The sequence below is a fragment of the Seriola dumerili genome, unplaced genomic scaffold, assembly GCF_002260705.1.
Source record: "Seriola dumerili isolate Sdu_G_001 unplaced genomic scaffold, Sdu_1.0 BDQW01000331.1, whole genome shotgun sequence".
Lineage (NCBI taxonomy): Eukaryota > Metazoa > Chordata > Actinopteri > Carangiformes > Carangidae > Seriola > Seriola dumerili.
Window position 1 is genome coordinate 8398848 of NW_019174586.1, and position 144179 is coordinate 8543026.

The following is a 144179-nucleotide window of genomic DNA, read 5'->3' on the forward strand; positions in this document are numbered from 1 at the left end:
TACACACTACAAGAAATTTTGAGATTGTAAATATATATTTATGAAACCCACTGGTGCAAAGTGAAGTAAATTGATAAAACTGTGTGTGCATGGGCAACTGGAGTAGCGCTGCTCCTCCAACCTTGATCTTGGGAAGGCAGTAAAGTGCTTGTAACCACTACAGTAACATTTATGACAGCTACCACTGCTTGTTTTCAATTTACTTGACACCAGTAACACCAGCAGCGGACGTGTCAATTCATCCATAGATATGAGTAAACAGCCACAGAGAGCAGCATCCTGTACTCTTTCTCCAGCTAATGAACTTGCAAGAAGGACACAGATTAGATCAGAAATCTGACAATCTCTCAAAGCACTTCTGATTTATTAGCATGTTTCGAGAAGAGGCACAGCTCATAGAATAACTGCTTAAAAAACCCTGAAATTTGACACTTAAAGGAATAGTTTGACATTTTGGGAAACACACTTATTCACTCTCTTGATTCAGAAAAGGAGATTGATACCACTCTGGTATCACTCTGTCCATTAAATATGAAGCTACACCCGGGAGGCTGTTAGCATAGCATATCTTATGGACAGCTAGCATTGCTTTGTCCAAAGGTAAGCAAAGCAGCCTACCAGTAATTCAGCATTTTTTCACTTCATAGCATAAACACAAGATACAACCTGCCAATTATTGAGCTTTGGAGGTGCTACTTGGCAGATTTTTTTTTTTCCCGTGGACAGAGCCAGGCTAGCTGTTTTCAGCCAAGTGAACTGTCTCCTGGCTATAGCTTCAGATTTACAAACACATATGAAAGTGGTATCAACCTTCTCATCTAGCTCCCTGAAAGTTTGTTTGTTCGTTTAACATCCAGTTATCCAGGATGATTCTGCTTCATGCTGTCCAGACTAACTGATTCTGCCCACAAATTCAAAACTACACCGAGTGTCTAAATTTTTCAGAGAGTAAATGTGAAATGCAAAGCTCAGTCTTTTTCAGAAGCTGAGCCATGTGTGAACTTCAGAAGATGAATTACTTCAGTAAGGAGCGAACATCATCTTTAACTAATCATTTAAAGAAGTCTCAAAACTACTTGACAATTTATTCTTCTTGTTCAAAAAATGATACTGAATATGGGCAGAATTTGAACAGTGTAAAGAGCTTTAAAGGAGCAGTCACACTCTGTCATGTGGATCATTCTGACAGTGGTAGAGTAGGAAAAAAAAGTCAATGTTGATTATGGTATTGTTACATAATCAACTATAAACACCTCATTAAGGTTGAGTGAAGAGACTGCCCCAAACTACTAATGTGTCAGCCCCTCCACCAGACTGCTAGCTGTTAGCAATGAGCTGATGAATTATTAATTATAGAATACACAGAATTCTCACTAGGGAGCTACTCTGTATCCTCACAGCAGACAACCGCAGAGGGACATTCAAGGTCAAATAAAATGGGTTTCTTTGCCAACTATGTAAGGATAAAGACACTGGAAAATACCTATAATTGGTTTAAAACACTGCAGTGTGGAAGGCACCCCACTAGCCCTGCGGTCATGTTGGCTCTTTTTCCAGTTGAATTTCAGCAGCATTAATAAAACTTCAATTAACCATCAGGGGTCCATCTTCCAACTCACCTTCTTAATCTAGTTTGATGGAAGCAGTTACAGAATCAGAAGAGTCTATTTATACGGCTCCCACCTTAGTAGTGAGTGAGAGTAATGGATACTTGCAGTCATAACAGTGTTACCCTCTTGCTGTCAGACAAAGCGTGCAAGGCTGCATCATGTAGTGTCACACTTTCTTAACCTTGTTCCTCTTCAGCTTCCTCAATAATTTGTAGCTCTGTAAACACTGTCACAATGAAGACCTGATGTCACACTGGTTAATAGGATCTGACCCCTGATGGTTAAATTATTTAGGTTCTTTGAAGAGAGAAACCCTACAAGCCTCCCTAATTGATAGACCCACACACAATCACACACACCACTGTGAAAGGATATGCAGATGCCCAGCATTGCAGAGGCCTATTGGGCCCACTGCCATTCTTCTCCCAGCATATTGTAGATTTTTAATGAGTGACCACTCTGTCTCTCCAACATTGTCTTCAGCACAGCTGGACTTCAGGGTCTAAAAGACCTTCTATTATGTTTCCTCAATAAATTATATGAACTGCAGTTATAATAGATTTTTCTTTCTGTGCCGTATTCTCAGTTCTCAGTTATAAGTTTCCTTATACTTAATTTTACTAATCACTTACAGCAATAACAACGCTATTTTTACTCTGCATGAATGCTGTGTCAGATTAGCCTAATTAAATCAAATTTGTGAAAAACGTATATTATCAGTTTTAGTTTCTTTATGGCTGTTTTAAATGCATCCATAAAAAATTATTTTATATTTGTGAATTCTAACTCTTATAAGTTGTCAAAACCATGAAATTATTCGATGTCTTCAATATGACACCAGTCACCAACACCAATCAGCACATGCAACATTCTGGGGAGCTAAATATGGGTTAAATTCAGTACTTTCAGCACTAAATGTCTTATTTTTGCATTGAGAAGCAATTGCAGTTTTGCAAAAGTGGTGCCCTAGTCCAAGTCGGCACCTGTCTAGAAGCCTAAATATGCTGAATAAAATAATCATCTCATCAACAACATATCAATTTTGTTTGCCTCAGACCTCACGCTATACTTCTACTCCCGTCTTTTTTACGCTAGGGGTATCTACAGAACATTTGAAGGACTTCAGAGACCAGTGACCAGAGAGAAAAAGTGAGCAGAATGCCATTTATGAGTTCCATGGTGTGTGGGTAATAACATAACAGCATAATTGCTACAATTTCTTGAAAATAATCTTCAAGTCTTTAAAGGGACAATTGCTCACAAATCTATCACACCTCAGCCAAAATACAGTGTACACATTGTTGTTATGGCTGTCATGGCTTTCATCTGTTGTCTGGTGTGAGCAAAATGGGAGTCAGCTAGATGGCATTTGTGGTGAAGACAATACTTGTACATAGTCAAAATTAAACAATAAATAAAAATAGATAAATCTTATAACATGTCACTGTGCTTCTGTGGACAATTTGTCTAACTTGACTCGTACTGCACCTGTTCACACTCACAAAGTTTCCAAAGTGTTATCTGTTATCTGTTTTTTAAAGTTTTTTAGGTCTTAAATATAAATTATAACAATTTTGACCTGGCCCTTTTTCCTGCTTATCTACCACCATAATCAATTTTGACCCAAATCTCATCAGCTGCTTCAGTTCAGAGCGACTGAGTGTCTTGCTTGCCAGTTCATGCGGCTCCTTAGTACACTCCTATAAGGGCGAGTTGCTGTAACATTTCTATGCTTACTCTTCAGCGGCCATCTGCTACTGTCTGTTACACATGCCACTTTGTAAATTAGCACTAAATAAATTGCAGTAAATGTCACCTCACGGATAAAATGAAAAAGTCTCATTAGAGTAAGAGTATCAACTTGTGTCAGTGTGGACATCACACAACTTCTACAAACCTCTTCACAGGATGTCACAATTTGCAAAAGCTTGCCTGTAAGCCATCTATTAACTGAAATGAGCAGCTGCAGTACTGTTGATATACTGTATGAGTAAAACTAAATCAATTTATAATCATGAGAAAACAATAATAAAGCATTTTAGAATGATGTATGTTTGTATGTTGTTAAAAGCTGTATATGTGCTAATAATTCATTTGATAATATGTACCAGTGATTTACATTACATTACATTAGCGCTAAAGGCTGCTGATTAAGGTGGCATTCAGAGGCCTGAGATTTCCCTAAAAGATGCTGTTAATTCACTGTTATCATGGGTAATGGTAATGTTGGTCAATGGTCAATGAATTTAAATTTTTTGAATGGAAACTCCTCCTGCCAATACATGCACAGAGAAGTGATGGGGGCCTCGCAGCTGTCACTTTGTCAAGCAAGGTAAAGTCGATTTAATGCTAACCCAATATGCTTAATCATGTAAAACACACGAACATGGCTGTGATTTGTTGGCTGCCAGTCTTCCCCACATCCAGGGTGAGCCAGTGGATTGATCAAGCCAGCTGGATGTTCCAGCTCCACTTTCACTTTAAAGCCATTAATCCAGGCCTGTCTTTGTGCTTTTGCTTTGTTGTTATTTGATGGAAATAAAGAAAAAAAAAAATCCCAATCTGTTTCATTTGCTAGCAGTTCCAAAACACTATATATTTCTGTCATTTTCACTGAATGCTGGATTTGAAATGTCCTCCTTCTGGCAGTGTCAAATTGAACCCACACATGCTTGGTCCGTGCGTGTAAACATTTTAATGAGGTGTATACATACCATTATGAATCTTCTGTTCATTGAGTATCTGCCTCCTTATATGATAATAAAAAAAGGAGAGAAAGAAATAAACTTAGCTGAAATTCAACTTATCAAGAATACCATATAAGCATCCTACATTCAAGTGAACTTCAACCTTAACTTCAAACTGTGCAGTTGCATCACAAAGTGCACCTCAGTAGTATAAAACAGACACAATGTGATTTCTCTTTACCTGTCAATAAGCCCAACATTCATATGGAGCAAAAGCTGTATGAGATTTCATGTATTAGTCTGCAGGTACAGAAATCTACGTAGTTTCTATACATTTTCTATATTCTCAGATAAAAAAACATTAAAGCAAAGAAGTCAGGATGTTGAATAACCCTACATGAATACATTTTTTCATCTACATTCATGCCAAGTGTGAATATGTATGAGTTATGCACTCAAAATCTATTGTTGTCCATTTATGTAAAGTAGTGTGAAGAGCCAGGTTCAAGAGCCAGGTATTATAAACATATTTAGAGTTAGAGTATGGTCCCATGGTTGAATCTCTCTTCTCTCTCTCCTATATCCACCTACATGTATGCACAGAATATAATACTGGAACATATGGGAAGTGATGGACAAATTACTCTGTGAAGTTAATTGACATACAGTAGGTGTAATTTGAAGAGGAAAAACATCCACTGTAGTTATAAAAGTTTCAGAGGACGCATGCATGTTTTTTTTTATCTTATCAGCAAAGTGATTAACTGTGGTAGTGGTGACCTGAAAGTGATGTACTCGCTGCCATTACTGATACCTGAAAAATGTGGTCTGTATACTGTGTATGTATGGGGTCACACATGCACATCTTTATGTCACAATCAATTGCTGACACCTTATCTAATGCTAATCTATTATTTTTGACTGGAAAGGAAGTATTTATGGATATTTAATCCTGGATTTGAGAGGTTAAACTTTTCTGGTGTGTGAGTCGAACAAATATCAAACAAATGAAATGTCAAAGTTGGTATCCCTGAACAAATGAAATGTCAGCGACAATACCTTGGCCCAGGGCCTCCCTCACCTGGCTCCTCATCTCCACGCAGTCATATTTGTAGTCAGATATAAGAGGGCAAACCAAACAGGCTTTCTTTTACTGAGCTGACCGATTAGCACCTTATTATTTGAACTGCTGAATGGAAAGTGCCAGGGGTCCCTTCAACCCACTGCAGAAAGTTAAGGTCACAAAGTGAAATTCTCTGGTACTGTTCTCCGTCCTTTGGCTCCTGACTCTGCTGTCTCCTGTTTCCTCTGGCTGGCACGGAGCCTCGATTCCTCCCAGTGTGGACATTCTCCCATGCACCAACTCTGACTATCAAAACAACAGTCATTAGGCAAATTTGCTTTGGTGCAGGATTACGTTAATTATCATGGAATTATCACTTCATTAAAGCAGGCAGAGATAAATTATCTCTGATGAAACGAATGCAAAATGAGGAAATAATGATCAGGCCCAAAAAAAAAAAAAAAAAGAAAAGAAAAGAAAAAAGAAAAAAAGGATAAAAAAAAAATTAAGAGAAGACTCGTCAAAGCAAATCAAGTCATTGTGTTCCAGCGACTTGGTCCTGAAGAGGCATTGCAGCACAGTGCAACATGACAGAGTGAGTGGGTTTCCACAGAGCACAGTGAGGACCACCCACCCCCTTTTACCCAATACAGTCCAATTTTCCTCCCAAAGCCTCAGCAGAGCCTGTACTCTGCCTTGTAAATTGCAAGTATCATTAATCATACCAAATACCACTTTTAATGAATGCCTGCATCAGCCCAGTAAGGCTCTTTGTTTCTGAGCAAAGGCTGTAGGGCTGCAGTAGATTTTAATGACTGTAATGATGAGGTTTTTTTTCCCACTCAATACTATTTTGATGGTCACCAGCTTTGCCCTGTCAATCTCCCCACAACCATGGTAAAATGATGGGTAGTCAGATGATGCTGCCCTAACCAGGTTCATATTGTGCATTTGATTAAAATCTGAAAGGTCTTCGCTGTAGTTGTTGCTTATTTGTCAGGGCAGTGGTAAAAAGAAATGTGGCAAATTTGCACTGATAGATATTTACAAGCCACTGTTCTCAGTGCTAACATTGAATTAATCATTCAACCACCCTTGTTTTCTGCATTGCAAGAGAGGACTGGGAAACGTACAGTTGAAGCATTGGCACTGCGATTTAATAGCCTATTACTTGCTTGATTTAATGAAAGTATTGGCATCTTAGAAATTGTTTTGTCACACCATTAGCTCTTTTCCCAAGATCTTTTTAAGGTACTAGAGGAGTGAAAGAAAGCCCTCAGGGTGATCAGATCTTCTTTTCGAATCCTTTGTTTTTTTATCCCAACAATGATGTAAATGACTGCAGCACAAGGACACTGGTCTGGTCTTGATTTATAATGATTAGAATAATCATATTTCTATGGCAACGTTACGCAGTAGCAGGGGTCCTATCTTTCCATTGCTTAGCAATATCCATTGATGTGCAATATGTAAGAAATAATGTGTTCTTATTAGGGTTCATCCACTGGTTGGGAGAGAATGCATTGGAGGGAAAATATTGCCTCAAATTACACTTGACCTTTTATCTGCTGTATAATTTATTCATGTGCTCATTCATTGTTTTATGGTAAAAGTGACTGTTTTTCCCCTTGTGTTGCAGCAGGTTTGATTATCTATTTGTTGCTTATTCTTGAGGCCTGAGACTGTAATCTGTGATGTCATGTTGACTGACAGATTGTTGCTGTACACACTAAAAAGCTTTTGTCTGAATGGAGTGCAACATTTTGGTGATACAAGGGGCAAGAACAATTCTTGTCTCTTGTTGCCTCAATTACTGTCTCCAACTGCACTTGCAAAACATTTAGTTGCAGCTCCCTGTCATGCGAAAGGCAACAGATCTGTCTCTGACAAAAGATGTAGGACAGTGTGTGAGTACACTTTTACAATCAGTAACTATGTTATTTGGCTAATCATTAATAAAAAACAACATGGAAGCTGAATCATTGACAATAATTGTCATACTATGGTCTAACCTGTGAGTCTGTGACCAAAGAATAATCACTGACAATGAACAACTTTGGCCTATCCTCATTGCCGTTAGCAATAACCTTCCCTTTTCCATTGCAATAGCCTACTATATACTCTGCTGATCTAGGGACTTGATGAACTGCACCACTGAAGCTGTAATACAGACAATCCCTTGAGGACCCTTTCGTAATGGTGGCACACTGTTCCATAAAAATGCTAGTTTGCTTTGGAAATTGAGGCGTAGGTTCATTAGAAGCTATCCTGTTGAATTTGAGAATTTGCTCCCATGTGAGTCGGGGAGAGACGCCGGAAGAATCACCAGAGATAGGGGAGGAAAGTTTCTAATGCTCACAGTTTGTCATTGTAATTCCATGGTAGGTTTTACCCTCTCTCCCTCTCCTGCAGTGTTGGTGGTATTGCCCAGGCCTTCTATTGTTGCAAGTGTTTATGGGGAGAACCTCACACCAGGCTACTTATTCTTCATGAGGTCACATTAAACAAAGACACTTACTCCCCAGGGTTTTCTGTGACTTACAAAACCATTGTGCTGCTAGACTGAGCTGCATTGGCTAAGTGAGCCAAAATATAACTTTCTAAAAAGGAAAGTAAAAGAGACTTTAACACATCAATTTGAATTCAATCATGAGCGCTGAAGCCAGCACATTTAAATTAAACCACTGGGAACTCGAACAATGGCATTTCACAACAAAAATATGATCAGTACTGAATGCACATGAAGATTTCTTGCAGGCATGGTAAATCAAAAGTGTGACCAAGTGTTGGTAAATCTTCAGCTATTGTATGCTGAACTAGAGGATTTCACTGATACAATACTCCCAGCATGGAGATACATACACTGCTGTGTTGACTGTCCTGGTGTCGAGTAACAAATTACATAAACCACCCACAAGAAATCTGTGAGGATGTATTTGTGATGATGCAGCTACTCGCCACCACGGCCAGAGCGAACTCTTTCTATTCTAACGCTTCATTCGAGACACAATTTCATGTTCTCCTTTTGTGTTGTGGAGAAATCTGTCTGGAACAATTTCTACAACTTAGGCTCAACAAAAACCATGTCCAATTTCTTCCACCAGCTGCACTAGAAACTACACACACCTGTAGTCAAAGCTCCAGGCAATCCATTCACTTTTGTTCAGAGATTTAAATAACATAGAGAACAATAAGTAGCGTGCACTCCACAAACCGTTCCAATTTCAGCACGAGTAATCTCGTATTCTTCTCTGCAGAATAGTGAAATCCATTCAACCCTTTTTCGTCCCTCTTACAAGGGGTACAATGGCATCTATTTACAACGGTGTTGTGTAAACATTATGCTTATGTAAACATGGTAACATTTTATTTGCATTTAAAGTTTTTAACTAGTTTGATAATTTGATTAATATTTTCTGTAAATATAGATTTATAGTAGGTATGCACTCTTTATGTTTATGTATCTATGCATACTTCAAATAAACATAAACAGATGATGCTCCCACACATCTCCACCTATCATAAACTGACATTTGATTGGTTACTTGCTAGAGGGAACAAGCATTAATTAGTATTTGATCAGGTTCGCATCAGTAGTGAGATTAAACTATCTGGTTGGGAGCTGATGCACAACCATCTTGTTGTGAGGAATGGGCTTAGAATAAACTGGGATAAAGTGAAGTCAGTAATTTGCAACAGAAAATTCATTTGGAAAGAAACATAATTCTGCTTGAATTATGTTTTTTATGAGCGTAATTATGAAATGTTGATACTAAAAGTGGCAAAATGTTGATGCTAAATGGATCTGCAAAATGTTTCCTTTGTTTTTCCAACAAAACCACTCATGCAATAATACCAAAAAAGAAAAAAAAGAAGAAAAAAAGAAGCAATGATTAACATTTTCCATGATTATATACTCAAAGCACCTAGTGAAGACGGTGAGACTGTGGTCTTGGTTAACATTGAGAAAGGATGAAAATGATTTGAAGCATGAGACATGATGTATTTCCTATTTACTATTTGCTGCCTAAACCTAACCAAGAACACAGCTGGATGAGAGCAGCATGGATAACATCATGGAGCATTTGCTAGGTTTTGTTATAAAAAAACAAAACTTTGTAATAGCCTATGTTAAGATGCTTTCAATATAAATGTCATTGTATGATCTATAGAGCTCTATGAAATGCTGTGGTAGGGTAGTTTTGCATGAATTGCTGTTGGTCTTAGGAGTGCAGTTGAATCACAAATGACTGCTATTGCGATCTCAAAGGAGCATTTTGTGTTAACAACAAAAAACTATAATGAATAATTTATCATAGTTTATAACCAATATTTCAGATATTACTAATTTTTTTTTTCCACTGCATCTCAGAAAAAAACACTCTTGTTCTGTCACAATTGGACATCACAGGGAAATTAATTAGGTGACATGCAGGACAAAATATGTGTTTTTTTTATACTTCAGCTCCAAGCCTTTTATCTTTCCATTGTTTAAATCACTGTGATTGTTCTGCCAGCAAAAAAACAAAAAAACAAACAAAAAAAACACAGTATATCTTTCTTTGAGCATTATATGCCTTTTATACAGATGTCTTTTCTCCTTCTTTGAGCCACGCAGTAGAGGAAGATAGGTGACGATTTGCAGAGCTATGGTGCAATGGGAAACTGAACATTGTAATTGTCAATAGCATATCAGCAGTACTGAAGCAGCAACACTGAAGTTCAAAGGCAAAGCGATCTTTCAGAACAGGTAAGCAAGGTCACAGGCGACAAGGCAATATCTTTGTTTTGCCATATGTTTTATGACTTTATCACTTAGAGACAGATTTTTATTCTCCTTTACACAGTTGAAGGGTCTTGTGTTGGAAAGGAAAAAAGGCTGAGAAATATGACCATGGATCGTAAACGTGTTTGTTAATTTACAGTCACTTTTGCAGTTGAGCTGACAGCCACCATAGATGGAATTTATGCTCAGACAGTTACTGTCCCAACCTCCCAATTCCAAGTTGCTTAAACATGACAGAGGTTATTTAAGTAGGGGCCCTAAGACATCAAGCTGGCTTCAAAGAGCTAGAGTCGACGAGGACTTTGCATCGCGTCACTTCTTCTGTAAGAGTTGACTGATCAGTCCTGAAAGAAAATATCCAATGACCAGCTGACAACTGACATGTACACACTGCTGCTGCTGGGAGAGAGAAAATACTGTGACCGGTCAATAGAATCTCTTCACGATTCAAAACTCACAGTGGGAAGACAAAGAAAACAAATTAAATGACTGCTCCACTTTGAATATGTTTAATCTGTTCCAGTGTATGCTCAATAAACCACTATCAGCCAAGTTGTCAGCAGAAAAGTCAGTTTTCTTTTGCTTGTAGAGTAAGAAAAGAAAAAGTGAGCACATGGGTCATCTGTGCAAGCAGCTTATTACTACCCATAGTTACGCATTATTGTAAGACGGCCTCAAGTGGCTGTAGTAATTATATCATGTTCATTATTGTAACCATGAAGATGGAAGGTCTGGTAAGCCTGCTGCTGTAGAGACACTATTTGAAGCGCTGCCCCTGTAGATCATATCAGAGGAGGGCAAAAATGGTTGTTCAGATTGTAGGACTGGTGGAAAAGGCAGAGGCAAAAATAAGCAGAAACAACTCTGAATGGCTGAAATCACTGGTTTACTAGGCTGAACAGCAAGTCAGACAGCTCTCTTTCACTGAATGCCTCCACTGACAATTCAATACAACATGTTGAATCGGCCGAGTGACTGCTGATGATAGCCAACAACAGCCAACAGAGCCGGACACACTGCAGAAACCGGTGTGCTCTAAAAGCTGTAAAGTGCTCATCTTCAGCCACTGTTCCCTAAGCGTTTGCACAATATCGAGTTTCAAAAGCCTGCCCACCAAGAAACTTATCTCCGTTGTCGCATTCTTCGTTACCCGCACACAATGGAAGCGTTATTTCCCTGAGCACTCCAAATGAAATGGCGGGCCAAGAAACAAGCACTGAAGCGTGTGGCCCGTGCAGCTTGCTTAAAAACATTATGCTATAGAGTAGCAGAAAAACAAAAAGGGTAAAAATCAGTAAGTCTTCACATACATAGTAGATGATCAATAAAGCAGATTAAATTGTGTTACAGTATGAGTCACACACATGCAAAGAAAAAAATGGGTTGAAGCCGGAAAACACTTGTCTCTGTTTATATTCTGTCTGCAAATCTTCAAACTACATGTAAGTGTATTATCAAAAAAATCACAAGAAACAACAACAGCTGGAAGCACTTCAGAAAACAAGGACCTCTCACTCCTGCAAAGGTTTTGAAGATATTGCATATCTTAGAAAACTGCTCTCCTGTCTGCAAGTATATACCTCAGTAACCATGAGAACTGACATTTGCAGTGACATGCTCCTTTGGTTTTAGCTTTTCACAGCAAATTTTGGTCTCACTTTGGACTGCAATCCATCTTTCTGAATTACTGTAGCAGAGGAACAATTGATCCAATCTTTTTGGTTCTCTGTATATTCCTGTAAAAGGCTCCATTCCTCAGAGACAGAAAAACATATCTGAGATGGACTCAAAAATGGATCAAAAATTGTTCCTGAAAAATCATGAAACGTTTGATCCAAAGTCCAAAACAATTTGGTGTTTTCTGTCACTCTGTTTCCCTCCAAAAGGGCAGAGAGGTCAGGGAACGCACCTGTGCCGGGGTAAAATAAATCATTGGCGAGCAGAGACTTTAGGTCAAATAATCACCCTCCCGATAATGCATGTCCATGGAGAGGGCCGGCGAGATTCATTGCTGTGCTCCCGCTGACAATAATGGAAGCTTTCAAAGGCCACAGTCTTTAATTTTTAGTCCCTGCTATCAGCCTTTTTATCCTCCAGAGAGGGGGAGGTCAACTGCCCCTGTTCCACAGCCCCAGAGCCAGCATCCTGGGCATTAAGGGCTGAGAGAGGTGGCTGGGGTCACGCTGTGATTGCTGCTGGAGATGGCAGGCTGCGGGGTCCTGGGGCTCATCGGACCCTTCTCAGACAAAGAGGCTTTACAGAGCAGCTCCCAGGTCAGTTTTATCAGGGCATCACTAATGGTTATGATATGATCTGTCTAGCATCACTTCCAATTAAAGCTGGCTGGGGGAATGTGGCAGTCGCTGCTGCTCATCTCACTGAGGGCTCAGTAGTGTTCAGTGAATGTAGACTATTGTTTGAGTGACTAATTTCACTGGCGATCAAAGTTCCATTGTGACTACCACAAAGAGAAGTGGCCACTGGCCAGGCCTATTAGCTATGTAGTTGTGTTGGGGAGATAGAGAGGGTAATCAGTCTTCTTACTGATAGCAATGACCAGCCCACTTCTCATTGTGACAAAGACTAACCTCTTCAATACAATATAAAGCTATAACAAAAGCTTATTCTTCTTGTTTGGATGGCCTTGCCTTTCGGCGTCTGAAAAATACCTCCCTGAGAGTCTTTGTAATATCTACAAACTTCCTCTGGCCTCACATTATAGTCCACAGCTAATATCATATTTTAAGACCTCTCACATTCCAATGACTGTGACTGCAGCAAAACTTTAACAGTGTCATCCACAGCGGACCAAGGACCGCAAATCTCCACCCAGGTCCAGACTGAGACATGTGCAGATGTGGTGTGAGGACAGATGCAGCTCTGGGCTGACTTGATTTCTCTCTGACAGTGACGATAATTGTCTTGCTTATAGGTGTGGACCTGTGGAACAAAGCCTTATCTGTTTGGTAGCTGGTCCAGAGAGGAAATAAAAGAGCATGGTTGAGGAAACTGCCCAAAGGCTAAAAAGTAATTGCACTTTTTTTTGAAGATACTTAATAGTTTTAAATTTGCAGGTTTGAGTGGGAGTTACAAAAGAACAGCTGTCAAAGTAAAAACTTCTTTTTCATGTTTGACCAAACTTCTCTACCTTGTGACTCCGAAGTCTTGACCAGTTCACCTGCTTCTCAGTGGAAGGAAATTAAAGAAGAGATGTGAGCCTCAAGTGCCCAAAGTCAGTGTCTCATTTGCATGCCTGAAATAAAATGAATTTGGCAAACTGCAGTGGACTAGGGGGAGAAAATCATGTAGATACTGTGTTTGTGGGCGCAGTCATTGAAATAAACAACCTCATATGGTGCCACTGGACTTTCAAGGTACATCAAATAACAGATAAAATTAAATTGGCCAATTATTCTGCAGCTACGGACAAAAACAAGAGCTATAAATGCCCTTAAGATTTAGATCACGTCAGTGGACTGTATTGTATTATTATCGTTTTTGGTAAACTTCTAACATTCACAGCTGGCAACAGGGTTTGTGACAACAAGACTTGGTGGGGTACTTTACTTGTGAGACACGTTGGATGTCACCTAATCCCATGGTGATCCTCCACCAGAGGTTAGTGAATGGAGTAGTTGGTCATAATGAGGCAGGAGCAGCTGCAAGCCCTTTTGATAGAATGAGGTCACTGGAACGACAAAGATCAGTGCGCTTGATTGGGGGCTGGTTGAGGGGGGTTTCACTCAAAAGAGTAGGCGATGAACTATTTTGTATTGAAGGAATGCAAGGCTGCAGGCCCTCCTGCTCTTTTTCAATGCATGTCTGCGTCAGAAATAAATCATTTTAATTGTTCTCTGATTCCCCCTCTCACCATTTTGCAAAATGATAATTGAGACATTAATAGGATGTTAATAGGATGTGTGTCCTGGTAACCTTTGATATAAATCTTGCTGTAATGGAGAATAGTCTCCGTGACCACCGTGAATCAGGAGTAATTAAATATGCGTGGACAAGCACCATTTTGGGGATTTACAAATACAGTTTGTGCATTGCAAGTAAGGCCTGACCCAGGGGGATGCTGCTGAAGACAAAGTTTTTCAATATATAGGTTTGGAGGAAAACTGTGACTCTCCTATTCTGTCAGTGTTGCAGGTTAATGATAATGAGATGGGTTTCTTTAAAATGGATTTTAAAATGCTTACTTTGCCCTTCATTTGGAGGCAGGACTGTACCATTGGCTCAGGCGAGTTTGTTACGGGGACCCAGGGGTCTAAACAATACTGAAAGGGCATGAGTAATTCATATGAGTGGGGCAGGGCTAGAACAGTGGTATTGCCCAGGAGAAGAGAACTTAGCTGGAAGAAACAAGATCCTCCTTATAGACTAATGGATGTGTTAGCAAGTGCGCTTTCAGACCAGCTTTCATGTTGGCTCCACCAGAGGGTAAAGAGGGAATGGCAAATTAATTATAGAAATGAAGCCAACCTCCTTTTCTTATCATAGAGGGCAGCTGTGTGGCAGCTGTGTTTTTTTTTTTTTTCCTCTCTGTCTACAGCGCAGGAATGTATCCTGTTCTACATCTATTCTCTGCTTCTCTTCATCAATCCATACAAACTTACTCAAGAGAAAGATCTGCTGTGTATGGGGGAGTTGCAGAGTGGAGCTTTTATTGAGTGAAAATGTCAGAAATTGTTATAGACTGGCAGAGAAGGAATCAGGCTCTGTCTTGCCTTTCAATGTATTTCACAGCTTTTAGACCCTTCCACTCAAAGTTGACTAATAAATCAATATTTCAAGTAGAATCTGGTGTTGAAATGACATCATACTGTTGGCTGTGAAAGCACATTAAGCACTAGTCATATGAGTCTCAATGACAAGCTACATGGTCTGGATCAGTGTCTGTATTGTAGTATTTTGAGAGACATTTGAGATGTTAAATGTCTCAGAAATGGCTTGTGTGACCCACTCTAACAAATGAAAAGAGCACTGGCATCAGAAATAGACACTGGCGTACTCTCACCTCACATGTTTGAAGATTCCCAGAGGTCTGCTTTGGAAATAATGGGAAAGAGCAACAGTGAATGCATGGAATATTAATGCAGAGTTGAGGCCAGGCTTGACTCAAACCGTTAATTTCCATTTTATCATGACAAATAGAATAGACATCACTCGACGTGTTGTCATTGCTGTTTTCAAGAACAGCTCTCAGACATTCACATCATATAACACACTATAAATAGATTATTAGATTATAAATTATGGAAAGGTGTTTCAATGCATTTTTTAATAGTTTTGCTAAGAAATCAGTTTGTGAAATGATTTCATTTCCAGTGGCCACTCTCTTTGTTCATCCACTGGCCACACATGCTGATATCCAGCTCACCAGATTGTTAGCTGTTGTATGGTCACATCTGTGATTTGTACGTTACTCCATGACTCCTTATGTTTACAGTTACTCCATGTTGTGATTTGAATCACAAAATAGTCAGAGTACTGAGGTTACAGGAGTACCCATCACTATAAGTGTTGACAGTCTGCCATCACCACATCTGGATGAAAGACAGACAGCTAAATGTTAACTTGAACCCCCTTCTCTGTACAGTGTGGGACAAACACAGCACTGAGTGTACGAGAGCTGTCAGTGACATGTTGCAATAACATGAACATAATGTAATGTCTATTGGGAACCAGTGTTAACAACCAAGGCAATTTTCCCAGTTAGCCAAGCTAGCCAAGGAACAGACTGTTTGAATTGCTTTGTAAAACCAATCTTTGTAGGCTTGTTGAAAAAGGGGAAAAAAACAACTTGTGTCAACATTTTCAGGCTATGATGTGACTATATATATATATATATATATATGTATTATAAGGACAGAATAATGGACCGTACTACTGGTGCTTGTTCACTTGTATGAAAATAGCCAAAAAAGCTTTCTACCATCCAGGTTTGTATCCATGTTGTGCCTCACACTGCACATGCTCCCATGGATCGCATTGGGCTGCATCCCACAAATAAATACAGCTTTTTTAGGCTGTGAGAAAGATTTATGATTATAAAACCCAGATGGACTAAAAATTCATGATGTAAATAGTGAAAATTGACTTTACTTTCAGTTTGAGGTGTTCTCTTTACAATTTTATAGATGTCTCTTATGAGGGTGTTCTATGAGGAAAAATGATTGATGATTTTTATCTTGCAATACCATGGGTGGCCACTGGGGAATACCTCCACGGCGTCTCCTGGCGAGATTGGCCCTCTGATGTCAGTCAGACGCTGTTGTGGGAGCAGTTCCCTGTGAGGCCTGAAGCGTCGACACTTTCCACGCTTCCCAAACGGTTTTATCCTCTTGTGAAAAACTGAAAAATAATTATACACAATAACACAAAAATTAAAAGAACTCAAATTCCTCTTCAACTGTAAAATTGAGCTGAGTAAAGACAAGGAAACAAAGCAGAGAACATTTAATAGTTTAATTATAAGCTGCTGTATACATTCAGTGATTATTCCGATTTTCATGTTGCCAGAAGCCATGGGTGAGACCAGCAAAACATTCAGCTACAAGATCTAGTTTGTTGTATGCAATTTGTCCATTTTCATTCACATTTTTCCACATTGTACATAGTTTACTGCAAAGCAACATAAAACCACATTGCTGATGTGCAACACGGTTCTTCCAAGACCTTAGTTCATTCAAACACAATTCCACCCAGTCTGTTGTGTGGTGCTCGTAGGAGGGGAGAGCCCTGTTTATACCACTCTGGTCTCAACCTTATCTTTGAGATCAAGTGAACACAGATGACAAAGGGTGACAGGAGTGCTGAGCAAAGCTATTCTGCACGTCCGAGTGCCCTCAGTTGAAGCTGAAAAAGTCTTGTTTAAACTTGATTGGGCCCAATAGGAAAGCGACTTGTTAGACAGATATAATAGGTGGAACCCTGTTACCAGCTTGGAGAACACTGGGAGCTATTCTTTCTCCTCCTTAGATACTAAGATTAAGCAACATCCTGCAATCTTTAAGGTTTTGTTTGCATCTTTTTTGGTTTCTTTTGCTATCTCACTCTAAGCTCATTGAACTGACACACTAATGTTGGTGCTGAAATCGCTTTTTTTTTTGTTGTTTTTTTTTTTTTTTTTTTGTCTTTTTACATTTTCTAGTAGCCCACACAGAAACTTGATGGCACAAGAACTGACCAATAAGAAACTCTTTACAACAAGGTAGACTGCAAGTCAACAGTTGCCAGGGGTCACACAGTAAACAAAAAAATAATCCAAGTTCATTTTGAAAATAAAAAACAAATCAAGTTCAATATAAAAGCAAAAGACAAATGAACAAAAGCAAGTTAATTTCAAGTATAACTTACTCATAAAATAACTACACAGCATTAAATATTCTCATTATACATTTTTAAATTATTTATAAAATATATTTTGGCATATATGTTTTTTTTTATTTTTGTGTTTGTGTAACAAACGCTACTGTAGCTTCAGTTGAACACCAATGTTTATTTGTTTTTTCTCTTGAAACAAAACATTAAAGGGATTGTCACATAACAACAGGTTATTAAAAATGATAATAGTAAACCCTATACAGAGTTTCACATAGCAAGACATGAGTGACGATCCCTTCTATCCTAGCCCCATAGTCAAAAGTCAAAAAAAGTACAAGACCAGAGCACAAAGTTCTAATTTGTGCTCCACTGGCTACAATCAAGGTTGGGCACAGGAGATTTCAAAAGCCATAAGTCTTTTTTTTTCATACAACTCAATTTGAACACAAGGATCTGTCTGTCCATCCTCCAGTGTTCAGAGCGGCTGGGCAGATAGTGAGAGTTCATTTAGCTCCATCCGTGATAAAATATAAATACTGTAAAGACCTCACAGTCTGATGACACTAGGATGTCCTCAGGGATATGCAGAGAAAGTTTCTCTTATTAGTCAGGGAGAGGAGCAAATGAGACTGAAAGGCCTCCCTTCCCTTCTCCTGAATGCACTGAAAACTGTTGAAGTAAATTGAGGATATTTTTAGCTGAATCCTGTGTATGTCTGTTGTTGTTTATTACACTGACGGAGCTCACTATACAAAGGAACAAAGAGCGATTTTGGCAGCTAGAACAAACTGCAAAACCAAAGAAGGCAAATATCAGTTTGTGATACAAAAGTAGTTCAAAAGGCATAACTGTACTTATGAATTGGCACCTCAGGTGTCCAAACATGTACTGTCCTGCTTTGGCGCAAGGGCTGGAGAGCTCCACCGGCCATGTCCATGCAGTCCACAGTAACCTGCCTGTCCACAAAATGCAGACTGATAACAAGAAAACTGAACAAAAAGCAAACAAGGAAAAAGTACTGCGACTACAACAAAGCCACATCCACTACCTTGGCTTGAGCACACAACTAGCTGCAGCATACTACAGTTCATCATCGTCAGCCCAAGCTGGTTCTTGAATATTGTATACTGCAAATGGGTGTGTCTCTCTACTTCCACAGCTGGACTTTCTTCTGTGTACACACAGCTATTGCGGGGTATATATATGTGAGTTTACACTGTATGTGTGTATGCATGTTGGTGTGTGTCGTAGAGAAGCTCGCTAAAGCACAATGTCCTTCAGGCGCTTGCTGCTGGGGGATTCCTTGTCTCGGCCATCGTGGAGAAGCGTGTTGATCTCCCTGACAGCCGGCTCACTGTCCTTCCCCTCCGGCTGCCGCAGCAGGCTGTGGTTGGCAATTCGCTCCGCGTCGCGGCATTTCAGTGTGTTGTAGGCAGATGACGGCTTGGACACTGGGCTCTTCAGGTGCACAGGAGAAGTGATGGGGCTTGCTGCCTCGCGCCCGTTGCCAGCTTCACGAACAGCCCCTCCATTGGCCTTGGGGCTACACACCTGAGACTCCTGAGTCCGCTTTCCCTTTATCTCTCCCCGTTCCACGTCCTCAGGCCCATCCTTGCCGAAGGTGGCAAAAGTCCTCTTGGTGGTGCCATCCTCGTAGTGGGGCACATCCACTGTGGTGGCCTCGATAGACAAAGCGATGACATTACGGCTGTGCTCGGGTGACTTGGCACGTGCTGGGATTGGGACGCGAGGCATCCAACAACGGTCAGAGTGGCCTAGGATGCGACACTCATCCTGGCAGTGAAAGCCCTCGCTGGGATCTGTTGGGACAAAGAGAAAACACGACTGTTAGCTTTGTCTGCGAAACCGGCTTGATTTTCAACTTTATACTTATTTGCACACAGATCACATAATGCTAATTCTCCCACATGGCCTTCATTTGATTTTGGTATGCCAAATCTGTCATTAAATAAAAAGAAAAACAATGCTGCATTTTGTTTTAATTAAAAGAGCCCACAAGTTGAACATTAGTGAATGACTTCCTTTGACTTGTACTGCATTCCTGCATCTGCTCAAGACTGCAGTCCTGTTAACACTCCTCACTGATAACTAGAGCTGGATGTTTGGGGCACTTCTAATACGGCAATTAAATTATGTATTGTTAAATCAAAAGTCCATTTGCAGCTCTTGTATAATTGGGTTTTCTGTAGCAACACTAGACGAAAGGCAGGTTTAAACAGTGCAATCAGATATCTCAGAGAGACACGCCAGACGAGTTGCGGTGTTGTTGCCTGGTTCATCTCTCTCTCCCTTTCTGTCTCTGTCATCTGGCGCCGAGTTATAAATATGTAATGATGTTTAACGCTGGAGTGAAAAAAAGATTTGTCTGCGTCTGTATAACTGCACTCTTTCGTACTTTGTTGTGTAGGAGGGGAAGGACTTTCAACACAATTTTTGCATCATCATAAAGTGTCAGGCGTTCTTACGCTGTAATTTTTCTTTTCCTGTTTGTCATTAATATATATATACACTTCTAAAAAACCAAAAAACTGAAATTTTAAATCTATGCATTATTTCACTCATCGTTCACTAGTGTAAAGAAAAAATGTTGATCATAATAACAAAGATTAATAGAACAACTTTTCAATATCATTCAGCCCTCGAAAAAAAAATCCATTTTCCAATATCTCTCTTTGCCACCGTGCTGTTGTGTTTTCCACCAGCTCCGATCTCGAGAGAGAACTTGCCACGGAGATATGCAATGACACAATTCTGAGCTCCCCTACTGCTTGTTTCACTTCTAGCAAGAGCCATCCTCCGTTACACAGGCCCAAGGTGACAAGAGAGGATTGTGAGAGGGATTGCCATCGACCCAAATGCATACGTTTACATCTGGCAATCGCAGCTTGACAGATCACCTAATTAAAATCACTAATGATCTGTTTTTCTCCCTTCTTTCCTGCACTCATGAGAGGCACCTCTGCTTAGGCCCTGGGGATCGATATTTAAAGATTGGAGACAGGCTTTTCAGGGCCAGATATGCCAGAGCTGTTTCTCATAAAGTATAATCTGATGAGACTGACAGATAACATGGTGACTAAATGACTGGATGAATGAGTAAAGGGTATCATGGGCTGTTTGAACCCGAATATGGGCAGTGGAGTTCTGGAGGAATCATCTTGCTTGAAGGCAGAAAACATAAACACCAGCACCAAGACTGCAGATGATGAGTGACCAGTGTCCACATGAATGCTTCATAGTGAGACAGAGGCGACACAGAATTATCTTCCTTTCATCATGTCTGCCTAAATGCACACGCACACTGACACGCACAGACACGGCATTCTCTGCAGTAAATGCAGCTTCAGACACTCTCTCCCTTACAAGGGACAGCATTGTAATAAGCATCTGAAACGTGGTCTACACTTACACCACTAATGTCATCACACAAGTTAACTTCTTGCAGGATTCTTTCAGGGTGAAAATATTAATGTTATAATATTATTACATACTATTATTCACATTATCCATAATGCTGTGTAAATAGGCAGTTTTATAAAATCGGTATACTGTTCAAATCATTTGATGAGGCTGAAAGGCAAGAACGAGCAGACTGAATATATTTTCTACGAGTCACGCTCCTGTATGTATGTAAATTTGCATGAATGCTGATTGGTCCAAGGAACTGCTCTGGCAGCAATCAAGGACACAAAAGGCATGAAGCTGGGGGTTTTGTTTAAACAGAAGGGATCCAATCAGACAGTAATAATGTAATCACAACAGAAAGTCTTTACCAGGTACCGGGAACATGACGGGGAGCGATGAAATCAAAAAAAAAAAAGAAGAAAAAAAAAAAAAAAAAGAAGAAAAAAAAAAAAAAAAAGAAGAAAAAAAAAAAAAAAAAGAAGAAAAAAACACAAAAAACATGCCCACACACTGGATTAGATTGTCCACTGCAACAGTATTTCTAAAGCCCTTTCAAATCCCATGTTCTTTTCTAATCCTATGTAACAGCTTTTTCATTAACTGTATTTTGAACTTCACTCTCTCTGATGCCTTTTCTTTGATAGATTGCTGACAAAAAAGATGCTGTAGACAGAAAATACTTTAGTCATAGTTGCAAGCTATTTGGAAAGATTATATTTTAGTACTTGTTAGCATTGAAGAACTCATGTAATAAACTCAGGTATATGTTCAAAAGCATGCAACACGCATTTGAACAGTGTAACATAAAACTAGCACTAAAATACACAAGGTGCTAGACTTGAGCTCTATATTAAATTTCTCCCCAAATCTTGTTTGACATGTTTGACAAAGTAGATCTTTTTCTCCACTGATTAAAGATTTACAAGCATCTTGGTAATGAATGCAATTTCCTCTAAATACTTAGGGTTTTTTCTATAGCCTGAAGCACTCTCTAAAGCATGAAAAGCCTCAAGGCACAAAGAAATATAGACAAGTTGTGTGCTCTCTGCTTAGCAGTGCATGCATATGCAATGAATGCCATTTTCTCTCTTTTCCTTTAGGGGTCTATGGGAAAGCAACTGGGTTGTAAATGACATTGTTATGAAAGCCAAGTGCTATTAACACTCACACATCCTGCCTCTGCTCAGAGCTTCATAAAACGCAGATGTTGCTCTAAAAGACCCACAAAAAATGGAGGAGACAAAATTTAAATAAAAGAAATGACAGGCCATCGACCTCTAACAAAACACAATCTCCTCCTATTCCAAAAAACGAGCAAACTGTAATGGTAAGAGATGAATTAATGGCTTTTACAGCTGTAGTTTGGTTTGGAAGTCACCAACTACAGAATGAAAGACAGTGAAGGCACCTCCTGCTGTGAATGTGCATTCAAAGTCATCAGGAAAATAAGCTTGCCAATCAGTTCCAGGAACAGACTTAAAGTACAGTACAGAGCAGGATGTCATTGGGAACATTTCCTGTCAACGATTTAATACCTATTAATTACTGAGGGAGCTCCATCGGGAGGTGGAGGCCCACTGTGTGTTTTTTTTTAGTCTTCCACATTTAAAATACAAACAATCTAATGGCAGTGGAGGCAAAAAAAATCCATGTATCAAGCAGCACAGCGCTGCTATCAAATCAGACATACTGCACTTTAATACTGAATTAAGGTCCAAAGACTGGCAAAGGCACGAGGGAGCACTTTGAATATGTATGTACTGATGTGCATGGTGTTGGAAAAAAATAAATATTGCCACTTCAAATACAAAAGCCAAATTCTCCTGATAGTGCTGGCCATGTTTTTCTGTTTGTAGTTACCTGGAATAGCATCACTTTGCATCAGCGTGGGGAGAAAACCCACACGTTCCCTGCCATTTCATCTCGCATCTGCAGCCTGCCAGCAGCCGATTCAATCCTGTGTGCTTCTCTCAATCAGATGAAGGCGTCTTAACTTCAAGTTACAGCACACAGATCTTCAGCCTCAGCATGGGGATCCCACAACCTGACAAGCTCATTGCTCAATTTACACTTGCGCAAAGCATATAATGATCCCTTCATGTCATGTAGCTGGAGGTGCTATTTGTTTGTTGCTAATGTGGGAAAAAGAGAAGAATCAGCAAAAGACTAAAATCTCCTGACACAAAAGGGAAGGGATGTGTTCACTGAGAGAAGCAACTCCCCGAAAAACTCCCTGAGCTTTCGCCAGCTATTTTGCGTCCTGTTTGGCTAACACATGGAGCCTGGCTTGGAGAACACAGACGCTTTTCCCTCCAAAAGTAGTGCACACAGCCTCAAGGATGAAAACAATGATGTAATCCTATAAAATGAGTGTAAGCAGCCACAAGAAACAGGAGGCCAGATTGGAGGGCCAGAGATGGGTTTGAGTCGACGTGAACCCAGATTCAAGTGACAAAATCCTCATTCTGTGTTTCTTAGTTTAACTGAAGCCACGAGGCAATGGGGACTTGCAGTATGACACAATTCAGTCAGTTTGGTTTTACAGCATGATGAACCCTAAAAAGAATTTGGAACAACAGTGTGGCATGATAAATCATTTTACAAGGAACGTCTGCCACTTTTGGCTTAAACTACTTTTTTGTATTTCCTCTGTATGCTGACATTTCTGTTGTAGCAGTAACAATAAACGTCCTGATCCTGCTTGTCGTATGAAAACAGACACTCCTGAACAGACATCCAGACAGTTTAATGTAGACGTCACTGTGACGTTGCTATTATGAAAGAAAATAAATTAAACAATTTAAACCTAGATGTGATTTATTTGTGGCCTGCATAGACTTTAATGATCCTCTTTGATTTCCTGTTTTCACCCCACCTTTTTTCCATATCAAATGCTATCAAGCTGCTGTGACGAAGCTATCAAATATAGCCTGTCTATAGTCTGAGAAGACAATTATTCAGCTCCGGTGATTGATAAAACCAACAGCAACTCTGTCATTGTGTCTCTTTTCATTTCTGTGCAAGAGGCATAAAATCCAAAGGAATTCAATCTACAAAAAAGTTAAACAAATGTGGCTACAGCCCTGCTGACCTCTCCTGAGGACAGCCTGGGAGCCAACGCTTCCTGCCATGTCTGAGTGGTCTACAGAAGGTTTTCATTCGCTGCTAAAATGCCGACCATTTTTCTGCTCTCATTTTGGTATTCCAGTGTATCTTTGACAGTGAGATGGCTGTTTTCTAATTGCTCTCCATATTAATTTTCCATCCTGGCAGTCACATGGCAAAGATTGATTAAATCTAAATTGCTACTACAGAGTCTTGATCGAGCCTGTGATGCAGAAGCTGATGGAAGTATCACAGGGGAGGAAAATTCAGAAAATATGAATAGAGGGTGACTGTGGTTGGTTGGTACTCGGAGTCCAAAGCATGCTCGAGATCTAACAGGCTTGGCCCTGCCTGATCCTAACGCTGGGGATGAAGCTTAACATCTAGTCTGCCCTAACTACAGCAGAGGACAGTTCTACGGCCAGCTGAGGCTGAGGTCTGGCCAAGCAGCCTCCTACACTACTCACCAGGGAGAGTCCAAGCGCTGCTGTCATCCCAGCCAGCCAATTCAGTCTGTGGGCCATAAATCAGCCTGGAGGCCTGGCTCCTGCGGGAGCGGCAAGATGGAGTGTGATGGTCTTGTTTTTACAAACAGTAGAGGGGCACCCTTACTGCACCATGCAAGCCATCATTCTCTACACAGCGCCGAGTCCTCTCCTTCTCCCCACAGCATCTGGTTCAGTCACATCAAGCTTCCCCCGCCGACACCCCCAGATTCATCCCTCGCAGCTTCCCACACAAGCCCATCCTTTATGCTTCTCCTCCTTCTGTCCTCCTCTTTCATCTCATCAGTACTGCTGTCTCACGTACATTGGTGTAATTAAATAAATCCTTCAACCCAAAATCTCCTGCTCTCATTTCTGCCTATCTGACCAGAATCCCCTTTTACTCTCCCAGTCAAATATTAATTGTCGAGGAAATTAGACTCACTGGGCAGCCTTGTTAGTACTGTCATATGCCCGGTGAAGCCAGGGGTTTGTGTGGCCCTGGTTCTATTTCTGTGCATTAGTACCAGTCAATTCATCAAGAACAAATTCCCTGTCTAATCTATCCAGCACTGTTGAGAGTGTGTGACAGCTTGTCACTTCTACCAGGCCTGCCCATGTCCTCCCAAAAGCTGATGCAAAATGGCAAGTTAACTTCATTTGGAGCCAGTCTTACACGCCGTGCTCTTTATAAGCATTTGTCAATAATTGTTTTAAAGGCTAACAACAGTTCAAACCAAATTCTGCAAACGTTTACTTCCACTGTCTCTGTTTCCTCCTACACTGCTGGCCCATCCAGCCCAGCCTGTGCATTTTATAGCAGGTCCTGGTATAAAGAATGAATTTCCAAACCGGTGTTGACAAACAATGCACTAGCTTCTAAATTGGTACAAACAGCATCTGTTTAACAGCTGTGTAACAGCAGCAGGAGGAAAAAAAGCAATCGCTATGCTGTTTTATAAATCACTATGTCATCGCAGAACACTGTTTTGTTCAAAAGCAGGACCACTAGCCAATGGACTGCTTGATGTAGTGGAAACAATGCGAGCTGGTTGTCATGATGACATACGTGGGTGGGCTGGTTTCAATGCCCCGGCAACAAATACTATTTTGCTGAGAGGATTCTCTCACCTTACTGTGCCCTGCTCCCATCACCTCCTAGAGGTTGTAGTGTGTCAGGAGCAGTTTTTTAAGGCTGCGGGAGCATTACCCTTGGCTCCTATCATAACACATACAATGCTTGGAGGGGCAGGATTTAAAATGATGAGATCTTGTGTGATCTGTAGGTTTTCAGACCAGCCAATACCATAATTCATGCCCTGATTTTCATACATTACATGAGCCAGTGACCGTTTAACTCTCTCAACAGGCACTCTGAACTGGATTTAACCCAGACACAAAGGCAGAGGGACCTAAGCCTGGTTGCATATGGCTGAACTTGGCTGAACTTGGCTGAACAGAAACAAAAAGAGGTTGCAGAGAGGTTCCCAAGATAAGCAACAGCACCAATACAATACATGTACAAATGTGTCCACAAAACACCAGACAGCCGCTGGGCTGTGGAGGCTGGTATCATGTTGGCCTGAACTGTGCCCAACTGTTCAACCACACTGCCAATCCAGCAACATGCAGAGACGTGTTAGAGAAAAGGGCATTCTTCCTTTGTGCAGTCCATACTGGACCTTGAAACACTGATGATTATGATGGAAAAATAACCACAGAACAGATTATGTTCAGGTTGTGGCGAATCACTGCACACACTACTTATATTGCTGCTTGCAAAATTTCTGTGTCATTCTACCCAGAGGGGATTAGATTGTTATTTTTAAAAAGTTATTTTACAGGTTTTTCGGGATGTGGCTGTGCAGTTGGATGTGCTGGGCAACTACGAAAAAATAAAACACACGGACTAAAACACCATTGTTCTATTTGACAACGGCGTCCGGTCCTATGTACATAAATATCCAAAAACCTATGAGTAACTAGAATTAGGACATACATCCATATTCCCCTTGTGAATGCATTATGATGATGGGAGGTTCATTAAGTGTATTTTGGTTAAAGGTTTGGGTTTATGTTCATACAGAAAATAACTGCAAATTGTTAAAGAACTTGTATTATGTCTTTGCTTTCCCCTGCTAGAAGATAATGATGCCAAACATATCGCTGTCATTGGAACTGGAAATCAGCTTAATAACTTTGTGGTAGTAAATTAGATAATTTCATGGCCACATATAACATTTCCAAGAAAAACTAATCAGGGATGTAATTCAGTGATGAATTTCATCAGAGGAAATTCGTCTTTGGGTTAGAAGTACTTTAAAGGGATAATTATTTTAAAATATGAAAGGTGCAGGATGAATAAGAATGCAGTTAAAGTCAAAATTAAACTGCAACTTGAGCTCATCTTTCTCACATAATGTGATATATTTCCAGTTAAAATGGGAAATTGTGGTGAAACATCATGCAGAGAGGAATCACTGAAAAGTGTCCTGAGGCAAATGAGAGAGAATGGCAGTCTTACTTGATTGGAGGGGCACTGTCTGTTAAAAAAAAAAAAGCTTTTGTTTTCTGTTAGTGGTTGTAACTATTTCCACACATGTAACACAAGGTGTAAGTGATAAACACAAAAGAACTATGGCAAAATGCAGTTAGTGTACAGTTAGTGCTATTTTGGTGCGTTGTCACACTGCTGAGTTCTTGACCTTCACAGCCATGTCTAGCAATCATCAGGCTGGAGTTTAACAGGTAACAGATAATAGACATTTAATCTAATATACAAGTCACGCTTCTATTTATTCCAGAAGTATAATTTTTTCTTTCACGATTTGAAGGCACTAATTTTGAGATATAAAAACTGTACTTCAAAATCAGGGCTAACAAATGTCGAATAGTTAAGCAATGATGTTATGAATACAAACAATCTGTGAGGAAGATTACACAAATGAACATACACTACTTATATATACAATTTACTTCCAAGGTAGTAGTTCAACTGTGGTGTAATACTGTGATGAGGATGTACTTCACTGTAATGACATAGCAAATGCCACCCTTGTCAATTCTCAGCGTCCAAATTGCCCCTCTAATGATGGGCCTCAAATTAACCTGTGTTCTGGCGCTCCAGGCCCACAACAACAGTACAATGCACTCCCAAAACTCAGCACAGCAGGCTTCTGGTGTCCCATTTGCAGACCTGCCCACTCTGCCATCCGAGCCAGCCAGACCGCCTGCCTGCCTCTGTCTGCTTGGCTCGTTTCCTCCACAATGCATCGGCAGAGGACATCTTTAAATACACTGGAACAAATGCAGCATTTCTGTGTTTAAGCTTGACCGAGCTAGCAAGCTAATTTGCTCCTAAACCCTTGAGTGTGGGAGAAACAAGGGGGAGAGAAACAGACTCTTAAATTACATCTGTGAATGGGGATGGGGGGGTAGATGAAAGTTATACGACGGAGAGGACGAGAGTTGGCTCCGGGATGGCAGCACTATGGACTCGGATCATTGATGTTGAAGTGTGAGGAAAAAACAGCGGCTGTGTCAGATGAGTCGCTGAGGTCACTTTATCTCATTCTGAGTAAACAAAGAGTGACAATTATATATTCCCACACAGATCTATAGGTATGTTATCAGCTGTAATTAATCTCAATTAAACAAGTGTAAGAGGAGAAAATACAAACTGCAAATGTCAGGAAATATATCACTGGATGATGGAAAAATAATGCTTTGTGTGGCATTGAGCTTTTCCTTAATAAACAAGAAGTCCATGACAAATTGAAGATGTTTCACCAATGCCAATATTTCTATTTGTGAATCCACGATTTCATCCCCACAGTCAAAAAACACAACTAATCAAGTGTGGGGAAATAGATTTATGATTTAATGAATTTGAACAATGTATTATGTAAACACAATACTTCAGAGCCTGTAAATGTGTCGAGCTCCAAACAACCGGGGACAGCACACTGGGCAGCATACCAATATCTTAGGATTTCCTCTCTCACTGTGAGCTTCTGTTTTGCCTCAAAAGAGTGGCCTTACATAATTAATATAATGTGGCTTCTCATTCAGTCATGTTCACTTTGTGTCAGCCAGGACTATGTGTTTTATATTCCATTTCATCTTGTCGCAGAAGCACCAGCATGGTACCGACTCTCTCTCCTTTTCTTCTTTTCTTCAGTTTTTTCTTGCTTTTTTTTTAAAAAAAGAAGAAATTCCACTTCTCCCTTTTCCCGACAGTTTAAACAACCTCTGGAAGTAGGACACTGTAACATTGTGAGTGTGGTAGTATGTAGTGCAATGGGCAGGTTTAACTCAGCATGCAGAAACATATACAGTATGAGTGGGTGGGCCACCTTGTGACACCGTTAGAGGTTTGAAAAGACAGTCTCCCTGTTTCCCACTGGACCAGATTGACAGCGTCACTCAGGGGCAAGGCGCAAATAAAAGAAATAAGGAAAACACAGCGAAGCCCTTGCTGTGTGGAGATGCATTAGATTTACACCTGCTGGGCAGAGGAAAAAGCGAGAGGGAGGCCTTTCTAACACTATTTCCAAGCCACAAAAGGCTATTCTGGTTGGCATCGGGGAGGCATGATGACTCTCTCCCCGGTTCTTCTTTATTCACCACAGTAAGGTCTGCACCATGATACCACTTAGTATCAGACAGTCAGAACCAATGTCCGTAGCATTAGCCGCCCACCACCCTGTGCTGCACCATATAGACGATTGTCAGCAGTGAGGCAGTCCATGAGAAGAGCTGCAGCTCATATCTAAGACACACAGACCGAAATGGAGGTGGGAGCCTGGACTGAAGAAAAGAGAAGGAACTAATAGCCACATCTTCTCTGATTTCAAGAACATGACTATAGCATACATAAGGATGATGGCAGGGGACTGACACAGTGGTAGTAATTGGATTTCTCAGGCCTTGTGCCCACTCATGATAACATGCTGAGCTGTGACATGAAAAGTCCTTATGTGTGGCAAGGGAGCAAGGTGCAGCAGAGTGGAAGTGACAGGTGTCAAAGATTCAATTCCTTCGCTCCTCGAGTTCTGTTTCTCTGGAGACTGCTGAGGAACAACCTGCCCTGTGGTAAAGCCAAACCCCGAGCTTGACATTCAGTTGCAAATCCAAGCTAGTTAAACCTATGTAGAATGCAGCGGAGGAGCTGGGGGAGGGGGGAGGGAGACAGGAGGGGGTGGGGTGGGATCTGGCATTAGCTACTATGGATATAAGAGGTCACAGCCTGATTGCTTGCTTTATTTATTTTCTGATGCTAATGTGAGCTGAAAACAGAAAGAGCACAGGATTTCTAAGATGTGCTGGAGAACACACAAAGGGGCCTGAGACCCCCACTGCAGATCTCACAGATGTTGGGGGGTAGTGCAGTGTCTGGCCACAGTCCCCCCCCCCCCCCCCCCCCCCCCCATGCATTCTGGCCTCATCTTTAACGAGGATTGCATGAGAAAAGGCACATCATTAAAAAAGAGCCATTCTGAGACTTTCCTGTATGCCATTAAACTTAACAGCCGACCTCTCCCATTACCTTTTTCCTCAAATTTAAGGAGGTGGGGGACAGTGGGGTTTGATAAGTGACATTTGGCTAGCAAGATGCACCCATTGAGTGAATCCTGCCTCTCAGTTAATTAAATATGGAAGGAACAACAGTGAAGCCTCCTGGAATGTATTAAAGGTGTTTTCCAGACTATTTCTGTAAATAAGCACATTAATGTAATAGGTATTGTAGTATTTTTTATGGTCCACACTGACCTGATTTTACATAATGTGATATGATGATTAGGTTAATGGCCAGAAAGATGCGTGGTAGCCTAAAGGAAACATCTTATTAGCAGGACCATACAAGAATGGAGGGCCTTTGTGAATAATGTTTGCAATGTTGGTGAATTTACTTTAATTTGATTATCCGCCACCGCCAGCTAAGCCTCAGTGCAGAAACACCACTGCATCCTGTTCAGCTGTTGACCTTTCTCACACATGAAAAGAGTCAAAACAGGCATAAATCTGACTACAGAACATGTACGCCACAGTCGGTCAGATGGACTAGTTGGTAAACTCTGGTGTATTGATCTTCATTCAACTATGATGACCCTGTCAAGTTCAGCAGCAATAAGCGTTTCCTTCATCTGAATGACTCGTGTGCATGTTAATTGATTGAATAAGGAGCACACAGAACACAGAACCCAGAGGTTTAAAAGACTGAGACGTTCTTGAATATGAAGACGTGGTGAAAGACGAAATGCAGGCAAGTGGAGCTAGTGGAGATCGGTGGCCAAGAAAAGGTCAGGGGAGGCTCCCTGGGTCCAAGCAAACCTCAGCGGACCCCCTCCTCTCTGTTACTGTGCCTTCACTCTCTCATCAATAGTTTATAATCTGGGTCACCAGCAGCCACCATGTGCCTGCCACCTCTCAAAATGTTGAATTACAACATAGTGAGCTCATCCCTGCAAGGTCATCTAGGGGACAGCGAGGAACACTGACACTAATTGGTGAATGAAAGATAGTAATGATAGAGGTGGTTTGGATGACTTCTCTTTAACCTCTGTTTAACTTCTGCCGAGCACAAATCCAAAGAGCACATTCTGCCATGCCGTGCTTCACAGTATGTGCAGGGCCTCTGCAAGAGAAATTCTACATTTCAGCAGCTATAAAATGTGACAGAATAAATCATTCTCACTGAATATACATGAGGAGAGCAGAATATGGAAATATTATAGCAGTATGCCTGAGGTAGTAACCTTTTGTTGCCACAACTGAGGAGGACGACATAACTTTACATATATCTGCTACATATTCCATCTGAGTTATAATGTTGTCAGGAGAAACAAGGTGATGAGAACCAAGATAAAAACCAGGATGGATATGACAAAGGCATTGGGGGGGACGCAGTGAAATGAAAGAAAAAAAAATGTAGGAAATCTCAAATGGATTAAAGAGGATGGAGGTATAGTGTTTTTCCCACAGTGAGGAAGTAATAGGGGTTAAAAAAAGAAATGCACATTGCTGCAGCACAGGAGAGACCCCCCCCCTCTTCCTCCCTCACCCCAGCTGCAGTGATAAATGTCTCTTTGTATTCTGGACAGAAAACTGCAGGCTACAATATACTTGTCAGAAGACAGCTGATTTTCCCCTTAAACAGAGCAGAGTATATTCTTAATCTTTCCTTTCACAGAGGCGTGAGATAAAACAAATGCCTCACGCCAAGACACATAATGCCAAGAAAATCTCTCCCCATTCACTACACGTTTGTGTGGCAAGTATGTACCAATATCCTCCTGTGTGTACAATGTCTGTGTTTGCAGCAGGTGTAGCTATAACGTGTGCAACTGCATGCTATTTGTACTTTTCCTAAATTTCACAGCATCCTTAATCCCCGCAGTATAGCCATGGTTCCACTATGAGGGCTCCTAAATGGGACTCAGTGCTACAGGTAATGGAGCTGATTATAGCTATCTGGGCTACGGGCCAGCTGCCAGACTCTGCCCTGCCTGGAGGGAGCACAGGCCGCCTGGTGTCTGATATCCTGGGATCCCTGTAATACAAGCCTTGCTTTGGCAGTCACTCTGCGACTATCCTGCCCACTTCCAGCCACACACTGTGGCTCCTTTGAGTTAGTCTATGTGTATAGTATGTCCTCATCAGGTTGTTTACTCCACATGGCATCAGTCTATAGTCATACCATCTCAGCAACAGCACTGTAGCGAGTCATGCTTTTGTAGAGGAATATTAGGGACTCTAGAGAGGTGCCCTACCTTTTATTTTCTGTCCTAGGGGCAGAGTGGTTCTGGTGGCCATCTTTAATGTTACTGACACAAACTGCATTCCTGACACTTCTGACAACAATGGCTAATCAGTTGGGGACACATTCTGCTGGCACTGCCATAAAAATCTTTCTCTCAGCTGACCTGCAGCTATTAGAGTTGATACAGTAGTCACGCTCCTTCGTCTCCATTAAAACTCTAAGAATTCAGATGTCAGGACTCTGTCTAACGTTTCTTTACAATTAATCTGCAACAGGACACACATTTCACAGGAAATATAATTGTGAATTACATTACATTATGGATTACATTTTCTATAAATGTAATGAGGATATGTTGTTAATTTACTATTTGGCATGCAACAAATACGTTCATACTGAACATCAGTAAAATGTTCACAGACGATGTATTTATTAGATGTTGCAGTACAATCTCCTTAGTCTCGTAGTGACTACAGCGTTATTACTCATTTTTATGGTTATGTTTATTCACTCACAGCACTTAGTTAAGGTTATGGAAAGATTAAGAATAATTTGCTTTGGCTCAATGTCCTTTTCGCTGTCACGATACGGTTTCATGCAACAGCCTCTGAACTTGCACTGTTTGTGGGTGGGAAGGATATAAATAAAGAAAAGCATAGCAGAGGAGGCTTTGTTAACCTCTCATTATGTTAAATTTACATCATGTGTAGATGAAATCACTGTAAATGTAAATTATCTTCAAATTAGAATCCGTGGCACCAAGTCTGCATGAAACTGGAGGACCAAGAACCTTGTACAAAATAAAGATGCAGTAATGGTGAGAATGTCTACACAAGTGAGCATTGAGTAACAGTGGGAGGTGATGTGGGTGAAGCGGGGGCAGGGAGAAACTAAAATGACAAGTAATGACTAAAATAATCAAATTTTAAAAATCGAATTAAAACAAATAATTAATTATTGATGGATTACTTTTTCTTTTCCTGTTTTCTCCCAAACAGGCCAATTAGGTGTGTGATAACAGTGTAACGGGGGCTGCAGTCCCTCCAGCCATACAGCCCCTCTGTTATAACCCACAGTCTTATTACTGCTTGTTTTGTATTGCAGTGGAGATGGGGCTGTGCCCACGCTGCGACCTCAAAGAATTAAAAACACAATGGTGCGGTTAGAAAAAAAATGGCTGCTGCCACAGTTCCTCAGACAAGAACTAGAATCAATCGGAGCCACAAAAGGCGATTGGACCGGAGACAACGCTATAGCTATACTATTTGAATTCCCCCCTATGCATAGTATTTCTCTCTTGTGCCCTTGCGCCATCTTTCTCCCTCTCTTGCTTTTCCCCTACTTCTCTGATTAACCTTTAAAGACGCACACTTGTCGGCCGCACACACACTCAATATACTGTGTACACCCTTTCAGACAGATTTAAAATTCAGGTACTCTCTCCTTTCTGTTTAATACACACTCGGCCCCCATCAACTTCGGCATATTACCTGTTCTTAATCTCCTTCCCTCTGTCTGGGATCACCCTGATCCCCCTGTTTTCCCATCTGCTGTCAATTGGGGCCCAGCTTGGCGAGATGTTCAACAAACAACTGTGATTCACTTGGTTTCTGCGGAGATTATTAACACACCTAGCATGCCACAGCGTCATGAATAAGCAATGGAGATCCGGAGCCCTATTTTCTCTCTGTCTCTGTGTTTCCTCCCTCTTTCTCTGTCTCTCTCTTTCTCTCTCTCTCTTGCCCTGAACTGAATGCCAGGATTGTCTAGAAAATGAGCTGTCAGTGGAGGGCCTGCAATGAGATACATCAGGCTCATTGTGAGCCCTAGAAAATAATGAACTATTCCCATTTCTCTCTCTGATATGTTCAATACGCTATCCATGACAAGTGCAGAGAGATAAGCAGTCCCCTCTTGAGCTGATTAAATACACTGGGTATATTCAGGAGAGCTTTGGCAGAATGAGGGTTCAGGGGATGCCATTATAGTATTGTAACATTATGATATGTTTCCAGTCTGGGCTGGAGATGAAGACCTTTTGCATGTGTTTTTGTTTGTCTCTGTGTTAGTGTGTGTGTGCAGTTGAGAAAGAGAAGCTGGAGGCAATACTTGTAAGAACTTAACAGAGAATCAAAACATGTCAAGTTTGTTTAAGTCCTTCTTCACGTCTCTTAACTTATTCCCTCTTGGAATTAACTAAAGAACTAAAGCGATGGTTCTGTGCATCATTCTTAAAGAATCTGTTAGTTTACTTATGGAAGTACTGCAAACAAAAATTACCAAGAGGCTACAGACAATTTTTTAAAATTGAGAACAGACATAAAAGTGGTGTGGTTTGAGCGGAACCAGACTTGCTTTACACAGTGAAATATATGAAAATCACATCTTCCCTTTGAGTGATAAAGGTCTTTCCTGCTTTAACAGGGGCAAAATCAATAATGGTCAACTCTGTTTTATTATATTAGGTGTAATTTCAATAAGACAGAGCCAGAGACCTCACTGAGTCCCTCAATTTCATTCAGCGATGTACGCATGATAAAAAAGACGAGCCCAGATGGACACAGCTTGAAATGACATTTTATTCCTTTCTTTTTCCTCAAGTCTCTACATCTCTCATTGTTCATTACAGACTTCACTACACCTGCTAGCAAGCATTCTCTGGTGTGTTTGAGCATGCGGTGTGTGTGCACTCTATCTTCCTTAATGCTTGTGTTGCACTGAGCTCTTTGTCACTGTCAGCCATTTTACCTCCACCACGGGTTCCACATTAGATTAGGCAAATCCAAATCAAAATGGATGGTCCCAGTATAGAGTTTATATGTTAATCTAATCATAAAATATCATAACACAACACATGTTGTTGCCAGTCTGAATCACGCGAAGAGTTGTGATGCTTAATTTAATCAAATGCTGTTTGAGAATCAGTCAAATCCTCTGGCACATTCACAGTTATGGTGGAGTGAGAGAAAGAAAAATATCACTCCTACCTGTCAGAGAGATTGTTTCCTCTTTCCCTCTTTTTATTTTCCCTCGCTAAGACTGCTTACTAGACTCTCAGCTCATCTCTCCATCTCTGTCTCCCTCACACACACACACACACACGCACACGCACAGACACTCTCTCCCCCTCTCGTGTTGTCAGCATAGCGCTGTTCCTGTTGCCTTCCTGATTCTGACACCTGTCAGCATTTTCGTTAGTAGATCAGAGAACTGCAAACTAGAAATGTTCCCGTGTTGAATTTAGGGCAAGTTTGCAGGAGAAACATGTGAGGTGCCTTTACTCTTTCTTTAATTCAACAGGGGAAGGGAACTGCTTGACTGGCACAAAGTTGGGAGATGTGGGTTGGAGATGTTTGCAGTCAGTAGATGGAAACAGAAGAGAAAGACAGAAAGACATATGGAGAGAGAGGGAAAGAGAGAGAGAAAAAGGTGCGGGGAGCTGAAATCAATTAGGAACAGTGAAACCCTGCGGATCTGCTGATGGAAGAAGGGAATATGGTGAAATCTGCGGCCCACGGAGGGGGCTTCCATTCCTAGGCTCCAGCTTCAGGCACACACCCATAGGGAGCTAACAGATAGATGAGAGATATTCTCCAGAGGTGGAGGCCAAGGAATATGTCAGAAATAAAAGAGGCCTGTTCCCTGCTCTGGCTAATTGAGCAGTCTCAGATCCCTTTGAGTTTAATAAACCAAGAACAAGGGATTTTTCTTTCTTTTTTCTTTTTTTTTTGGAAGAAAACTCACACATTGACCTGGAAGTAATTCCAAAACCAAGACCACAATCGTCTAAACCCATAAATCGGCCACTGTAAAACAGCATCATGCTCTCCATTTCCCTCCCACAGAGATAACTCGAGCGATTTAACAATACATGAATCTTAATCCTTAAAAACCATGGCTCATCCATATCCACGAGGAATTAAAGTATGAGCTATGACAATCAAAGTCGAAAAAAAAAAAAATAGATTTAGCTCTCTTTGTCACCAGCCCCCTCTGAGTCTGTTCCCTTGCTTCTCCCTTGACACTAATGGTTCTACAGAGCCAAAGCTAGCATGTCACACATTTCAACCAAATCCCCCCCTAACTTCACAGACATGCCTATAAAGATAAAGAGGAATTCATTTTATATAGCTCTTCTTCTCAGTTTATAGTTACAGCGATATCATCCATTTTTATTCTAAAGGCAGATATGAGGGAGCCATTACATGTTAAAGATAGCCCTTCCTTTATAGATTCTAAGAGATTTAATGTAATTTGTTCTTCAGACACTTCCCAAATCTAATCCACTGGGTGAGAATATTTCAGGTCAGACTTTCAAAAAGAGCACACACGGCTCTTCAGATTCTTGGCAGGGATTCAACAAAGAGGCATTCGCTCAGATTTAAGTCTAAAATCTATTCACAAGCACTTCGCTGAAAGTTACCTTGGTAGTGGCTGGTGCAGGAATAATGAATAGCGTTGTTGAAACCGCACCGCTGAAGAAAAAAAAAGAAGCATAACCATGATGGACAAAAGCCAAATATCAAACTCCTCAACTGACACAGAGGGAAAAAATGCCGACTGTGACATGTTGCTGGGTTAGTTAGCAGCTGAAACTCGTCACACAAATGGATTCCCACATGAAAGCCCACAAAATGATGCGGATGCAGGGTGTTTGTGTAAAGGTAACGGCTTGTCTCCTGGGCAAACAACACCTTTACATGGCGCTGGGAATGGTAAACATTTGCACTGTAAAAAGCCTGAGAGTTTAACCCTTCCTCCTTCCCCCTTCTGGCTTTCTTTTGTTCTCAGCACTTATCAACAGAAGAAAACAGAACAATAATAACACGCACACACACACACACAGAAAAAAAACACAAGGCTTCTATCCGCGGCTTGTGTGTGCTGTTGTCCTTTGGCAATTGCAGTCTCTCAACTTGTTTTCTGCCTTAGCTGGCAGGAGAGGCGCACTACACAACAGAGCTCCTCCCAGAAGACATCTAAGCAGTGGGGTGTTTAGTGAACATGCCTGTTTGTTTTCTGACAATTCTCTCCTTTCACTCACAACCAGCAGATAATGTCCATTTTGTCAATTAAGACAGATGAGCTCAAAGTAAAACCACATCACCACACGACTGGAACCACTGCGGTTCTCATATTATACTAAACTGTTCTATTTCTGCCACAGTACTCAAGTCAGTTTTCACAGAGGAAAATGAAGCAGGGAGATGGGGAGGCTGGTGTTCTCCTGAGGAGTCACACACACAAAAAAAATAAAAAATAAAAATCTGAGTATGTAAAATCCTAATACAACTGCGCCCCATGCTGAATCTGCCCATCTCTGTCGGCCCACCATGTCTTTTAACTATGTAATTACACCGTTGAGATGGTAATAGAGGGACGATTTCATTTGCTCCGTCATTAAATTTCTGCACGTGTAAGGATCTTTGGTCAATTCATTTAATAATTATGAACTCTCATTACTCTCTGGTGTGACCACTGCTGCTGACTGACTTTTAAAACAAAGGGAGGAAAGATTCTTGTGAAGCCATTTTGTTAAGTTGTTAGTGAGGAGAATAGCTGGCCAAAAAGTGAGTGTGTTGCTGGCCACAGTAAAAAAAAAAAAAAAGAAAAAAGAAAAAGAAAGACAAGAAAAGCCAATAACAAACCATCTAATTGTAATTCCAAACAGATACTTTGTTATCATCTATTCGTTCTGGTCAAAACAATGGACAGCACTGTGAAATAGCCTCTTGCCTCTGTTTACCAGCAATGTGGAGCTGCATTACACATTCAGGAGGCATGCATCCATTTTGCTGAAACAGATACAATCATTGGTGGTGTTAATGAAAAAAGAGCTGCCTGAGAGAGCTCTCCCCACTTGTAATATTCTTCATGTACATCATTTCTAATTGTCTCCAATAATGAGATCCCACCACTAGAAGACCTGTCAGCATGCATTTTTTAGAGGCACAGGGATTTTTGCGGGTTGTGAAGTAATTACAGCTGGCAACTAATAGTCAGCAAATTCACTTTTCATTGTTCATTACTGTCTGATGCCACTGAGGGAACACGCAGTCCAAGTTGATTCAAATGGTCACCATACTCCCTGACCCTATATCTGTCCATGTGTATCTCTCAGCTCAGGCAGAGGCAGGTATATAGGCTATAAACTGCCGGCCATGAGGGCACATCCATGTATGACCCCATCCTTCATTTCTCCAGTGAACTAAAGTGTAGGTTGTCTAATATTATTCTTCCCCGATCAAACAACACCAACAGCAAAATTGCTCAAAGTGAAGCATCTGGTAAGTTAAACATTGCAGGGACAAGACAAGGAAGAGCCTACACACGCCTGGTGCTGCTTCTTCAACCACACCCACACACTTCACAGTCCACTGATAAAAATAGATAGATAAATAATTAAAAAAAAAAAAAAAAAAAAAAAAAAATCACATAATCTTCATTCCTTTATGCTTTTTTATAAAGTAGGGCTCCTTTTCGTTATCTCTTGCTCATTAAAATTTCTCCTCTATATGAGCTGAGGAGGAAGAAAGCAGTGAGAGAGTAGACAGCCTCGCTCGGGCAGTGTTGGTAAAAAGGAACCAAAATTATGTCGATGTTAACTGAGGGAAGAAAAACTAAATTTGGCACGAGTGCCCAAATTGGAGCACAGCACAAATGTAAAGTTCAGATACAGCGAGTGAGATCTGTAAAGTGCTGTCCTCAAGAGTGTGCTTTTAAAATATAATGTGCGGTCTTTCCTTCTCACTGAGAATAAAATTGCTAATGTGAGTCATCCTAAAATGTCTGTGATTTTCATACACACACACACACACACACACACACACACTGACTCTTGTGCTCTGGTGAGCCGTTGCACCTGTGCATGTGGTGTTTCCTTTGAGCTCAGTAAATACCCTCAGGTGCATATAGTAACATCCTGGCCTGCTCCAGACAGCTTCATCCTGCTTCATCCTGCTTTCTCTGCTCTCTCTCTCTCTCTCTCTCTCTCTCTCTCTCTCTCTCTCTCTCTCTCTCTCTCTCCCTCTTGCTGACCCACTCTCTTCCTCAGTCTGACTGGCAGTAGTTAAGAGTGAACATGACCCTTACACTGACTTCTGCCAACCAAGTGGATGTCTTTTTAAACGGTGAGTCAGAAATGAAACATCAACATTAATTCCCTGCTAAATGATCCCACTGAATAATGGATGAGGGCACGTGGAGATATGTAGATTCCCACCTTCTACCTTTGTGAGCCTAATTGCTGCCATTCAAGCACATCTGAAGACAGCCGGGCTTCAAGAGCAGACATGGCTACTATCAGTCAATAATGTTGCCTAAGCCTGTATCAAAGGGTAGCCTTAGCTGTCAGAGATCCCTCACATTAGCTGCTCTAACAGGACATCAAAGACAAAAAACTGTGTTGTTATTCATACTTGCACTTCTGAGGCCTGCAATGGGCATAATGCACCTTAAAAGATGCTCTGGTGGCATAAAAACAGACTCAAGCGCACACGCAAATACACACTGGTCTTATCTCAGAAACTGGCAAAACATACTCCAAAGGATGTTGCAATCCTCTAAACACACACAGCACACAGCAAACACACACACTCACGTAGAAGCGCAGATTTTCTTACCTTGGTCTGGCAGCTGGCAAACATTGGGGGGGACGGTCATGTTCAGCACGTCATTGACAGCCGTGTCAACATAGTGTCCTCTCTGGACATCATGTTCACTGTCGGTCTGGTCGCTCTCCTCGTGGCCGCTGTCCTTCAGACTGTTCCCCTCCAGGTCCTTGAATGTCGATGTGCTACATGGGGGCCAGGAGGGAGGAGAGGGAAATGTTGATTAACTGTCATGTCACCTTCTCTCACATGCTCTCCTTCGTCCTCTTGTCTCTGACAGTATGTGAGTAGCTGTCCGTCTTTTTCTCTGTCCCTTTCTTTATATGTCCTTTCTCTGAATTCTTTGCCCTTTTTTACGTGATCCATTTCCATGAATTCCAAACAGATGAATAGTAATTTGTTTTAGGACAAGTCTTTGTTAAACACTACACTTCAGCGTCTGTGTTGGCAGTAACCATGAAATAAGAAGAGGCTTTAAATCTGTTGAGAGCCTTTTTGGATTAAGTGAACATTTTTTACCTTCACAGATAGCACGGCAGCTACGGGGTGTTTCAGACAGGGACATTTTAGATGGATGCACTGACTTCAAGGACATCGCACTGAACAAACAGGAGGCACTCACTCACTACAATCAAACAAATACTGCAGTAATCAGGAATTCCTGGAAGGAAGATGGATGTAGGAAACGCTGGAAGCATACAAACTGAGCATCTGTCTTGTTTGGGGCTCACAGTCAATAAAGAGGGTGGGGTGGGGGGGCACAATCAACAGCTGCACAGTAACAGCGTGATTTCCCTTCATTTGATTTCCATCCCACTGGAACAAATTCTGCTTTACAAACAACACTAAATAGGGGTGAATATATGAACATGTGTTCTTGCGTGAGAAAAAAACGACTGAGTGTATCCAAGAGGAGGAAAGAGGTTATAGGAGAGTCAAAGAAAAAGAATAGAAAGTAGACTGAACAAAAGTGTGGAAACAAAAAGAAACGTAGAGGAAGTGAAGGACAGTACAAGGTAGCTGCATTCCCCAGCCCAAGCCTCACACACTCCAGCCTTGGAAAGAGAGGACTGCAGTGGAGGTAATGTTGGCTCTCTGATGTTATCACTGTAATTGCACCTGTCCCAGACCATAGGCTCGCTGGCTCCTGAGGGAATTTCTTTGTAGTGTGCTGCAGAGGCCCCACACTTGAATACTCTTTGTTTACATTAATGCAGGGAATCTTTTGGGGGGGAAATTGCCATAATGGGTTTTCAAAAGGCTGGGATGGCCTCAAACAAAAGAAAGCCTGGACTGTTCCATAGCTGCATGTAAAAAGGGAGAATTGTAGTTTCAAAGGAGAGCCTGGTTAGAAAAACCTCTGTGGCTGTGGGGAATTGTATGACCCCCCCATCCCAACCTTCAACCCCGCATTCCTGCAACCCTATCTAATATCTTGGTTCAGGTGGACTGAATAACAATGCACAATGAAAACGATTCTTCACTTCTTAACGCAAGGAAAACAAAAAAGAACATAATTATTGACTGCTTATGAATCTGTTGTCTTGGGCAACGGTGGAGAAATCTCTTGAATATAATGTAATCATTAAGTACATGAGCCACATGTGTTACTAACGAACCGAATTACAGGAGAGTAATAAGGTTATCTGGAAATATGAAAATCATTGCTTGCACATTCCACCGCTCTGTGAAATCTAATAATCTGAAAGTATGAGTTTGTGGCTCTTTTCAACAAGTGTCTACTAAACGCATTATGGTGTAATGGTATTTACCCCAAAATCGTATCCTCCCATTGCACTTACACTGAATGAAAAACACCCAGGAACACATGCAGCTGCAACAGTAGCTGTGCACTCATTAGATAAAACAATTACAGATAACAATGGTAACGAGGTGCTGCTAACAATTCCTAATCAAGACATACCTTTTAATGAGGTGGGCTCTGCTGTTCACGTAACTGGAGTCAATGGAATAATTCTCCGTCTGTAAGAGAGCGATGCAGGGGGTGGGGGTGGGGGTGGGGGTGAGTGGGTGGGTGTGGGGGTTGTGGTTGAGGAATGATAGAGAGGGGGGGGGGGGGGGGGGCAAACCAGAGGAGAGGTACTTTTAATAATGGAAGCAACCAAAATAATGTTACCAGTAATTGGCTTTCAGTAGAAATGTTATTTTACACAAAGGCCCCGGTGAGCAGCCGCGGCTTTTATAGGGCTGTATCCTATTCTCTTTCAAAGCACACACACAGAGAGGCTGACTGGGAGCTGAGAGCTGAGGAGAGTGCTGCAGTGAGCACAGCCTCTCTTCTCCTCTTCACCCTCCCTGCTCTCGATCCCTTGCTCCCTCCCTCCACTGTCGGTCAGCCCACCGTCTTTAAAGTGTAGTCATTAGGGAGAACAGACTATCATGCAGACAGAGGGAGAAGAAAAGTTTCCCTTTTTTCTTCTCTGAACTCTTCACTTTTACCATGTTTGAGAAGACATTAATGTAGAAATATTAAATAAATAACTGCAAGAGAAGTAGATGAAATTAAGAGTGTACCAGGGGAATCTTAACTCCGCAATTGCAGATGAAAAGGCTTTCAGAATATGCATACGATAGATCTCTGACCCACATTAGAGAACACAGTTCAAAGGCATCCTAAATTCATTTTTTTTCAACATTTATTTAGCAAGGAGAATGTCTGAGTAAGAGCACATGGACAGAGGAGGCAGCGTACACTGAGCAGGTAGCCCCTCCTGCATCTGCCAAGCATCTACTCACACCAGGCAAGATGTCAGAGGGCCAAAGGGTATCAAAGCCTCTCAAAGGACTTTCCCAGTCCTGCGAAAAGGCAGGATACGAACCTTTCGACAGTGTTTGATAAGATGCAGGTGTTTTCTGCAGAAAGAAAGCAGAGCCTTCACTTAAAATTCCACGAGGCAGATATTGTATCCCGATAAAGGCTGTGAGTCAATGGCTGACTTCCGAGGGAAGTCTACAGTACCGATATCAAAGCAATGTTGAAAAAAATTCTCCCCTATGATAAGAAAGGTTAATGTAGGCACAAGAGCACAGTTGCTGATTATCAAGCGGGCTACACATTTGAGACAGGCCTGCTGTTGAAGTAGCAGTGGCCCTGCACAGCTGTCGTACATGGTGACCAAACAGATTTGGATGTAAACTCAGCGTGCCACTGTGCGCACACTATCCTTATTAGATGCTAACGGGATTGAACATCTTGAACTTTTTCAGCTGCGTGGAAGTGAAACCACAATGCCAAGGAGTCTGAGCAGTGAAGACGGGGGTGCAGAGAAAATGTCAAATATTAGTCCAAGTCTTCTTGGATCACTTTTATAAATAAATACATAAATAAAAGTGATGCTGGCAGATTACAGCTGCCAATGTGCGGCGTTTACCTCTGGCAAATAGCTCCTATGACCTGTTTGCACTCTATGAAAAATGTAAAAGCTTGTTAATCCTATCAAATGCATGTCATTGTTTGTTTAGATTCGTGGTACTGATGCCATTTTTCAAGGCTTCAAAGACAACATGCTGGGCAGCATTATCATCTGACTGAAGCTGACGCCGTTCTTGTCTCTTTGGTTGCTGTAACCCTTAAGGAGCTTCTGTATATGTCAGAGGTGTAGTTATCTTTCAGCATTCTCCAAAGTGCAGAGGTTTCCCTTCACTCATCACAAGATAAGCTGTTGTTTGCCATCTCACCTCATTTGCTCCTGATTATTTTTGCAGGAAAATTGTATAATGATAAGCAACAATGCGAGGGCAGGCCTCTGATTGGTGTGCTAAATTACGATGCAATGTGTTTGCGCTGAAGGTTAGCATCATTCCATCTCCTTTTTTACCATTTACCCCTAATTAAACTTTAACTCATTACTATAGAGAGGATAATTCATAAAAAGGAATTTAATTAACATTTTATTATTAGCCCTTAATTTGGAGCACACCATGTTTGTTCTCTTGTATTACCCCTGACTCCTTTTGTTCCCGTTCAGCTTGACTCCATTAAATATCAAAGGTAACGGCAGTAGCAACATACTGCAACTCAGATTAATCATCAATTAAATATTAACATATATTATTTCATTAATTTTATAATTTACGCCCCATTTTAAAAAGGTATATCTGTTTTGTTTTTTTTTTTTTTTTATAAAATAATAATATGAAGACAATAATATAAGATTTCTAGATCTATAACAAGAACTGTAAACACGTATGTTTTGTGTTCCGCCTGTTCTCCACTTTGGTTCCTGTGAACATGAATTAAACTGCCCCATCTTCTACAGTGGCTGCGCATCCAGTGAGAGACTAATGAAAATGCAAGGCATGAGTAACAAGGGGAAAACTTCATTTAAGAGACAAGATAGAAAATTTCTTGTGAATGTCACTCTGGCTGCAGCCTGAAATTGGTTTGGACGGCAGGTTTCTGTGTGAGCGCGGCCTGCAGAGGAAGGCAGCCTGCCCCTGCTTTCAAGCTGTTCCAGTCCTGAAATGGAACTGTACTTTCCATAATGCAATTCCCTCTCAGGATTTTTTACATGGAGCCCTGTGTAATTTGTGGTAGGTACAACAAAAGAAGATAGTTCATAATTTTCCACCATTCTGTGTTTTTGCATCACCATCTCTTCCACTCCAGCTCATCTCCAACACAGCAGCATCTCATTACTCAAAGGATTCAGTGAAGATAACCACATTTCCTCTATTTATCAAATTGTCAGTGGAAATAAACAAAATACCCAACATGTGAGAGCATAACCTTGGGCATTGATGAGTCACTCATGAGTGCCTATTCTGAGGAAGAATCGGATGCATTAGCCCAGGCTTCCTGTAAAGAAATGTAATGTCTGCCCCCACATTTCTGATTGACCTCAAATTGGAGGACATGTCAATATATCTCGCTGGGAGGTCAAGTTTCAGGCAAGATGATGAGGACTGCTTAACTACAGCGAGGACGCCACAAATGGCTACTTAATCAGGTTGGACAATGTGTTGTTGTGATCTGAGCGGCCCCAGTTTGGCGGCCAGAGCCACTCTATCCCCATAATTATTGTTCCGTTTCATCTGGAGGACTGGAGGGAAGAATGTAGTCCCCGGTGCCGCTGGGTGACTGATAGGTAGTGTCAGGATGAGTGGGGAGGGAAGTGGAAAGAGAGTGGTGAGAGAGAGGGTGAAGATGGGTGGAAATGGGTGAGACTTGACCTGCGGGAGGCTTGCGGTCCAGCTGCTGCAGCCCAGTAGCTTTCCCCTTTTCACCCTTTGCTTCTTTCTCTCCAGTAAAACCTGAGGCACAGCGACGATGGGCTCGCTTCTCTGCCACTGAGAGGAAAAGCAATCTCCTCGCCTAGTTGCTGCCGTAAGATTTGATTTGCCTTCCTCCCAGCGTGACAATTGGTTCTGTAGTCTGGATGCAAGTGTATTCATTGTGTGGGGGCATGGGGAGCACCAGGGAGAAGAGGAGGGGTGGGGGAGTGAAGACACCAGTTGTTACACCAGTAAACACCCGACAAGTTCAGCAGATGTCACACAGATAGGAGAGAAAAAGAGAGAGAAAAATGTCACACAGCTGCCCTACTGTATGCATTATTGAGGCTGACACAGCAGAGTACATTTAAACAAGGAAGCAAGTTAGGAAAATATGGACAGATGCAGCGACATGCACTGATAACATGCTAATTTGAAAAAAGGATGCATAAGATTGACATCATCGGCAATCTGTTTCTTACTCAAGAATTTAATTTGTAAACACTTTTTCTTTTTCTTTTACAGTTAAAAAAAATAAAGGATTGACACGAAACCAGAATGTGATTTTAAATCACACGATTTAATCTTGCTTAAAAATAAATGCATTACCATGAATCTTTGAAGGAAAGTTAATATTTGATATGAGCTATATCTACTAAATATGAGTTTAATTGCTTAAAAATAGGCTACAAGGTTTTTAAAGCAGGGTGGAGCTGGTTGCACAAGACAGCGTCCAAAAAAAACTCAGCATCTAAGAGAAGAAAAATCGATTGCACTAGTGAGTGTTTCATGTCTGTCATGGATGCAACTCTTTAATGTCATCAATTTAGCTGACAGAAAACATCCATCCATGCTTGTTGTGGACACAAAATGCTCTTACTGCCACACTAAAATGCACAGTTTAAACGTACAGAACAACAGACTAGACAGAATCAATTAAAACTGTCAGATCGAATTGTGCTGCTTCATTCTGTGTTTGAGCAGTCTGAGGTTGTGCCTCAGTCTTCGTTTATTGTTGCTACAGCTTGCTCATGGACTCCCCTTGGTCCCAGAAGGAAATGTTACACATAATGTGCCTTGTTATTGATATCCCGTTGCTAAAGGAAGGGATGAGAAGAAAGGGATCCAGAGGGCTTACAGGGCAAGCCGGCTGCAATTAGAAAATAAAAAAAGGCTTCATTATGCAGCTAGGTTTGGCTGTGATGGAGGAGCAGTAATGGGTGAAAAAGTTACTCGATGAAGGATGGAGCAGTATCTGAAACTGGCTGTTTATACATGCATGCATTCCCCACCCCACCCCCATGTGATTTTGCAGTGAGGATCCAGAGGAGTGTGTGAGTGTGTGGATGTCTGCCGGTGACTTTCTCATCCTATACACTGTGCCTATGAAAAGAAATGCTCCACTCTGAGCCTCTTGCACATTCACATTCTTGCACACACAGTCTCTCTCTTTTTGCTTCGGTACAAAGGCACTGCTCCAACAATCCCTGACTTGCAGGGCTGTGCTGGCACCCGACCACTGTGCCTCTGCGTCGACACCCAGCAGCACCTCTAGGCAGCTTGCTTTCAGTCTGCACGACACCCATGACGAAGACATAGACCACCAAAGCACCTGCTCAGAGTGGGTTTATATTTTGTTTACCACATGAAGAAAAAAAAAACATTCTTCAGCCCCTGAGCTGCCATAACCCTCCACCTACATCCCCCCCCCTCTGCCCTCAAACCCGACGACCACCATCACCAGCATCTTCCCGATTATAGAATTTCCCATAGATCCTCTGCCATCTGCTAGATTATAGATTTCCCTTTTCCTTTTGAGAGGGCAAGGCCCCTAAGGGAGGATCAGTGGTAAAAAGGGTGAAAGAGTGCCTGAGGCACAGCCATGGTTGTGGATGAGATTACATTTTCTATTTCTGTCTGCTAAAGGGGGCCTGCCGTGATGAATACAGAGAGTTGTTACCATTTAATATCAACTGGCTCCCCTGAAAACTCAAATTATACACAATCAATTGTGACAGAAGGGTACATGTGTGACAAATAACCTGCCACATTCTCTGCATCATTTCACTTCATCACCCATCAATTCAACCCAAACCCAGAAGCACATTTGAGAATCAATCATGTTATGAAAGTGAGTGATTCTGTGGAGAGAAGGTTTTTAAAAGCTTCCTTGCGTCGCTCTACTTCGTACATTTCTGCAGTCTTTGTAGCTGGACAAAAAAAAATAAACTGGGTGAATTAAGTGCTATTATGAGGTCACTTGTGTCCTTGTGCTGAGTATTGTTTCAGCAAACTCACAGCCTCTCTGAAACACAATGACACAGATACGTAAACACAGCGCCTCTTCCTGCTTGCATTTCCTCCTCCTTTTTCTTGTCTTCCCGTGTGAAATCGAACAAATATTTACCCATTCTAACCAAAACAATCACTCCCTGCTCTCTTCAAGTGAGGAAAAGGTCCAGAGTACTAAGTCTATTGCATGCTCCACCTGTGTATCACCCCCACATAGGAAACTGCAGATCATGTGGTTGTCTTGTATTCTTAAGCAGAGACAATAGTCCAGACCAGTCTCCATGTCACTCAGGCCTACAGGCTCCAGAGAAGTCCAGTTAGTAGATATGTGATTAATTATACATACATTGATAGAAACAACATTCATTATTCATGAGCTTCTCAATGTCAAAGCTATTTCCCTCCCTTTCAGCATGATGAAAAGATTTTAAATAATAGGCCCCCTCTGCAGACGCCTGCATTCCAGCGGAGTCTGCTGACGCTAAAGAGGCTTAAGTCAGAGCTGTTGTCTTACCAGGGAATCGCTGCTCAGGCCCGACGTGTTTCAAACTGTTGGTGACTGTGGCTTCCTGGGTCGGTGTTTTTGTTTTGTCTTAAGAGAAACGGCTGGTGCATTTAATCCTTTCAGATGGAGGTATAGTGTCCACTTGGAATGAATAGATTCTACTGCGTCACCAGGCACACACGGCTGGATAGGGTTTCATTTAACACCTGTTCGGTGCTCAGGTCTGCATGTGGTTTTTTTCAGACTTATTCTATCTGCAAGTCAGAAAGAAAACCTGAGTATCTCTATGAGATTACGATTCATGGTTTTACATAGTAAAAAGGAGGGAGGGAGGAAAAAGACTTGATTATGTACGCTGTTTCCTAAAAGAAATCGGCTTACTTTTCTTAAAGCCTGTGGAGCCCAATCAAACTCCAATAGCAGGAACTTCCCCTTTAGGCGAGTCTTGAGGGATTTTCTTTAATTTGGATGTCAGACCGAAAAGTTTTCACACTCCTCTCATCCCCAAATCTGTTAATGTGTGTATAGCGCCACATGAGAGCGGTAGATGGGGATTTTTTTTTTTTATCAAAGACTCGGGAAATGTTGAGGGTAACATCTAATCCAGGTACTTTTCAGTTTGTTAGAGGCTTCTGGGAATAGGTTTTACAAACATATGTTTATAGCAGTCATTTCATTTTTCTGAGTGAATTACTAGATAGCATTTTCCCTCTTGCTTGTGCCCTATATTAGCCAGTGTTGAGGGAGAAGGGGGGGGTGGGGGGGCACGCTAAATTAGTGCACAAGGAATTCCCAAAGGTTTCTCCCATCTCCCCTGGGCTGGGCCTTAAAAATAAACACTCAGAAACACTGCAGATTATGTAAACACATTTGCCTTAAATGCTTGCATGAGAGCAGTGACTGAATAAATAAACAGCGTTACTTTCAGTCACTTTTGAAATCAGTAAACTTACAAATAATTTTTTGATTAACCCAATGCACAAGAGGATGACAGAAATTAGAGATCTGTGAATCTGTGAGGAGAGCTTATCAGCTTGCACTCTACAACATGGTGGAGCACGGCTTGGTACATTTTCTCTTAGCAGCTTAAAGGTGGCTGCCAGTCACATCGGCGCTGCTGTAGTCTCTCTGTCTCTCTCTCTCTCCCTCCCTCTTGCTTTTTCTCTCGCTGACTGTGACAAGGCATCTTTCCAGACATTTTAGTTGGATGGAGATTTGCAGCAGCTCATTACAGACTGGGAGGCTCTGTGAGTGGATGCAGTCACTCGGAGATGGATTGAGTGGGTCTGTTTATTGACATGCCTTAATCTGACACTGGGTAAAGGGAATGAGTCACCGCCTCCAGACACACTACCACATCACAGCCACTCCAGCAAATAGGGAGGCAGCACCCAGGATACAAGTGGAACTTCATCAGCGCTCATTAATCCAACTACCCCAGGCCACTCGCTCAAACAAACCATGTTTACTCTGTGTGTTGGCTGGATGGAGGGGTGATGGAGCTTTTCAAAGGGCATGTGTGCAGGTGCTCAGATCCGCAACGCACACACAAACGCACATTCTGTTCCCCCCACCCCCTCACCCAACACACACACATACAGTATACAAACATGAACTCCGGACTCCAGCTCATCAAAAAATCCAGCCGCCCTCTTAACCCGCAACCCCCTAAACACAATATCTGTGCACACCAGCTGCTAAAACTGAGTCGATGCACTTTGTCTCGGCAAATCCGAGCTGGTGTGCAAAACAGGGGTGGACGATCGGGCCTGATGCCAAAGTACGTATCATTGAACGGGGCTTTTTATTAACCAGATGGGCATACAAGATCTTTTAGCTCGCATCACAACAAGGCTTCTCCTCTCAGTGATTCAGCTATGGCGTTAGCTTTTAGATCCAGTTTTCCAGTGCTTCAATGGAAACAACATCTGGTGGTAATATTTGGGATGGTCTTTCTAGGCAGCTGTCAGTGCTGGGATTGACAGCAGAGTATTAGCTGTTTGCACATCACCACCGCATCTGTAAATCCAGCTTGTTAACAGGAGTGTGACAGGCTGCCATCAGGGCAGAGGCGGAACAGAAAACATCCAATGCCCAACGTTTGTTGTTTTCCATTACACTGCCCTTTAGTACATTGTCTGTGAGATGTGAAAATGTGAATCCTCTATATTTCACATGTAACTGTAAATTTGAAAAAAAAATAAAAAATCTACACCTCAGCAAAAACAAGAAATATATGCGAAATGTGTAAGACATTCACAAACAAAAATAAATCTCTCTTGAAGAATGCACACATGCACACAAACAGGCAAAACAAGCAAAAGGGAAAAAACACTGTGTGAGTCAGAAAGGGAATAACACAACGCAAACACGAACACACACACACACACACACACACACACAGTTGCAGTGGGGCAGAAAGTCGGAGCGGGGCCTGCTGTCGTCTCCGTCAGGGACAGCTTGGGAGCAGGGCCAGTGGAGAGGGGGCCAGATGCAGCGGGCTTGACCCATTCATTCATGAGGGAGGGGGGTGTTTCAGCTGCTGAAACACACAGGGATTAGCCACACTGACTTCATTTAATTTAATTTGTATTAGGGCCATCTTTGGGGGCAAACATCGTTTTTCACTGCGGGGGATATACGGGGTCATGGAAAACAGCAACAGACGGCGGATCGCTGCGTCCTACCCCTGCAGTGGATCCACAGGGGAAGGCATGGCACTGTATTCTCAGACCTCAGGCACACACACACACACATACACACACCCGAGCACATATCTTGTTTCCCCCTAATTATGTCTTTATTATGAAGTCAAATATATCCAACTGAAATCCATCTTAGACCATGCATCCACCTTTCCACAGCTCGGTTTCTTGAAATGAAGACCTTGAATCCTTTTGTTCTGCCACCATAAACAACATGTAGTAATTTTCGGCGCTTATCAAAGCTCTGCACTGTGCACTTGTGTGTGTGTGTGTGTGTGTGTGTGTGTGTGTGTGTGTGTGTGTGTGTGTGTGTGTGTGTGTGTGTGCCTGCGTGTTGCAAACACACACACTAAGCTGTTATCTACCAAGAACATATCTTAGGGGTGGATGTTTATCTGTGCTGATGCAGATTGGAGGAGTTCTCTTTGTCTCAGTGCAGTGGTACATAATATTATTTGTCTTTTGTTTTTTCATCGTTTTATTTCTCCTAGGCTGATACAGTTTGATATCCTATGGTGTAGAAATCCTTTTAGTTACCCCCAGGCATTTAATGTGCTTTTACTTGTAATCTGGGAATTTAATAAATGAAAAGGAGATGGCAAAAATCTGCACACAATCGAATACAACCCGCTGTATTACGTGGAACATGACTTACACTGTTACGCAGAGGAGGAAAACAACTGCAGCGAGTGAGTGAGTACCCAACATGCCTCCTCACAATTTACAATAGCTCTGTGGAAAAAATATGGCAGCAATCAGCCATCAAGTCTGCTGTAGCCCAAGCCTGTGGTCATAGGACAGCATCATTTCTGTCTTGTGCAGGTGACAAACTCTGAAGGAAAGCTAATGTACCATGCACTGGGAAAAGTACTTTTTATTACAAACAGTTCTAAAAAATAAAGGAAAAAAATGTGTGAGCTGCAAGAGCATTGCTTTGTCTCAGCTAGACAGAGAGGACTGTACTGCTGGAGCCTGTTCAAGACTATCAGGCGCTCACTAGCAATCGTTTTTTTTCCTCTCTCCCTCAGCCCCTATCAAAAGATGTTACTGTGTAAAATGTCAAAGAAAAAAGAGGCAAGAGAAGTAATCTCCTTCTCCTTTTTGATCGCAAGTGGAATAATTGGAACCCTCTTAGGCTCATTACATGAGTTGCCCGCCAGCCAAAAGACGGCTCCAACTGCCCCTCTTCATTCATGTTCGGGCTTTGAAAAATATTGCTTCCTCTAGTAACAACTCTTTATGAGATGCAATGACTAGAGGTCCTGGTACCTACATTAACGGGTAATCCCACAATGCCTTTGAAAATATATCTTTCAACTACCACTGTCAAACATCGATTCAGAGCAATGGGAAGGAAACAGCAACAATCTGGCCTTGTAATAACGTCATTATGCATATTGCACAGCACTGCGTGCCCTCGCTCTTCTTTTGGCAATGCTGTTCTTCTCAATTACATAAGGTGCTGCATACATGTTACAAGCTAATTTGGATTCCTATTACTAATAGCCTGGTCTTCATTGTTATTACAACTATGCTTGTAATTATTGTGACTCTAATTACTATTACTGTATTACCCAAATTGCCCTTATTCTGAGTTTAGATCACCCGCACTGACGGTAGCCAAGACATGCCTATGAAGAATGGCACCAATGTCCCTTCAGATAAATCCAGTATAATTAGCTGTGTGCCTTACAGGGCCTGTGTGATGGTAATAATTAGAGCTACTGTAGCAAAGGTCATGCAAAACAATTTAGAGAGGATGCTGGCTGCATGGATAATGGGAAGAGAGAGGGAGTGACAGGAGGAGAGGGCTCAGATGAATGTGGAGACTCCTTTTCCATCTTACAGAGGTGGAAGGCGTATGGTTGTTACTTTGCCTCTGCACTAGCTTCCTTTTTTTTTCTTTTTTTTTTTTTAACCAATGCTCTCGAAATAATAGAAATTGAAAACCAATTTTAATGGCAAGTAGACTCCCAGCTAACGTAGTTTAAATGGATCCATGATTAGATTTCAGGAAAGTGCTACAGGGTGTATCTGTGAACTGGTATCAGCTGAAATCGATTCACTGCTTTTGAGGTGTGATAGCTGCCCCATCACCCTGTTGTTTCATCTGTTCATTAGTTTGAGTTTTAATGTATTTACGCTTACACTTAGTTATCATTATTAATTGTGTATGTGTGTGTGAGAGAGAAAGAGAGTGAGAGACAGAGAGAGAGAAAGACGTGTTGCTCCACCCGAGAGCACAGGTTAATGAGCTGAGTCAAAAATGTTGACACTGAGGTAAACAAGTAGTCACACTGAGCAACTTCTATTTCTGCACTCTCCCCATGCGGCTTGGGTCTCTCTGTAACTCCCAGACTGCTCCTAAGCCGAGAGCTCAGGGTCCACAGCCTGGATCCACCAGGAATTCGCCTGTTCCCTCACCTCGCCACCATCACACCCCGATGAGATAAGTAACAACCTCACACTCAAATATAGCATCTCAAACAACACATATGCTTATTGTGCTGGATTGGTCTCTATTCCCTCTTGTGAAACTGACGGGCTCCCCTCCCCCACCTCAACTCCCAACAACACTTCATTAGCAGTAGGTGATGCAAACAGTCCAGAACTGGAAGGATAAAGCTTTTCTATAACGCTTGTCTTTGTTGAAATCACCTGAACTGCTCTTTGACTGCTCAGTGGAACAAACAAGTGTTTTGCACATTTAAGCGCATTGAGGTGATTTTTTTTACAGTCTTTGCGACTTCACAGTGATTATTAGCAGAGCACCACTGGCACTAGAAACTGAGATGGCTATCGCAAATGCTATTTTTACATTGTGGTAATAGTAAATGTGGAATTAATGTTAAATATAGGCAAATTTGCACATTCCTTTCATCGTGGCTTAGATCAGTTTATCGCTGACACATACTCAGATGATTTCTGATATTTCGTTGGTCTTAAATCCACATTTTTTCCGGCAACAGAGACTGAAGCTGTCGTGTCAAACAGTTAATAAATGTCTGTGTGAAAGTGATTAAAGGGAACAAGCACTGCATCATAAAGTGCTGCTGGACATCTGATTTAGCTGTTTTATTCAGTTAGATTCAACTTGCTGATGAAATTCACTGGGGTGGGAGCAGAGGCATATGCTAAGATCCATATGCCTCTGTGGCTGTGGGGGTTTAAAAACCATGAATTGTGATTATCATTGATCTCAGTCGTCAGATGCCTAATCTCTATGACTCATATCCACACTGGCCACATTGGGTGACGATGAACCGTCCTCCCCCACATCTGAAGTCCCAAACAAGTGTTGGGGGAAGCAGTGATAAGCAGGTCCTTATCCTTTTAAAGACACTCCCGTAATCCAACAGTGGTGGGAGGAGGGAGGGGGCTTCAGCTTTAAGGGACTTAGTCTGGATTATAGCTAGTCCTCCAAATTAAACCAAAAGTCAGCTTTCTGCAGTTGCTCATGCAAGCTGGCGACTGGCTTGTTACCAGCGCTGTTAACAAGGCGAACGATGGAGGTCTATAATTAGACAATGCTCTCACTCAACCACTGGGTGAACAAACGTGGGTAACACAGTAGCAAAGCTCAACCTGTTTCCACCTAAACTGATTATTCAGCCCTTCCCACTCTCCTCCTCTTTCACTTCCCAGTTGACCTCTTATGACTACACTCAAAATGTCTTCCATGCTGTGTACCTGACCCTCGTTGCCAACCAGCTTAGCCACAGACAAGCTTCTCAGCCAGGGCAAGGCCGCTCTGTCCCCACTGATGCTGCTTCCCACAGCAAAACAAGGCCAAATCTGGGGCTTAGAGGCTAAAATGATCATTACTGGGTAGCGAACAAATGAAAAGTCAGAACACCACTCCCATGACTGTCCTGCCCCATCATTCTTGGTATTTTGTATGCTCTCCTATCGCACACAAACAAAAAGCGGGCAGCCACAAATTAACATTTAGGACGGACAACATTTTGGCCTGATAATGAAAACCAAAAGCTAGGAAAAACAAAGTTAAAACTGGATTCCCCTTTTCTCTGGGATATGTGATTTATTAAAGGAAAATATACATTTGTGCAACAATGAATTAAAGGAATTGGCTCCACAGTTTGGGGAATACACTTATTTACTTTGCTGCTAAGAGTTATGAGAGAACATTGATGTCACTCCCTTATCTGTCAAAAAAATCATCATACTGAATGGGCACACATCAGAGAGGTATCAATCTTTCTATGTAGCTCCCAGGAAGAAATAAAACATCCATATTTTAAAATATATCGAAATATTCCTGCAAAAATTATACTGCTTCCATTCATGACCTAAAACAAATTGTCAACTGTTTCTTTTATTTGACTAATTTGGGAAGTTTCCCCTTGCTCTCAGTGTTTGTGCTAAGCTAGGCTAAACACAGAGCAAAAATCCCATCTAACTCTCCTTAAGAAAGCAAGTGAGTTCATTTCCCAAATGTCATATTTTTTTCTTGTATTTTTGATGATTTATATTAATATTCCTTTGATGGTGCACAGAAAAGCTTCTAAAGAAGTATTTTAACTAAACAGTGTGATCATGTTCCCATGTGTGCATTAATGTACGTGCATGTATTATACATGTCGATGTATGAAGAGTCCTTACAGCCTACTTTGATGTTACAATTGCGTAACTAGATAAGAGTCGTCAAATGCAGCTTCACACTGACCCTCTTGCCATGCTCACAGATGGAGCAGTCAACCCCTGTTATTAAAGCACAAAGATTATGAGCAGTCTTCCCTTTAACAAGTATAGACATGCTGCTTTGCCTACTCACTAGCTCCCCACAAGACTGGACTGGGAACAGCTCTCAAATAGAGAGCAGGTACAGGAGAGAAATCTTGAACTGAGGAGGTTACTGAGGAAAGTAGTGCACTCGGAGCAGTCTGACAGAGGCCAAGTGCTTTTCATTCATTAACTTGGCTGCCTGAGCTGTGGTATGTCAAATGGTGGACGTGAGAGGAAAGTCTAAACCGACGTCCCATTGTGCTCCACAGCCAGACACAGACTGAACCCTGAATATTGTTTTCTGATCCCATAAGAGAGCACAAAGAGGCGGGTGAAGTCGTTATCAATTCCCTTGGAAGGCAATCATAACTATTATCATTAGTAGTGATTTCATCCTCCGTGCTCAGCCCAGAGTAGATATCTAATCTATTCCCTGGCACACATTCTTGTCTTTCCAACTTGACCTGGTATCACTCAAGCAAAGAAATGGTTTCCCGCCTCTCTGGGAACTAGATATGGGCGTAAATAATATGCCTGGGGCCTTTCTGAAAAGCCCTAATCCTGGGAAAACAAACCTGAGTGAAACAGGCCCACCTGAATTGCTTTCAGGAAAACTAGATAATCAAAATGCAAAACAGCCTTTGATAGAAAAATGAGCCGACTTCTAACAACAAATCCTCTACACCTAACATCAGCAAATTCTCCTCCTGAACTTTTATTTGTATGTTGTGTTTGGGTTTTTAATGTAATCACACAGCATGCGGCGCTCCATCAGTGAGCTGTTCTGATTTATGTCAGCCTGAATCAGACTGACTGCTTAGAGCTTTTCAGACATCATGAATGAGAAAAGGAGCCACACACTGAACACATTAGGGGTCCCACCATCTCCTCAGACAGGGGGACAATGGGTAGGGGAGCGGAGATAAAGGAGGTGGATAACAGGGGTGAAGGAGTGGTTGACGCTGATCGGGCAGAGAAAAAGGGGAGGACGGGAGAAAAGAAAGGAAGAGGCCCGAGACACTGGCCACACAGGGCAGGGGGAATGCGAGGGCTCTGAGAGGCCTATACTCGGTCATAGCCCATTAGGCTGGCTGGGTGAAAATGCTACAGCTCATTACATGCTCTGCCTCTGTTCTGTGGATGAACAATGCACAATTACGCTACCCTGCTGCTCCTCCAGCCCTACTGCTGCATGCCTCTGAGGCGGGCGATGTTGCTGCTATAGTGGCTTGCCTGCCAGCAGCCTCCGTGCTCATCAAACATCCCATACATGCGCTCCCTAATGCAAATCCAGGTTTATCTTAGAAACAAAAGCGCTCTATGAATTTGCCGAAATGAAAGGAGGGGAGGAACAGGAAAGGCTGCTTCACCGCTGGAGCAAACAAAACAAAGGTATAATGCAGCATTTGTGTGTGTGATACAATGATGTTTGCTCCCTTTTGTCTGCTCTGCCTTCTTTAGATTCCCGTTCTCTGCCATTTAAAAGAGGTAGACATGACAAAAGCATAATTCTTTTGTTTCCAGCTGAATTAAGTTTCACTGGATGTTACAATTACTGTAAAACCAGGTACAGCGGCAACACACAGATCCAAATATAACGACAATTAAAACAGTGAAGTGTAAGCAGATGACACCGAAAGCACCGTGAAGATATCTGCAATGCAGTGACTAACTAAGCTCAGGATTCATCTATCCACCAGCAAATTGGTTCACTTCAAGTCTTCCTCCGTTCCACTCTACAATTATGCATGCAGAAGTTGACATTTAATCTGATGGGGGAAATGCTAACTAACATCCTCCTGCTCCCTCTTTGTTTTAGGCAAAAAACAGGACACTTGGAAAGGTCATTCTTCCCTGGTGTCAGAGCTGGCTGCTTGGAAAAGTTTCCATTCACAGCGAGTATTGTTATGTTCCACGGAATCCCTCCCCCATTTCCCCATCACTCAAAAAGCACAGCATCAGCACTCAGGATGAAGCTCTGGGAACTCTCTTAACAATGTGGCAACAGGTTTGGTAACTCGCGCTGCAGCTCAGACAGGACAGTGGGAAAAAAACTCAAGCCTGATATCCATGAATTTTAAATGATACCTTTTCTCTCCGCACATTTGAGGAGGATATTCGTTATTGGCTGACTTAAATAATAACCATCATTTTCTCACTTTGTTTACTTGATAAAAAACATTCTGATTTTGTTGTTCTACAACAGATCAGAAAAGAAAAAAAATAATTTCCCCAAAGACTGGCTGTGAGTTCCAGGTTATTGTTGTCTACAAGGAGGACAAATATATACTGAAGGTTTTTCTTACACTGCACATCAACACACATTGTACAATAAGTCAGAGGGGCAGAGGTGGGAACATGCCTCTTAATATATACACTGGATACAACATTGCAAACAGTATTTAAGCTTCCACAGGAAATAGATTTCACTCTTGGCAAAAACAAGTCTTAGGTTTTGTGTTTTAAATATGTAGGCTGACCTTTTCTATATCCGATCTAACTACAGGCATTTTCCACCATGGGCAGCAAAACCTGCATTAATGATAGACTGTTTTTTATTTTTTTCTTTAATTCTCCTGGAGCCTTCCGTTGTCATAAGTTTTAAGACTTGTTTGGTTTTATTTATTTCCCTTAAAACACCACCTTAGTTTTGCTTCACATTAAAGACTGCAGGGGTTTGACACACACTTGGCAAGAAAATGTATGAAAGGATGTGATTGTTTCAAAATGTCTTAATAAATACATTTTCTTGATGGTTAATTTCCTCACGTTAGTTTCCTCTCGGTTGGGACTTGACAGTCCAAGGATTTCCATGAAAGAAAACACAATGCGGCATATTTGTGTCAGAGAGTTTAATTTGAGAAATAAAAAAAAAATAAAAAAACAACGCCACGGGAAACTCATTTAAATGGGTAATTACGTCCTCGCAGCATTGCTCGCAGGGCTTAACAAGGTGCGTAATGATGTCCCCTTCCCCGGCGATAAACATCATCACTATGTCCATTTCCTTCACTCCATTTAGCCTTCTCTCATTTACGGGTGGACCCATCAACCTATGAGCCCAACGCCATTATACCCTTTTGTGCATTTAGGTGCGTGTCCAGTAAAAATCTTTTAACATAAATTGTGGGACTACTAATGCCATTACGTGACTATTTTTGGCTCCACAAAAAATCCTCTTCCTTTGATGTTTAATAGGTTTAAAAGAAAGTTAATTCTTTCCACATGATCAAGCTTTTAAAGTAATTTAAAATATATTTTCCTTTTCAGTGCTGTCGTCTTGAACCTCTAAAAAGATGGATGAATGATTAAGCAGATTAGTACAATATGATTCTGCTTTATTATTTTGATTTAATTGTGCACTTGTGTGATGATGTATAGAAGAGCTTAAAAAATGTCTGTTAGCTGATGCTCTCAAGATGTTCAGCCATTCGACAGTTTTATCCTGGTTGAGTTGGTTCAAACCCCAAACCACCATCCTTAGCTAACACCATTTTCCACCTTTGCAGGTACATGGAAATAATCATAATATTTGTTTTTTCAGGGGAGGAAAAAAATTGTGAATTAACAATAGAAAAGTGACATTATTGCTTTCCATGCAATAAAATCTTTTCCTCATCTTATGCCTCATTTTACAGAGAAAAATAACATGTTTCAGGCGGCAGCAATACAGGTTGTGGAAAATCATTGGCATCCTATAAATAGATCTCTCTCCCCCTCTTCTCTCACTCTGTCTCTCTTCGTTTTTCTTGGCCTCGCCGTTTCTCTACGGTATTACTCCCTCTGTATGCTCCGTACCAGTCACATGTGGTTAAGGACACATACAGTGACATGTGTACATCAGCCGGCGTCACTCATGTGTTTTGACTCTTAAGCTCTTTTGGCTGGGTGCTCTGATCCCAACGAGAGGGTGGTAACCCGGCGGGCCTGGATGCTTGTGACTGGCTGCCTGGGGTTGTTATGTCATTTCATTGTACCTCTGCAACATCGAGAATGACGTGCTGGGGTGTTGCGGGTTGGGGTCAAGGCTATAAAAACCCAACCAAGTGTAAAACTAGCACTGGTTGTGCATGAAGTGAAAACCATCTTGTTGAGTAATGTCAGTAAATCATGCCACAGCTTCACCCATTTCGTGTGCTAAACACGATGGGAGGAGCCAGCCGAGGAATGTAATAAGAGGGCACCGGGTACATCACTGTCACAACCGTTAATTTATTTCTGACAGACAAGGCTTTATTTCACCTTATAAACACTGACACTTGAAAAGCAGAGCATTTCTGAAGCCCCTGCCTTACAAATAACCTCTCTTAATAATTAACAGGTTCATCTGCCACTCAATCAGTGCGCATCTGAAGCTTTAGGAGATGAAACAATTCTTTCTTGAATCCTTTGAAAGAAGAAGACTTAAAAGAATGCAACATACACCTTCCACTCCAACACATCAAAATATATATATATATATATATATATATAAACACAGACTCTTAAGATCAAGCAGTTATGCATCCCTTCCCTTATCGCACAATATCTGTATATCTGTCGTTTCTTTCCCACCGTGATTAGTCACTGACAAACTGCTCCATGTTGAAGAGGTACTGTAAGACATCGGCTTTCCTGTTCTGTAGCTTTTTGCAGTGTACGCTGAATTTATATGATTGAATTTAATATTCAATCAATAATTTACAAATATCTTTTTTAAAAATCTATGTGTAAAAGATCTTAATCCCTTGGTAAAATGGGACTGGTTTCAACTGCTATCGTACATCTCAGAAAACCTTGTAATAGTGTGTAAATGAAAGAAAAATCTGAATTTTTTTTTTTTCTTTTACATTTTTTTTTATCGCCTTCACTTATGTTATTCTAATGTTTATCCTGTTTTAAGGCCCCAGCCATGGGAATATTTTTGAACTTGTTTTGCTGAAAATTTCAGACTCATTCAGTTCTATTCACTTCCAAACGGCATTGAAAACTGTGAACTTTTCCATTTTAAAAGAAGTTCTAGCCGGAGTCACTCAGCAACAATGTGAGAGCTGAGACAAGAGACAAGAGACAGACCTTTACTTCCACTTTCTGCTTCTCTGCTCTCCATGTTGTCCTCTCCCAAATATACTTTCAGTTGATGTTCTTTGCTTTCTGTCAATTACAGCCGTAAAGTAAAGATAAAGTGAAAATAAAGCTTGAATTCCCACTGAAAATCTGCACCATTGTCTTGACCAAAAAGTTAAAAAGCTGCTAAAATGATGGGGAAATATCAATTATTTCACATTCTGTAAAAGTGTTTGCACTGAGGAGAAACAGCTTCAAACTGCAGCGAATATGTAAAATTTTCATCAACACTAGAGGAAATATTATTAGAAACATTAAGAGCTAATCATATCTTAAACACCAGGGAATGATGACAATATCATGACAACATTAGAAGAGTACTTTAAATGCAGAATCACAACAATGTTTGATTATCGAAAATGTTGGATTATGCCTCTCATTTCTCCTTCGCTCTGATTTCTGAGTTGGTTGTAATGATGTAAATGATAATGTCACAGCCCATATTTCAAATAAATGTGACGCTCCATAAGAAATATTGTGTGTGCGTGTGTATTCATGAGTACGTGTGTAGGGGGAGATTGGCAGTTTCAACAGATGTGTAGTGCGCGCTGACAGCATGACATCTACTTTGCATGCTCAATATGACACGTTTGAATGCTCCCATGCATATTGTCCTGATGTGAAGTGATAGCGAGGGATGTGCAGCCTCGATGGAACCACTCCCTGTTGTCTCTCCTACATCAATATCAAAACGTCTTCCTTACTAACAGGGAAAAACAGCAAGACTGGCGCACGGAGATACCTTGTCAGTTGTTTTGTTTCAATTTTCATTTTCTCATTTATGGTGCTTTGATTGACTGTGAGAGCCGAACAAACAAACACAAAATGAACATCTGAACCCGCCACTGTGGTGGATAATAAAGCACAGTAACACAGAGACTTACTGTACCAACAGTATCTTTAAGGAAACAGTGCAGAGAGAATCTGGAGGATGATTGCATCAATTATCAATTAACTTAACATGAGAAGCACACTCTCCACCGCATACTGAACGTTTTACGCCATGTAGTGCCCCCCCCCCCCTTTTCTACTTCATTCATCACCTTCTGATTCATTTATCACCTTTTTTCTGATTCATTTATCACCAGTGTAAGAGAAAAAGATTAATCAATAAAGTAAGATAACTTTTTTTTTTTTTTTTGCTATGCTCATTATCTGGAATCACAGGTGTGAGAAGCCTTAGTACACATTACAAATTCAAAAACACATTCTAGCCAAAGGCCATTCCTTTACTGTATAATTGTTTCCCCCACCAAGTGATTCACTATAATTAAGCCATGGAAGACAGCTCTATTCTCCTGTGAGCGTTCATATTAGTGCTACCACAGGCAGGTCTAACAAACATCTCACAGCTGATGCTTTTCAAAACAATGGACAGCCATGTTCAGGGAGGTATATACTGGTACACATTCTCACAGGGGAGAATACAATATACACAATGCAATTGCAGGTATGAGGCCTTTGGGGAGACCTGTCACTGTTATCTTGGCCAAGTCTGCAGTGTGCGTGTGTGTGTTTGGGTGCGTACGTGTGTTTGCCAGCGTGCTTTGTCGGAAGCAGGAAAAGCTCGACTCCAGCTGCTCCGACATAAGAAGGATGCTCACTGCCCCACATGAACGAACAATAGAGGAGAACTTTGCATCGATCAAAAACATAAATTACAAAGAGACATGGACCCATATTCTCTTTCCCTCCATTAGCAAAACAAATCTGACCTCGTATCCACATTCTGATGGCTATGATAATTTTAAACTACATGTTTGGAAAATAAACAAACACAGAGACATCATTGTGCCCTGGTGTAAAAACAAAAAGCTGTGCCGCTGAGGATAAATGAATCATGGATAATTATGAGGTTGCCCTCAGGATGAAAACAATTTTTTGGGACAAAGCAGCCTCAGTAATCACAACAGTGCAGCCACTCGTGTGTCCTAGCCAGTCAATGGGATATGGGTTGAGGACTTGTGGAGTCAAGTGGTTTCAAGCCCAAGCTTGCTCATTGTAACAAAGCAATTATCAGTCATTTCACTGCCGTTTGTTTGTGCTATAAATGGTATTGTAATTATACTGAAAACATTTTTCATTTAAGAGCAACATTTCAACATACTGTAGAGCTTCTGTCTCCTGCAAATGTCACAACAGGGAGGAAAGAAAACAATTGCAACTGTCGTTGCAGAGGGGTTACTATGTTGGAGGGTAACGCATGCTCTCGCTATTCCTCACTTACTTTCTCCATCTCACACACACACACACACACACACACACACACACACACACACACACACACACACACACACACACACACACACACACACTCTCGTGTATTTTCACAACTGATGTCTGCAATGAGATTTCTGATGACAAAACCATTTGTCAGCAATGCCAAAACCAATGACCATTGAAAATACATCACAAAATGACACAAAATTGTTCCAAAGTGAAAATGGTTTTCTACAGTGCAGGAAACACACACACACACACACACACATTCTCTCTCACTCTCTCCCTCTCTCACACACACACACACACACACACACACACACACACACACACACACACACACACACACACACACACACACACTCTCTCTCTCTCTCTCTCTCTCTTCTCAGTCCAGGGAAAATATGCAAGGCCGGGTCAAAGAGATGTTTGTCAACATCATGTGTAAGGCGGCGAGTGATGGACGCTGCATGCTAAACAGGCCCAGCCTCTATCAAACCGATCAACTGCCTCAAAGAAAATGAGAAAACGTAGTCGGGGCTCAGACACCTGGCACTAAGACTCATTCACCCTTGCTCACTTCTTCCCTCCGTATCTCTCTATCTGCCCTCACACAGCTCTATCAAGATAACTCCAAGCTTTGCATATGGAATCATCAAAATCAATCTCCAACCCTATTTGTCTCCCTCTCCACTTTTTCATTAGCTGAAACAAATAAAGGCTCTCCTAATCCTGCGGCAAATGTGCTTTTATTGGATGGTTAAGCCACAGAGACAGGATACTGCTGGAGCTTTTTACAGCTGAGGTTGATTTCCTTCTGAAGCCAGAACCGCATTTTTTGGCTGAAGAAAGGATGGTGGTGACCTGCATAGCACTACCTACCAGCAAATGCAATCACAGCATACGGGTCACCGCATGAACCTGCTGAATCCCCCACCTCTGCCTCCACTGACCGGATAATGCCACAGGACAATCCCCTGCAATATTTCTCATTCTTTCCACCTGTGTTACTCGCACACACACTCAGTCGGAACCAGCTCAGACAGGCCCAGTAAATCAGCATGCCTGTAAGTAGGTCTCATTGACCCCTCAGGATCCATCGGTGCCTGGATCTCTCTGGATCATCCAGTCAATACATCAATATCCATCTTGTGTTTCTTGTTTTAAGACCCCCACTCCCAACCCCACACCCCACACCTCCTCCTCACTGAATGTCAAACGGAGATTGGAGTCATCAATTACAAGTGTGTGTGTGTGTACGTGTGTACGTGTGTACGTGGTGCTGGATCTTATTTGCTGCTGTCTATAGGAGTGAGTGGGATACACATTCTTATATAAACACACAAACTGATGCACATTTTCTCTCTCTCTCACACACACACACACACACACACACAAACATAAATGTCCCTTTCTCCCATGGGATCAAGGAGAAGTGGGTCATGAGGAGAGAGGGAGGGAGGTTGCCCAAAGAATCCAATAGACCAGTTCATACATAGGAAAATCTATAAACTAAAGATCACTTGGTCGGCATACACTCTGTCGGCTTGAATGGTCTTTCAAGTCAGAACTTCACTGCCCTGCTGGAGCCATGCATGGTATGTCAGGGTAATTCAATGGCTGGCTGTGCAGAGCGGCCATGCGGTAACAGAGCAGCCAAATGGACGACACACAGATAAAGCATTTAAGCAATGATTATTCTTTCTGCTAGCACCTGAAATGACATGTGGTGGAGCTGATTAGTTGGGTCAATACACCTAGCAGGTGCTCAGACTCCTGTTCTTTTTGCAATAGCTCAGCACACACTAATAAAAAAAAATAAACAAGTGGACTAGGGGAGAGGCCAAATAATCCACTTTGTCAGGCCTCCAAATTCTGCTTGGCAAAGCGCTCTCACTCACAGGTCAGCTTCAGTGTCTCGGCACCTTGAAATGCCTCGAAGGATTCTGCTCAGATTGACTGGCATAACGTCACAAGTGCCACTTCAAATAGCTCAGCTCTCCATCAGTAACAGACAGACATTTCACTGACGGACACGGTAACCTGTGGTATGGTAGGATGCTAAATATCATTAGACCTTGATGCGTGTTGAAAGGTGGTGAATAACATCTCTTCAATTCATTCTCAGGATTCAGCACCACCAAGGGCACCTATTAGTAACAATTAATGGGAATGGAAATCTAACAAGGCACTGCTGATGAAACCTCATGTTTAGTCATATGAATCCAATTTTAAAACCAACCACCCCCCTTATCTTCTACCCCTGACACCCAAAGCTGCCCAGCCAAGGATTTAGAACAGAGCACAGCGGATTGATTCTCACCTCTGGCAGTGGCATGCCGTTGATGATGAGGTCTGGCTGTTGGTGGCCCTGCCCAGTGAATGGGTGCTGATAGCCATGGTTGGGAGCCGCATTGCGTGAGTTCTGGTTCTCCACGTTGAGGAAGGTGCTTTCCGAGCGCCTGCAACCCAGCGGCAGGCTCTGCTGATGGTAGTCGAAGTAGTTGAGCGAGGAGGTGAGAGACGAGCAACTCACCACATTCATCTTGTCTGTCTCCTCGACGTCTCGTGGCACCAGGCGGATGTCGTTCTTGCTCAGCTTCTTCTTCTTGCTGGACTTCTTCTGGTTGCCATATGAGTACTCCGCCACCCTGCGCAAGTAGAAGAAACTGAACAGACTCAATAAAGCAGTGTTCTGCCTTGCCCTCCCCTGTCCACATGGTCAAAGAGCTCGCCCGCCATGCCAGCTAGGGCGCTGTTCGACCATGGGTGCCAGACAAAGGCGCATTGCCCGTGTCCAGGGTGGAACAGCACACTTAGGCGATTCCCCACTCCCGGCCTGTAATGGAGCTGTCATCCCTTGTTTGTTTGCATTTGCATGCTCAACAAACGACATGTCACAAACAGGCAGATAAGATGCAAACATGCCAAAACCACAAAAGCAAAGCAAAAGGACACACTGATACTCAGCAGCACTACCGGTATATGCAATCATATTCAAAGCACACAACCCACACTAATTCCATTTTTTCTGTCATTATCAAGCAAGCCCACTAGCAAAGCGGAGAGCAGGAGAACTGCAGATTCAAATTCATTTAGCTGCTCTCAGTGGCTGCTGCAAACTTGAACTGAATATTTTGACTTTAATAAGAGAAAATGAGCAACACAGCCATGTTTTATCAAAGGATTCTCAGGCTGGGGAAAATATCCATTCTTCGCACAGCCTTGCAGTTTTCCACATGAGAACAGATGCTATGTGCTCTATAGTGATGACTACAAACTTCACTAGACATATTCTATATAATTTGTGATGTTTTTTACAATCTGCATTACCTCAAACTCTGGAAGAGGTTATTTTTAACCTTAAGGCATGGAGCATATGTTATATTTCCCATTAAAGCTCCCAACAAAACTATAGTTACCCATGAAATTGCAATATCTGGAATGTCTCTGTTCTTCTCTCGTCTGTCTGGAACGTCTCTGCTATACCAGCCCCCACTGGCCTCTGTTCCACGCTAAAATGCAGCTCTAATCCTCTGTCGCTTCTAAAATCACACTGGCTAAGAAGCACCATTGTAGTTTGTCTTTTTCATTTTTCTTTTAGATTGCATCTTGAAAACAGCTCCCGCCCCCATTCTGCTCCCCCTTGATTCAGAGGAAAGAAAATGGGCAGCTGCAAGGGTAGAAAATACTTCATTTCTTTTTCATTTATCATTTTAACATGTTGTCTCTCTACTCTGTGCCCAAATTGAAATCTGGGAGGGGATATCTTCAGAGTCAGACACACTGACAGAGGACAAGCAATAAATTGGAGATAACTGCTCCTCATATTCGAGGTGGCGACTGAGAAGCTGAACACATCAGTGCTGATTAAAGCACCCAGCAGGGAGAGTGGCTCACACCAGTAGAGTAAAGTACTGAGAGCAGTTTAGAATTTAGAATTTGTTGTTGTCTGTGAGTGTTTCTTCTCTGAACAAAACATACAACTAAAACTAAAAATATGATACTGCATAAAGCAGCCGTTCAAGCTGATCAACGTGTGAGCACAGTGCTTTGGAATCAGGCGTGTATAACAACACATTTTAAGTGTAGTTTAAGTACATATACGCTGAGAGGGGATGTCAGTTCCCACTGTTAACAATCTAAAGGTAGAGTCACTCTTGAAACTGGAGTACTTCTGCTTTGTGACAGGATTTTCCTCAGAGCTGCTAGAGAGAGAACCAGAATTCATTTCAGTATTATAATATAATTAACAAAAAACATTAACAAACAAACATTAACCTACACGAAAATAAAAAAAAAAAAATCTGAGCAATATTGGGGGTTTTAGATTTTTTTTTTTTTCAGGACTACATGTTTGAAAAATGGCCTAACTTCACTTCAAATCAACAAAATTATGTTTGGAGCAAAATATGATTATAGCTTCAGGTTAAATTCTCAAATCCAATCTATATGTAAATTTATAGTGGTAATGTGGCACAGGAAAATCAAAGCCAGAGCTGATGTTCAGATTGATGAACAAAACACACTGTTCAATATGCAAGGTCCGGAAAATAATAATCCGCTCCTTTCCAGGAAAATGGCTAAATAGGTTAATAACTATGATGTGACTTACATGGTTTTATAAAACAAAAAAAAACTACAATAAATTTTCATTATGTCATTTTATTTTATCGTTGTTGTTGCTGCTGATATTCTTTGGTGAGAAAGAAAACAGAGGTAAACCTGAATGATCCTGGAGGATAATCACACTAGATTAAAGCTGATAACAGCCAATCAGCCATGGTGGACGTTAAATAATAAATGTCTGGGACTGCTATTGAACCAGTGGGACGTTAATTGTCCGGCAACACACCCGCAAATTGAACATGACAGCTGAACCGTCATATTTATGAGTCAATTGGTTACAATGGAAGGATTAAAACAATCAATCACGTTTCCCTAACACGGAACGGTGGGCCTCAGCAGAATGCGTCTGATTTAAAGCAGTCGGGTTTATTTGGCTCTATCTCAGTTACAGCTGTGGAAAAAAAATCTGCAGTCCTCACAGTCGGGCCTCTACATGCTGCATGACAAAAGCAATGCACTGACAACTCGCAGTTTCAGGCACGATGACGGTCACACACACAGGCTCTCTCTCTCTCTCTCCCTTTCTCTGTCTCGCTCTCTCATATGCACACGCACAAGTACACATACACATACACATACACATGAACACACACGAGATTTGTTCAGTACCTGCAGTTGTACGTCCGGATCTCCTTATTATCCCTCTTGCACTTCACCGCCACGAAAATCATGGTGACAAACAGGATGGCTGCGATAGAGCCCAGGGCGATGATGAAGATGAGGGACAGGTTGACAGGTCCAATAGGCTCCTGTGCGTTCAGGTCTGGGGAGAGGTACACCACGATGTAGGCCGAGGCGGAGAGGGAAGGCTTGCCGTGGTCCCTCGCCACCACTGTGATCTCGTAGGTGGACTTTGCGTTTTCTCCAAACATCCTGGTGGAGCGCACCTCTCCGTTCACCTGGTCGATTTCAAAGAAAGCCCTGTCCCCCTCTGAGATGGTGTAGGTCAGGCGCCCGTTCTCCCCCTCGTCATAGTCGTCTGCTTTCACCTGGGTCACCATGTAACCCACCCCAGCGTTTCTAGGGATGGAAACCTCCGCCGTGCCATTAACCAGGGGAGGGTTTGTCATAACAGGTGTGTTGTCGTTGACATCCAACACCACAATACGCACCGTGGCGTTACTTGATAAAGAGGGATTACCATTGTCTCTGGCTAAAACTTTGAAATCAAAAGTCCTGGTGTATTCATGGTCGAATGATCTCATGGAGTAAATGCGGCCAGATGGGTTTATGCTGACATATGTGTTTACATCCATGTGCTTAATCTCACCAGGGACTATAGAGTATGAAACTGTGCCATTCATCCCCAGGTCTGGGTCTTCCGCTGACACCGCAAGCAGACATGAACCAGGGAGGTTGTTTTCCATCACCATCTCTTGATAGTGTGGCTTGAGGAAGTGGGGAGGGTTGTCATTTTCATCTGTGACTTTGACTACCAGAGATTTTGTGGCGCGTAAAGGAGGGATGCCACTGTCCTCCGCTTGGATGGTCAGGTTGTATGTGTCCTTTTGCTCTCTGTCCAGCCTGCCATCAACTAGTATAGTGGAGAAGCTTTCATAATCTTGCAGTCTGAACGGAACATTGCCCTGCAGCCTGCACTGCACTTTGCCATTTGCCCCAGAATCCTTATCTGACACCCTCACTAGCGCAATGACATATCCACGCTGCGCGTTTTCACTAACTTCCACCATCTCTGTGTTCAGTGAGAGTAGACTGATGACAGGTGGGTTATCGTTCGTATCCATAACATTCACTGTGACTTTGCAGTGAGCCGGGATAGAGTTAGGACCTAGATCTTTGGCCTGGACGTCGATCTCGTATATTTGCGTTGTTTCATAATCCAAAACACCGTTGACAGTGATGATCCCGGTTCTGGGGTCAATTTTAAACGCATCCCTCGTTTTCTCGGTGACGTAACTGTTGAACGAGTACACAACCTCTCCATTAGTGCCCTCGTCAGGATCCGTTGCATTCAAGTCAATGACTAACGTATTGATAGGGGAATTCTCCATCACATTAACTGTATACACTGGCTCGTCAAAGACAGGGTTGTTGTCATTAGAATCAATTACCTTGATATTTAACTGGACCGCGCCTATCTTTGGAGGGTCTCCTCCATCTTCTGCGCTGATTTCATATGTGTAGTGAGACTGTGTCTCCCTGTCTAACGATTTTTGCACAACAAGCTCAGCAATTTTTGACCCATCCCCTCTCGTCTTTATTTCTAGTCCGAAAAGCTCATTTGGGGTGATGGAATATGATTGAACTCCGAAGATCCCCGAGTCCGGATCGCTTGCCCCCTCTAGGGGAAACCTGGTACCAGGGGAGGCATTCTCAGAAATTTCAATGTCAATGTGGCTCGTTGGGAATCTGGGTGCGTTATCGTTCAAATCCTCAATTTCAACTTTGATGACACAGATCTCCATAGAGTTTGACATCACTTCTAGGGAAATAACACACTTTGGGTTCTGTCGACAAACTACATCCCGATCTATTTTCATTTGGGTTGTAAGGATTCCGGCTGGACTCAGTTCCACCCATCGTGGTTCTGAATTGGAAATAACCCTTAAGTACGGGGGCTGCGGTGCAATCTGAAATCCTTGCTTTAGTGCGTCCTTTGTCACGTTTCCAATCACTGACCCGGGCTTCATTTCCTCGTTTATTCCATACTTTAGGTTGATAACAGCCTCAGCCCCGACCCAAAATAAGAGGAACACAGCAATTAATTGTATTAATTCCATCTCCTTAGTTTGCATTGTACCTGTTGAGTTTTTCTCTGCCTAATAAAAACCTTAATAATTACGCACAAGAATGCATGTCAGAGAAAAGACCAAAAATGTTCCAAATGAATCATCTCACTGAAATGTCCAGAAAAGTGTTTGGGTGATGAATAGCTCTTGTGTATGCAAATTAAATCATGATGTGAAAGCTATAATTCTAACAAGTGCCTTAGCCTATTTTACTCTTCTCAGGCAGAGCACATCCTCCGGTCTACTGCAGCGGGCGAAACATTGGGGACGACAGATCTGTGAAAACATGCTGAATCTTCTCACAACAGTGATTTAGGCGTGTAAATCCGTGCAGCTCTTATCAAGCGGCGAACTGGTCTTACACATGACTCATATGATGAACTGTCCATTTTCAGGAGGACTGAAAGGAGAAAAAATGCTCGAACTGCATAGACACACAATCACAATTCCTGTGAGCAAGTCCACAAAAGATTTCAATCTTCCCTGCAAGTAATGGGCTTCAAAAGTCCGTGTTAAATTCTCCGCCTTGGTGCCTGCATATATTTAAGTCGCATTTTGGTTACACATCTTGCTCTGTGTGATAGCCTCTATTACAAGCAGTAATAAAAATTTCCTCTTCGGACGGCAGCTACGGGCTTTCAAACTGCACATCTGATGAAAAAAATCTAAAAGGATCTGCAGTCACAAAATTAATCAACAGCTTAAGTCCGGATATCTTTGCCTACAGAACAGGGGTGCAATTGCAGGAATGTCTCATCACATCACTGAAGTCCCGATTACCTTTTTTATTTCCAGCAGATTTAGTCTTTCATCCCCTCTGCAAGTCTTGAAGCTTTTACTTACTAATTAATTTCCTCGTATCTCACTTGGAAAAAGGCTGCACATATCCCGGCAATTAGTCCATACAACACACACAAAGACAAAAAAAATCCGTTGAAAATGTAGCCAAAAGCCAGTGGGAGGAAACGATGCAAGAGCCTAGTGTATGTACAAAACGCAATTCATGTTGGGCTGCAGCAAAGTAGAAGCACAGTCGCCTATATCCAGCCTGGTGGAGGCAGAAAAAAAAGAAATCACCACTCGTTGCCAGTAGGCTGTCTAGTTGACTCCAACAAGCGCTCCTCTCGCTTCACTGGTGCACACTGGCGGACGCGCAGCTCCGAGTCGAGCGCTCAGTCTCAGGACCCGCAATCCCCTCAGCCAATCAGGGGTTACACGGGAGGGCTGGAGCTGCTGGTGGGTGGGGCAAAGTACAGCAACGAAACACGGCCAACTACCTGTTCTCCTGCAGATGGACGACTCAACGGGCAATTACAGCGTACAAGTAGAAACACGAAGCTGTGTATTTGATGATCGTTAGAGCCAGGGCTCTAAAACCGGGGTCTGGGGACCCGGGGGGGTCTTTGAGAGAGTTCCCATCGGTGCCAAAGAAACAAGAGTGACAGACTAATTTCCCCCAGCAGAGGCAGAGACGAGATGCTCTAAGGATAACTTTTCACCGATGTGTCCTTGTTTTCTCTTCTGCAACAGTGCCAATTATATGTAACAAGTCATATTTTACAACACAGATTCTCTCTGTGGGAAACCTGAGTGTTATCTGCAGGCTCATATGGATGTGTTTGATTGATCCTCAGTGACATGTCAAAGTTTGGTAACCTCTGTGCCGGAGCAGGCAAACATCCCTGTACAACCTAATAGTATTTCCTGCATATTTTAAAGTGAAGTGTAGGTCTGTTGATCTATACAGCGGTTGCAACTGTACGCATTGCGTTACATCATTTGTACCCTAACATGGCCTTTACTATGCACTACGTTTGAACTTAGGCAGCAGCAGGCAGCACGGTGAGGCAATTCCCAACAACGAACAAACATTAGAGATGATGGTTCCCATGTAGCAAAACATGCTGGGAGGAAATCTGGCCATAGGTTAAATCGATACATCACAACCCACAGTTTTTCTTGGCTGTCACAAACAAAAATAAAAATCCTATTTCCGACTAAATATTGCCCTGGAGCCCTCTAAACAATTACACAAAAAACACTGGGACAAAGAGTCAAATATCACATATTCTTTAAAATGTCAAGACCACATGTTGGTTAGGAGCATAATTGATTTCAGTTCGTTTGAGGTCATAAGCAATACTCTGTTTCAGCAATACTCTCTGTGTCAGTGACATCTGATGAGCTAAATCTAAATCCTGCAGCTACTTGTGCATGAACACGCCTGAAACAGACACTGTATAATAATAAAGACATAGTTTTATCCTATGAAAATTAATAAGCTGCCTTCACTGTTATGAGACCGTCAGCTGCAGAGCCCATATTTATGAAGGTTAATAATGAGGTGGGGGGGGCAATGACCTCCAGTCTGTCGCTAATCATCATAAGAAAAGGAACAACAAATCAATTATTAGCTATTCTTCAGTGCGTCCCTTCTGCCTTATCTCCATGTACTTCAGACCGACATTATATCAAGGCTCCTTGTGACGTGAACAATTCACTCCCGTCACATGTCAGCCAGCACAACTAAGAAAACCACTCAGCCAATGTAACAGAGGCTGAATATGAAGTTCCTCTAGTAGCCCTGGACATATTGCATTCTCTTCACCCTCCCTGTAATCTCGCTCCTCTCATTCAGATAGAAGCGACACTCGCTCACAGCCGGTCACACACACACACACACACACACACACACACACACACACACACACACACACACACACACACACACACACACACACACACACACACACACACACACACACACTCCTCCCATGCAGCCAGCCTGCCTGTCTGCCTGCCTCTCTCACCAGCGCGCACAGCCGCCGCCACCGCATCCTGTCGAGGGCAGGCCGATTTCAAAGTCACAAGGGTGACACCTAGCGTCCGCAGCCGCAGCTCGATTCTGTTATTCCAGCTTGTCTATTTTACCCCCAGACCGTTTCACCCCGAATGAAAAACAACAGCGTGCCACAGGAATAACAATGAAACCGAATGAAACACACTGGCGAATCAATTTCCTCCTTATATTGGAATAGAAGTCGGCAGTTTGACCACAATTAATATGCTGTCCAAGTGGTGAATTAGTTCTGAGGCATTTCCAATCATTGTTTATCAATAAAGGGTGATTGAACTGTATATGGAAAGGAGAATAAGGTCATTATTGTGCAATATGGGCATATATTTACCCCACTTATTTATGCTTTTATTTAGTAGAAAACTGAACCTGTGTCTGTCTAATAAATGCTCTAGGATCAATAGCAGCAGCTTCACTGTGCATATTTCTCACTGCTGATATAAACCTGTTAATATAATTCAGAATATATGTGTGTGAATATTTCTGTGGCTGTATCTTATCGGGTAAAAGAGCAAAGAAAATCATTATCCTCAAAAGTTTAGAATTACTCACCACCATGTCTGAGTATACTGTTGTAAAACAGAGTGACAAAGCCACACTATCTCCTACAAGAATCACTGTTAAATGCCTGGGATGTGATATACTTGTAGTGAAAATATTTTCTCTTCTCTTGCATAATACAATCGCATCTTGACAAACAAGCAAGTATCAACAAAGCAACTTGTTTGCTCTTCCATAACACTTTTCAAGACATGTTGAAGTCGTATAAGGCGAGTGCCAGAAGAATCTTTAAGCTCATAAATTCTTAATGTCATCGAGTTAAACAACCGTAGGCGGTGGCAGGGGACTTTCTTTTCCTCGGGGCTTTCTGATGGCCATATGTACAACAGAGTGCATAGTACATTTTTGCATTTCTATCCGTCTGAGATGATGTTGCAGAGGCTTGCGTTGCGTTAGGTAGAAGCTCTCCTCGTTAACAGTGTCAATTACAATATGGACATTAAAATGTGCTTTTATTGTTACATGATATGTGCAGATGTGCAGGAGACCAGAATGCTTACAGCAGCAACAAATTACAATAAATGGACTTTTGTTATTGCACCTTGTGTTTTTTATGTATTTCTGTGACTATTCTTGTCTTATCACATGTTTTTAAGGTTTTAAAGACACTGCGTTGGTTCATAACAACAGTGAAGAGTTCAGATTTCTGCTATTAACCCACCAGAACTAGGGTTAAAATTCCTTTGGCCTGAAAGTTTTGGTCCAATTTGGAGTGCCACAGTGCATGATGAGGGCTAAGAGGGTTAAAAATGTTGCTGATGTTCTTTCCTTTGCAGTTGAGTGCAGTGTGAGAAAAAGGCAACAGCAGTGCCTGGAGCAGCAGGTTGATCATAAACTATAGTGCAGTAATTTAGCCTCAATGTATTTCTTTCTCTCAGAGAGCGGTGGCATATTTCATTTATGAGCTACGATCTACCTCAATATACTTCCTGCTGTTGACGTTCCTTTGTGTCCGTTATTGATTTTGCCACTATGTTAAAATCCTTAAATTTTGTATTGTGAGCGGTGGCACATTTAGCATCAGTGTTTGTTTTCATCACCATCAATTAGACAGACAAAGAAAGATGGAAACTCATTGTGAGAATGTAACATGTTTACTTGTCTACTTTGCATTAAACTGTCAGTCATTCATGCTCAGGAGCATGTGACTGACTGCACTTTATGTTGTCGGCATTTTTCCACTATCTTACAGTATATTCACCAGTATGGCTCCCATCAAAGAACATGATGGCAGAACGTTAAGTATTTCTCTAAAGAAAATCAGGTGGAGTTTTAAAGTGATAATTACTTTATTACAGACCTGTCAGTGCACTTTTGAACATCTAAAACAATGCTGTCAAAGTCACAGAAAAACAACTGAAAAACTGTGATCTTACCTAAGGTCTCATGAGTTTATGTCAGTTCTTTTTTAAAAACTATTATTTAATCAACCGTAATTTGTTATTGATGAAAAATAGGCAGCAAATGGTTCAGTGGCAAATGATTACATGTTGACCATGTGTTTGTTTATGGCTCATCAACATATGTTTATCATTTGGAGAGAAATCCAACCAAACAAAAATATTATATATTATTTTATATATGTATATATATATATATATATATATATAATATATGTATATTATATGTATATAAAGTATATATATATATAATATATATATATATATATATATATATTTCCAGACACATATGTAGCACTGTTCTGTGTGTGCTTTAAGGCTGTGCAGAGGTTTATTCTTAAACTTGGAAGACAGAAAGCGGAGCTAGGCTATTTAAGTCCATGGGAATTTTACAAGCTCGCACTGGTTTTGAGCATATTTGAAGCGTTTGTGGTGGAAAGCTTGAACCAGTGCAGTTGAAAGTACACAGAGAATGACTGATTTTATTTCATATCATTTTTTTCTCTGCTGCCAAGGAATGGCACATGTCTGTAGTCTGTCCCTGCTGCTTGCTTGGAAAGGAATATCTAAGCTCCTCTGACAGATGCTGGCATTATCACCCCCATGTCCTGCCCGGCACTGGAACTTGGCCCATGCACAGACACGGACTTACAGGAGCTAGCACAAGACTGCAGAGACAGACAGCGGCACATTGATTCTGAATGGGCAAGATGGCCACGCTTATTTTGGCTGGAGCTGACGATGACGTTATTATTATGGTCCCCATCCATACAGCGTCTCAAAAAAATTGATTCCTCCTGAGCGCCCCTTGCCAGAGGCATAAAAAGGAAGGGGAACTGACAGGCTTAATCTATGGGCCTCTCGTCAATGACGATACGCCCTCCACTCCATTCCACACCATGCCCGTCCATGATACATCAATTAGTACCAACTCTCACCATCCATCTGAGGGTTCACAGAGTCCCCAGGGCTCACCAACATGGCTGCAAGTACAATTCAACCACAAAACAGGCTCTTTTTCTGCTCTTCACCAACTATTTTTTTTTGTCGTGCTGGCTGGTTGCTGTTGTGCGACTTTTAATTTAATTCTAATCCTAATTTCCCCAAAGCACTGGCCTGGGACCCCCATTGTGCTTGAGTTGAGGAACGAAGAGTACAGTGGGTAGAGCTTGGCTTTGTGTCACTCAATCAGTGTTAATACCGCTCAATACCATTTCTTTCCCTCCCGTCACTTATCTGTGAATCCATGAGTGGAAATAAAGGCAGTATTTGTGTTTGTGCCTGTTCTGGGCACTGGGCTTTCCTTCTACTATCTACCGGAGTGTCACCGCAGAACAAAACTTCAACTTTCCTCATGGCTGCTGATGACGCATTTGTTGGGCACAAATATTGCCTCTTCTGCTGGGCTGCTTTTGATTGTCGTGTTTGATTTGATGTGTTCCAGTGAAATGTCAAAGGTTTTCCTCAATAGCCTCCCTGAGGTTTAATGAAATTACAGCTCTCGCCTTGCTTTGCCTGACATGAGCAGGAAATGGATGCAGATGGTCTCGTATTAGAATGGATGTGGTCCTTGTTATATACAGATGCAAATGAATGAAAGAATTGTTGAATGTGGTTGTTTGAAGTTGCATGGTTGGTGGGGCTCCTGATCATCAAAAGCTGCATTGATTTAATATGCAGTTTGTTGATGTTGAAACAATTAATAATTAGTAACCCAATGACCCATTTGCTTCTGAAATGAAATATGTTTAAGAGAAGCTTGTTCTATTTGTGCATAATTTGTTTAGCTATTTATGCTGTTAGATGGCAATTAACAGACTTTGTGTACAGTCCTCTCATGTTTGGAGCCAAATGTGCACTCCCTGTTTCTCTTTGAATGTCTGTATGATAAATAGCAATTTAAACTCTAAATGGCTATTTGTTAAAGTGCTCTCTTCAGAGTGAAATTTTAGTTTTAAAACATTAGCAATTCACTTTATTGCACATTATTTAAAATGCTACTTGTGTAATTTTCTCATTTTTTGAAATTACTGTAATAAAATTAGGTCTAAAAAGTCCAATGTAAGAGAAATATGGACAGTTCTTGGCCATAACCATTTGCCTAATCATCTTTTCTCTTTTAACTCCTTATTTTTCCTGTAGAGTAAATGCAGACGTGGAAGTAGCTGAGCAGAATGGCAGATATATAATATTCCTGTGCAAAAGATCATAGACGCAAGACAATAAACTATAGAAAACCATTATCACAATTAATGGAATAGCCATATATTCAGAAAGAACTACAGGACACTAAGAAAAGTTTGGTTCACTCACTGATTTTCTCTTCCCCGCCTGCTGGTGCTACATTTTAAAGAGAGGACATGCTTTACAGATTGTTTGGAGCCTCACATCGTTCTGGATAGCTGCCATTTACAGTAGCAATTCTCCCAAATCAACAAAGAAACAAGTTTCATTCCCTGAAAGGGACTGACCTCTGAGCAGCATTCTTTTAAACATTCCTGAATTGGGAAATCAAACATTTTCTTGTAGCTATAAAAGCTTTAGGCAACCGGAGTCAGTGAAAGATATTCTGAGTCAGGACATTTTGGACCAAGTGTACCTTATTGATTACAGATCTTGGAGCTGCATGTTTTTGAACGCTTGGCTGTTTTAACCATGATATTTAACATTCCTTCCCACCATAGCATGAAGCACAATAGGTGTAATCACGGATACAATACCATGCCGGATATTTCATTTTGATCTGATTACCCCAGTGTGCAAAATCAGTTGTCTTTGTTAGGATGCCTGGGCCGTCACAGAAACAAAATAAATAAATAAATAAATAAAAATAAAAATAAAAAAAGCAAAAAACCACACAAAGCCAAGGCTCTGAACAATAGACAGGATCTGTGAATGCACAAGTTTCTGTTCACCTGGCGTATAGTCAATTAGCTTTGTGTTGCTGTGTTTATTCAATGTCAGCTCTGATTAATAGGCACAACATGGTGGATAGAACACCTGAAAATGTAGTATGGTGCCTGGGTGGGACATTGTTGCCATCTGATACCATCTCCACAACACGGTGCTTATCTCGTCCCCCCACCCCTTAGGGGTGTTTACAGCTGTTTTCTCGTCAAGACAAATTAGTGCGGCTGTGTACCTCTTTCACCCCCTCAGAGTGAAGCAGTGAACAGAGACATCATGGTCACTACCTCTCACTGTGCTTCTGGATTAGTGCTTGCTCATGCTTAGCTGTATTTTTAAGTTGCTGACATATGACAGTTTTAACTAAATATGTTTGTTGATCTTTGTATTCCTACCCTGAGGAGCCAAGAAGGGGAAAACATATTGTAGGGGTTTTTATTCCCTCTCTAATCTGTCTATCTAACCTAATATCCAATTTATTTATTTATTTATTTTTGATCTGCTGTGGCTGATTTAGCTGTGGTAATACTCTAAATCCTGACTAGCCTGACCAGGCTGTGTACTGTAAAATGAGAGAATGAGGTTATATTCACAGAGGATAACCTCCCTCCAAACAACACACACACACACACACACACACACACACACACACACACACACACACACACACACACACACACACACAAAACCTCTCTGCCTGCCATGGCTTTTTTCTGTCTCCCAAACACGGCTAGCAAAACAGCTGCGCCCATTTTCACTTAAGACAGAAACCTTAGCTACACTACTCAAGAGGTTGTAGTCTCTGACAAATGTTGACTTCTTGCTGGTGTAAAATTAGGCTTTGTTAAGAAAATGGCATTTCCGTTCACACTGACCGTGACAGTGTTGTTACCAAACCCCGGGCGGGTAAGCACAGCCACCCCTGCGGGCACCCATATGTTTCCTGTGTGATAGATGCAGTAGCATGAGAGGGGGTCTTGTTCATTGCTTCTCATAATGTGCCACCAGTGCCTTCATAGTAATGAGGACTTTGCCCTATGATTGTGCCATTTTAAAATGTTGCACTTCATCACCTTAATACTGGGCTCCAGCAACATTTGATGGCACAGGCTCCATAAGGCTGGCCACAAATTAGTGGGTCTTGTTATTTCAACATTAGCTTGTCAACACCTCATCTTAATTTCAGCGCTGAACCACATCTGAACCTTATAAATGGAGACCTTGAACGCTTTGGCTGCTTGTGTCGAGGAGCGACAGGAGGTGAGAGTGTGTGTGGGTGTAAGCACACAGGCGTATTTGTGTCTACGCCACTATGTATGGATGTGAGTGTGTGTTCGTGTCAGCATGTGTCGAAAAGGCATTCTCCTCCTCAGAGAGAAGTGAATTCAAAACAACAGACACAGGAACATAGAGGGAGAGAGACAGCGAGAGTGAGCGAGAGAGAGAGAGAGAGAAAGAGAGAGAGAGGGAGACAGAAAGAGGAAAAAATAATCTCATGCTATGTTATCCCTGCAAAACCTGACAAACCACCCCCGAGACTGATCTGGCTTAGCATTCAGTGTGGTTAGGGGCTTGTTTGTGCTCCTATGATTGGAGCAGGCTGGCTAAGCTGGCCTCATAACAGTCCAGTCACAGTGGAGCCCCAGTGGAGTCACGCTGCCTGGGGATGGCAGGCCTGTCTCTATCTGGCCACAGATATCAATAAAGGCAGCAGTGCAGTCTTCTGGGAGGCTGGACAGTCCAAATTTTCTCCCCTGAAGGAGGGTTATTAATTGTCCCGATGTTGTATGTGGTCTGCTTGCACAACATGCTTTTTTGTTGAACATTTCGAATTCCAGGCATGTATCCCAGAATGCAATTAGTCCACCGCCATTAGATCAAGCGACACATGTCTTCTTGCCTCGTGCTTGGTCTGGAATAACGGTGAGGGGAGGGAGAAAAGAAAGAAATTAGTATGGAAATTAGCTGTCTTCAAAGCCTTTGGCGTTAAAGGTGGTGTAAGGTGCTACAGGAAGGTGGCAGTTCCCTTTGCAGATATCTGAGTAAGAGAAAACGCAGGGATACAGGGGGATTGATTTTCTTGGGAGACTCATATCCCTCTGTGCAATGTGGGATTAAGGAAATGGCACATGAAAGGCATATCATGCTGTTTAGTATACACTAATTGTGCATCCGGTACGGTGTGGTCTGGGGTAAGCAGATTGTATTTTAACATCACATGCTGATTTGCGATCCATGGAGAGTTGGAGGTCCTTAACATTTTAAAATAAACACATTAGAGTTTGTAATCTTTACCCGAGCCCAATGGAACCAAGCCCAGACCTGAGAGATGAGTCTGGTTTGCCTTCTGATCCTTTCCTCACTTCCTCTGGGTTTTACGACTAGTGACAAACTGACACATGTTGAAGCTCCACTATAGTCAACGTGGGGCCTTTAAAGGTGCAGAAGGTTCATTTGCATCTAGTGCAGTTTAACCATATATATTCAACAGAGAAAGGGCGAGAAATTAGATCAGAGGGAACAACTGAAATTTGAATTCCACGATAAAGGGAGTGATCAAATTATCTTTTGGTTATTAATGAATACATGTATTTTAGAGTTTTATATTAATACTGTTGGCTCAGTGTTGGTAGACTGTGCACTAAGTTACTGTTGCCTGTTTTGTGTTGAGGTCAATGCTCTTTTGAGATGTGATATCAGCTGTAGAGAACAATGTGCTGCAGTGTAGTAATGTGTGAACAGTGAGAGGCCTGTGGATTTATGGTGTCTTGGTCCATCACCCGCAGCATGGTACAGAATGATTCCTATATATTTTTAACAGTATGCTTGGTGCTGCATTATGTGCTTTTATGGGGTAATGCCAAGTTGTAGACTGTAGACTGTAATAAACTTGTACTAGCTTGTAAAAACTTGTAATAACGTGTATACACGCCATGTTAACCTTCATTTAAGCAACAAAGGGTGGAACCTCTATGTTGTTTTTAAGCTGAAACGAGCTCCACACTACACCTGAAACCTACATTTGACGCTGTCAGTGCCATCCAAAATACAACTGACCGTGACAAAATTGATTCTTGTGATTGTTTTCTGTTCAGCCATTGCCATTTAGGCACAATACCTACCTGGTTTATTGAGATGGAAATATTGTTAGGGAAATAGCGGTCCCGGTTAAGTAAGACCGACACAGAAGAAACCAACACCGACTGTTGCTATGTAATGGGAGGCAAACAGCAGGGTTTATGGACCTAACTATCCACGCCAAAATTCTCCCACGAGAGGTTTTGCAGTGTGACTACAATGTCACGCTATTCCTTTGCTTCTGACAGACAACATCTTAATTTACATGGAGACTAGAGGTCCTTATCAGTATTTGGCACGTGAACAAACAACCGATGATGTGTTCTGTGGTGTGGGCAGTCTCGTTGGCGAAGAAACATTTAAAACAAACAACTTGTTTGTAACGCAATTTCTTAAATCTTCAGGATACAACCACGATTAGTCTTCATTGGCCAAAACCAAAGTGTGGCATAAGCATGAGGGAAGTCACTCCCAAGGTGAAATATATTCACTTACTTATCAAGGTTACATTGTATATCTCTTTCTATTTCAATTCCAGCCACATGTTCCTTCAGTTCTTCTTTTATTCCATATAACCTTAAGGCATGCTAAGGTCCTTAATACCTGAATATTTAAGATAATTGCTCTGCCTGGCACCTCCTGGCTTCATTATCTCTCTTACTATGTAGTGGGGTGGTACTGCTTATTTTGGCAGGAGGCAATCTGGCCCTGAGGCTATGGGGATTCCTTTCCCCCATGTGTCAGCTAATGTTTACTGAGGCCTGAGGACTGAGGATAGATCACAGGATTTCATAATCCACTGCCCGTACAGTGGAGCAAGGGCAAAAAAATAATTCTCTTTGTGTCAACAGTTGTTTCATTCATGGGTAATTTCCCCATAGCTAGCCTCACGCTGCAAAGACAGAGAGAGAGAGAGAAAGGAAGAGACAGTAAGGGAGATGTCCACACTCAAGTGCTCTGCCTCCCTGGAAACCGCTTCATGATTTGGTAGTAAAGCCTCGCTATTTGTATTCCACCTGAGTTGTTCCTTCTCATTCATGTGTCTTAACCAACCATGTATCTGAATTTATGAGAGCTATATAAGTCAAGGGATGCAGATGATGTCAGCAGTTCTTTAAAGAAGGGCGACATCTCTGGAATCACTACTCAACAGTTTTCTTCTTGCTCCCTGGGCACTGGCTATTTTCCAAGATGTAGTTCAGGATCAATGCACTGTGGAAGTGAACTCTGAATGGCAGTACTGGAGGTAAAACTCACACAGACCTGAGCACTGACTGTGACTGTGAATCTGAATTTAAGAAATGTGATATTCCATATGGTACAGAGTAGCAGGGGCTCCTCTTTGATACCTCCTGTTTTAGTTTCTGACTCAGGCGTTTGATGGGTTTTATCAGATATGAGAAAAAGCATGCCCTGCAAATGGACAAAAAAAAAATCAAGGCGGTGCGCTTGTGATTCTAAGTTGAAAGATGTAGGAGTGCATTAAGAACTTTAGGGGTGCAATGAAAATGTATCAAACAGCCATCGCTGACGCTGCTGCAAAATATATATAGCGGAAACACTGATTGCTATGTTGCTTTGTGCATTACCGCAGCCAACTATTAATCAGTAGAATAGAGTAAGAGTGGTAACAGTGTGTGTTACTTTGGCCACTATGTGTATTTCATCCTTATGCAAGTGTACAATATAAACAAAGTGGGGGCCCACTCATAGTGCTACTAGTGGTCAAAAAACTCCACAGGGTACCTTTAAATTATGCAGTGTGCAACAGTCTCACATGGACCATTTTTCCATTACCCACCTTATTAAGTCTAGTCAAACAGCAGAGACACTAGAAACAGCTTCCTCCAGCCTCTCCTGCAGCTACACTGTTAAACTTCCCCATCAATATGTGTTTATACCGCTGTCAGTGCTGCAACCTGGGTCCTCCTCTGCTGTGTCTCTCAGTGATCACGAAGGTGGAACAAGTCTACACTGTTTGTGGGTGAGCCATCATGGCCCCTAGCAGACCTCGGGATGTACATTCAACGCATACTCGTGTACTTTTTCTCTCCTCGGCTCTTGACTGATATCTGGGCTGCACAGGACTGCAAAAGCAGGATCATCTTAAGGTGGATAAAGAAGGACTTTCACTATCATAACCCTGTGGATTAACTGGTGCCTTCTCTATGCTGATATGAAAAAGCACTGCATTGCAGGCACAGCATGAGGGTACTGCAGGCAGAGTATGTAAGCCAAAGGTGCATTGTTTGGCATTGTATCAGTGTGAATAGGTGACTCATAGTTTCTTGTTAGTTGACTAGTATGACATTTTGACAGTTCTTAATTTAAAAAGAGCTACTGTATATAGCCTACACAGTTTATTTATGGTTTAAGTTGTTAATTAAAAACAGTTGACAATTTATGCTCTTTTCCCATTTATTTGTTGTGACGACAAGGCTCGCAAAGTGAGTAACTATTTCTGAATACTATGGGAATGCTGCTAAGTGGTAACAACAAGATGTGTTCTTTTGCTTCACATTCTCCCAACACGACAACAGACCCCCTAAGCCTCTGAACCTGCAACTGTGAGATACAGACTGGTGACAAATTAAAGGAAAAACCAGCACAAAATGTGTCAGTAAGGTGTTGGGCCACCACGAGCCACCAGAACAGCTTCAGTGCTCCTTGTCATTGACTCTACTGGAGGGATGGACACCATTATTTCAAAAGATAGTCCCTCATCTGGTGTTTTAATGATGGTGGTGAGTTGACATCTGGTGACTGTGAAGGTCACAGCATATGATTCATATCATTTTAATACTTAAACCAATCATTGACTCCACATGACCTATGGATGGAGGTCATTCTATTTCTCCACTAATTTTCCAGGTTTTTCCTTTAATTTGTCACCTGTCTGTATTTTACCCGCAGAGTTCCTGCAGAGTGTCTTGGTGAAGTTAGTCGCCACTGGGAGGCAGTGGGACATGTCTGCTAAAATACTACAGGAAAAACAGGAAAGTGACTCATCATGCTCTTCCCTCTGCAGCTTTGAATAAAGTTCTCTGTAAAGGTGACCTGCTTAGGCAGTGTTCCAGCTGGACCTCGGCAGGTTAAAGTGCACCTAATAACCTTTGGTGTGAATGACAAGTGGTAATACTTCACTGCACTGGCTGTACCACTGGCCATTGTGTGCAAAACTCATTGACAACTCTCTGCTTAAGTACTCCTCTAACCTATAGTCTATTATATATCCTGTCAATGGCAGTACTGTGGCTTTTCCTCTCTACATGAGATAGTTGTGAAATATGGGCTGTCTCTGTTATATAGCATCAGAGGCACCTTCCATGAGAGCACATTCATTGATTTGAATCCAGTGTTCTCATATGTTTCATTAACTTTTGCAAAAAAGTGATTGATTTCAGCAGTGTGTGTAGAGATCTAGTTCAGCTGGAGGCAGTGGATAAATTGAATTTAGGTCTCAGGTTGATAGACTATTTGTTTACAGTATTTACTGTAGCTGTGGATTATTACATGGGTTGCATGTGTGTATGTGTGCACAAACAGCTTTACACATGTCAGAGTCAATAGACATCAAGTCTGCACATGATGGGTCCTAAGAGCACTTTGTTTTTCTCACAGAGGGCTCCAGCCGTGGATTCACTTTCACCTGCCTTGACCAATTCCCATTCCTCATCCAGACTAATGCATATTAAACTGCCACATCGTCGGTGAGGAGCAGTGATTTCTGCCATTACATTGTAAACAAAAGCGCCTGTGAGTGTTATACATCAGCAAATCAGAGGATGATGGACAAATCATCTGTTTTAGAGACTAATCCCAGTGACCAGAGCAACACTAAAACCTTAATTCCGCATTTTTGAAACAAAAGGCAGAGAGGCCAGTGTCCAGCAAAAAGCGCCTGGCCCCACCTAACTGGAAGCTCACATCCCCTCAGTGTTAGATAAGGTTGTAATAAGATATAGTCAAAGCCTGGCAACTAATCTGATATTTCACCTCAGTGAGAGATAGGGAAGATATAAAAACGTATTAGGAGTGGGCACTAAGAGGATTAGAGTATGGAAACGGATGTGTGCCGGCGTTTTAATCCACTCATGCTTAACCCTTTCAAGCTGCCCAATCTGCTACACGCAAACAATGATTATTTAGTCCTGCTTTCGATGGAGCCGTTGGTCTTCTTTCATACTATTAACTCTCCACACACACACAAACACAAACACACACACACACACACACACACACACACTGTACTGCATTCCCAAAACCACTGTCCCCCTACCACCACCTCCCCCCAACATCAACATTACACTCCACACGAACAACGGGACTAATATTCCCATACAATGTAAAAATGTGCACTAACATCTGTAAATCTGTACATAACATGCAATGATATTTTTCATAAGGTGCAATAGCATTTGTACAATAGTAGCTAATATGCCACTTGTGTGAATGCCTGACCTGAACATTAAAACCAAGTCTTAACCACAGCCCTGGAAGTTGTAAGGACCAGCCAAAGTGTCCTCAAGGTTTCAAACCAGAAATTGTCCACACACAACCATAGAAGAGGACACACACACACACACCACACACACACACACACACACACACACACACACACACACACACACACACACACACACACACACACACACACTTCCAACATTTAATTTGGTTTTGTGAGAAAAAGGTGAGCAGCAGACTGACAGAGCTCAGGTTTGATTAAGATTCTCTGTCCTGTGACAACTCAGCTCGAGTCTGTGTCTCTGGTGAATTACTCTGGATTGAAGATTGACATTTGGCGGTTGGTTTAGCAGCTGCCTGTGTGTGTGTGCATTTGTGTGTGGGCTTGGTTTACATGTGTATTTGTTCATTTTCAATCTGTGTATGTTCAGGCAACCACTCGCGTAGTCGGGTGTGTTGTAATGTTTTACATATGTGCGCATGCACTTAAACCAGTCCCTGTCTCTGTGTACACCCGGCGCTTAGTGGCTTAGTGCAACCTAATCTCACATAGCCACACTTCGAGGACGTACGATTAAGTACAACCAGACTGTAGAGGGCAATTAATCTTTCTTCCGCATCCAGACAGGAGCTTTAATTTCGGGATGAGCTGATCACAGCCAATGTGTGCCGTGTGAAAGGTGAAAACACACATACTTGACCTTTTGACATATGTTAACGCTGATATTAGTTTCAGGGGGGCAATAGCGTCGAGGAGCCTTCCAGGAGGGATTGCTGCAGTCAAAATGAAGCCATCACTCTGGGAGAGACAGCTGTTACGTGGGATATGAGCAGTCAAGCCCAAGAGAGCAGTCATGTTCTGTCATCCAGGTCTGCCCTGAAGGGTGGCGCTCAGCAGCCCACCGATCGTCGCTGTCTATTGGGACATGACCCTTGTGACTGCACAGCAAGCTCTGAGGAAGCGTGTGTATGTAACCTTACAGAAGGGCATGGCCATTAATAAATTGTAGTCTGTGGTGGGTGGCGAGGACAGGGAGAAATAACAGGTGTCAATCTTCATTACATGTGATCTGCCCGCTCTCCAAATTCCAAATTATTCCCCAATTAAGAAGAAAAATGAAGGCAAGGATGCTCCTCGGATTTGACATCCTAATTAATTACTTACTTCACATGAAGAATTGACTCATACTTCATGTCACCTTGGAGCCCTCTCGTGTGTTTTGCATTGCAAAATTAGTGAAGGGAGCTCACTGTAAAAATAAAAGTTTTCAAAGTGCAGAGGGCTTTAAAATGTTTTGACAACTTATATATAATGTAATATAATGTAAGGTTCCGATATAATTATAGTTTGTCTGCTTAATTATGTGTATATATGCATGTGTATCCTAGCTGTAAAATTGTATTTGTCAAGCTATTTACAAAATGCATCAGTAAGTGACAGACAGCACACTGGTTCAGAATGTGCCTCAGAGTTGATTGTGAGGCATAAAACTTCAGCAGCCATGATGGCAGAACTCACTGAAGATATAATTGGCTATACTGTGAAATGGGCTCGGGTTTTTATTATCAAATCAGTTGTGGTGAATTAAAGCAGTGTCTTTCATCCTGTCCTCTCATTTGTTATTTAGTTCCCTCTCGCCATCCCTCCAGCAATTCTATCCCAGATTGTAACGGGCAATTTCATTCTTACAATCAATTACAGGTTGATTGTGAATGGTTTACTGTGAGGGGAAAAATGTGAAAAAGATCGGAAATATGATTTTTACTTCCATGGGTAACTGTACCAATACAAAAAAAAAAAAAAGAAAAGATTTTATGACTGTCTCTTGCTGTCCTTGTCTTCCTCTCACTTTTACACATACACACACACACACACACACACGCACACACACAAGTCACCGAAAATATAAAGTTCTTTACTGGCAGCACAACAGATTTTTGCATAAATTTAACTTTTCAGTGTAACTGGTGTCCTTGTGAATGGCATAGTGATAGTTTTTCAGCATTACAGATGGCTTGAGAAAAAAAACACCCTGAGAAAAAAAAAAAAAAAAAAAAAAAAAACTTCCCTCATAATCATGTCTGCAACATGACAAGTGGAGAGGAACATTGAGCATCATTACAGGACTTGGCTCTCTCCATGTACAGTAGTACATCAGTCGAAGCGTCTCATGCGTGCTGAATGTATGTCATTCTAGCTTAGAGCCGACGCCCTCCTTTGGTGCAATTTTTACACTTGGCAGGGTGATTAACGCACGTGATGCACTAAATCTGGGTTGCCCAGAAAGCACCAGTACTAGATAGAGTGGGACTCAAAACTCTTTTCCTCTTTTGCCTTCTGGCTCCTCAGGCTCATACTGTATATCTGTGGGATTTTCTTTTCTTTTGATGATCACTACTAAGCAAATATTTGCTCCCTGAAAGAACAGCCATGTTGTGTTATTTGAATTTTGAAGACTTCCCATGTGTTTGCTTGTCTGTGCACTGTTGAGTGCTTCTCAGAGCCAGGAATGAGAGTTCGATATTTCGTTTTTCTCTGCTGTATGTGAAATATGAAATTTAAATGGTTGCACATAACCTTGCAGAATTATCTGCAGAACCTCGTGTTGAGTGAACACTCCGTGAGCTTCAGCACTTGTCAGTCTTCCTGTGTCCCTGACTCAACTGCTTAGCAAATTGTCAGACAAACCTACAAAGAGAATTATGGGCCCTGAGGGGTCTTGGGGAAATTGCACCACTGGCAGTTTTATCTGGGGGAGCTGCAGGGCCTAGACAATGCTCCACTTAAGTATGATGACAGACTAGAGGGGATGTACCCAGGCCCTTTCTATAAACTTCACAAAACCCTCACAGCTGAAAACTAAAACTCCTGGCATCCCCTGCTGAAGTTGTCGCTGTAGGGCAAAAGTCAACTACCATAAATTTAGCTTATCAGCCAACTTGAAAACAGAACGCGTATAATATTTCTGGATATGTTCCATTAGCAAAGTAAATTTAAATTTCACCAATCTATAGTTTCATAGCAATATACAAACAGTCTTTTCCATTCATTTGAATAGTGACACGTAACCTCACTCCACAGCCTTGATGAATACTGCACGTGGAAATCATCCATCACAAGTATGGGCTCTTTCTTGAAAACAAATCAAGCTAAAAACCCAGACAGTTGACTTACACGCTGACAGACTAGAGCCAGCAGGTCGGCGCGCACTTGCCTTTGGTATGTTTACATGTAGTCTGCTGCAGGGGATCATAACAGAGTAGGATAGGCCTCTAAATGCATGCACAACACATTCAGAGGAGCGTATTCACTTTGAAGTGGTTATTAATACAGAGACAGAAAATTCCTGCAGGGATCAAGATGAGACACCAGAAAGACACAGTAGCACAGTGCTGCTGCATCCAAGGAAGCTCATTTTTCTTCCTTTGCTAGGTTAACATGTTGGTTTGATGTTTTTGTGTGCTTCTGTATAATTTGAATTAAACACTGCACATGATAGCAGTAGAGAGGCCATATGTGAATGAGTTTTCACTGAGGTGTTTGTATATTGCGCTGTTTATGAGGGTGTTTCTTACTTGTCATATTACCTGTCACATTTGTGATGAAGCTCTGGCTCCAGCTCCTCCTAAATACATTTCTCCCTTATTTGTGAAACGTGCATTCACGGTGTTCTCTGTGCCGTCTATGCAGAACTTTCTCATTAAACATAGTAATGAACAGAAGTATCAGCAGCGGGCAAGGTGTTTTATCAATACCACGGGCGGAGAAGTGAACCAGACTACACAGCCTCACTTCTGACACTCAACAGTGAGCTAAGTAAGTGAACATTGGACTTTTCCCTTATTTCAATACTCGGAGTGGGAGAGATAAACAGTGGAATGAGGCTGACTGTGTGTGGTGCTAGTGGAGCCTCTTGCTGCCTGCCCTGTCCATGGTGATGAATAATGAATGAGCAGGACAGAAGCAGTTACCATTTGGAGACAGTTTCCTGATGAATGATTACTGGCTCCATTGGGTCTGTATTTGCATAGGAGATGAAAATGTCGAGAGGAAGACACATGGCTGTTACAGTAGTAGAAGCTGTAATACTTTTGACTGCTGAGCAGGCAACTCTTCTAATGTTATAATCAACTAGCATGGCTGGTCATAAGAGACCACACATAAAACAGAATAACTGAAGATGGGTGAGGGGTGCATGAGCTGACATTTCAAATGAGATGTATTTATCTGTTATGCTATTAAATGGGTTGTCTGCTGCAGCAGAAATTCCGATTTATGTTTGTACCATTCTGTACAGCTGTTCCTTTAATAACCACATTCATTACTGAGCGACAGTTATTAACAGAGCGAAAGGAAAAAAAAAAAAAAAAAGCTCTGCAACTGAGGTGAATGAAATTTCTCAGGAAACACACATAAAGTCCCACCAGAATAATGAGGTTAAAGATAATGATCACTTTTGCGGAAAATGAAACAGAAGCAGTTGATTCATTCCTTCGCAGACAGATAAAGCCTGACTGCCACTTATTTTACTGTGGCCATGCCACTGTGTAGCAGTATCTTCTAGTGCTGAAGTGAGGGAGATAAGGATTTCATGGTCATCGCGTCTCTTCACAAGGTGGTTATGGGTGCTGTAAGGTGTGGGGGTGGGGGGATATGAGTAAGGAGGTGGGGGGTTGTATGGCCTCTGTCTGGCCCTGCAGGGTGAGATGGAGTGTCCCTGTCAATGTCAGAACTCTGTTTACACCTCAGCGCAGCCACCTATGCCACCACTTCTTGCCTCGCCACGCAGAATCTTGCTCGGTTTGATCAGCTTTTTGAGTTGGCTTAATCTTGTCAGGCCTGACAATGAAGGCTGATCTCCTCTGTTCTTCTTAGCAGTGGAATCAGCCTACAGCTCACCCTATTCAAACAGGGACTGAGATTCCCTCAGAATCCGTAATCATTTCTACGAGGGATTTTTGGATGTATCAAACATTCTCAAGTAAAAGCACTGATCTGCATTCATCCCTACCATAAGCTGGTCTGGCTGAATACAAAACGGCCCTGCTAAATTCTGAAAGCCACCTTTTAAAAGTGCCTAAGATATGCATAAGGGGGTAGAATAAGAGAGAGAAGTCATCTTCTTTTCTCTCTCATGGAAAAGAGATGAGGAGACAAGTGTCTTTTAGTGCTCTCAGGGTCGGTTGGAGCTAAGAAAAAGACAGAGAGGAAAGGAAAAGCACAAGAGAGTAAGAGAGAGCAGAGAGAGAAGAGGTGGAAGCTATCATTACCACAAGGCTACTTAAAAATCCTCCATTGAGGGCACTTAATAGCACCATTTGTAACAGAGGCTTCCTTTCACTACACACCACATCTGAAAAGTAAGGAGACGCTTTACATGTGGGTGGATGTGTATAGAGAGGACAGAGTGGATGTTCTGCCGCCCAGATGTGTACCTTTTTTGACAGAAAAGAAAGTCAAATGCATGCCACATAGCAGGCCTTTGTGTTGGCAGGGAGTACTACCAGCCACCGTCTGACCCACTCTGCTGTTCATGTATTTAGCTGCTGATGTAAATTACAAGGACAAACTGCCAATCTGCTCATTTTAAAACTCTCTCTGAATGAGAGTGCCAGCATTAATTGACCAGGATCATTACTTGTAATGTCAGTTTTGAAAATGTGGTATATTATATTATATTACACTATACTCACACAAGTTTTTAAAAAGTTAATGTGACATTAACTCTTGCTAAATTTCTCAAAAGTCCCTCATGTGTTAATGAGCAGAGCCCAGCCCCTAAATCTTCAAATCTTCATCATCAAATCATTTTTGAAATATGCCAAACATTTGCAGGTTCCATCCTCAAAAATGTGAATATTTGCTGGTTTTCTTAGTCTTCTGTCATAGTAAACTGATTATCTTCTGGTTTTGGACTGTCAGTCGGAAATGACGAACAAATTAAACATGTCAACTTGGCCTCTGGATAATTGCAGTGGGCATTTTTCTCTATTTTCTGAAATTTAACAGGCAAAAACACAAATTGTTAATTGAGAAAATAAGTGGAAAACTAATGAATAATGAAAAATAATTATTAGCTCAGGCCTTATTTCTGCGATTCCATTATATTTCATGATGCAAAATGTATTACATGGTTTTCAAATGAACTCACTGCATCTTAAAGCAGTGGCCCCAAAAATTTACAGCATCGATGTAAGCAAAGATTTTTTCAAAGTGGTGGCATGTAACTTAATTTGACAGTACATGGATTCACACTTAAACTGATTCATGAGTGGGGATTTGCCAACAGCTAGCAGTAACTCAGCAACAGCAACTAAAATATTTGCCAAGGCTGTTCTCTTAAAGACCATATCAAGTGAAAAATGGAGCACCTATAGCACGAATACAGTAGAGCTTGGGCCAAAAAATTCTGAAGAATTATGCTCAGTGTACATTGGTGCTGAAGCAGGTCCCATTTTATCTCCTGTCTTCCTTTAAACACACTGAGGGTTTGGTTTGGTCACGCACTCAGGAGCATGACATTTCTAATTGACATCTTAGATACTGCAGCTTGAGGTGCTTCACTTCCATTCCCAAGCAAACATGCACACAAAGGTATAGTCAGATCAGCTTTAGCACAAATAAGTATGGGCACATTTCTACTGCACACTCAGTATGTTACAGCAATTATATTCTAATTATAAGCATGGATTCCTTTCCTCAACAGTGGAGAGAAACAAGTAGAAAGAAAGAGTGAAACCTCTTTCTCAACAGGTATAATTTAACAACATCAGGCCTGCCTGTCCTGGGTTACATTAACACTGCAGGTGAAAGCTGATCTGCCTTTTTCACCTCCTCTGTGACTCACTGTTTTACAAGAAGAATAACAGTGATGGAATAACACTGTGAACAGTTCAATCACACTGAATCTGGCTTGTCTGATTCTGTACAACTCCCGTTCAGGTATATAATCCCCAATTCAGAACTGTATGTGTCTGATATGTTCTGATACAGCCTCCGTCTAAACAGTCATATTAAGTAACAGAACTGTTCCTCTTTTTTAAACCAATGAGACTAAAAACTCAAATAAAAAAGGCATTGTGTCATTGCTGTATTTTGGGCCCAGCAACGAGATTCTGAGGATATACTTCATGGCAACAGTGTTAATTTTGTCTTAAAAAACTATTGCAATATTTGTCAACCACTGCATCAACACTGACCTTTAAAAAACAAAACCTATGATAAAATGCATTGCAACTTTCATCAGCAAATAAATATCTCTACTTCAGAAGGTGATTTAGCTGCTTGAACAGGTGGCACTAATAAGCAGCAGCAACTTCCACTTGCACTTCGGTAACATTATGACTCCATTGGTAACTCTAGCTTCAATCTAACAGATTTACGGACAGATTTACGTTAGTAAACTGCAGTAAACATAACATTACTAAGGACTGTGGACGCAACATAGGCAGTACTTTCACTAAGCTGTATCTCGTTTTTATATCAGCCAGAGTTTGGAACTATTTACTATGGCGAGAGAGTCTACTGAGTTACAGTCTGGTGTCAACATATAAATAGCATCTTTTCTGCAAACCTCACAATAGACAAGAACACCTGTGACTACACATCAGATATACTTCACGAGCTTGGAAGAAATAAGCATTTGCACAATGAAACTGGACTAAAATATTTTTCATTTATGTTGACTAAAACTAGACTAACAACACTGTAGCTACATGATTGATATGTGACAAAAAACTATGACAAGAAGTACATCAAACAGGTGCCATACTGATCAAAGCATGGTACCTTTCATAATAATCTTATTCATTGCGGATCTCATTTCATATATGTATGTAAATCTGCATGAATATCCCAGGTTGGTGTTGTTTTGCTCGTGCAGTTCAGGACTATGACCTCTAAGGCTGATATCAGAACAAAGCTGAACAAAAATAACGCAGTCGGTCTTAACAACACCTACCAAGGCAGGATGTGAGCAGTAAATCAAAATTCAGTGAGCAACGGATTCATTATGAGAATAGCTCTAGAAGCTGAAGAGGTGCATTAACCATGAAATAAATGACTTCCTCTCAAAGAGGTGGTGTTTCATTCAGCTTTGGAACAGTGTTAGACTTACCAAGGGATGACTCAGGGATCTGTGCTGTCACCTCTCTTGTTCATTCTCAGCTCCTCTAATTTGAGATCCACCTCTGGGCTGTGCCACCTCCAGGACTGTCTCTCATTCCTCTCTGCTAGGATACATCTGTGACGACAAGAAGAAGGAGACAGTAAGAGTGTGGAGGAGAGCTTTGTGGGGTGGTGGAGGTGAGCAATCTGCTGCTCATTGTGTAACGTTATTGATGGAGCAGTTAAGGTTTTTCAAGAACCTTGGGGTGCATATCAATAACAACCTGGACTGGGCCAATGAGCATAGGCTGTCATGAAGAGTCAGGTTGTGTGTTGTTTAACCTCCACTGTACAATATAGACATACAGTATGTCTGTGTGGTCTTTGCATTGAGATATTTCTGGACCAGCCCAGCATCCCAAATAATTACATCTATATCACACAATCCTGCACCTCACAATTTACATGTAAAACCAGTGTTCAGTGCCAATGCAGGAAGTAGTTTGTTTTTCAATGTAGCAAGGCAAAAAGCAGAAGTGTGACGGTCAAGGTGGTGGATCAAATCTGCAGGGGAACAGATGTTGCCTCCCTTCACAGACCTACAAAAAATGTTTGCCTATTAATTTTTTCATGACCACAATCATTTCCTAACTTTAACTAAGAGTTTTAGTTTCCTAACCTGTAAAAAGTGAGTTTTAAAAATGTTGGTTGACGTAAAAGAAAGTCCAATAGTAATGTTCTAGTGAGGTTTGCAGGACACACTCCTGAAGTTTTCCATACTCATTACCTGAACTCAGATTTTAAAATCAAAGGGAAATCTTTCAGAGAAGAAGAAGAAAGAAGAAAGAGGAAATAAATTATAGCAGCTACTTCACAGAAATCACAAAAAGAAATGAGGATGTGAGAAAAAATACAACAAAAAGGCCAAATTATATACAATAACTGAAATGGACTATACATACTGTATATATGTGAAACAAAATGAAATAAGATGAAATAAGAAACTCAGAGAATAGACACTATTAACTGTAATGTAGAAAACTGTACTGAATATATGTGCAATGACAGTAATAATGAATAGTCAGTTAAGTAGCGAAAAACATGAAAATAATACAAAAGAAGTCACTTAACAAATTAATGACTGTAAACTCACAAAACAGAGAATAAGACAAATGGTGGACGGTTGAGATTAATGGTGGAAATGGGAGATTAATACAGGAGTGTATTACATATAACATGTTTTCTGATTAATGTTATCTTTAATTTTTTTCTCCACCTTGTTGAAAGAGCAAACACAAAAGGAATCAGTCTGTCAGCAGGAAAATGAAAAAAATGAAATTACTCTGTGTATAATATCAGTGTATTAAATAAAATGTGAGCTATTATTATGCTCATGGCCTGGTTTCAGTATTAAAAATCATCGTGCATTCCCACTTGCCATTCAACACATTTTGTCAAAATGTGCTTTGCTGCACTTAGTGCTGTAGAACCGCTTATCTTCAGGCTAAAACTGTTTCACACAGGCAGCAGAGAAAAAGAGGCATATGCCACAGGTGATTACTGAAGCTAAGGGGCGCGTCAACTTCTCTCCCTCAACTTTGGCCATTGTTCTGAAGCAGGCAGTTGAGCGGGAGTCGGCTCCACAGGTTGAGCACAGGGGTTAGATGTCGGAAGCGCTGGGCTCTTCTGGCTTAGAGGCGTAGGTCTGCGCAAGCATGCAAAATTGGCTGTGAGTTCAAAGAGAATCAGTGAGAGCAGGGAGTTGAGTTGAAACCTGTTATTTCTCTCTCTCCTTCTCTCCCGCTCTGTTTGATTCCGACTCTCAAGCCTCTTCTAATGATGACTCTATCTGCCTCCCACTGGAAGGCATAGGAGCAGCGGCCTCAGGGTCTGCAGCATGAAGGTATCAGAATCGCAGCTCATGCTTTCCTCTATCTCTGCTTTTCATATCAGCCCTCATTTATCCTTGAATATGCACAAGTAGAATAACTTAAGGATGTCCAAAAATTTGCTGTCTTATACTCACCCCTGATTATCATCAAGACTGTTTTTTTTTTTCTTCCTTCAAAGCTGTCAAATGGATACGGATATGAATGTCAGACATTTAGGGAATGGCTGATGGATTAAATCTAAGCGCAGCGATGAGCAGAATCTGTGAGCATACCTGTGATGGAAGTTTTTATAACAGGAATAAACTGACAAATGACAAACGCTTTGATCCACTGCATATTCTTTGATGACAGCACATGCATGATGACGTTTGCTATAGGGCATACGCCAACACTTAATCCTGCTTCTTCTTTATAGAAGGCAAGTTGGGTCAAAGATTTAATGGGTTTAGAAACACAACTTGGTGCTATACTTGGTGCCATTAAAAATAGTTTATGACACAAAGGTGAGCGATGCTGGGAAGTAGTAATGCTTTTCATACTAGAAAAATAGAAAGAAGTGCCATCTCCATGAGGCATAGTTTCATCTGCCACTTCTTTCCACCTGCCAGTAATTAGCTTCACCAGGACGGCGTAACATGCAGATCCCATCCCGCTCTGTGCAGGTGCTCCAAGCAACCTGAGCAAGTCACAAGTGGGGGTACAAAGATGAGAACCCTTGTTGTCTATGTTCCCAACCCTAAGTACTGCCAATTATGTTTGTCTCAACGTACGAGAGCTAGCCAAAATTTTCCCCTCTGCATCAATCATGTGCTACAGAATCAGTGACAGCAATACAAGCAGAGTGACTGTGTGGTCAATCACAGAACATTTCATACTTTGTAGTATGAAACTCCAAAGAACATGAAGTCTTTGCATAACGATCGTAGGAGACAGTGCACCAAAACAGCGGTGAATTATTCAATGAATGTGCAAAAGAAAAATTGATACCATCTGTGATTACAGAGGGTGGTAATCAAAACTAATTAACTGTTACTGTATTATTTAAACAGTTAACAAACACAAATCTAAAGCCATTAGACAATAGCAACATTAAAACAGAACACGTGACGTGCCAGATCTGCTACATTTATTCTAGGTATTCATTATAAATGGAGATAACTTATATATATATATATATATTCACTGGCTCCAGCTTGTAAATGTGAAGATTTGTTGCTTTTCTTTGTCATACATGCTAGTAAAGTGAAGATCTTTGTAGTTCTGCACTGTTGGTCGGACAAAACAAGACATCTGAAGACAAATGTTGAATCGACAGATTAATCAATAATGAAAACAATTGGTAGATAAATGTTATAAAATAATGGTCCAACAAAGACATTTAGAGGGTGAACCATATTTTAAAAAGCAGTAACTCTGCAATATTCACCCAACTATATAGTCAACATAGCTCACCGTCATGATTTTTGAGCAGTGGTTAAAAATGTCAAACTGTATTTGACTTTGCCTTCCATGGCTCGCTCCCTCACATCCTCTTGTACAAACACTCAGCATCTGACAGCTGATTGATATGCACCAAGCAGCAGGAACACTCAACATTTCTCCAGGAATTTTCAACTTCACTCATTAAAATGTCTCTTAAAAAGTTGTATTACAGTTGCTAAACTCAGTTAATTGGCCTTTTTTGTAAGTTCTGCCTTCTTGTGTGAAAAGTGCAGAAAAAAAAAAAGAAGCATTTTCAGGAAGACATGGGAGTGTGTTTGTATTTGTGACCTTGCTCCATTCTTAGTCAAGGACTGATTTGCCTAAACTTTATTTGCAAAATGCTTGTGGGTCTGAATTTAATTCAAACCAAATTAAAGTCACAGCATGAAAACTCTCTAATAATTGCAAGGGTTCGTCTTTAACAAGTGAAGGTTTTAGAAAATACCTCATTCCATTCACCCTTGGTCTAAATTTCCATTTAACAGAGGGACCTGTAATACAGAAAGTAGGAGATGAAGAGGTGCTCTCAGTTACTGACAAGCACAACACTCAACTCAAAAAGCAAAACCAGAGATGCTCGAGTCCTTCCTTAAGCCTTTGTCGAATGACCTTGCCAGACTGACAGGCAGTATCAACAGCAGGCTCTTGGTTGTGATATCTTCGTGTTTACAAGAATTGCTTGTATTCCTTTTTTCACAGTGACCACAGCTTTTTTGGTCCGGCAAACAGTTCTTTCAAAGGCTGCACTAACATAATTCCCTCTTCGTTGCAGTGGAGGATAGTAACTATAAAGACTAACTTTGGAAAACACCCACTTGATTTGTTTAACTTGATAGCTGAAGCCTATAGTAAGCCTATGGGTTGCTTTGGCTGAACTTGGAATTAATTGTTGCACAGAATGAGAACGACAATCCCTATCTCTTCCACTGCAACTCTGTCTACTACAAATGACATATATACAACCAGAGGTTAAAGTGGGCCGGGACGATTTAATATTAATATCAACTGTTCCGGCACCGTTGATTAATAAGTAAGTAAACAGAGAGTGAGACAGTTGAGCAGATACACACAGGCAGAGAAGCCCCTCCCCATAGATCATCACAGACGGCATTGGTCCTTTTGACTTCATTGTTGCAGAAGAAGTGACGCCCCACTTATCCAAGAACACATCAAAAGCTCAATGTTGTTAAATTCATGAGGTTATTATAAAGATCAGCTCTATGGAGCAGAATCACTTGTTGACCAGCATGTAGAAATGTGCTTCTGGTGTGAACAGCCAGCCCCTCCTGCTTTTGTTACCTAAACCTAAATAGGTGTTGCTACTAGCAACAGAAAATGAACAATGTGCAAATTACAGAATGCAGCTTCTTTGTTACAAAACCTTGTATTAGAAGTGTTTGTGACCACATCCAAATCCTGGAAAAACCTGATGATACCTGAAACCTACAAAGACCGGACCAACCACATGCGAGGTTGTTTACACCAACAATGCCAACAGATTTTTTAGTCTTTGAATGAGTTAGTACACTGAATGACTGGTCAGTAACAACTGGCTTCTGCCAGTATTCAACCCCACAAATCCCATGAAAAGGCAAACATGGCATGTCCCCTTGCCATGTCAATCATAGACGGATGAGTGACGTTAACAGTTGCCAATATCAGTTGCAAATATCAAGTACGTTTAAAAAAATATTTAGCATATGATTTTATCTTCTAACTGACACAGACTGGAACAGTCCTAGTTCAACTTGGTCTGATCTTTCTTTAGTCTACAACAAGATCATGAAGAAGATCATTTTAAGTTAAATTGAACAATGTTATTATTAGGTTTGAGGTTAAGCATATAAAAACTTGATAAGACACTACATTTAGCAAAATAACAAACTCATTAAACATTTTGCATCTAACTGTGGGAATGTGTTTGTTATAAGCTCACAGTTTCCCAATATTTTCTCTGTTGTTTCCATTTTTATGTCCCCAGATTCTCAGATTCTCAACAGTTACAGGTTGCACAGTTGTTGGGAACTTTTCATAGCTTTAGATTCAGACTTTACTCCCAGAGTTCAGTAAGTTTTATTGAGCGGGGCAGAGATTTTAAACACCCTCCTGCCCCAGCTCACCTGGCTGAGGCAACCGTTTCCCCTCCTCAACTCTGTAACAAGCAAACTGACTGCAGGTGAGGCATGGGGTGAGGAAAAAACACTAATACCTGCAGGTGAAAATACTCAACTCTGTTGCTCACACTGGTTCAAGTGAGGATATTTTGACATTTAGGTTGTGTTACTCTGGTCTCAAAACAGAGAAAGATTATCCCTGTCAGTATTTTATTTTCTATAACAATGTGGACATTTTCATTGTTTTTTTTTTTGTTTTTACATAAGCACAAAAATCGTGAATGAGGTGAGTGAATTTCTGCACCTTGCACTTGCATACAATTCAGAGATAACAATGTCACAATATTGCAATGGCTTATATTATGTAAATGCATAGACTGAACAATATCCCAGAGCAGAGTGGACGAATTAACTAGACAATCAAACACTAGGTTACAAAACTCACCTCGACATTTATAAAACAGCAATAGAAATAGATATATTTTGGTAGTGTGGAAAAACATGTACATTACAGGATGCACAGTCATTGGAAACACTCTCTTTTCTCTCTGTTATTAAGATATGTTTATCAAGTTTGTAGAGATGTACCTCTTTATTTGACAGGGGAATGTTGTCATGACTTCCATAGATGATTTATTTTTATTTCTGTTTATGTTACATGGAAAGTCAATGCTGTTTTCACTGCTTACCAAAAAGTAAGTCTACCCCAGAGACACGGGCAACTTTTTCAGTTCCCTTGCTCTAATCATTAGAGGCAAAGAACAAGGTAGAGAACACAGTATTTTACGCCTTAATAATATATTGCCACTATTAAGATCTTGTGCAGCACATGCATCAGCAGTTAATCCTCAGAGGCAATGATGATTATTCCACGGTTTCACACATGATGACGTGAAGACAAGTTATAGCTCTCTTATGTATAATAAATATATAGTTAATTATAGCGCGCTTAATACAACAGTGAATGAGAACAGTCTGACCTACATCAGTCCATCATAGAAGGCTGTAATCCAACTATTTATACATCACAATAACAGTGAAGACAATAACACATACTGCAAATCATGGATCTCTCTCTATACAGTGAACATTTCTACAGCAGCGCAATCCCTTTTGTATATGCTCCTATTCCTGTATATGCTGCTGTTTGATGGAGAAGGCTAACCACTAACATCGCTCGCTCGTACCAGCGCCTGGGGAGGCTGACTGTATTTCATGCTCCCACTACAAGGGCTTCCAGCAGTGTACCAAGCAGAGCATGTGTGGTTTATGAACAACATGTCGGCGTATTTGATTTCTTACCATACCGCGATGGCCTCTCACTCCATATCACCTCACTGCCCTCTCCCACACTCACAAAAGAAGCCACTCTACCCAAGCTTTTCTAAGTCAACAGAGGTTACACGCTGAATTCATTACGGTCGCTTCTCAGACAGATCGAGCAATTACCATGTGAAGGTAACTCTCAGTGTTAACATACCGCTGTGTTACTATAGTATACGTGTTGCACAAGAAAAAGGGGGTGGGTGTCGTGGCTGGCTGGGAGGCTGAGATGGCTGCCATCCATGTCTTTCCTCCAAGGCAGGTGGTGAAAATGAGGCCTGGTGCTAGAGTGGGGAGATTGGATGTGTTGCTTTGAAGCAGAGCAGGATAGCTGTCAGAGTCAGTCATGGATGGGATGTTCCTATCCACAGCCTATTAGAGAGCTGTTTATCAATGCAGCTGCCAATCAGGCCAACTCTTGGTTTGCCCATTCTAATCTGGACTTCATAACTGCTACATATGGTGCGAGTTCTGTTCATTATGTGCGGCATGGCCTCCCCCATTCCACTCCAAATGCAATCCTTGTGAAGCTGCAGGTAAAATGTGAATGCCACAAGATTGCAATGGTCCTGTCTGTGCAGATGGTCACAGGTGTGTGTGTGTGTGTGTGTGTGTGTGTGTGTGTGTGTGTGTGTGTGTGTGTGTGTGTGTGTGTGTGTGTGTGGAAATGGAGAAGGACGACAGAGTGGCACAAAAAAATAAATAGTAATAAATAGGGCTGGGCGAAATTATTTCAAATCAGTATCACAATTATTTCAAACTTTTACCTCGATTACGATGAATGAACTATTAATTTGGCGCTTATCTGCCTCGCTCTTCTTTTTTTCAGCACTTTTTTTCATATTCAGCAATGTGATTGTGCCCCAAGTGATTAAACAAATTGGTGCTGTTGCCTTCAGTCGTTGCCAGCTCTTTGCCCTGCTCTCTACTGACTGGATTCAAGGAAGTTTATATTCTAGCAACCACTACATCCTGAGGACAGCTGATATAGCATTACCTTTGCCAATGCCATCTGTTAGTCCACACCATAATAGCCTTTTTTTTTGTACCATTAAAAGTGAAGTGTATTGTTTAAAAATTTGAGCAAGTATATAAGCCAATCAGCAAAATGGGATTATGTTGGGCGGCATCATTTGTGGCCACTGTGCTTCCTGTCAGTTGTTGGTATATGATATTGTTAAGATTTTGAGAATGTACAAAAACCATACACAATTTCAGTAGCACAAAATTGTCTATAATTATAAATATGCATTAATTTAAGCTTTATTTACTTCAAATAATGTTAATGTTTGCCATTTTCTTTGCTAATATGATCATTATGAAACTGTGATACTTTCTAAAAGCTCACTAGGGAACCCTATGACACTGGATGACTCCCTTGATCTTTTTACTGCTATCCCTGTGAATAGACAGGAACATGAGCTTTTCTTACATTATACAGTTAATACGAACAGTGTGATAGGAACTTAATTCAAAATACATTTTACAGTAGGAGAACAAAAGGTGAGCACATCCGCCCTTCAACTGGCCATCGTAGGATCGCATCACTCCTATTAGCATCAAGTTTAACTCAACAACTTTCTGCCGCTGACAAGTCGCTGAAACAGCTCTGCCCACTGTCTCTCGCTGTGCCCTCTGTTGCTCTTTGTCTCCCAGCACTCATTTGAAATGAATGGGTACCACTGTCTTTGTCTATTGTTTTTTCTCTGGGTGGAAGCACAAAGTGAGAAACACTTGATTTATAAATATGAAATGTTGTTTGACTCTGCTGTAAATCTCACTTTATTCAACAATAATGAATCACTGATATCATATACAGCGGGTGTGTGGATCACCCCACTGTAATTTGTGTTGTTGTTCCATATATGTTTCCTTCAAATGAAACCGTCACCACTATCACTTGCGTAGTTACATCAGGGATTTCTTAAATTTCAACTTCTGTTGTTTCTCAGCACGTTGCTGAGCGTAGACCTATAAATGTAATCTCAGTAGGAATTTGGACCAAGCTTGCAGTGGTTAATAATTCAGCTCAGAGCTGGAGGCTTGCATTGAGGTGAACTATGCAGCAGTCTTGTTAAACATTCATGTTCTCAGCTGTGCCTCGCCCCTGGAAGGCATTTGACCGCTAGAGCGATAACTCAAAAGGTAAAGGCTTCTCATAGATATTAATATCAATTTGATGTCTGATGTGTCAGATCTGCCACTGCTCAACCATGGGGCCACTATTGTTTCTTTCTCTCCCTGTTGCAAAGCCAGTGTCTCTGTGTGCTTGCAGGCTACATGTATATTTACATTTGTTTGTGTTGCATATTGTTAACTATGTCCATGTGTCCTGTCAATTTTCTTGGAGTATAGAAAAGGTTAAGAAACTGGGGGACATTTGCCAAATGACTACAAAGCCTTCACATAAAATATCAGAGCATAGAAAATAATAACAAGGCGTGACACCACTAGCTAGGCTAATACACCCGATGCTCAGCGTCATTAGTACATGATCTCAGCTGGTGGGGCTTTTTTCTGGCAGGTATTATTTAAAAAAGCAGCTGCCCTTCACTCATGTGTGAAGGAATGTGAATGAGAAATAGAGAAGTTTAGCTTTCATTGTAGTCAACAACAATGAAGAATCAGCAGGGTGGCAATACAGACACTGCTTGACTAAAATAAATTCAGGCTCTGCAGTCACAAGTGACAGCTGCTACATATGATTTCAAGGTTTGTCAAATGTTTGTTTCTGTAGCACTGAACAAAAACAACAACAAAAATATTGAAGGCAATAATTGCTTTATCTTTTGCTTGGGAGGAATGCTACATAAGTTAAAGTACAGGTACATCAATATCAATAATGGATGTGGTTGAAGAGATTAAAGACGCCATTTTTTTCTCGGACTATAAAAGATATAGTGCAGCATTGTTGAACTGTGTCTCCTTTACTGCAACCCAGAGCATGGTCATCAATCATGCTCACAGTACAACAACACAAATTAGTTCTTTTTGGGTGGCAGTGATTTATTAGAACGGCAGCTGGATATGCAAGACTAAATTGTTTTTCTGCACTTTCATAATTCATTTAATTCTCCAAACAACAATTTTCTGGCAGGTCAGTGTTGTGCTCAGGGTTTGAATTTTTCAAAATAGTAGCTGATGTAATTGTTTTTTGAACTCCCTGACTAAGGAACTGAGCCTGTGGCTACTAGTAACAACTGGTAGGTGATGCAGGCAATTTGGCACGGTCCTCCTCATATCTAGAGTACCTTTGCAGCTGTCTTGCAATATGTTTATTTCTAAACAAACAGCGCACAAACGGCTAACTGCATCCCAAAACCACAGCTATGTCTGCATACTAGCAGTTAGTGACCCAATTTTGATCTTTTGTCACATGTACATCAGTTACATTCATAACACATACAGTGACTGCTCTAGATCAGATATGTATAAATAATGTGTGAACAAGATAAAAAGCATTTTCCAAATGCAGGGGGTGTATTTGCCAAAATTGCTGTCACTTGTTAGAAAAAAATAAATAAATAAATAAAATGGAGATTTTCGACCACGTTGTGAAGCTGCAGGGCAACTTGGTCTCCTTGAAATTACATTTATATAACACTAATTTGTTTTGCCAAATATCTTTTGGAGAAAGCATAATTGGTGTCCAGATTCTGTACAGCTTTTTTCGTTGGAGTGCAGGAAGGCCTGCCTAAGTCACACCTGTGGTTCGGTTTAGGAACCAAAAACAGTTTTTTCAGTATTTATATGTGTAACCATCAGCAGGCATACTGGACCTTCGTTGTCATAGTAATGACTAGAAGGGCATTCAGCGAACACAGATCTCTGCCAGGGTAAATATCCAAAAACCTACATACTCGTACATACATACACACGGTACAGGTTGTGGAGTGGTCTTGGTAAAAAGAAACTGATGATGATTACTGGTTTCACACAGGAAATAAACAGCTGAACCATGCATCTACCCCAACCCCCCTCCTCCTAACGCAGACTTTGTTGCTCTGTAAACTACGTCAACTAACTTCCTCCTTTGCTCCTGACATAACTATGGGTAGCTATGGGTCATAATGAACTACCTGCACAGATGACCCATGATCACTTTTAAAGGACGACAGTCTCCTCAGGCGCTATGATGCCCCAACGTTCCCATTTGCTGTCCAGCTGGGGACTTTTGTTGCACCCTCTTCATTGATTTCTGTCATCATCTAATATAAGGCATAAAATGGTAAAAACACTTTAATTATAATGAAATTAGTAATACATTAATTATTAATAATATTTTTTCCCTCATTATGTTGATAAAAAGCATTAGATTTCGGTCACAGTGTATTTGCTGTTGAAAATTAGGAATATATAAACATTATCATTTCTACATGACTGGGTTATGTGAGGAGGACAAAAATAGATTTTTTGATTGGTAATTTCAAATAACAAGGAGGAAGACAAGTAGTTAGTACCTGGCCATGAGTTACAGAGCTCTGCCACTCTTCCAGATGACCCTCCAAATTAAGAATCCATCTACAAGTCCTTTAACCAAAACCCAGCTGACCCCCAGCTTGAATTATTATTTCCATCTTGTTTGCAGCCACTACAGATGGCAATTTGGCTGTGCACATATGGAAAGCTTTTATCTGAAATGTATGCTTATGCATTCTGGTTTGAGTGTAAACACAGGAAATATGACTCACATTTAAAGGATAGCTCTGATGATATTCTATATTTTTCTTAATGGTTGCCAAAAACGAAAGACGAATTCATCCCACCTACTTGTTATGTTCATGTAGCCAAAGCCTCATATGGTTTCAGTGCACTGTGCCATAGACTTCCATGTTGTCCAAAAAGTATTAAAATTAGATTAATGAGCCACACTGTTGCGCTGGGTGACATGTTCCTTCATTACAATAAACATGTGCACTGTGGTTTATTTTGACTTGTTCCCAAAAACACCTTCTTGCTGCCATACATACTTGCAAGCACTAATTTCATGCCTGAAAATAGCCTCCAACAAAACCACTATGTACCCCTGTCTGTGTTTGCCAAAAAGTGCAGTGCTGATTACAGAAATTACTGAGCCTTTTTTTAAGTTATAGTTTGTATTCATAGAGATTTCTTTAGCAGGAACAAAGGGGCTTGGAGGTGATTGCCACAGACAGGTGGGGGACGTCTGAAACTAACATATTGTTGTTTTTGGTCTTTTCATGACTTTTGGCAACAACAACAAAAAACAAACAAACAAAAAAAACTACACCAGCCTTTCCAATAATGAAAAAAAAGTCAGATACTGTGTAGACATAAAATCCGAACACTGCATACATTCTGTACAAGCTGCTCCTTGTCCCATCTTCCTCTGTCTAGCAATATTGACTTTCAGGGCCAGGTCCGTTTGGAGCGATTGTGGATGAATTCTAGTACATTATAGTAGACATGTAATGATCATTATCTGTATAATGGCTCATAGTTGGACACTCATTTTATTCACAATCCTTTTGAACAAGGTTTATAGAGGGAACAGACTATGATTGAATCCATAATGGAGGATATAAAATACTTCTATATAAAACTACGACTTTATCATCATCATCAGCGTCATCACCATCACCACTATAAATTTAAGTCCTGATTACAGACTTCTGTTTACCTCTTATAAAGTTGTCAATTTATAATCTTCACGATATAAAAATTCTATAAGGATGACATGAGTGAATGAAGCTATTGCAGCATGAGTGCCTTTAATACAAAATTTACATATTCTTCACTCTCAAATCAGGAATATACATTCGCCTCAAATGCATATTCCCGACTCCCCTGCTCAGAATAGATTTATAGCAAAAAGCCAAACATCAGGCTTAACAGCAGAATCAGCACATTCCATTAACATGTCCCCTGTTAATTCCCTAGAAACATCCCCATTAATGAACATCCATAATCTAAACTGCAAACACGGGAATATACTACATGTCTCAAAATACTTGCATCTCTGACATGTTTGTGATAAAAGCTTTATTAATTATGGTATCACAGATGTTGGCCACCGACAGTAGAATTTTCCTGGTAACATTGGAAAACATGTATTTTCAGCGCTTTGAGGTGTGGGTGGGACCATTTGATGGAAATGCCTAGAGGAATGCATTTTAACACCAAGGCTGTCAAATCTAGATATGTAAACATATGAGACTTCACACACTGACAAGGGCACAAGGGGAGAGATCCATCACACAGATGACACCCCGGGATTGTCTTTAAGCTTTCCTGGTGTTGCACACATAAATTAACCTGAGCCAAACTTGGATCAGTCACTTGTGCTGTGGGCGGTGATTAGTGTTTGAACACAAACGTTTTGGAGGGGGGGATTATCCCTGTCAGCCTAGAGAAGACCCCAACCTTCACCTCCACAAGGTGAAAATCTTGACTTTAGGAAAAGGTTGAATCGAAATTCTGTTCATGTCTCACAATCAATAAATTAAAACCAGAGCTCTTAGAAATTTACTGTCCTGTTGTTAAATTAAATCACCCAACATTACGATCATATTCCAAGGTGAGCCCTGAGAACTAAAACGTTTATTGCCATTAACATTTATTAAAACCAATACGTCTATTCCTCTCTCTGAGAAGCCCCATTTTGCCAGTTAACATATTTTATTAAGTATTGATTAAAGTTGAAATCATTAACTCAACTAATATTAATCAGCAACAATTTTAAAAATGAAGTAATTAAATAAAAAGGAATAATTAAAAGCAAAAACACATCCCTCTTGTATTGTTGAGTTCTGTGCTCAGGTTCTTATGTAGTTATCTACAATAAGTCTGTCTGTGCCACTTATGTCTACGCTGCTTCTTGTCTAATTTTCTATGCAAACCTGAAACAGAGCTTGTATTCTTTTATGGTACATATCAGTGTTAACTTGGTAAGCTTGACAGGTTTTTATGAGACTTGCTGTTGTGAAACTGAGGGACTATTGGGTTTACACATCCTCTGCATGGTGTAATTTTTGCCATTTGGTGAATGTGGGCAGTGTAAATTTAACGCCCTCCCTCGTTTCTTAGCTTTGCTTTAATAAAACAGAATATACGATGGAGGCTATCAACATACAGGGAGGTAATGATTTGCTTTCTTTCATTCAAGTAAAGGATTATCATTGACTATGAAAATGGTTAGTTTCTGTGGCAGATGGTGCAATAACACAAATTTATTCACCACTACAGCACACCATCATAACATCTCTCTCCCTCTCTTTATTCATTCATGTGCTCTCTCTCTCTCTCTCTCATCACCCTATCCTATCATTTCCTTTCCTTCCCTCTTCTTTCCTGTGTTACAGTCATGTAGTTCTGTTTATCTTTCTTAATCTTCTGTATCTGTTCTTCGATCACCTTGCTCATTCACCCTTACCGTCAAACTGATGCAAGGCCAGGTAACTCATGAGGGAATTAACAGGTGAAATGTATGCTCTTTATCTCAAGCACCGCTGTGCTGCATAACGCCCTTCCCTGCACAAGCCCGGCCAATATCGTTCTCACACTGCGCAAACAAGAAGTTTATATAATTAACTTTCAAAGACATTGTTGAACCAACGCTACATTATAGAGGAGAAGGGGAGCTAAGCGCCTTTCCCCTCTAACTCCAGGGGATTAAGGTAATGACACAGGAAGACAGGAGTAGACAGGTGGCCTGCAAGAAGTCTCCTCCTCTTTCATACAGTAATGAAATTGAATTATAAACCTCTGCTAATCTCTTTCACAAAGGTTTGGAAGATATTCCTTCACCTGCAGGTGTGCCAGAGTCCTCTAATCAGCACAACTTATAAAGTCTGATTTACATTTCATGTTAGACTCCTCCTGCTTCCTGCAGCAAATACAGTGATGTATCTCTGAGCTTTGCCTTTGACAGTGTATTATACATGTCCAAATTCAATTCTATAGGTTTTAAGACAGAACTCAATGCTTCTGGGAAGAAAAGGCTAAATCGATATTTAAAAGTTGAATGCAGTTAAAAAAAAAAGCAGTTTTTCTTGCCCCCTGCTAAAGCTCCATTTCTAAGTACATCATGATAGCTTGACATTGCATTGGCAGCATGATTATATACCTTAGCCACAGGTGTTGGGGCTATGCTTACACCTCATAGAATAGCCTCCCTTCTACATAATAATAACCATAACACTCACATACACAAAGCTGCATTTTGTACATTGCACAGTGTATACTTTCACCTCCATATGAATCTACAGGGGGTTGAGTGTCAAGCACCATGATTCTCTAAATTTAGTTCAAGGCCATGCCAGTCAAGGAGGTGAGCTCCTAACTGTCAAAGCCTGTGAGAGAGAGGTGGAAAGAGACAGCAGAGCACACACAAGTCTGCAAATGGTGGCTGCAATATTCTGTATGGAGGAGCACCTCAGCATGTTTATACTCATTCAGTGAGACAGGTGTGGGCATCTTGAGCCTGCCTATGCCTATGTTTCTCCTTGGCTCTGTAAGCCAGCCCCATTCATCATCCTCCAACAGCCCTGCTCTAATTGGGCTGCATCCCCACCTGCTGTCACTCACCACCTCCTCCACATAGAGCCGGAAGAGATACAGATGTACCTGGTCCGGCACAGCCCTGTCGCAGCACACCAGCCTCGGCATTTGAATTGCATATGTGGGCAGCTGAGCCCCAGCAGCTACACTGAGCTGATCCCAGGTACTGCTCTCTCCCTTTCTCCCCATCGGTACCTGTCTGTCCCTCTATCCACAGTGGAGTGGAAGCCTGGTAATGATGTGGCCTATCAGTTTAACTATAGACAGTGCTACAACACTCCAGGGCTGCAGGCATCGTCGTGGGTACCTCTGTCCCCCCAATATAGCAGGGACATTAGACATTCCTCCTCCTTGGGTACCATGTCTCTTAAAGTTTTGCAAGGCCTAGTTTCATAATAGCTCTTGTCTTATTTGAGTGGAGCCTGCCACTTCAGATAAGAATTGCAGATACCCTTTAGCTGCCATGTAGAGCTAGAAGACATCTAATGAGCCTTTGAGATTTCCCTGCTAAACCTACCATAAAATGCCCGGCGTGCATGGAGACATGGCTTCAATTTGTCTGAAAGGAATTTCAAGGTTTCAAGTTTCAGCATATGGACAAGACAGCAACCAAAAGTCTCATTTGCTCAATTTGATTTTATTAATAAATAAAGGATTACCTCTTTTGCTCAACGGAAGATTGGGTTAAGATTTGTAAGAGCTTGGCTTTGTCTAGTTGGGCTAACCAAGGGGAGATTTGCATTTGTTCATTCTGTTCCTTTTCTTCATTCTGTATACTTTAATTTGCAAATATCCTTGTCCATCCCCATTAGCTGCTGACAGCAGCAAGGAGGGGTGAATGTTATGCGAGTGCAGCACAGATAGTCCATTGAAAGTGACAGTGGCTGACACCAAAAGTTTGGGCATGCCCAATATCATTTCATGGTGTATTGTCCTGGTCTATGTCAAAATGACTTAGCTGATATATTCATATTCATAAAAAAGATAGACAAGCAAGAGACAGAAGACTTTGACAAATGATTGTATGGCTTGTGTGTCCTGCTCAGGGCTTACACAAAGGCATGTGACAACAAAAAACTAAATGGGATGAGGCACTTCTCTCACTCTGAACTTAGGTTTTTATGACACTAATTTGTTTTCCCCAATACGTTGTGATGGGCAATGTAATTGCTGCCTAGATTATGTTCACAGGCCACATTTTTGTAATGTAGGAGGATGCAACAAGTCATGCATGGTGTGGTTGGGTGTGTTAAAAAAAAAAAAAAACATTAGGGAAAGATCTTAGTTTGAGTTAAATGTTAATATAATAAGCACGTCTTATGTATCAAGTCGCTTTTGAATTTTTTAATATTTAAGATCAACTAAGAGACCACTATCTTTCCCTACCCTGTGCTGTAAGTGCCTAAACAAAACCAGTGTTAATCTTACTTCAGTGGCTATGAGCAGATAATACAGGAAAAACAAATGAACATTTACTGATTAATGTTAATATGATGTTGATAAAATATATAATTCAGGGGGCATTACATTATTTGCCGTTGCAAATTAGTACTAAGCTATATTAACATGGTTTCTATGAAACAGCGTTGCATTGTCTGATACCAAATTCTTGTGCTCACTTGATATGATTTTTATCAAAACAAATCCTCCAAATGAAACAACAAAAAATGAGCATTTTCTTATCTGGTGCCCTCTTGGCAGGACAACATTTGTCAGTGCCTTCTATAACCATAACAAATCACTGTTGGAAAAATATATGTGTCTTGGTGAACTTCAAACAGGTTTAGTTGATGTACTTACAGTCATACACAAGATAGACAAGCATAAGGACAAGTGATGTGGCTTCTGTATCCTGATCAACAAATAATGGCTGTGAGTTTATATGATTATAATGAAGAGGACACCAAATAGATTTGACTTGAACCCTCTCTATGAGTTCAGCTTTTTAAATACATATAAAACTAAATAAAAGAAACTGCAGTGAAGAAACTCGAGTATCCTCCTACTTTTAACTGTAATACACACTTCCTGATGGGACCTTATGTTGCTGCCATATCCTGCTTCTTAACTTTTGAGACAGGAAAGTTTGAAATGTCAATTTTTATGTTTCAGACTACATACACATGAACACTTGGCTGCTTCCTGGAGACAACATCATTATGGTTTAAGTGATCTAACCATAACGACGCATCAGCTGCACAGACAAAGCACAGGATGTTGACTTTGAATGTAAAAACATGGTGCAGTAATTTCAGCTTGCTTTGTACTGATGGAGAACGTTCTGCAGGCAGCAAGTACATGATAAATTATACAGTGATTTGAGAGTCTTGGGGTCTGTCCCCGTGCCCACATTTGTGGTATTTCTGACTAGTCAAGTGCCTACTTGTGTGACGTGTTTCCATTAATTGCGGACAGTGCACAAGTACCTGTTAAGACTGTGAGTAAGTGGAAGATTTTCAGGACACACTTTGTTAATGAGGACAACCTGTTGCTCATGCAAATACATGGTCACACAACGATGTTCTTTCACTCTTACATTTAAAACAAATAAAGTAAAGTAAGTAATTACACACTACTAATTAACTAACAAAAGCAACAGAAAAAGCACACAGAGGGCTAAAGGAGTGAAACAATAATGTGATTACATGGAGAGCTACTGTATACAGAAGTTGTACTGTGCAAATAAAAAAGGGACAAAAAGAAGATTATTTGACAGACTGGTTCCTTGTGATAAAAAAAAACAAACAAACTTTAGAGTAAAGCTTATAGGACATATTTAACCACAACAGTAACTACATTGACATTTTCATTTGATATATACTTATCAATAAAAATCTTTTATCAATGAAATTTGGAAAGATTTTTTACAATAAGTGACGACCATCTGTTGAGTACAAAACAGATGAATGTTTGGATGTGAATAAAAGAAATCTTTAAATGTTTGTGTCTTTCCAGAACGCAGAACCCAAAGTTCAAAATCAAAATTAATCAGAAAATTCTGAAGCAGGATAAACATTATTTTAAGGTTTTTTTTTTTATCACATTTCTTCAGTTTTAGTAGACATTTGTTATCGCTATGCATTTTTACTCATAGTTGCTCATTCATAATCACCAAATTATCTCTATTTTTTCAGCCTTGCCAGTACAGTTTTTATTGCACGTTTCATAACTATGGGATATGGAATCCATTAATCGCAGGGTTGGTTCTTTGATCCTTGGCTCCTCCTGTCTGAGCCCCAAACTGCCCCTAATTATATAGTACCATATACATATGGTTAATGTGTACATTCGGAAGAATGACTCTAATAACACAGCATATCATTGTATTCTCACTAAATCCAGCACATCATGAACTTAATTAGTGTTTTCATCTTCAAGTTGATTATTGTTGGTTGGCAAACCAGCTTATAGATGCGTTACCACCAGCAGCTGCGCTGGCATCCACATTTTAAGATATACTTGTCTCAAAATATGGCTTCAAGAGTAACAGTGCACCAAGTGTGCCCTAAGTATAAATTGTATTCTGCCATTTCTCAGGGACTGAGCTACTTAAGTGGTGGCATAAACAGTGCATCACAAAGTGTTCACACACAATTTAGCTCAGGTGCCACCCATTACGCTTGATCGTCTTTGAGACTTTTCTACACGACCTGCGGTCAATTCAGCCAATTGCACATGGTGTGGAAAGGCACACACCTGTCTATATAAAGTGTCACAGCTGCCACCAAGCCATGAGGAGGAAGAAACTGTCTGCAGAGCTCACAGACAGGATTGTGTTGAGGCACAGATTTGGGGAAGGCTACAAAAACATCTCTGTTGCTAGAAGGTTCCCAAGAGCACAGTGGCCTCCATAAGTCTTAAATGGAGGACGTCTGGAACAACCAGGTCTCTTCCTAGAGCTGGGCGGACAGTCAAAGTGAGCAGAGCTGAACTGAGAACTGAGTGACCAAGAACCTGATGGTCACTCTGACTGAGCTCCAGAGATCCTGTGTGGAGATAGGAGAAACTTCCAGGACAATGACCCTCAGCACACAGCCAAGACCATGAAGGAGTGGCTTAGGGACAACTCTGTGAATGTCCTTGGCCCAGCCAGAGCCCTGACTTCAACCCGATCGGACATCTTTGGAGAGACATGAAAATAGCTGTCCAAAGACAGTCTCCATCCAAGCTGACAGAGGACGAGAGGATGCGCAGAGAAGAATGGCAGAAAATCCCCAAATCCAGATGTGCAAAACTTGTCGGGTCATATCCAAGAAGACTTGAGGCTGTAATCACTTATACAGGGTCTGAATACTGTCAATGTGTTATTTCAGTTTCTATTTTTTAATAAATTTGCAAAAAAGTCTGTTTTCATTTTGTCATTACAGGGTATTGAGTCTAGATTGATGAGTAGTCTGAACACTTTTTGAATACACTGTACAGAAGTGCTGAGACCACAAGTGCAGGTAGTGGCACCTACTGGACCAGAACTCCTGCAGGTTTAGTCCTCCAGCTGACAGCATGAAGCCAGAATTAATGTTTGTACAATGATCAAACAATGCAAGAACACTTCCTTTGCACCAATTTACATCATTTCCATGTAATTACAGCCTTCAATCAAAACTGCTTGTGTGTGTCTGGCAGAAGCAGAAGGAATGAAAGTATTTCTCCCTGGTGTTCTACATTTAGTTTTGTTGTTGTTATTTTTTCTATGCAGGTGCCCAAAGGTACAGTCAACATCGTACATTATAATTTATCATAATTACGTAACTTTGTGTGGGTGCATTATTATTATAGATGGTAAGTAATCAAGTCAAGCCTAGATTAACTTTATTATACCAGTGGGAAATTCATATGGTCAGTGGTGCAAACATTTATACATAAAGACAGTAAACTGTACACAAAATGGCAAACACTACACTAAACAATACATCATCCAGAGATAATGCAGCCCCATCATCTGCTTCTAACCCTCCCCAAACACACAAACTGACACACAAAGGAAAGTAAAACAGCTGCACAAGTCTACCCCCACTTACAACACACACACACACACACACACACACATAAAGCAGTAGTGCAAACGAAAAACCATAATCATATGAATAAATTAATGTGTGACAATAAGATAGTAATACCAAATACCAACATCACACTGTGCAGATTTAGTGCCAGCTGTTTAACACATTAATAGGAACAAAGAATTGCTGAAACCTTGCTGTTTTGGTTTTACATTGCATTATTCTGCACCTCTAACTCAGCTCTAATTCCTGAGTTAGAATATGAGAGGGTCACCAGAGAGGATGGATGAGACCAAAACACTTCCTGCTACCTTCAAACTCACTGGCTGCATTAAACCAATGCTTAAAAGCCAAAAATGGAACAGATGAGTATTTTGTTTTAGCATATCATTACACATCTGCTTTGATATTCCCTTTAAAAACTATGATTCAGCAATTTATTTAATATAGTCAGTTTTGTCATTGCTGTAATTATGATGTCCCTTGGTGACTTTAGGTATGAATTATGTTACTGTGTCAGTTGCGAGTTATGCAATGCAAAAATGGGTAGGGGTCAGTCATCACTGGGAAATTGGACCCTAGAAGAAACTCTTCTGTTTGAAGTGCTGTTCACTCTGTGGGTGAGTGTTGCATGTGCGGAGATATGCTAATGAGGACATGCTTTGATTGGGCCACCCACGTCAGTGACTCCGGCTGACAAAGGTGCACAAGGCTGCATCCGCCAGCCTCATTAAAGCCCTGTCCAATTATAGAATAGTAATTGATCATCTGCTTTGTGTGTTTCTGCCCTCTCTCCTTGTCTCCAAAGTATGCTCGAGGTCAATTTAAAATGCATCAAAGCTGTTACATGGTTAAATCCCCACAGACAGTTGCTGGCCTCCCTTGGCTTTTTGTTAAGCTCATACAAGCACCTGCGTACTAAGTGTTGTCCCTGCTTTCCAGTTTATCACCGCCTCCTCTTGCATCGTTAACACGAATCGTAAAACTCCGGGGACTTGAGGGTGAAATATGAAGGGCTCCTATTTGACTGTTTGTAATGTAGAGTGGGTTACCCATTTCAATTCTGTTTCTGTAAATAAGGCTACAGTATAAATAGGTCTTGTTAGAAATGATAAATGTGACTGAATCTGTAAATTCTCTCAGATAAAAATGTTGAAGCAAGTAATTATACTTGTTTTGTATGATATAGTGGTGCGATCATAGTATGTTTATGTGTTTATCTTACTGAAACACAGGGACCTGTAAGAGTGACTCTCTGTCAGTCAACCATGCTGAAATCATACTTTGAGCCAGTATTCCCTACCTCACCCAACCCTCTCCCGGTCTGTTGTTTCAAACTGGGAGAAATGATTTCTTGTTTTCCTTTTAGATGAGACAGGGTGCCATGGGATCCTGAACTCTCCAGTGCAATAAGGAATAAACACTGAAGTGAGCTTGTCACAGCTACCGACAACCATCAGGATGTCGAAACAGCACCGGCACAAACATGCCACTGCTTTCAGATCTCCATATTTAGATATGTGCGCTGTGAGTAAGCGCAGGAGGCAGCTGACTTTCAACAGACTTAAAGAGCCTGGGTTTCCATATTGACAGGGACTAAGTTCAACTGATTCTTGAATCAATCAGTGACAGAGGTCTAATTTATCTCTCAATTAGATCTCTCCTGCTGTATTTGCCTCAGTTTGCCATAATTTGTATGCCAACCGAGATGGCTCCACTGCTGCCCCATTATGAATAGAGACACTGCTTTTGTGGTCTCATTATTAAATAAGTAAGGGGATGAGGAGGCAGACAAACGTTTTTAAGCCTTGTCGGAGAAGACGCCATGGCCATTAGAGGCTGAGCATTAACAACAGCAAGAAACAACACAAACTAGAGGGGGGGGTTGAGCTAGACAAGGAAGAAGAAGCTGTAATTACGGTAATATTGCCACCTTGTTATTGTAGCCTGTATTGCATGAGATCTGGCTGTGAGAGTAGCGTAATCAAACACACAGAGGCAAAGATACAGTCAGCTCATTTTGTTGATGCCTTACCCAGATTTCTGTTTTGTTTCTACGGTTTATTCTGCACTATTTGTCAATATTATAATTTATTGCTGCATCAAAACAAAGGAATGACGAATGGGAGTTAAGAATCATCTCTGGACCTCGTAACAGCCTGGGTATCGTCAATGGCAGGACTGAATGCATTAAATGCAATATGAATTGTCCCTTTATTGATGCCATTCATTACAATGATGAAAGCTCTTGGTAATTATCAATTTTGTTTAAGCACATCTGAGAGCTTTGTGTGGCACACTAATGGACGCCACCGGTGAAGCCAGTCATTCAGATTTGTGTCAACGAGTCATTAAGCTGCCTTTGAGGGAAGTCAGCAATCTGATCCATCATGACAATAATGAGACGAAGATGAACTCATCAATTTCACTCTCCCAAGCACTGCACATAGCTTATAGATAACAGTCACAGTCTATTCCTCCATGACTCACTCTACTTGCCACTGTCTTTCACCCTCTTTGTAATATCTTCACCTCTCCACAAGACTTTTCTGTCTCCTCTGAACCATCTTTTCTGTCACCTCTTTTTGAAGTCCAACTTTGTCACCCAAGCCACTTTGTTACTATGGTCCTGTCCATTTTTGTTTCTCTTTTCCCCCCTCCCTTGCAGAACAAACACATGGATACATTTCCATGTGGCATCTCTCCTCTCTTACAGCAGCATGCAGACCTTGTTCATATTGCAAATTTGCACACATTCATTCATTATGCTTCAAACAACGCATAAAAAGAAATACAAGTAGAGAAACAAATGTGTGTGACAAATATATTTCTTTCTGTTTTTGGTGTTTTGTTGAAGCATTCCTTGATTTGAGGTTAGAAACTTAACCCTGTGCTTCTGCATAAGCATCGGAAAATGAGTGAAGGTATGAAACTAAAGGAAAAACAGTGGTTTGAAAAAGTTAATTTGTTTTCCTGCGTTCATCTTTTCCTCAACAGATTTACTTCATTTAAAACGATGTTAAGCTGCCTTAAATTGCTTTGTTTTGATATGAAATTTCTTCGTGCAGTTCTTCATTCTGCCTACTCCACACACTACCTGACCTCAAAGGCCACCTTAATATGAGGTTGTTCATTTAGCCTTTAAGAATTTTGTATCTACCTGTGACCTCAGGCAGCTCCTGCAGTTTCCATTTCCTCAATCTGCAGTTCATCATGAAGCTGGCTGATCATAACCAGCACTTAATGATTCATGAACACAGAAACTAATGGAGTACTTTACACGTTGTAATCGAATGAGGCCATTATGGTGAAACTAGCTGCTTACTGGGGACTTTGATCAAAGAGGGACTCGGGGTATGATCATGAAATGCATCAGATGTGGAGAGATGGCACAGACTGACATCAAGCTTTTGGACGTAGGTCCACATTAGCATGTCTTTGAAAGAGAGGGAGCTTGCTGGCACACAAGGTCATAAAACTGGTGAAGTCTTTCCAAAAGCAGACTCTTCAACTTGCCAATGGCTTTTCAAAAGCAAGAAAAAAGATTGTGAGAAGGTCCTGATCACAATAGTGAATATAATTAAAGAGGAGACAGCAAAAGAGGGACAGAACTGGGTTTCATAATGCCTTGGTAATCCTCTTCCTCACTATCATTTTTTCCAAGACAAATTCTTGCAAAAGATGGTCTTGGAATTCACAACGCATATGACAGCTGGCAATGAGCATTCTTTGAGCATCTGCTGCTGTGGTTGAGGTATGGTTATGTTTAGATGATTAAAACTGCTTAGATAAGGGGATATGGTTTTCATGGAGAAAAGAAGAGAACAAAAACCAACACTGACTGTTGGTCAAAGATTGCCCTTCAAGGCCCCGTCTCCAGTATCACAGTCAAACATGTTGTCTGCCCAAACGTCCACCCAAGTCTCCTCCCATTTTTGGCTTTTGTTGTGGCAGCAAAGCAACATCACTCGACCTCTGTCTTTGCATCACAACATAAAACAACTAACAACCAATTTCAACAATAAGAATGCATTTTATTTATAGATGCCTTTCAAAGAACTCAAAGACACCTTACAAGACACTGTTTAAAAACCAGCAACTTCCTAATGCATCAACATCATAAAATAAAACAAAGCGGTAATAAATTGATAGAATTAATAGATGTAAAACCATACCATAACCAACAGAGATGAAAACCTGACGGAATATGCCAGTTTGAAAAGGTGAATCTTTAGATGGGATTTAAAGGGGGAAAGAGAGTTAATAATTTGAATTTCGAGTGGGAGAGCTTTCCAGAGGCGAGGGGCAGAAGCACTGAAGGCTCTAGATCCCATGGTAGTTGAGCGGGCAGATGGTGTGGTGAGTTGGACAGCAGAAGAGGGTCTAAGAGCGCAGGGGGGTAAGTAGTTATTAACACATTCAGAGAGACATAAAGATTATGAAGGGCCTTAAAGGTGAGAAGCAGAATGTTGAAGTCAATGCGGTATTTAACAGTTAAGTTGCTGGAGAACAGATGCATTCTGGTACGAGTGAAGTTTGTGTAGAGACTTGAGAGGAAGAACAGAATTACAATAGTCAATACAGCATGTAATCAGGAGTGCTGTTAGGTGTAAGCGACGGATGAATGCAATTAAAATTGCGCAGATGGAAGTATGCAGACTTAGTAACATTGTTAATGTGCTCTTTGAAAGATAATGTGCTGTCCAAGATGACACCCAGACTCTCAACCTTAGGGAAGGGAGGAACTATAGAATTGGCAATAGTCAGAGAAAAAGTATCAGGTTTGGCCAAAGCAGATTTAGTACCAACAAGGAGAACCTCCGTTTTATCGCTAATGAGTTTGAGAAAGTTGGCATGAGAACCAGGGTTTTAATATCCAGAAAGAAATCGGAAAAAGGAAGTGGGCGGGAACACGAAAGAAGGCTTGGTGGATAAATAAAGCTGGGTGTCATCTGCAAAACAGTGAAACTAAATGCAGAATGTCTTGAAAATATAACCCAGGGGTAAAATGTACATAATAAATAGGAGGGGGCCCAAAAAAGAGCCCTGAGGAACACTGCTAGTAACTGAAAAGGACTGGGATTTGAGATTTTTTAATTTAACAAATGACAACAATATGGCACTACACGTATCATTTCATTTAAATTGCTCAAATATTTTTGGAAATAAGCTTATTTGCTTTCTTTCTAAGAATTGTAGATCAAATCCACTCTCACTCTGTCTGTACAATAAATATGAAGTTACAGCTAGCAGGTGGTAGGCTTAGCTTAGCGTACACACTGGAAACAGGGGTAAACAGCATTTTTTTTCTACCTTTGGACAGAGCCTGGCTAGTTTTTCCCCCCTGCTTCCAGTGTTTATGCAAAGCTAAGCTTATGTGCTGCTGGCTGTAACTTCAGATGTAGCATACAGAGAACGGTAAATGTTGAACCATTCATTTAAGAATTATCAACAAATGAACATTGCTGATGTGTTTTTTTTTCCATATGGGAAAATTGGAAAATTCATCATTCATCACAATAAATTCTACTTTGTTCTCAAATGTCCCACCCACAACAAGTGTAGCGCTGCTGTAATGCCAGCTATCACTCTGGTGGATAAGCTGTCAGATCATGTTCAAATGAGAATCTAATTTTGATGAAATTATTTCAAATTTGCAGCAAAATCTTAAATGAAATGGCAGAGACACTGGTTATATGAGAGTATATATAGAGTAGTATACTGTATATAAAGTAAAGTCATATTTTCAGTTACAGGTAATTTGCTCTCCACAGTTTACCTGACCCACATGTCTAAACTGTGGGAAGAAAACATGGGCAAACAATACAAACTTCACACAGAGCACTCCACAAATGTCACACACCTTTCATATATTTACTTTGCAAAGTCACACACCAGCAGTCATATCTGTAATCATGCTGCCACAGACACACACGAAAATTCATTCACGTCCCTCTCTCTGACTCTTTGTCTCTCTCCGTCTCCTGCTCTGCTACATCTCTTAGCTTTGCACCCACTTCTTGGGTGCCAGCACTTGTTGGAAGGAAAGAAGTGTTGACAATTGTCTTCTCCTGCCTTGTCACCAAACAACTTTGTCACACTTCACTGCCAGCTTAATTCTCAGACATCCCCGTCAAGAAATGACATTTAATTTTCACACCTCCTCTCTCTGCTATTCTTTCTTTCATGAATTTTATTTTGGAGCACACCCCCAGTGCATTGACTGTCTGGCAGTATCGATATCTCTGACAGTATGGGAGTCTTTAACTCAGATGAACACTCCCACTATCTTTGTCTTTCTTCCACTTCCAACATATTTTAACAAAGGTAAGTTATCTTTAAAATACAATGTCACTTCTACACTGCATACACCTACAGTATATCATTTATCCATCTATCTATACATAACTTCTTGCATCTCTATCTCTTCTTTCTCTCTCAGTATAGATTATATTACTGCAAGTGACAATCACTCATTAATCCCTTTGTTTTATAGGTTTCGGGACACAAAAATGCCTTTTTACTTCTTTTTTTGTTTTGTAGTTTCTTTTTTGCAATTTATTAGATAGATAGATAGATAGATAGATAGATACATAGATAGATAGATAGATAGATGGATAGATAGATCATTATTCACATGATTTAGAAGTGTGTCTTTGTGGCTATTTGCTGCATTTGAAGGAGCAAGGAATGAACACTTTCCCATCTCTTTCTTAGCCCAGTAAATTAAAATGCTGCTCCACTTCTTAGTTTTCATAAGATTAGAGAGACTGCATGTCCTAGTCTGCCGTTTTATCCTCCCCTTTACATGTAGGATGAGAGCTTAACTTCCTAAGGGTTTCCATTTTAGCCAGGATCAATAGCCAAGTGTTCATTGGCCAAAGTGACTGTGGTCCTCTGTGTTCAGGCTTCTGAGTGAGCCATGGTTTGACAGTGCAGCCCACAAGAGCAGAAAATAGAGCTTAGAAGAACTGTGCCGGTCTACCTCAACTCTATTTCCTCTCCACAAGTTTCAGGCAGTTATGACAGGTCCTTTTCATGGTTTAAGTAGGTGACTGGAGGGAGCTGATCCAAATGGCCGAAACAGCCCTTGGTTCATTATCAAGAGGCCTAGAATTTGAGATTATAGGTGATTACACTCATCCATCCCCTTTTCTGAAAAAAAAGAGAAATCTGTTTAATCCCCCTCTCTGGTGCAGCTTCGGAGGGCGCCCAGGGACGGCTGGCATCCATCACAGGCCTAAAAAAAGCACAGAACATACGGAACCAGGAGGAGCCCTGGCCCCGGCTTGCGGGGAAAAAGGCCAGTTGGCCAGCGAACAAGAGGTGCTGGGTCTGATCGGGCAGGGGGAGACGCCACTTGGCCGCAGATCACAGCGGTCAGTGGGGACATCGTTGGCCCGCCGGCTTGCGTGGGGAGCTCTCATGGAAAATGTTAGGGGGGGGAGCTGGGAGTTCAGTGTTGACCTTAGACTCTGAGCTGCACTCACAACACAGCAGCCTCCTCCTTCCATCCACTTCCTCACCACTTCTGACAGCCGTGAGTGACAGCTCTCAGAGTTTCATGTTTGCTGCACTCTCACTCCTACGCTTTCTGATGGATTGTCAATGCCAGCATGCTGATTTAGTGTGAGGGTCATTCACAGGAAAATTTGAAACACAGTATTTTTTTTCATTTAAATTATATTTTCCACACACTTTGTAATAAAACAGTTTACACCTTTCCTTTCAGAGGAGACCCTGTTAGAGAGGCTAACAGAGGGAATCCACCCACAACATGAGTGTTTCACTACGTTGTTTCTTGTTTGAAACCAGTCCTTTGAATCCATGTGTGGACTTATGGGATGGGAGCCTGGTGAGCAGATTCCATTTAAAGTTTGAATTGATGGATCATATTGATCACCTAGAGAGTCTTGTTCTCATTAAATTCTGCCGCTTAGGTCAAGTTCACACATAAAATCTCTCGTCAGAGTAAATCCATTTCAACAGGGCATTGAGCTATTCACAAGGCGTTTTGGGAACTGTGAAACACAAATAACAAGGTTTTAATTTTTTATCTTTGGCAATTTGGCATTTATTCCTTGCTTCCCTGTTTGCTGTTTCATAAATGTTTATGAAGGAAGAGAGATCACTAGCATATGAGTAAACACTAGAGAGTGGTTAAAAAATCATTACAAGCTGGGCAAGGCTCTGTGAATGAAGTTTTGATTTCTTTTGTCATTTAGAAGGAATAAATAAGGGTGAAACCAGTCAAAATTCTATAGTGTCTTCCTTGTCTCTGATGCGAATACGTTTGGACTCATAACTGCATGTGAATTCATTTTTTTCAGTTTTTCTACCACAAACCCACTACCTTTATCTAAAACCTTTTTAAATAAATCAAGAGGAAACAAAGTGGTTCCAAACCTTTTTGGCTTTTATCCCCTTTAAGTGAAGCAGTGAGTGTCCACTTCCACAGTTCTACCAAAGAGTCATTTTCCCCTGTGAACTTCTCAGGTTTCATCTACTGTAAATGTTTGTCAGAGGATGAGGATAAAGCTTTGTGCAGTATTTCACAATAAAAAATAATAAAAAAGTTGAGATTAAACTATTAACTATTAAACTTATATTACACACATACATACACAGTATATATATATATATATATATATATATACTGTATATAGCTGGGCAGGTTGCTGCTGCTGAAAACAATGCTATGAGAGCAATCAGAGTGTACCATATAGGTAAAGATAGGTGTGATTGGAACTGCAGTTCCCCCTTTCACATATAAGTGGTCATGTGATCAGTTGTTACTATAAAAAATAATTATGGGTGCTTTAAGAAAAAGTCAGAAAAAATGAATATATCTATATTTTCTTTACTACTTTCCTATCCCATTAATCACCTCACAACCCCTTTCATTTTTTGTGTGACCTCTTGGGTGGGTCCCAAACCATCATGTCACAAAGCCGATTAATGCAATACAATCACATAAAAACCAGGTACATGCTGTACAGTCAACTTCGTGGGTTGATTTTAAAACTTTCTCTGGTTGTTATTGAACTGCTCGGGCCATGACTTCTGCCCTGTGCAGTGATCAGCAATGTAAAGCATTTCTATTCAACATATATATATATATAACATATATGTTATTCCATAACATATGGAATGCTGCAATCATGCTGCACTGGCATGTATTGGACAGAAAACCTGGCATTCATTGTTTTCGATAGGAAAGCAACAGTAAATCCATAAAGTACCACCTACTGTTCTGCAGACAGAACTTGACAACAAAAGCTGAATCCTCCCAGCCTTCACCGTCTACAGAAGAAAGGATAAACAAGAGTAGAAGGGAAAAAAAATCTGACAAAATGAATGCAGCCAGAGATGTTTGTGCAACAGCTCATCTTGTCCTGTCGTCCAATAAAGATAGAGCAGAGAATAGGCATGAGCTCACTTTATCCAAGTTTCTATTTCAGGTATTAAGGAAAAGATTTGCAAATGAATCTCAGCTAGGTAGAGCTTCTAATATCCAAATATTACCTAATCAATGTTTTAAAATGAAACAGAATTTTCAAGTAGATTTTTTGTCGTATCAATATGCGTATCAAACACCTTTTCACAGGAATCAGCATCAAGATTATGTACACCGCTCTTTATCATGCTATAGATGACAATTATCTACGAGTTCAGTGGTGTTAGTAATGATATAATTAGAAGAAAGACACTGTTTTGATATTTTATACTGATTGGTAAAGATATCTGTGGCATACTTATGCACCAGTTACCAAGATACAAGAAGTCTGACCAAGACATGCTCTGCAGAATTACTAAAAGATAACAAGGGATGCTGATCTCGCTGATCTGCAGCACTGAAGACACTGATTAACATACCGCTTGTCCTCACTTAATTGTCTTGTTACTCTGGCACGACAGCAGATGATCAAGAAACAGAGGTGACCGACAAAAGTCCCTTTGTACCGCGCCATCTCAAAAACAACTTCTCTCCCCTCACTCCCTTCCCCACCTGTCAGCGTGACACAGAGTGAAAGTCAGGTAAGGACTCTTTCTGCGGGGCATCACAATCACAACACAGATGAGGGCCAGACCACACTGCTGGGAGGAGGAACAGCCCTCTGACCAAAAACGGTGCTCATGATTCATTCATTACATCGTTAACAGGTTTCCAGAGTGTCAACAGCTTGTCTTTGAAGTGATAATCTTAACATTGAGGGTGTCCTTGAATTTCTTCCCTCCATTAAAATGGTTAATGGGAGATGATTTCTATAACTCAGCAAGGAGGAGTTCCCTGAGCCTCCTGTTAGTTAAACCATGTCTAATAAATCTTTAGGGAAAAGACAGAAAATATGGGAAGCTCTTAGAATGCTTAGGGCATTTCTTCTCTCAGTTTCCGTTTGATAGCATGTGTTCCTCTCACTATATGCACCAACTTATGTTTTAATAGCTAATATAGCAAAATTCTACAGCGAGTAAACACGCTGAGTATGGTGTTTATGATTATGAAACAGTATACAGGGTAAATAGCAGGGAATTTAATTTAAAATACATAATTAGCTGATTTTTGGACATTTATTTCATAATTATTTATTAAAGTTATGAACAAATAACATCAAACATGTCTGTAACGATTCTCAGTCATCCAGAGGAATAGCATCAAAAGAGGTTATCTTTTTTTTTTTTTTTTTAAATCAATTTTTTTATCTTTATGTCATACATTTTTACTCTGGTTTAGAGAATCTTAATTTCTCCTTTGCTACATCCAGTTGTCCACAACCAGTTATCATTGAGCAACAATTCCTTGCCTTCCTTACGAAGCCAGTGGCATGATAGAGCCAAGTGAACTGATCCAGTGCCTCAGATAGATAAAACAGATGAAGAGTGTCCTCCCAAGAAAAAAAGACAGAATCAGTTGTTTCAGCAAATGCTGACATATGTTTACATTCAAGTGACAAAGCCATCTCAGGAAATAATATGACATGGTTGTGAAACAAAAAGTCCACAGGAGGCTGGCACGGTTGCAAGAGTGAACAAAATGTTCAACGCAGAAAACCTCTTTCGCCTCCTGTTTTCTACCATCAGTCAGTTGTTTTTTTCCCTAAGACTACGATTATTCCAGGACATTAACCAATTGGCTGTTATAACAAAAATCGTCATCTTTTCCTAATGCTAAAGAAGCTGTTTCCATGCTTAAGCTTAACCAAACATAGTCCAGTGTTTCATCAAAAATGTTTTTACTTTTGTAACAATTTTGGAAAGCACTGACAAATTATGTCACCTTACTAATCAATGACAGCATATTTTGTCTTGTCTTTGGGACTTCATAACAGATGAAAGGAGACCTCATGAGAAGATCAAAACTTATGACTAACCTGCAAGAACAGCACGAAAAGGCCACATTTAGTCACAAGAACAAATTAGCAAATCAAGGGAGATATAACTGCACTACAGGGAAAGGATGTCCCAAAATGTTTCCTGGTTAAGTAAATCGCTCTTTAATTTATGTGTTTCAGGACAGCAAAGGTGCAACAAAAACACCAAGAAAAAGCAGAACAATCAGTGTAATTCTTCCAACTAGAGAATCACATCCAACCAACAAGCAGCCCTTTCCAGTCTGAGCAAAGAACCCACAAACATCACGATCAAATTATGCTGCCAGAGACACTGACATCGAGACTGGTTATCTAAGTCAATACTGCATGCCTTCTGCAATTACAATATAGCAGGTGAACAGTTCAGAAAGGTGTTGATTGAACTCAGTTCAGTTTTTGTTTGCAGTTTATCTGTCATTGCAGTGTTGTCGAGTATTGCACTGTACTGAGGTTTTTGTGTCATTCTGTTTATTCCTTTATGTGGATGGCTCATAGCCCATATTGTCAGAGCAACACGTCTAAGGCAGAATTCAAATATAGCTGTCTTGTACAGTAACCGTTTTGGAGCATTTATTAGTAGATATAGAAATTAGGTTCAAAGAATAAGACCATCAAAGAGCAGTCTTGAGACCAGACATGAGAACAAATCCAGAAAGGACTACAACACTGTTACTGTTCAGTGGACAGATAATCATGTTTAAACAAAGCAAAAAGAAAACGAGTCATGTTCCCAAATATTGTTGTTAATTTCAGAACAAAGCATGTTAGTAGAGTCAACAGAAGATGAATATAATGGGAACACCCAGCTTAAAATCTGTCACATCAAGGAAATCTTTTAATACCAGCGCAATTTATTTCAACTCTTCACCCTAAAACACTGATATAATTCAGTGTGTTACTCATTGTATGATTAAAACAGCCAAGAGCAGTGGTAACGATTCCCCGCAGTAAGCATAATCCAAGCTTATTTCAAGCTTATGTTCTAAGAGGGGACTTTAAACACAGGCATATGGTGATAGCTTTATATCATACTTAGTGATCCCAGTGGGGGTTCTAATCAATAAAGGACATGCTCCTCAGATGTACAAGTCTATGTTTTTTTGCATGAAATCCAAAAACGAAGCCTCTGTGCTCGAAGAAGAGTCAACTCTGCCGTCCACGCTTTGACATCCAGGGAACTGAGCAAATTAAGCAACTGTCATAGTGTGGCTTTTAATCATTTTGTTATGCAGTGATGAAACAATTTATAGCCTGGTTTGTGCTCAAATCAGATGGAAGAAAAACTGACTTGTATAAAATATATAGTGTAAAAAGCATTGTAAGTAATATGATAAAGGAGAAGACAGATAGTGATCTTTTATTGTACCCAGTTTTCTTGGAGATATGCTCCCCATAGGACATGGTGTATGTTTAGTTTAGCTGGAGGTAGGGGTTGATTCAGAGAGGGAGATAAGCTCTGCTCTTCATAACTGGGCCATTTAGTCCCTCGTGACCCAGCCTCTCTGCCTTTGGCAAACACATCATTTTATTGTGACCCCAGCCGGCAGCCAAACAGTCAGCCTATAAGCCATCAGTAATGAAAAGCACTAATTCCAGCCTAGTGAACACAAGCGGAGAGGCCCAATTCATATTCATGTGCTGAGCTTCTTCCTTGCACTTCGTGTCAACCCATTCATCCATTCATTGGAGTCAGACCACCCCTAGCATATAGCATCCTCAATTTACTTGACAAGCAGAGTAGCCCCTCAAGGTTCAGCTCGACTAAAACAATTAAATGGATGCAACTGTTGTAACACAGGGGGTGGAATGATTAGGCTTTCTCTGTAGTGTAGCCTCAAAAAAAAATCATTAATAAACATTTGAAAAATTAAGAAATCCTTTTTTAATCTTTAGATGATATCACCGTACGCTTGAGTAGTTCTTACATACCAAACTTGTCATTCACATAGTATGACATTTTGTAAAGGTTTGGTAAATTACTCTGTGTCTCATCCAACTGAGACACTCTCTCTTATGTTTTTAGCCCAAAGCTGGAGATTAAAAAATGAATCTACAATTCCCCTGTTTAACGATCACACATGTTTAAAGGTATTATGCACCCACAGGAGACTTTGCATGTAATAAAGTGTGTATTCTCAGCCGGGTGCATTTGCGGAGGCTAGACATGCCAGCAGGGCTTCAAAGCCCACGTCTGGGTGATTCCAACAGCTGTTTCTATGAGCCTGGGGAGAAAGCGTGTCAAGTAGGATGTCTTCTGCTGTCACAAGCTCCTCAAGGTGTTTATTAAAAAAATGTTAATGCCATCAACATAACACACGCATTGAGATTTGGCCCTTGTGACAAGGATCTGGCAGTACCCAACTGTTTCCGCTTGTGGGATGGTCTGTAAGTGTGTGCCGGTTTTTCACACCCACACAGCAGGAGGTGTTAGTGGGCAACATACTTCACTGAGGTCCCTGAGGCCGCATGGGATTTGCTTTAGATGTCTTAATATCTCTAGTGTAGGGAAATATTGATTAGGCATCCGAATTTAAAGGGAAAGCAAGTCGAATATTCACTTTGACACGAGTGCATATACACATGCTGTCCACAAACACACACTCCCTCCCTTTTTTTCCTCTGTTTTTTTCCAAACCTCAGTATATAATGTTTTAGTTATTCTATTTAGTAAATTCTATTGTTTAATTCATGCTGACTATATGTGCAAAGAAATCTGTTAATGATATCTCAGCCAACTGGAGTCACGGCCTGACACTGATTTAGCCATGTCAAGTGGAATGCCAAGTTTAAGGAGATTTAAGTAATTGATGAATTTCATCGACCTCTTTCAGCAACCAAGGAATTGCATCAACATCCATGGGTCTCTTCCAAAGCTTGTGGTAGCTTATACTGGAGAGAAATATAAAAGTTACATTTTCATTATAGAAAGGTAGCTCATCCAACAGAAACGCCTGGAGAAGAGGTAATACATCACATCATGATCAATATTTTTTATCATAAAGAATTCTTCAAAGAAATCTCACTTTCATGTTGAAGTTGCTGCAACCCTAGCTCCAAATTCTATGTTCTTGTCTAAATGCTTATTAATGTTAAAGTAAATTGAGGGATCTCAGAGCCAGAGATGTCTATCTTTAAAGTTCCCAGTCTGGTTTGCACAAGTAACAGTGTGTTAGTTACTTTAAGTTGCAAATTACCTTTCAGCAAAATGTGATGGTTATTTTGTGAGTTTTTCTCAACCTTCCCTCTGTGGTAGTTATCTGTAATCTTCAGTAAATCTTGTGCATGCTTCGCTGTATGCATTGGTTCCCTTTCATATGGTTGATTGCAGTGAACATAGTGTATTCACCTTTCATGATAGTGAGAGGAGGGTTTGAATCAGGCTGAGTTCCTCCTAATGACCACTGACCGTTGATGTGAAAAAGCAACATATTTACCTGTGAAGGGGTTTCAAGCATGACTATTTGTTCTTTCTCATGAATGTAATTCCTTCCATTAAGCAGACATCTCCTTAAATGCAAAATTATACTGTTTTGTTGACATTATGCCTTTATGCTACAACTGTTTACATTTTTATTAAATTCAGGTCTAATGGATGATGATGTCTCCTCATATTAGCTAATATAATGGATGAGGCATTTGATATTTGGCCATCAAATGTCACATGGTTTAATTTTTCCTTGGCCAAACAGCTAATGTTTGGCCAATGCTGCAGAAATATGCAAAGTCTGTTTAATTATGGTGAAAATGTTAAAAACGTGCTCGACATTGTCCTAAATTTATCATCTTTCCTGTTATTAAAATGAATTTAAAAAACCCCCAAATATGTTTACTCCCATTCTAATGGGTTTGCACAAGATTTGGATTCAGAATTAAATATTATGTTGATGAGCATGAGGCATTGCCACGAGCAAAGTCATATCATCTAAATTTAAGGGTTGGGTGACAAGGTACTTGACATGATCTTGTCCCCGTAGGCTCTGAAACAGCTTACCGGAGGGCAAGAAAACTGGCTAAACCAGGTACGAACAGACTAAATTAAACTATTTCTCTCCGACTTGTATATTATTGTGGTGGAGGAAAACTGCTTTCATTTTTGTGAGCTGGCAGGATTTTGTTTTTGAGCAGCTGACAGACAGTTCCTATAAAGGCCCACGGTGGCAATTATGGATGTTTACAGTTTTGGTACAACCACTACACAATCTCTTGGCTCTAAATTAAATCAAATACATATACACGTACACGCATACATATACAGTATACACACACACACACACACACACACACACACACACACACACACACATATATGAATGAAATGTTATGAATAAAAGGACTTATAATTAGCTGATCTGAGAAGAATATATCATCCTCCCTAATGGCAAGGTGCTGTTTGGGTTAATACAATACTATTTAGAGGAAGAACAAAAAGCACACCCACACAACACACACAGGCCATAGAGACGCTCAGCACTGCAAACCCACAGCCGTCACCTGCTTTAACAGTGTCATTACTGTGACATGTGTAAATACGCAACATTACCACTAATGAGGACAGAGAATAGGCTACCGTGTTGTCAGTCTCATCATGGGTGCCCTGATCAGCTCAATACTGCATGGCATGTTCACAAAGGAGCAGACACTATGTCACAGGTAACACGGACGGTTCATTCAACACTGTCTGACTATCAGCGGCGGGTTGAGAGCTATATTCATCAGCCTGGCGTTAATTAATGCCTGCATGATTGAATGCGAGCAGGGACGTGCGGGAGAGATAATGCACACCTACAGGTACAACGCTGGCTCCACTCAAAGATATGATGATTAATTCATTCTTGTCTTCCGCTATAGAAATTAAAATCAGACACGCTGTATTTTTTGTGTCAAACGCTTGGCGAACAAAACAGGAGTCATTCTGATAGTAATTAGAAGCCTGTAGGAGAATGGCATCGCATTTATGTGATGGAGACAGCTCCAAGGTGCAACCTCACCCACAGAGGACTGAAGATAGACAAACATACGTGTGTTGTCCCTGACTTGGAGCTCTTTGATTGTAACAGATTGGCAAGGAAGGGGGCTATTTGAAAGTGGGTCTCTGGAACACCAGCTTTGAGGTTAGGGTTAAATGGGATTGCTCCCTTTGAATCATTTTATATGACCCACCGCAGCTGAGTCTGCAGGTTGTCCCGCTTGCTTTAAAGCGTATTATGCGCCTGAGATTGAGCAGAACTCAGGGCTTATCACACACACACACGCACGCACACACTGCATCTCAGACACTAGCTGGATGGTAGGTGACAGTGTAGCCAACTCTCTAGGGGATGGAGGGAACTGCTTTAACCAAATGAAGTCCCTGGGAAGAGGAGGTTACTGGGAAACAAGTGTGACATTGTTATTTCAAGAATCAGCGTCAGTGACAAGGTTTTCTCCAATCTATTATATTCACAGACTTTGTGCAGTGTACAATTAGTAGTCTTCTATCTATCTATCTATCTGGAATCTACACATACTGTATATGAGTGCATTATTCTGATATGAACAGATACAAGCAGCATCTGAGTTTTTGCAGTACTATTTGTTTTTTCCCCCACTGACCTGTCACCCCATTGACAGTTTGGCATACAAGTCATAACTCAGTTAAATCGAGATACACAGACTTCAGACATTCACAGTTTATTATCAGATCACCCTCTTTAAAGTGCAGCTGACCTTTTATCTTAGATTGGCTAAAACAGCATGACTTTGATGTAGATTTGCCAAAATGTAACAAATAGGCTAAAGGCTAAAAACGCAGAGAATGGATCATTTTAAGTTCAATAGTCAGACATTCAGCCAGGTTCTCTCCAATTGACTTTTCATCAGTTTTCACCAGATTTGTTGTGTTGTGCAAAATAAAGCCTGACTGATGCTGCACAGGTGTTCAGGTATTGAAGCCTGGCACCTTGGTGACTTGACAAGAGACAGAAATGGATGAGCTGTTAGCGGCCTTATCAAAAGTGCAAGCTAAATAGCCTAGAGAGCTTTCTAACTTTCAAACTAACTTTTTTTTTTTTTTTTTTTTTAATTCTTTCTATTTCTCTTTTCTATTGCATCCACAGTCTCATATTTTTAAATTATACAGTGTGGTCTTACAAGCTATTATGGCCTATTTCTTTCAATAGTTTTTTTCAGTAACACTTCAAACTAATTTCACATTTATCTGGGCACCCTCAGATTATATAGACATTCTGTATATAGACACAGTATGTATGTATGTACGTATGTATGTCTGTATTGTATGTATGTATCTATCTGTCAGTCAATTGACAAATTCCCCAGTTTTTGTTTGAAATTGTTCAACAGTAACAGACACTGTGGTGTTAAACACAAGCACAAAACATCACCAGCACATCAGACACACACATACACACACGAGCCCTGTTTGTAGCTGTTTAGCGCCACATGAGCTCCATCTGTACTCAAAGCCTTCATAGGTGACATGTGGCCTGTCCATTATTGCTCTATTAAAAGCTGTGTGTGTGTCAATGGGTCTCACGCTGTTCCATAGCAAATATGCATCTTGTATTCTGGCAGAGAGATTAAGGATCAAGCACAGTGGCTTCTTTTAATGTCAGTCTCCCTTTGATACTGATTGAGATTAAATCTTTCACAAAGTAAGTGTAAGATGATACTGTATAAAAAAGGGTGATGCCCCTGACATTTGAAAGAACTTCTTTTGACTATAATGGTATAATAATTATTTATTAAGAAGTTTTGTTAAGTTTGCACTTACAGCACGTCTTGATTTATTCTTTTTACGCCTAGAAAACTTCCCTCACAATCTTTTTAAAAATTTACTTCAAGTTTTTTCTCTCCTCCACCCAACCCTGACCTTTGTGTTATACTCAAAAAACTCATCTGCCTACCTGCATTCACTTGTGGATTCAAAAAAAAAAAAAAAAAAAAAAAAAAAAAAAAAAAAAAAAAAATGCACATAGTCATACAGTCTGACACTTACTGACACACTCTTACATACACAGTCACATAGGCAAACAGACATGCAGCACCTTTATTTTCTCTCTCTGTTTCATCTTCCCCCTGGGTCGTCCGTCAGCCTATTTTTGCCCTAGCCTGTTGCTACCTGAGGGGCGGCAGAAAGGTGGTAATGGAGGGCTGACTGAGGCCTGTCACTTCATGCTCTTTCACCCTGGGGACTCTGAGTGGGAAAGTAATGGCCAAGCCTGCCAGATGTAGCAGTCACTTTTAATCAAGTGCACGGCTGTCACTCCGCCTGTATTGATCCCTGTGAAGTCCCCAGGCAGCCTGCAATCGGACCAGTTTCTACACCACAACAACTTTCCTCTCGCCTTTCAAACAGCACCCCATGTGGTGGCATCTTGGCCAAGTTAATCATAATCCAACTCTGCCGTGAAAAACAGTAACCACAGAAAACAAGATCGGACAGGGTCGTTGCCCCTGCATTGTGTGTGTTACTCACACACCATCTCCCAGTGGATGTCGTGATTTCATGTGAGACAGATATGGTATTTGCATGTAATTCATGTGACTGTGCATCTTTGTGTCTGTGGCTCTACATTGGCGCATTCATGCATTAGTTTGTTTATCTAAAGGCAGCATGCCTATTAGTGTTATAGGCTTAACGCATTAAAGTGCGTGAGTAAATCCTTCAATCTTCATATTGTTTGGATGCGAGGTTTGCTTTAAATATGGCCAAGGTTAAGTGGCCACTGTGAGGCTATATTTGTCTTGTCTTCCCCTCACTCAACAATAATGCACGCTATGGTGAGAGTGGGTGAAAGTCAGGATTTGGCACCTGACTCTCTCCCTTTTTTCCAGAGATCTGTTGCAAGGCTCTGGTTTTATTGTTCATTTGCTGAGGCCACAGGGGCTGACTATTACTGGGTCATAACTCGGCAGGATGATGAGGGATGAATTCTAATGTGAATCCATCACCAATGGGGATAGGAGGGAGGTGGCGGGAATGAGAGATGGAGGACTCGTGGGGGAGATGGGAATAAAGTATGTCATGAGCACACACACACACAAGCATGCATTCATATGCAAACATAGAAACACACAAATAAACACAGATGTATGCAGGTGCATGCATCCTGCCGAGTGTAATGGTCAAACTGCTCAAGTTTCTTTTTATAGCTTCATTCTGTCTGGATTGAACTGTGTCAACTTGTTTTTTTCTTTATTTCAGTCAAACTACAACATAAAGAAAGTACAACTGATAGAAGAGGCATATAGTACGGAGGTCATTTTTCTTTCTTGTACAGCACTTTGCTGATTTTCACTCATCACCCAAACTCCATTCGTGTGTAAGGATCATGGCTGGCTGGAAAAGAGAGGAGAGCAGTTGCAGAATAATCTGCTACACCATCCAGACACATGGTTGACTCCATGTGGTAAACCTCACTGACAGATGCTTAGAGTTAGAGTAAAAGGAAAGGTGTTAGGCAATGACATGTGAAATAGAGGGCAGACTGTCGAGCCCCCTGCATTGCAGATGTACTCCACTGCACCACAGTGGACAGACAACACTGAAAAAGGCACTGTGAAGACACACTGTAATTTAGCAAAGGATGATTTTTGTGACCTTTCATATGGATTTGGGAATTTTTATCTTCAAGCTTGACACATGAAGCAACATGTAATCTTGAGATTGGAAAATGTACTACAGATGTAGAATAACACAAAGGACAAATAGGAATGTATAATTATGCTGCAGCCAAATGTGACAACTACAGCTATAAAGAACATCTCATACAGAATGTAAATTTTCTGGCAGATGTTATGGCCTCAAAATGATGATTATTTTATTTCTGCCCTTATACAGGTTTCTGCAACAATGAGTTACAGTTATCCCGAGCCTTGTATAGGGGCAGAATAATTTCAAGTTGTAGATTTTTAGTTCCGTTTAGATTAAATTTTAATGATCCCTGTGGGGAAACTGGATTGTTGTAGCTGAGGAGAATAAGATATAGCTAGTAATAATAATATAACAGACAGTATAATTCAACAAGTCGCCACCAGCTGAACCTACAGAATATAATGTAGTAAATGAATAAAAATCATAGATTGTCTGCATTGACAGGTTTACAGGTTGGAGTGGATTATAAAGTGGACATCACTATTTATTCTCATTACAGGAGAACAAATGCACAGAGGTACAGTATACCCAGTACAAATATGCATATGCTAATATACTATATAATTTAAGTCACTGTCATCACATTTGAGATAGAGTTATGAAGCAAGACAGATAAGACATCTTATTTTTCCATCTATAAAGTTTGTTCCCTGTTCTTTCAGCCATCAGATTTTTGCTCTCTCTTTATCAGAACATCTTGTTATGTAAAGCACATCACAGGAAATTTTCTGTCATCTGCACAGCTCCAGCATAATGCGTGCCATCACGGGTGACTTTGGGAGAATGCAGGAGGAGCGGGGTCTGTCTTTGGGATTTGCAACTGAAGTATCAACCCTTGCTTTCTTACAATACACTGTTGCAGAATCCCTCTCAATCCCCTTCATGGTGGAACAAAGATTTTGAAATGCAGCTCACATTAAGTCAGCAGGAAAAACCAACAAAAAGACATGACTCCTCCAGTGCCTTCTGTCTTTTCTGCAGGAAACAGACCGATGGCTCTATTAAAGAAGCGGCACCATACACCCTGGGTGAAATAGCTGTCAGATTTGTCACTTTCAAATGACATACCTATTAGAAGCTAATAAAACCCCTGAGCTAAGATGAGCTAGCTGGCACAAATCAAGGCTACAATACAGAAGCAGAAGGATGAGATCTTGAGGTGAAAGAGAGAAGGATATTTCTTTGCTTTTGTGTAAGCTTTTGTTTGTCTGCTCGGCCCCTGTCAAGTTAGACAATGCAGTTCCCTGAGAGTCTAATCGATGCTGCAAATGTCAAAGACTGCCTATGGTTGCATGAGGCCAAAACATGACTCTCAGTGTGGTGTTGTTATCTGCTGGACAAAGACTTCGACAGCTGATGCCCAGTCCTGGGGTACGGGCCAACATCTACAGAGGCTTTATCTTATAGTCTTCTCATCCACTCAATGCCAATGATCCACCCTGATCTAAGAGATGCTGTTAAACAGGAAAATCTCTCTGTGCTAGCTGCTTCTCTATGTGAGATGCATGTATGATAAGAGGCAAGGGTTTTTCAACAATTGGCACGTATGTTAACATGTCATTTGGCAAGTATCAGATTTACAGTTTTAGAGATTGCAATTACTGCTCAGACAGAACTACTGTCATTTCACTGGTAATTATGTTTGCTTTGTGAAACCTTCATCATATTGATTTGTTTACATGTGCTGGAATGCACGCACACACACATGCACGCACGCACACACGCACGCACACACACGCACACACAAAGCCATTGTAATTCAGGGAGCATCTACAGTGGAGATTGCATTGTCGTGTCATTAAGACAGCCCCCCAAGGGTACTATTATTGTACAGATGCACAGTAAAATACTCACCCGTGCACACACACAGCACATGCAGCTGGGCTACCTTAATTGGCCTTACCCTCACTAGAGAGTTGTATTTTTAAAATGTATTGTGGATTGAAGACCAAAATTGAACTTCCAAACCTTCACTGTTGTGACGTAGTTTTCGATATATCATGGCAGATTTTATCACTGCAATAAAAGTAGATTGGTCACAGTACTGTCCTTCCTAAAGCAAATAAAATTTCAGTAGTCTTGAAAATATAATGGGATGTTATAAATTTATTCAATCAATGCATTGATTAGCAATTATACAATGGCGGCAGACCTGAGGACCTGAGCATTAAATGTCTCATGTGCTAAAGAATGATGATATGAATAACTGACCGTGAAAATAGTGGATAAACCTACAATTGTCACCTGGTTTGATAGTGGTACAATGTTTTTAAAAAAATATATTTTCAACATTTATCTCTGACAGTCATACAGTTTTTTTATTACATCTAATTTGGGATAATTTGAAATTATCTTCCCTTTTTCTTTGTCTCTGCTAACCCCGCTGTTGGCCTGAGGAGGCTGCAGGCCCGGACATGATACGTGGTAACTTCATTTCATCTGTCAGTGACAAGTTCTACCTGGAGGGCATAGCACCCTCCTTGCAGGTACCAACCAGTAGGAGTCAGTAGTGCAGTAACAACAGTAACAACTCACAAATTCAGACAATTGTGTCTGTTGGAATGCATGACCAACTGTTTCTAGTTCATTTTCTGCTGCTTTGGCTAAGTCAAGTCATTTATATAATCAAAAATGGCAAGTCATAAAATTGCCTCAAAAGGTATACAACACCCTCTACCCTCAGTCCCTTGGTCAACCACTTCGAAAGACTACTACTCTACTACTCTTTGCCATGCTGCGGCTCATGGCAAAATAAACAGTGAGAGCAGTCAAGCCATACATAAAGATAAACTCATTAAAAAATGTCATTTACTATGTTGAAAAAGACACAGCTCGAGCACATTTAGTGTTGACAAGCCTGAGTTACCACTGGCTCTACTGAACTGAATTGGGGAACAAAAGAACTACGACATAAGATCATAAAGAACCTTAGAGAAAAGATAAAATTACAAAAATCAGTCGAAACTCTCAAGTCCTGACTGTGCTTATATCTCCATCACAAATGAATGAAAGTTTGACTGACAGCATATTTTAACAAAACATTTTACATGTATTTTTGCAGATAAAAAAATGCACTTCAGAGTAAAAGCGTTTCTAAATAATAATTAAAGTTTTTTAGTTATGCTCAATTGTTTTGTTCAATTTTTTTTGACTCCATTAAGTTAAAACAATTCACATTGCCTTAGAATGTTATTATTTACATCATTAATATTAGTCGACAGAACAATATGAATTTACTTATTACAAATAACATGGACTATATGATCATCCATGTGTTTGAATATAAAATATACTTCCAATTATTTTTCAAAAACCCTGCCTCAGGATTACCAAATACAAGAAACAACATCCATTCTCTTCTATCTATCCCAGACTTTCAGTGCCGAGGAGAGAAACAACCGGCCTGTTGCTATTCATCTCTTCCTGCACTGGAGGGACTCTAGGTGATAAATTCCACTCTTACCGAAGCCCATTGGCAAGACACCAAGCACATGTTGTCCCAGAACAAATGCTTTTAAAAGTGTATATTGCTCAGATTTTAGTGCTGTGTTCAGTTTCTGATACCTGCTTCAATCACTAGAGTGTCGCATTATCATCCGTCATTGCTTCCTCTGTACTTCAGGCTGGCTGATTACCCCATCATCCTGCCAGACTTTGCCCACAAAACTGAAACTTGTCCAAGATCATGACTTATCGAAGAGCCCAAAGATCCCAGATTGGCCCCTTTGAGAAAGAGTTGCCTCTTTTGGCCAAGAAATAATATAGCGCATAAGCTCCTGTCACACTTCACAATGCCTCGTTTTTATAGTTTGGTTTTCTACAAATTAAACAAACAAGATATAACATGTTAATCAGTGAACATTTCAGGTGCTGGTAAGTGGATTTCATTACCTTTGGATAGACCAAGGTTAGATGTTTCCCTGTTTCCAGTCTTTATGCTAAGCTAAGCTAACAGCTGTAGCTTCATATTGAAGGGGCAAATATGAGAATAGCATCAATCTTTTCATCTAACTCTTGGAAAGACAGCTAATACTTTTATTTCCCAAAATGTTAAACAATTCCTCCTAATGTGGACAAATCCAGACCTGTAGCAGTACAAAAGCTTAATGGTAAAAAGTGGTGATTCCCATCAAAATGACATAATCTACTATCTGGATAATATGGATTTCCCATGGATTAAAATATAAACAGCTGAAATCTAAGAGCTTATTTTATATTCATATATCACATTTATTCATATCGGCCATGTACATTTGTAACCATGACTTTAAGCAATAGCTATGATTTTAGTATGCTCAACCACCCATAAGCTTTTACACACGCGTGTCTAACTGGGGAAGTACTAAATCCACCCAACATCTGCCTGATGTCTTGGTGAGCAGACCATATTCTCTCTTGTCCATCCCGCATCAACCTCTCAGGAGACCCCTGGCCACCTGTGTCACCCCCCTTCTCACACACACACACACACACACACACGAGCAGACACACACAATCTTCCTGCCCCACCCTTCCACCACATGAATAATGCATAATCAGACAGTCGGCAGTGAGCTAATGAGTCAATTGCTTAGAGAGCCTGGAGAGACAGACACCCGTGCGCTGTGATGGTTATACCAAGCCGTCCCCTTGCTCAGGTTGTACTCGGCACCAGATGTCCACGGTGCGGGGTGATGAATTATGGGTCATGCCTCCTGCCCCTCTTCTGCAGTGTCACCACATTGGGAGGCAAGAGCATGTGGTTTAGCCCATGTGGTTATGTATATATATATATATACTGTATATACAGTATATATACTGTATATATATATATATATATATATATATACATACATACTGTATATATATATATATATATATATATATATATAGTGCGTGTGCCTGTCCGTCTTTGCTCAAGGATGGAGAACCATCTATATGCACATGCTATGGAAAGGTTGGGATCATTTAACTTTGATGCTTTCTCTCTGTTGAAGGCCAAGGAAATTTCCTCTGCAGCCACAGCTTATGTTCTGTGAGCATTGGCACCGCAGAACATCTGAGAAAAAAATACATGTGCTGGTGATATAATAAGGACTAAATACAATCTGCCACTGAGCATGCAAAAAAGGAGGATACATGTATGAAACATGCTTATGATAGCGGATTTAAATCATTGTTTACGCATGCGTGAGTGAAAAAAACACTGGACTGCGAATATGTTATCATCTCAATGCTGTGTTTTAGTGCAGTGCAGCTTTCTCTCATCTTCGAATCTATCTCTTCATTTTGCATAACTCATTGGCAGTTTTTCAGATCATGGTCATGTTTGAGGGCACATGCCTGACCTTCTAATTCCTGGGCCCATGATACTTCTTACTGCCAAACAGTGGCTCATTCTCTCTTCAGCCACAATTTGAAAAGCAATCTCAACGATCTATGATCTCATGATGAGCATGCCAAAAAAACAAAGTGCAAGATACTACCAGACATACAGTACAGTTAGGGGATTTAAAGTGTGACCAAAGCTTTCCAAGGCGATGCTATTGAAGTCCCAAGCTCTTATGACAATTACAGCCAATTCCCTCTCCAAGTCCGCTCAGCCACTTTAACAGTCTCTCAGAGCGAACTTCTTCCAATGTCAGAGTGAAACACTGTGTAAAGAGCAAGATTTCATTAATAATCCTTTCAAAGTGAAATGTCTGCCTTTGCAGTTTTAGTGTGATCCTACTGACAGTCAGGGCAGACTGCGAGGCCAAGTTGTAATTGGGGTGCTTGAGCCAGCATATAATGCTGCAAGAAACTGTTTAACATGTTTAAACTTAGGCAAGTACCGTTAGCATTCTCGGCAGAGATTTTATAGCCATACAATGCATGGTTCATTGACCAGCTACAGAAGGTTTCCACCATGATTCAGTTTATTCCTCACTGTGTTTTTTTTGTGATTTTTGCTCACAATAGTTGTAGCTGTAAAACAACCAGAGACAGAGCTGGAATATAAATAGGGAAAGATCCTGAAATAGATGTTTGAATATAAGTCTAGTATACGCTGGTCTATTAATTCACTGTCTCATAAATGATGTTTTCCTGATTTGTTATGCTTTTGCCAACTCTACATTCTTCAGTGAGGATGAGCAATCATACTGTAAAAGCATCGGTGAATGGCACTGACGCGGCTTTGAGACTCACCACAAACGGTCTTTCTAATGGGTATACCATACTCTAACAATTAGTGGAGAATCTCCCCTGTAAATATTCTCTGCGCCAAACTGTCTGGCTCCTCCTGACAGATCTTTATTAGCTTTAGGTGCCAGGAAGATGTGCATATTGATTACCAACTGCTTCAGCTATCTCACTCCAAACATCTACATTCTTCTGATTCATAATTCAAAGCAGCCACTCATATTTAGATGAGTCCTGACAAACTGAATATTTTATGATAGATAGCACTACCAAAATAAACACGGCTGCCAAAATAATCAAGCACTGGACTTGGTTATCCATAAATAAAAAAGTAAAAAAAACATGCACACCATGATCTCTGTCTGTGTCCCATTACAATGCCGAAGTTGCACGAATCAATTTAGAAATTGTAAGGGTTTTCTACATCCCACATAATGACTCACTATTTGACAAGACAGTCCTTAGTTTGTAGAGCTTAACTGTCGCCCATGATTTCATTATGTATGCAACAGTCATTCAAAACTCACACAATCAACATGGCCTTTATCTGTCTATTTACTTTGATTTTTGTAAATGGAGTTCTTGATGCTCCACCACCCTTCACTCTAAGCCAAATCAATGGTAGTTAACATCATGTGATTCATAGCTCCACTGTAGAACTTTATCACAGAGGGCACTTAATTACTTGGAGCTTCGTATTTGTACTCAAAGGACAAACCAGCACAAAGGATTTGTCAACTGACTCGCAGATAGTCGGTGAAAAGTATCGCTAATTAATTATCACTTATTTGCACTGCTGCTCCTGATAAAAGCAATCTCCAGATGCAGGTTTCCAAGTGATTCTTACAAATATGTATCAGGTCTGTTATCAGATATTCAGGATGGTATTACTAGGAACTGCATGTTAGAAAATTATCTAGTACATGATGACTGTATATGTAGTGCATAATGACTACCTTCCACTGCCATAGCAAACCACACTTGCTCATGAGTTGTAGTAGCTGGCAGAGTGATATGGTATGGTGGTGTGTGTGTTTGGATATCAGTTGGAAAAAACTCACATTCCACACTCACTGAGTGACGCCCATGTGATCCAAACAAAACTTGGAATGATTTGATCGAATCCCTCTTACAGTAAAATGATACCCTGCCTGCATATTATGTTTCACATGGAAATACAAAGCGTTACAGAGTCTCTATTTCACTTGGCCTTTAAAGAAGCCACCGTACTGATCTCGATTCAGTTCAGGATCAGTGAATTGGGCTGAAATAATGCTTAGTACCAATAACAACATACTTGTCATTGTACAAGCAGGTATCAAGGCAGAGTATCAAGCAAGAATAAAAGGATCAAAAACACATGTAAAGTCACCAAGTTAAAGAACGAGAGTGGAACAGACGGGAGGCCATCAACTCCTTCATATCAGATTCAATTTGGTTTCATCTTGACAAAGATGACCTACAAGCAGGTGAATTTAAGTTCTTCAGTCTATTAATAAATCTTGTTGTATTTCAGCAGGTAAGAAAAATGTTTGAAGACTGGTAATATTCTATATTTATGTTATTCTCAACAAATCCCATGTATGGACAAAAAAAAAAAAAAACTACAATATATTAGTTTATCTATTAATATTTTTCAACTCTCATGTCTATGGCTCTCAGCCAAGCATATTTGTTCCTTCTGAAAATGTGAATCTTTAACGAGTCACAAATATATAGTTTCATTTTTAAAAAGGCTAATTAATTTCCTAAAACAGCTGGGCACATTACTCAAACATGAGTAAATAGCATATTTGTTGGAGAATATTTTCAGCTACAGATTTGGTAAACTGTTGAGTATTTACAGCAGCAGGACACTGTATGTGGGACTGGCTCAAAATAAACTACAGTTTCCACTGTCATGGTAATGTTTTAGCATGTCACCCAGTGTAAGAGTGTGGCTCAGTGATGTGTTTTTAATACTTTTCAGAGCTCTATGGAACAGAGGAACAAAAGAAAACTTCATTTCTGGTTTTGATATTTTCATGGGATTTGTTGTGAAAAAGAAAAATGTGTAATATCACCAGGCTTATCGTAAATTTTAGAATGTCAGTACAAAGATCAGTGAAAAGATCATACTATACTGTATCTGGCACTCTAATTCAATAGAAGCTGTCCTTCTGTGCTCTTGGGCCTTGTCACTTCTATGAATTTTACCTTTGCTCCAGTGCTGACAAGTGCTGAGGTGGGATTCAACAGTCATCTAACCACACAAAACTTTTTGGGTTAGAAGAGCACCTGAAGGATGAATCACTGCCTTATTTGGCTATGCGTCATTCACCTTTCCAAGCTGGTTGCTCTCCATCATTCCACGGCTCTTTTTTATTCAAAGCTAGTAATTCAAATCTAATATTTGCAGCCAAGTGAATATCTGGAACATATTTTTATGGCTTTCATGAAAGCTAACTCAGAGAATACATCTTTCAAGTATGAAGGGAATGTGAAGCAATTTCCTGATGTTTGTCTGATAATATGGTTCAAGTAAAAAATGTTTTGTAAAGAAGCGCCGCAGATAAGAATGTCTTTTAACTGTGGCCAAATCATAAATGAAAGCTACAGAATAGTGTGCTATTAATTTTGAAAACTGGGACTGGTCGTGAAACAGCTGTCCTTTTAGTCAAAAAACAAATTATTATTATTATTACTATTATCATTTTTATAATAAATATTATTATCATTATTATTATTCTGCATGTGAACAATAGTAGATTCTGAGAAATGTCAACCAAATGATAGTTGGACTTGTAAAATTGAAATGCTAGCTTAGAGGCTGTAGTTGTATATGGCCCAGCAGTGATTTGAGCTAAATGATAAGGCTAGCATGTAGACATGCTCACAATGACTATGTCAACATGCTGATGTTTGGCTGGTACAATGTTTTCTATGTTCAGTGTTCACCATTTTAGTTTGATCTGTTAGCATGCTAACATTTGCTAATCAGCACTACACACAAAGTACAGCTGACTCTGATGGGAATGTCATTACGTTTGTGGGCATTTGATCATAAACAAATGTCATGGTAATGCATCAAATAATTGGAGATTAATCAAAACCTCAACCTACTGGTAGAACTAAAGATAAAGTCAGGGGATCACCAAAGTCATTAGGATACATCATCTGAGAACCATGAACGTTTTGAGCTCATTTATCATGTACCTGTAGAGATACTTTACGAGATGGGTGAAAACACTGTTCTGCTGGTGGAGCTGGATAAACACAAAATTTAATGACAATCCATCCAGTGGTTGTTGAGCTATTTCAGTCTGGACCAAAGTGGTGGACCATCTGACAGAGCAACATTGCCAATCAATCAATAGAACCGCACCGCTAGTGTGGCTAGAAACACAAAGGAAGAATAGAGCTATTTGTGGTGACACCCTCTGTAACTCTGTCTCTCCTCTCTGCTCGTTCTGGCCCAGTGTTTTCCTAAATTGTTCCTAATGGCTTTTATAATATCTGTACAACACCGTGAAGACACCACAGCAATCCATACATATGCTTTGATGAACAAGCAACTGGGAAGTGAACTGTCATATTCTTTGCACTATGTGACTATTAAAGAGACATAAACTGGTACATAATGTGAATCTTCAGAGAAGATCAACAACTAAATGTAAATGTTTTGAATGAGATGTGCACACTAATACAAAGAAACTGGTGTATAAATGGATGATTGCAGTAACATTATAATGATGCACCGGAACCACAGATGTAGTAAAAAGGCAATTCAAATGTTAAGATGTAAAACTGTCCTTCAGTCAGTAAATGTGTCATTCACTTTCCTGAAGAGCTTTTTTCTTTTAGGATTCAGAGTCATCGGATGATTCTGGGTCAATACTTGCCTCTAGCGATAGAATTTTTGTCATATTTAATGACATGAAAAAATTGCTTCAACCAAAAAGGGGCTTAGTGTTCCAAACTGCCCACAAATTTTTCTTTGATATGCCCACATGCTGTGGGATCCAGCTGAATCATTCATGATCAAATATGTATTTTATATAAATGCACATTTCAATTCTATTTGTCAACTCATCAGTTCATTTCATCAATCACCATCTATTCTCACATCTTCCATGATAAGCAATTGGTGCAGTGTTTAGGATTGCACTTCAAAGCAGTCGCCTCACAACAGAATCGCCAGTACTTTGATGTGACTCATCACATTCCCAAACAAACCACAATCCACTTCTTGCCTGA

At 40.8% G+C, this 144179-nt stretch overlaps 1 protein-coding gene across 2 annotated transcripts; it reads right to left on the minus strand.

Annotated features, from left to right (window-relative positions):
* Nucleotides 1-17635: 17635 nt before the first annotated feature.
* On the minus strand, nt 17636-71128 carry pcdh19 (protocadherin 19). 2 transcript variants are annotated; one of them, XM_022760268.1, is made up of 5 exons: nt 67911-71128; nt 64996-65323; nt 41788-41846; nt 39876-40048; nt 17636-19295 (listed from the first exon to the last, which is right to left on the minus strand). In XM_022760268.1, the coding sequence occupies exons 1-5, from the start codon at nt 70055-70057 to the stop codon at nt 18736-18738; spliced, it is 3267 nt and encodes a 1088-aa protein (XP_022615989.1). In that variant the 5' UTR covers nt 70058-71128; the 3' UTR covers nt 17636-18735. The 2 variants fall into 2 exon arrangements, with proteins under 2 accessions (XP_022615989.1, XP_022615988.1); XM_022760267.1 differs by having other exon boundaries at nt 64996-65341.
* Nucleotides 71129-144179: the final 73051 nt, after the last annotated feature.

Coding starts and splice junctions, on each gene's coding strand:
- pcdh19 (XM_022760267.1), bottom strand. CDS start 70,057: ATGCAAACTAAGGAGATGGAATTAATACAATTAATTGCTGTGTTCCTC. Junction 65,342..67,910: donor ATCCGGACGTACAACTGCAG/GTACTGAACAAA, acceptor GAGTCTGTTCAG/TTTCTTCTACTTGCGCAGGG. Junction 41,847..64,995: donor ACGGCATGCCACTGCCAGAG/GTGAGAATCAAT, acceptor GCTCTCTTACAG/ACGGAGAATTATTCCATTGA.